At 43.6% G+C, this 130,072-nt stretch overlaps 12 protein-coding genes across 33 annotated transcripts in view; 8 read left to right on the top strand and 4 right to left on the bottom strand.

Annotated features, from left to right (window-relative positions):
- Positions 1-10,850: 10,850 nt before the first annotated feature.
- On the top strand, positions 10,851-77,269 carry LOC100680230. Of its 11 annotated transcripts, none has more exons than XM_032599309.1 (7): positions 10,851-11,275; positions 43,143-43,163; positions 66,203-66,443; positions 67,377-67,691; positions 68,949-69,487; positions 69,558-69,954; positions 70,272-77,269. In XM_032599309.1, the coding sequence occupies exons 3-7, from the start codon at positions 66,276-66,278 to the stop codon at positions 70,356-70,358; spliced, it is 1,506 nt and encodes a 501-aa protein (XP_032455200.1). In that variant the 5' UTR covers positions 10,851-11,275; positions 43,143-43,163; positions 66,203-66,275; the 3' UTR covers positions 70,359-77,269. The 11 variants fall into 11 exon arrangements, with proteins under 11 accessions (XP_032455200.1, XP_016845354.1, XP_016845353.1 ...); XM_016989865.3 differs by having other exon boundaries at positions 10,933-11,275; positions 67,377-67,646; positions 70,260-77,269; XM_016989864.3 differs by having other exon boundaries at positions 10,933-11,275; positions 67,338-67,646; positions 70,260-77,269.
- Positions 57,272-62,029, bottom strand: LOC103317746 (tetratricopeptide repeat protein 25-like). The gene is made up of 7 exons (XM_032599307.1): positions 61,731-62,029; positions 60,940-61,191; positions 59,689-60,133; positions 58,878-59,334; positions 58,408-58,731; positions 57,855-57,967; positions 57,272-57,683 (listed from the first exon to the last, which is right to left on the bottom strand). Exons 1-7 carry the CDS (start codon positions 61,916-61,918, stop codon positions 57,498-57,500), a joined length of 1,965 nt encoding a protein of 654 aa, XP_032455198.1. The 5' UTR covers positions 61,919-62,029; the 3' UTR covers positions 57,272-57,497.
- LOC103317745 (tetratricopeptide repeat protein 25-like) lies at positions 62,234-65,861 on the bottom strand. 2 transcript variants are annotated; one of them, XM_032599308.1, is made up of 5 exons: positions 65,382-65,839; positions 64,594-64,786; positions 64,160-64,435; positions 63,413-63,839; positions 62,234-63,236 (listed from the first exon to the last, which is right to left on the bottom strand). In XM_032599308.1, exons 2-5 carry the CDS (start codon positions 64,610-64,612, stop codon positions 62,339-62,341), a joined length of 1,620 nt encoding a protein of 539 aa, XP_032455199.1. In that variant the 5' UTR covers positions 64,613-64,786; positions 65,382-65,839; the 3' UTR covers positions 62,234-62,338. The 2 variants fall into 2 exon arrangements, with proteins under 2 accessions (XP_032455199.1, XP_008214814.1); XM_008216592.4 differs by lacking the exon at positions 64,594-64,786 and having other exon boundaries at positions 65,382-65,861.
- A 1,051-nt stretch (positions 77,270-78,320) lies between the features above and the next one.
- Positions 78,321-84,511, top strand: LOC100122857 (solute carrier family 52, riboflavin transporter, member 3-A). 2 transcript variants are annotated; one of them, XR_004344883.1, is made up of 3 exons: positions 78,321-79,894; positions 79,973-82,210; positions 82,284-84,511. XR_004344883.1 is itself a non-coding variant. In XM_001606414.6 (2 exons), exons 1-2 carry the CDS (start codon positions 79,683-79,685, stop codon positions 81,048-81,050), a joined length of 1,290 nt encoding a protein of 429 aa, XP_001606464.1. In that variant the 5' UTR covers positions 78,321-79,682; the 3' UTR covers positions 81,051-84,511. The 2 variants fall into 2 exon arrangements, 1 of the variants encoding a protein (XP_001606464.1); XM_001606414.6 differs by having other exon boundaries at positions 79,973-84,511.
- Positions 80,268-84,511, top strand: LOC103317747 (solute carrier family 52, riboflavin transporter, member 3-A-like). The gene has a single exon (XM_032599311.1). It carries the CDS (start codon positions 82,309-82,311, stop codon positions 83,740-83,742), a length of 1,434 nt encoding a protein of 477 aa, XP_032455202.1. The 5' UTR covers positions 80,268-82,308; the 3' UTR covers positions 83,743-84,511.
- A 193-nt stretch (positions 84,512-84,704) lies between these two features.
- LOC100122882 (F-box/WD repeat-containing protein 9) lies at positions 84,705-87,475 on the top strand. 2 transcript variants are annotated; one of them, XM_008216595.3, is made up of 8 exons: positions 84,705-84,999; positions 85,086-85,220; positions 85,557-85,716; positions 85,783-85,928; positions 86,015-86,241; positions 86,406-86,655; positions 86,732-87,007; positions 87,137-87,475. In XM_008216595.3, the coding sequence occupies exons 2-8, from the start codon at positions 85,137-85,139 to the stop codon at positions 87,221-87,223; spliced, it is 1,230 nt and encodes a 409-aa protein (XP_008214817.1). In that variant the 5' UTR covers positions 84,705-84,999; positions 85,086-85,136; the 3' UTR covers positions 87,224-87,475. The 2 variants fall into 2 exon arrangements, with proteins under 2 accessions (XP_008214817.1, XP_001606491.1); XM_001606441.5 differs by having other exon boundaries at positions 84,705-85,220.
- Positions 87,476-88,237: 762 nt separating this feature from the next.
- On the top strand, positions 88,238-94,863 carry LOC100122894 (transportin-1). Of its 3 annotated transcripts, none has more exons than XM_008216597.3 (13): positions 88,241-88,471; positions 89,312-89,387; positions 89,468-89,996; positions 90,078-90,667; positions 90,779-91,090; positions 91,182-91,419; positions 91,522-91,811; positions 91,899-91,997; positions 92,070-92,165; positions 93,118-93,193; positions 94,058-94,232; positions 94,321-94,447; positions 94,553-94,863. In XM_008216597.3, the coding sequence occupies exons 1-12, from the start codon at positions 88,367-88,369 to the stop codon at positions 94,426-94,428; spliced, it is 2,694 nt and encodes an 897-aa protein (XP_008214819.2). In that variant the 5' UTR covers positions 88,241-88,366; the 3' UTR covers positions 94,429-94,447; positions 94,553-94,863. The 3 variants fall into 3 exon arrangements, 2 of the variants coding, with proteins under 2 accessions (XP_008214819.2, XP_001606501.4); XM_001606451.5 differs by having other exon boundaries at positions 88,242-88,471; positions 94,550-94,863; XR_004344882.1 differs by lacking the exon at positions 93,118-93,193 and having other exon boundaries at positions 88,238-88,471; positions 94,550-94,863.
- A 10,261-nt stretch (positions 94,864-105,124) lies between these two features.
- Positions 105,125-113,785, bottom strand: LOC100122913 (pituitary homeobox 3). 3 transcript variants are annotated; one of them, XM_008216598.3, is made up of 4 exons: positions 110,352-113,785; positions 109,866-110,219; positions 105,970-106,239; positions 105,125-105,707 (listed from the first exon to the last, which is right to left on the bottom strand). In XM_008216598.3, exons 1-4 carry the CDS (start codon positions 110,629-110,631, stop codon positions 105,331-105,333), a joined length of 1,281 nt encoding a protein of 426 aa, XP_008214820.1. In that variant the 5' UTR covers positions 110,632-113,785; the 3' UTR covers positions 105,125-105,330. The 3 variants fall into 3 exon arrangements, with proteins under 3 accessions (XP_008214820.1, XP_008214821.1, XP_008214822.1); XM_008216599.3 differs by having other exon boundaries at positions 105,970-106,233; XM_008216600.3 differs by having other exon boundaries at positions 105,970-106,227.
- A 181-nt stretch (positions 113,786-113,966) lies between these two features.
- LOC100680253 lies at positions 113,967-115,915 on the top strand. Its single transcript, XM_003428042.5, has 5 exons — positions 113,967-114,062; positions 114,131-114,368; positions 114,439-114,640; positions 114,730-114,969; positions 115,039-115,915. The coding sequence occupies exons 1-5, from the start codon at positions 114,009-114,011 to the stop codon at positions 115,388-115,390; spliced, it is 1,086 nt and encodes a 361-aa protein (XP_003428090.1). The 5' UTR covers positions 113,967-114,008; the 3' UTR covers positions 115,391-115,915.
- An 82-nt stretch (positions 115,916-115,997) lies between these two features.
- Positions 115,998-120,748, top strand: LOC100678830 (zinc finger protein 510). The gene is made up of 3 exons (XM_031930463.2): positions 115,998-116,630; positions 117,054-118,229; positions 118,309-120,748. Exons 1-3 carry the CDS (start codon positions 116,400-116,402, stop codon positions 119,638-119,640), a joined length of 2,739 nt encoding a protein of 912 aa, XP_031786323.1. The 5' UTR covers positions 115,998-116,399; the 3' UTR covers positions 119,641-120,748.
- Positions 120,704-126,822, bottom strand: LOC100678863 (protein rolling stone). 3 transcript variants are annotated; one of them, XM_003428140.5, is made up of 2 exons: positions 125,067-125,256; positions 120,704-122,702 (listed from the first exon to the last, which is right to left on the bottom strand). In XM_003428140.5, the coding sequence occupies exons 1-2, from the start codon at positions 125,137-125,139 to the stop codon at positions 121,831-121,833; spliced, it is 945 nt and encodes a 314-aa protein (XP_003428188.1). In that variant the 5' UTR covers positions 125,140-125,256; the 3' UTR covers positions 120,704-121,830. The 3 variants fall into 3 exon arrangements, with proteins under 3 accessions (XP_003428188.1, XP_032455203.1, XP_003428187.1); XM_032599312.1 differs by lacking the exon at positions 125,067-125,256 and adding an exon at positions 123,228-123,453; XM_003428139.5 differs by lacking the exon at positions 125,067-125,256 and adding an exon at positions 126,597-126,822 and having other exon boundaries at positions 120,737-122,702.
- Positions 126,823-127,464: 642 nt separating this feature from the next.
- The window catches only part of LOC100122932 (voltage-dependent calcium channel subunit alpha-2/delta-3), a 6,927-nt gene continuing 4,319 nt past the window's right edge, over positions 127,465-130,072 (top strand). For all 3 annotated transcript variants that reach the window (XM_031930459.1, XM_008216603.3, XM_031930458.1), the window contains exons 1-6: positions 127,465-127,728; positions 127,991-128,072; positions 128,148-128,416; positions 128,494-128,882; positions 129,032-129,351; positions 129,458-129,715. In XM_031930459.1, coding sequence (XP_031786319.1) covers positions 127,616-127,728; positions 127,991-128,072; positions 128,148-128,416; positions 128,494-128,882; positions 129,032-129,351; positions 129,458-129,715 — 1,431 coding nt within the window. In that variant the 5' untranslated portion in view covers positions 127,465-127,615. The remainder of the gene's footprint in view (positions 127,729-127,990; positions 128,073-128,147; positions 128,417-128,493; positions 128,883-129,031; positions 129,352-129,457; positions 129,716-130,072) is intronic.

Genomic DNA, 130,072 nt, shown 5'->3' with positions numbered 1-130,072 from the left:
CCCGGGCGTAGAATCCAGGACTGGCTCCATCGAGATCAAATACACACTCGGATGCACGAGCCACTGCTCCTGTATCTCTATCAAATTCTCCTCCCTGGTAGTCCTGTGGAAATGGGTACATTGACTCGTCGAGTAAACAGAGACACGGCCCCCCTTCTTGGTATATCCGGATAGACAGGCTGTAATCGTGACTTATTTACCCCAGAATTGTGAGACGCAAGGGCAAGTGCGCAAGACAGCTGCAGCTTCTACACGCGTGACTTGTTCACGTTCATCAAATATATCTATGCGCTACCTTATACTCGACGTCGCCGACGTTGTCGTCATTGGAGTTGTAGGCATAGGCTGCCGTGACGGAATGGCTAAATTGATTCCACGAGTAAACAGTCGCCGCTGCTTCTGCTATGCCTGTGATGGCATACGCAGAACTCGGCATTGCCTCGATTCTGACAGAGAAACGGAAATGAGCCTCTTGGCAGTTTGAAATTTTACCTTTTATAAGTTATTTCCGTGGTAAAATTTATTTGAAAACAAGATGAAATTTTTTGAAACAGTCTGAAATGATTTCTTATTTAAATATGTAATCTCATTCAATTCGAATTTCAGACAAAAAACATATAAGGGATCAAAAAAAGCCGTAAGAAATATTACAAAAAAGCTGTTATCGGGTATTTAATACAATAATTATACATTATGCGTGTCTACAAAATGTCGATTTTGATGTATGTGTATACGCTTCGCACAAGGCTGTTCGGAAATGGTTGCGGTCGATTCTATTAAAATTTTGAATTCGATGATGTATGAAACGTGAAAAAATCTGGATAACACGGGTGTATACAACGTCAAGTTAAAATAATTATGGGTGGTCATATCCACGAAAATCGTAGAGTATCTGAAAGTGAAATTATCGAAAATTAATTCTAATTTTTAAGTCATTTGTGGCATACCCAACTGTACAAATGCTGCGAGTAGTAAAACCTATTGACTGAACATACTCTTCGATTTTTTCGATTTTTTACAGTAAACATGTGCTAAGTTATAAATTAGCTCCAAAGCAAATGCGATCGATGAAAACACTATGCAAAACGAATAAATAACTAGTAACTGAAGTCGTACAATACTTTGATCTATATCCATCCAATTGTTCTGTTCGTAATTTCTGTCTGTAATAGCATTAAATTTATATAATTTCATCCAAATTCCACTTTCCAGCATTTTTCCGATTATGGAATCAAATTTTCCAACGTAAGGAGAACCTTTCTCGAAGAAAAAAGCTTCCATTGATAAAAACATTTTGATACCGGTGATTCGTACACTAGTAATATTATCACGTTCACGAAATTTATCGATGTAATAAGCTACAGCCTTATCCGGCAAAAAACATATCACCCTAGAATCTTTGCCTTTTGTGATTATTTTAGAGCATTCGCTTATATTAGTCATTTTCATGCTTCTCGATTTGACAATATCAAGATAAATGTCACTTTCGTTGACAAGTAATTCAATCAGAGCTTTAGCCACATACGGGCGTAAATTAGCTTTAACTACATCTTGGAAAGTATTTATTGCTTCTTCCTGAGAGCCAACAATGCAACTTAACAGTTTTGAGGTTAAATCAGGCGAATATATTATGGACAATAATGCAACACTGACGAATATTATTCTCTTGGATGTCATGAAAGGTAGATTTAATACTGTTTGGCCGAACAATAACCTAGCACCTAGTAGTATGTCTACTTGATCTTTTCTCGTTGTCAAATAATCAAATACTGCCGTGAGACAAATGATAATTACTGAACTGCAAAGAAAGGGTACAAAAGATTTGAATGATATATTAATCTTTTTACTGATAGGGCCGAGAGTAATGCCACATTGTGAGTCATATGAGAACATTCGTCCCACTTTAGCATAATGCAAACGCGATTTGGAAACGTAAAGCGGGAACATGACAAAATCGACCTTTGAATTTTTAACTTGTTCAAAAGCTGACATTATATTATTTTCTTCCAATAACTGGAGTCGACAATTCAAAACAGACGTTATAAATGTTGTCACCCTCATAGCCATACCTTTTAACTCGAATCCATTATCTGCTTTTATTATCCATGGTGGCATCGCGCCGTAAGACGCTTTCAAAGAATATTCTTTCATGTCTAAAAGTTTATCAGGAAACAGAACAACTTCTGACGTGTAATGAGCGAAACTGTATGTCTTAGTAAATGGATTGAAAGTATAAATCTGAGCTATTGAATCGTTTTTAGGGCTTACATTCATGACGGTAAAATCCAGAAACTTTTTTGACCACGCGTAATAAAGAACAGCTGTAGTAAAATTTCTAATTAAAGGTTGAATATTCGAATTTAAGACGATCAGGACTTTGGGCCGTGTATTTATAGGCGATAATTTGATATAAAATTCCACTGCTGATGTGATATCTTGGAAAGTAAAATTTTCTTGAAACACTATTATAAACGTCGACTCAGAAGGTAAATAACTGTTCTCTATGCTTTTATTATTTTGTCCGATCCAGTCTAAATTTCGTGTATCGTATACGGTTATCGGGACCGTTACTGCGATTCCTCTAAGTATGGCGTAGTTATTTCGTGCGATCAAGTTTTGGTTGTTGTGAAAAATCATGATTTGATACAACTTGAGGCTTTCGATTTGCCGAACGAGTACTTTGATCAATGAATGATAATCAGCGCAGGTGGAAGTGTTATAAAGCACGTTAAAAATTAAGGTACAAACCAAAAGTTTAAGCATTTTTTTCACTACTTAGCACAAAATGTCGTTGCAAACATCTGTGCGTGTACACTATACGATGACGGAACTAAAACTAAAAGTAAATTTGCAACAGCATTGCGTATTGATTAACACATAACTTACGAGCAGACACGTGCGCGTAATGCAAGAAAATTATATGAGGCATGACTGTTTTTTTTACATTTGACCCTGAATCGAATACCGCAAGTGATAATATATGAAATCACCAATAGTCCAGGCGTCAAAAAGTCAAACGAGAATGAAGTCTTGAATCGTTGTGACATTCGTTGACTCGTGGGCTTTAAAAAAAATTTGTCATCATATCCCAGAACCGTTAAAATTATCTCTTTCATACATTCCAAGCCACAGGTAGCAGCAGAAATAATTCCCCTGGTAGAAAATTGATGCTAAAGTGCCCATAAATATTGCCATATTTTATGTTCAGTGGGTATATTATATACGACAGATTATGCCCATATTGAGATTCATATTGATATAATTAAAACAATATAAATGAAAAAATATTAAAAATATTCAGCAATTTTTAATTCTTATGTACATCAACGAATTAACAAACTATTCGCGTAAAATATTTATGAAAGCAAGTTTATCGTCGCCTAAAAACTTATTATTTTATAATTACACTAATATATTTATTTTCATTCCAAACGCATAACCGGATGCGCGCGTCGTTATTCACCGAAAACTTAACGGTAGGTTAAAAAGCAGCCCAATAGAAGCTAGAAAAAGCTCTCGCGCGCGATGCACGACTCGATCGATCTTCAATTTATAAGCCGTTCCCGAGAGCCCTCCTCTACACACTCGTTGAAAACTGGATTCGCGCAATTTCGAAAATCGCAGGCTGTTGTGCGAGAGCGCCGGCCCTCGCAAAAGGCGAGCTGCTCGCTCTCCTTTGTGCGCTATATAGCGGGTTTTTAGTCGAGTCAGTCGTCCGTGTAGACCACTTTACGTCCCTGGATGTATATGGGGAGTCTCGACCTGCATCAGCGACTCAAAGTTCAAGGATCGAAATGGAATTTTCAAGCTCCCCCGAGAGAGATGCAGCAATTTTCCTAGAAATTGCAAACGGCTGAGTTCTCCATCCTTTTTTTTCTTGATGCTTTTGCATCGATAATCGAAATTCTGTTTACACAAGCCGGCATCGAACCGTTTGAAAATCAATCCCTCGACTGTATAAGAGACTCGAATCAATTAAAGCCGCGTATATAGACAGATTCCGTCCGCTCGGAAGCGATTCGAGGATAATCAATGACTCGAAGAAAAGCGGCTCTTCTCTCTCAATCTCATTCGGATTATCTGCTCGCTTCTCTCTCTACGAGATTTCCTGAGAAATATCAATTTGAGAAAAAGCAACGGGAGCCACGTGACAAAAACACGATGTGCTGTACAGTAGCTCGCTCCTCTTCAGGAAAACGAAATTCTAGCGTATATACACCGGGACAGTCAACTTCATCGCTCTTCCGCCGTATATACGTTTTTTGCTCTCTCTCTCTCTTTCTCTCTACCGACGTTACGAGGGGTCGAGCGACAAAATATAGCTGACCTGGGCTTCTTCCTTATTGTTAGTGTTCGTCGAAACGAATCGATCGATTTTCACGAAACCTCTTCTGTGTCCGATAGAAGCTATCGCGTAATTTTCTCTCGTTCAAAGCGAAACCGGTCCACGCACTGAAGCTTTTTTCCCTTAATTAACTTTCATCTCTCCAGGCCGCCGCGCTCGAATATCTCGAATCCCGGGAGCAAACCGACGCGCGAGCGCGCCACACTGCCAACCGCAGGTACCGGCCACACGAGAAAACGAGGACTGTATATATGCACCGGTGCACGGATTTCGCGAGAATTTTCATCTCGAGTTTCGTCCGCCTTTGTATAACTATATAATACACGTACACACACGCGCGAACGTGGGTCCGCTGAAAACAGGACTGTATACCCTAGTCCTTCAATTATATCATCCGAGAGTCGAGAGTTTCCGCAGCGCACAGAGCCTCGAGGGCTTATCACCTGCATCGAGGCTCGAAAACACGTAGGGTATACATGTGTGCGAAGGTTGAAAATTGAACGCCGCGGAGCAGCTGCATGGGGACAGAGAGAGAGAGAGAGAGAGAGAGAGAGAGAGAGAGAAAGAGAGAGAGAGAGAGAGAGAGAGAGAGAGAGAGAGAGAGAGAGAGAGAGAGAGAGAGTGAGCCGCGGGAGAAAAGGGAGGATTTCGCTCTTCTGGCCAGGCTTTATTAAACGAAAACCGCCGATATTAAAGTGGTTGCAGTGCCGCTGGTCTACCGCCGAGAGTCGGGGAGACAAAGATTCTTGCGGCGAAAAGCTCTGCCTTTGACTCGTATGGGCGAGAGGCAAAGTTTGCCCGTATACGTGGATTAGTATAGAAAGAGAGCGCTGTATGCAAAATAGAGCCTTTTCTTGGTACTATCGGAGGGCTTTGCGTTTTTAAAAAATGTTCTGGGAGGAGTTTTGTGAATTTTTCTTTCGTGGGCGAGTGTCTTGGACTTCTGGTGAACAATAAGTACAAAGTAGGCGAAGGATTATTTGGCCTTTGGTTGCAGAGCTCTTTTATGCTCTTTCTACGGAGGAACGTTTTTAATTTCTGTATGCAGGCTAGCCAATTAAATGCATATAATCATCGAGGTTACACTTTATTAAAAAAAAAAACTGAAAATTTCTCATCAAGCTCTCCAAAAAGAAATGAAACTTTCTCCGACTAAAATAATAAAATCCTCCAGCCCTTTCACACAGTCTCGAATGAACGAACTAAGAAAGAAAAATAGCGTTTCGACTCCATGAAACAATACAGGTGTTCGCACTTTATTGTTCCCTCGTACACCGCATGCGCAGGTCATCCATTCGTCCATCTCGGAGACCCATAACTGCAATCTCTTCCTCCGCTGTCGAAGATAATCCCGTCGAGATAAAAATATAAGTATCGTCGCGCTACTACACGCCGCGGCCTTTTTTTTTTTGACAAATAACTTTCGGCAGGAGAAGTTCGAGAGTTTAACTTTGCGATTCGATTTGCCGGTGAGAGAATCATAATGAATACGAAAAGGGCGAGAAACAACTTTTCTTCTTCTTTCTCTTCTCGCTGTCCTTTTATCCATCTGCATGGCCCTTTCTCGAAAATTCAACTTTCTTATAACTTTCTTCCCTGTTTCCGCGAAACAAAGCCCGTCGCCTTTTTTCCTCGTAGAATAAAAGCAGTAGGCGAAAAAACGAATTATCCGAACATATTCTCCCAAGCTTTCGTGACCAAACGGCCGATGCACTAAATCGCCAGGACAGCAGCCGATAGGGGACAGCGGGAGATTTACTATAACGTTCAATTTCCGCGCTGCAGTTCGGCCGCATATACGCAAATGAGAAAGCGATATGCGCAAGGCAAGAGCATAATGCGCTCGATTGAATATCAGCAACGCGTGTATATTCTCGATTGTCCGCCGCGAATTTTCAGAAATTAGACCGCGACGAGCCGCTTCGTCGAATTGATTACGTCAGCGTTGAATTAATGAGAAGCTCTTGCGCAAAAAGGAGCGTAAAACGATAAAGCTCGGAAACGCAGAAAAAGGTATATGACAAAGAAAGAGACGAGAATCGAGAGGCAAGATTACCTACGAGTGTATGTACTTGTGTATAGCGAGAGCTAAATCCAATTCCATGGCAGCTATAGGAGGCCCGAGGATAATGGAGTTTACTCGTATCACTTGCGTGTGAGAGAGAGAGAGATTGGCTCATTCACGTGAAATATACACTTATACCTATTACGAATTGGCGTTGATTCTCCGTAAAGTTCGAAGCGGCAGAATCTAACGTCGATTTCCTTTCGATACTGCCGCTCTGCTGTACAGCCTTCAGTGCGTTCGAGTGTTAAAAAAAGTGTAACGTTTCATTATTCGAAAGTGCAGCGGAGTAAGTACATAGGGAGAGAAGAACCTTCCTTGAAGGATCTAAGGATTTATTGGTTTTCAAAGGCGCTTTTGAAGTGAGGTTAGGAATTTGAATTTCGCGCGCTTTCTCTGTATACCGCATGTAAAGGTGATTTAAAATCCGATTGTACTACGGGTATGAAACATTTACTTTTACAAAGAATACTTATGTTACTTCTTACAAATATCGAGAATTCAACGGACGTGTTTAATTAACCAAATCGAATAATACGTATAATGTAATTGAATAAATAACGAATACAGGTCGCGATAAGTAGTTAATTAAACTCGACAGCGTCACTCTCGCAATTGCCAAAGCCACAAAGAGAATTCACTATCAGCGGATCATTCCAATCCAAAAAGCGTACGATAATCCCATAAAAAATTCCTTCAGAGTGAAAAACTCCCTCTCAACTCCCACGACAATATTCATAAACGCGCAAAGAAGGCAAATTAATTCCAGCAAATCTCCCACTAATTGCCGCAGCGTTAAAGCCAGAGACGCGCCTCAGCAGTACACAGAGTAGAGGAAGCTCTTAAGCAGCGAAATCCCCTAGAAATCCTCGCGGCGCAACTCGTGTAATCGAATGGCTCGTTAACAAACCTGTACGTACCACACGCGCGCGCAAAGTCCTGCTCGTTTTCGTCAAGAACAGCGTTTACCTATATATAGACCAGCCGAAGAGATAGAGAGGCCAAGACGCGCGGCGATTTAGCTTTATCGCAATCTTCCCTCGCGGTTGAATAGTTGCAGTAGTGTAATGGGATACTCCGCTACGTGATGAAATTTCCAATCGAGGCTGGCTATTGTGCGGAAGTAGAATACACGGAACAATTTTGAATCGGTGATTCGGTTAACCCTGAAAAATAAGAGCAGTTTTCATTATGCAAGTGAGGTATCGATGAAAGCGTTTATTAAGTTCGATTCGATGAAAGTTCGACGTTAATAAATCATACGGTCGTTTATTCGATGAACGGCTAATTTGTATCGAGAGAGAGAGAGAGAGAGAGAGAGAGAGAGAGAGAGAGAGAGAGAAATAATTAGCCCCCGACCTTCGCCCCTGGCCGTTCAAATATTTGTCGATCAAGCGGCCGGCGATGCACTTTGCAAATTGAATAAATTATTCAGAATCGCGGCGCTTCGACGCCGTTAATTAGATGCGCGCCGTTGGCCCGCGAACAATTATATTAAACCTACTGCTAATTAAATCGTGATCCGCGCGATCTCTATGACCTGTATCATGTGACCGCATTTTTTTCTCGCGATAATTAAAACGTTTTTTCATCTCCTCGACGCTTTGCGCGCGCGCGCCATCATTGTATCCGGCACTTTCATTCTTCCGGCGAGCGCGAAAGTCTCAATCGTATCTCGAGAGGGCCGAGTACGCGCTGGAAGCTTAACTATAGAGAGAAATCGCTCGAGAAAATCGTCGCTCTTTTATCAGCTCTCTGCCGAGTCTGTGTATATACGTATACTACTGCCGGTCTGTTCTTCTTCTTCGAGACTGTTCCGGCGATAGTTTTTCGCCGGTCTTTTCTACGACCTACACTCCATTTTTCCCGACGCTTCACCGGTTCAGCCCGTACGTACGGGTCGATCGTCGTTTCTTTCTCGTTTCAAGGTATGAAGGGAGGAGGTGAGCGTCTGTAGTGTGTATATAGTCAAGAGAGTATTGTATGCAAAAGAACGATTTCGAGTTCTTTTGTCTCCGATGCTGACATCGCTCTGGCAGTCGTTTTATGCCGTTTGTGATGGAAGGATTGTAAATATGAGGTGTAAGACATAGATATGAATTAAATTTGGTTTTTATTATTATATTTTTAAACTAGCAGTAAAACCATTATTTACAAAGCAACCTACAGCATTATTTATTTATTTATTTTTTTAACAAAAGTTCACATTATAACGCACATTACAACGCTTAAAAACTAATGGATTAAAATCCGATCCTTACACTATGTACTGGAAAATGCGCAACCGCAAGCTTTACTCCTTTGCTTTGAATAAAAAACAGCGGTGACTCAGATCCTTCGCTCGTTTCTTCAATGTCCATTGAGACCTGTGGTTTGGCCTTGTGATTTTCCCAATTGTGAACAACGTAGAGTACAAATATGAAGAGCAGGATAAGCAGGGTCAAGAGGTTGACGACTACTAGAACGACGATCAACAAAAAGTTTAACGTTAAATAATAATAAATTTCATTAATGTCTTATATCTTATTCTTATTATTTTGCGCTTTCAAACATTTGAAACATTCATCCTGTTGTACAATTCCTTAAAAATATAGTAATGAATCAATGCGATCATTCGCTAAATATAGGCTGAAAATCAATTATGAAAATCGAAAATCCAATAAATTTTTCTATTACATTAGATTAAAGTAAAATCATTTTTCGAAAAAAAAGTTAATTTCATGATACGTGCACGAAAAAAGCTACTTTCCATGCATGTAAAATGAATGGAAAATCGAGTTTTTCATAACAGCGGGAAAATACTTGTCACTTGGGAAGAAAAATCTTTTTCCTTGCAAGGGAGTAGTTTTTTCCTCACTCTGCAGCCTATCCGATGGATGTGTGTCGATATAAGTATTTACAAAAGTTTCAAAATTTTTTAAAAATTTTTGAAATTATCGAAATTCTTAAAATTTTTAATACAATATTGTTTTACTTTGAAAAGTCCTCGAATTTCCCATTTCTTTTATATGCATGATAAGTGGCCTATTCGTGCACTTATCATAAAAAGTAGGGTGTGCAACATGGGGATAGTGGCTTTTTCAGACTGATGATGATGTTTTGAGCACTCGTATCCGACTCCCACTCATGCTCATAACATCACCCTCGCTAGAAAAAGCCAATTTTTTCCCCTAGTTGCACAATATACTATTTTATAAGGGAATATCGGAGCCAGTGTGACCTCATCTCGAGCCGTAGTTTACATGGTTTGCCTACGATTTACTTCATTTTATCAAATATCATAATGATAATTGTTTGTTATTGTGTTGGTCACCGTGGCACACAAAGTTTTTATTTATTTACTAACTCAAATACTTTATTCGATTAAATGTTGTGTATACAAAAAGGACGGTCATCTGACTGATTCTCAGTTTCAATTTTCTCCCTCACTTCGCGGCGTAGTTTACATTTTTTGCGAATATTATTATTATTAATTACTTAGTTAATATAAATTATTATAATGGAAACCGCGCAACACTGCATTTTGTTGTTATAAACAATTATACTTATTTGTTATCAGATGGGGTGATCTTAAATTAAGATTTTCTTTTTGTAGCGTATAGTGAAATAATTGTAAAAATAAGTGTCGTAAGCTGCGAATTGAAAATAAGATAAATTATTTTTTGCACTGTTCATTTCTGTATATTTCTACGATTGTAAATAATATAAGCTATAATGCATCACACAATTTTAATAAAATACTCGTATAAATAAAAAAATGATTATTCCTGTCGTTTTAATCTCAATTCTTAATTCCTGAAAGAATAAAGCCAACACATTAACCTCATGATAAATGGCTTTGTCCGCACACATCAAAATAAAAAAAAAATCGTCGCACAGTACGTCATTGACACTAATAGCTGTAGTCGTAACGACGTCTATTAACGCGTCGTCCCGTATCAAGAAATTTGTCACCTGATTTCGTGCTCCACCCCATACCGAGTACACCCTCCGTCCTATACCGTCATCATAAGAATTAATTATCCGAAAAATAAACACCCAGTTTGCTCCACATAAAAAAAAAAAGCAGTACACCCTACACCCCTTACTCATTCCAATAATCGAACCCTCAACCAGCAGAAGCAGCGAAAGCAAAAAAGGGCAAAACAAACGCACGAGAAAATCCATATCTCAAAAACGCCACCTTCACCTCTCTACCTCTCTCCCTCCCTTTTACTTACACACCCTCACCCCTTGCGGACGCGAGAAACCGCCCCCACCGTGGACAGGTGCGGCGTGCGCGCAGCTCGAGCTCGTCCTCGACTCGCGCGCAGGTATTTTCGGGCGACCCTATGCCCAGCCTATACATACATGCAACTGCGCCGCCGCCGCCGTCGCCGCCGCCGTTGACGCGTGCGCGCGCCTCGGCTTTTGCCGCCGGAGTATGTATACGCTAGCTACAGTACAGTCTGGCACACTAACCGAGCTGGAGTGGGGCAGGAGAGCAGCGAGAGAAGAGTCCGGCCGGGTCCGCCGCAGTCTCGAGTGCGCCGAGCGTCGTCGGCTTGAGAGCATCGACAAATGTCCCGCGATTCCCTCTCTATACACTCAGAAACGTACATCACAAAGATAGATTGATGACTCGCGTGTCGCTCGGACTCGTCGCTGCGGATGACTGGAGGAAGTGGAGTCTCGTGGGACTCGAGTGATTTGCGTGCTTGTTTTCTTATCGGTGCAGTTTCCTTCTTTCGCCGATCGCTGCATCCTATACAGCCAGTCAGTATGGAGTGAGAGACTAGACGGTGCCACTTTTACGGAACACTCGCGCGCAGCTGGTCTTCTAACACCCCCTCCGGGGACTGATCCGCGGCTGATACGAGTAACAGGTATCTTTTTTTTTGTTTTCAATCTTCTGTTGGAAAATTCGAAAATCGATCATTGCTCGTTCTAATTCGTTCGTTGACTTACGCAATGCAGGTGCTTGCAGTGCAAGCTCGTTGGGCGCCAAATTCGCGGTGTACACTCGCGCACATCATTCTTCGAGTGCGTGCGCGGCGCAGTTGAGGGGTAAAACCGTAGTGCGTGGGAGCTTGCGTACGCGCGCGCTCTTCGTTGATAAAAAGTGTATACCATGTCGCGATTCGAAGCTTTCGAAAATATAAGGCGATGCAAAAGCTCTGCCAAGAACTTGTTGCTGCACGCGATGATAATATGCCACATACGAGGCATTGCTCGATCGAATCCGCGGTAGATCGCGGATATAAACTTGTTGCTCTGGCTCGATATTACACACACACACACACACAAGCTTCGACAATATCCGGTTATAGTCTTCTTTCAATGAAAACACTCGGCCCCCGCGCGTGAATTCCACGCGCCGTTTCTGACTACACTCGGCACGTATCCTATACTAGCTCTCGCTTACACCTCGCTATATAGTATACATATACACGGGCATCACCTTATCCAGCCGAGTTTGACCCACTTTTTCCTGACTTCCCCTTTGGCAAGTGATAAAAACCGATGTAGGGCTTTATAACCCGGTATCATCCGTGCGCCATGAATATCTCACGAGATTTGAATGTATATAGCTGTGTATTATACTACTATACTACAAGAGAGGAACTTGGGACGATGATGATGAGGAGGATAGCTTCTCGCGTACGAGATGTCTCTGACGAAGTGCGTCTTTGTGGCGCTAACTTTTGACAGAAGCTCGGGGGGAGATTATATGTATACGGCTGTACGGTGAAGCCAACTGGACGGAAGGTGTGTCTTGTGGCTTTAGGTATATAGGTATATGTATGATGGTGGTCGAGTTGAGGGAATTGCACCTCGGGCTTTATCAAGTCTAATTCCTGGAAAGTGTATAATCGAGGCTCTTAGTTTGCGTATCTTATGCTGAAATTATATGTAGGATTATGGAGGATTCTTGTTTTAAATTATTTCAGTAACTTTTGATAAAAAAATCTATTTTAGTTTATCAATTAAATACCAAAAACGTATTCACTCGCGAAATCCTCGTTTATCTCGTCTCCTACACTCGGCTACTCCTTGAAACAGACAAAGACACAGAACGAAGTACAGAATTTCACATGCATACGCACAATGAACCTTCCCGTACTTTCTTTCATATCACAACAACAGTCCTTTCGTGCACAAACGAAGCAGGTCTTTCCAACATCAAATAAGAGAGACCAACTTTCCTCCCCTTTCTCAGAGGAACACATCTGCAGTATATAATATAACTCGAGCTTATTCTCAGCCTCACGAGGCCGTAAAATCACGAGAAGCATCATCGTAGATTGCACGTGATAACCAGCAGTTCAATTTTCATACAAAATTGTGCGTAAACAAAGTCGCCTCGCAAGCATCATCAGGCAGAACGAGGTTTATTCTCGAGAAAAAAAAAGCTCGACGAGGGGCAGCACCGCTAGAAAGAGGATTATCCGCGCAGAGCCGGGGACGGAATAAATTTCCGAGCATTCACTCGTCCCACCGGACTGTCCGGGGCTTTATATTAGTTGACCCAGTGAGCCACGTCGGAGGGAGGAGAGAATTCCAAGTTTTTCCCGCTGAGTTACGAGCCCCACTGCGTGCGGATTTGCCTGGAGAGAGAAATGGGGCCGATCGAGCGACAACGCTGTAATGGCCAGCTTCTTCTTCTTCTTTTCTCGTCAAATCCGTGCGCGCGACACCTCGAAAACTAGCTCTACCCGATTTCTCGGGTAAAATAAACCGACGCGTCGACTCGGAGAAGGAAAAAAGCTCGCGAGTCATAGCCAGTGCGGGAGTGTGTAGGGACGCGATGATCGATCGCCGAGAGTCAGTATAGTTCCGAGAGTCGCTGCTCACTTGTTGCTGTTATTGCGACAATTATGCTGAAGATTTGATTATTCCCCGGCGATTCGAAATCCCATCACAGAGTCGCCGTCGCCCCCGCCTTCGCTGCGGCCTGCCCGCGAGAGCGTCAAGCTGGCTAAGATGAGCTTTGACGTTTTTCGTCGGGGATTTATTGAATTTTTTAAAAAGCAATTTCCTCCGCAACTGGGTTAGCGTCAGGTGTGTGTGAGGCGTCACCGTCGCTTTTGTTTGCTGAACGATGAGAGAGCTTTTTTATTGTCGGTGTTGTCTTACTCTTTAATTAAACTTGTAAAGTCTAAAAGCATAAATTCCAATAACTCGCGTATCATTAGCGCAGCTAAATGTTCGCCACGGCAACATCAATTCCGCCGATAACCGCAAGCATAGCTCGATGATATTACAGTCCATATCTCATGATCTGGACTAAATGAGAACTAACTAGCAAAAACGACCCCCTGCAAGCTCTGATCAGAATCCATACGATTTCACGACCCGCATAGGAATCTGCGCAATTAGACCGTGTTACTATTACTAGAAGCATAATAACGTTCTTATAGCACAGGGAAGACGAAAGCTCCTAATATCCCTCACTTTTACGCGCGAACACGCCTCCATTGCTCGTCTCGGATCCTGCACCGACGCGATTTTATACAACGACGTCAATCTCGCTGAAGCTGTACACACACACATACACGAGGATACTCTTTATCATCGTGTCTTCCCCCTCGCGTCCGTGTAACGAGCTGTTGACGAAACGAGAGTCGAGCTTTATTTCGTAAAACGCGAAGCTCCGTAACAAACGCAAAACTGTTGCACAACACCGACCGGCCGTTGCATAAAGTCCGCGTGTACACATCAGTGTGTGTTATACCTCGTGTAATAAAAACGTCAGCGGCACACTCGCAGCACGTAAAATTGATCAGTATAGCGGCAGCGTGGCTATAGAGCTTTTCAATTTAATCTTCATTCTCGAAGCTCTCCGCGGACGTCTTGCACCGCGCCTTCAGCTCGCGTGACGCCTTTTATCTTTCTTTGTGCTTTCCTTTGTGTATGCAGGCTGCTGTACCTTCGACGTTCCTTTTTCCTCTCTCGCATTAAGGATTCTCTTTCGATTTCTCTCCGCGTGTGAGAGACGTGTGGTCAAAAGCTCGGTCACTGTGCCACTTTCTTCAACGTATTCTCTTTGAGAGCTGTGTACTCGGAGGAAATTTTTCATACGAGGATTAAAAATCGCGACGTGTGTGGCGCGAACAATTGGATTATTCAAACGTGACTGGACGCTTCGGTCAATAGCCCGAGATCGTTTTCCATGAGAGAGCATGAGAAGCTTTTTTTTCTTTGTTCGCTCACGCGGTCGAAAAAAATTTTACCGGCTTGAGATGATCCTTTGTGCTATCCGAAGCTCAAACGTGCGGTAATCGAAACTCAGCTCCTCTCGATACTGGCAACGGCTATGGCCGGTAGTAGTCGGCTTTCTCGAATGAAGAAAGGGTCGCGGTATCCTATTCTATGCTTCCCGGGTATCGTGGTCAGAGCTGGAGAGGTTCTTCATTTAAAAAAAAAAAATATTCGATAAGAGTCAAGACTTTCTTCTCCCCTCCTCCTCCTCCTCTTTTTTGCGCCGACGACGACTGCAGCACGCGTTACGCCCTCCTCCGCAGATTTATAAGCGCAACTTTTTCCCCCCGCACGCGTATATGGCATTTGCACGCGCGCGAGCGCGCCGAGAATAAATCTCGAGTGAGACCGCGTGGAAAATCAAGTCCTCCTCGGCATCTGGCTCGGAAAATTTATCTACTGCCCCCTTCCGCAAGCTCTGGCCAGTTCCGTAACTTTTTCCACGATATAGCCGTACACGCACATTATATACTCGTCTCCGAGTTGGATGGGGAGAAGTTTTAAAAGAGAGAGAAACCTAATCGGAAACATAATTTATAATATACGCGCATACGCGTTATAAATATTTAAATTCGCGGCGAAAGGAACGAGCGAGCAATGGCAGTTTGATGCAGCCGCGACGAAAAATCAAATAAAATATCGTCGCGGCGTGTGACGCTCGCGCGCGGCTCTGATGCGAAGTCGATATTTTGCGCGCTACTTGAAAAATCGCATTTCCTTTCCCTCTATACAGCCAGAGCTATTTTCTATCCCGTCTTACGAACTTTCCTCCCGGAGAGCTTTGAATTTTAAAGTGTATACGCTTTCCGAATAATAATGCATGAAAGAATGATAGTATTTACGAATACGAATATGCCAATCAGCTCGTTAAATTACACCGGCTCGATAACCATCTGGATTTCGCCTCTATTTCCGACGTTTCATTCTCTCTCTCACTTGTGAATACTGAGCAGAGAAGCGAGCGATTTACAATAATAATTGTCTTATGTATTTCATGGACTTGATTGACACGCGTAACGCGCTTAACGCGCTCATTAGATTTCCGCGGCGAATTTTAAGCGCGACTCGCTGTGAAAACGTAATTTTCGTGTACTATTTGCAGTTCCAACTCGTTTCAACGTTTATGCTTTAACTCGCGGCCAGTTGGGTTAACTCGATGAGGAGAAGTTCGCTGGGTATAATTTGATTTATTTTGCACTGCCTTTTATGTGTGAGCACTTTTTGATCTTGAATTTCTCGTAGAGCTTTTTAATTTTTTTAAACGGGTTATACACGAGCATAATTATAATTACACGTGTATAATCCAACATCGCCGTGAGATTACATTCTGGGCTTTTCAAAGTAGTGGAAATTTATGGCGCGGTTTTTTCAAATAAAGCTTGGAAAAAATACGAAATAATCGTTCCTCGAGAACTACGATGCATTAAGAATATTTAATATCGCGCGTTACTCTCCGGAGTACATCGTATCCCACACATACGCACTCGCGCCCACACCCAATAAATCAGCAGTGGAGAAGGTATAGTCGCTCATGCGTTGCAACTCTGAAACACACGTGTACGCGTATACACCCTCGCTCAGGATGATTGCGATATATATTTTTTTTTCTATTTTCGCACTCGCGGGAACGACTTTTCTTTTAGCTTAATTGCATTGCCGTTACTCTCGGAATTTCAAGGCACTGCACGCGAATGGTTCTCGATAAATTTTTCTCCGCGCGTGAAAAAAAAACAGCGACGAATAAGCTTAAAATTCAAGAGATGAAACGCAAAATACGCAAGGAAATATATAGCCGAGAGAGGGAAGGGGGGCGAAGCGTTTCCGTGCAATTTCATCGCCTAATCGTCGAGCGCCGCCGTGACTCATGAGCCTGTCAGCTGTATTGTATACGTATGCGATGATGCAGCCCGCTATACTCGCGTTTACGTATAACACACACACACACAGAGAAGCTCGTCCCGCTTTAATAATGCTCTCGTCACTCGGCTATATAAGCCGATTTTCGGGAGAAAAATGAGTCCTTCTCTCCTCTCTGTGTGTTTATAATCCGCAGTTGTTAATTTTCGTGGTATGTAGCTTATAATATTTTCACCCAAGAGGAGAGAACGCTATAGGAGGATTTGCGGGCAGGTGAGGATATTAGTGGAACACGGATCTCGTCGATGGATCAAAATTTTTAATGAAAATCTCGAGCGCGGAGCTCCGCAAGTACCAGAACAGCCGGGAGTTTTTAAATAATCAAAGCGCGACGATATAGAGACTGCTGTGAAAGCATTTCGCGCTGTGTGTGTGTGTGTGGCTTTGAAAAGAGCTTGTAATCGACATGCGCACTGATAAAGCTTGAAAGCTTTTATTGGATCGGTCCTCGAGAGAGAGAGAGAGAGAGAAAGAGAGAGAGAGGATGACGTTTGACAAGATGGCTAATGGGTTTCGCGAAATGCACTTTTCAACTGCTGCAGCACGAGCTTTTTTTCGATTCGTACCGGAAAAAAAGCTCGAGCTCTGTATCGACGAGAAATTATTCGAAGCGATGATCGTCGCGAAATGGCCATAATCCTGTTAAGCACAGACCAGCCGATGCGCGATTAACGCGTGTCCAGTGCTTCTGACCATTAAATGTATTAGTATTATATACGAATGAGCCTGTTCGAAGAGGTGAGAGCAACGCCCACTGCGGATATAGATTGATGGCCACTGGATAAAATAAGAGGAGAGAGAGAGAGAGAGAGAGAGAGAGAGAGAGAGAGAGAGAGAGAGAGAGAGGGAAGGATTTATCGACCGAGTCTTGGGATACTGACGTTTTTTACAGGCGTTTCGACTCTGCATCGTGAAATATTCATTCTGGTGGACCCACGCGTACAGGCCAGCTTTTAGCTAGTTTTTGACTAAATTATGGCGTGTGTTTGATCCTTGGCTAGGATTGAAAAAAGATTTTGAGGTTATGTGCCATACATTTATCCAACCGCGCGCACTTGTAAAATGACCAGTCATTGACCATCATCTAGTCAACAGTTGACCAACATACTCCTAACGTATTTTTCAAGTATCCAGCTAGCGTAAAATCACACCCGAAGAATGTCGAAGCCGATTTGCGCAAATCGATCTCCCGCGTGCAAAACGCGCATTAATTCCCTCGTCCCCCTGGCGGCGGCCATCAAACTTTAAACGCGTGATCAGTTCGTCGGCTGTCACACATCGAGAGCGCATTATGCCGAGCGCCGATCGCTGATTGAGTTTCTCATCCGCTGCGCGCTTTGATTTTGATTTTCGATTCGTGCCTAATTTCCAGCCCAGCTCCGTGAATCCCGTCCGCAAATAAGCGCGACGGTCGCGTCGCGGTCGGATTGACCCGAATACTAAGCCGTCGGTGCACGACGAAACGCACTCGAGAATCTCGAAGAATTTGCAAGTACGATAACGAACTAGATGCTGCATGATTCTTTTTGATTAACACAACGTTCCTCTCCTCAGCGAAATTCGCGTAATGAAAAACGGCCAGCTAAGTCTGCCGCGCATTTTATCTTTACATAATTGCACAGCGTAAGGCAGGGTGAGAAAGAAAAAAAATGGAAAAATTGCTCGTAACGAGGCCTGGGCTGAAGAGGAGCGTTTATATATAGCTTATACTCCGAGAAAACTCTGCCGCGCCCCTCTCGTCGCTTGTTTCCGAGCGCAGCGTAAAAGGGATTACTCCCTCTCTCTCTCTCCTTCAAGATCGTCGGCTGGGAAACGCTGGAAAATAAGCGGGCTTTGCAGGGCTACGAGTGTGTCGCTTGAAGTTTTTTCGAAGGAGGATGGAATTCTCGCGGGAATTTCGACTTGATGAGGTTAATTTCGAACTTCGGGATATACGAAACGGTATTGTTTATTCAGGTGTACACGAGGAGGAATCTTGAGCAAATATTGATCAGCTATATAGAGTAAAATTCGCTTAAAAAGCCTAGCAGGACTGGTTGAGTAACATTTATAGTCAACGAGTTAATATTTACTGATAAATAATAAAAAATTGTAGAAGAGTGTCAGGAATCGACCCCGTATGTTTGCTTTTTTGCTTAAGACCAAGTTCAGTAATTCTTGCTCAAGATTTCAACCCGTGTAACAATAAGCAAGTTTACCGAAGAGTCGCACGACTGTGTTAATATTTATGTCCGCTACAATAGCTTTTCCTATAATTCACTGGAAAACAAAACCGCCTTAGTCAGCAACTGCTGAACCACGAGTCGAGATCTCGCGTCGCTCCACAAGCTAAACAGCTAAACTTTATGTATCCGGTGCGTTACTTTCGACACCCGCATAGAAACTAAAGTCGTCGGCACCTTTTCGCGCGTCTGTATGGCTTCATCAAACTTTCGAAATTACCGAACGCGCTTTATTGTACCCACAAAACACGCATAGTGCGCGCGAGAGCTTGTTTACCGCGTCGCGAAAACTTTCACTCGGTGGGGGATGATTCGATTTTTAGCGGTTAAAGTGGACTATTCTGCAGTTGGAGTTATACGTCGAGCTTGTACGCGATTATCTCTGGTGTGTAGTTTGGGCGAAAGTGAGCGCTGACAGTTTTGAAAGTGGAGTTTTGCGGCTGTCCGACCAGTCGGCGGCTTTACCACTTGGATGACGCGAAGCTAAACGCGACTGATGTACACCGCAATGGGCTGATGTACGTTAGAAAAACTTTGTAGAAGCGATGCTTTTTACGGAAATAATCCAGTCGTAAACTCTACCTCCCATATACTTACGTGCGTTACAAGCTTCGAAAAAGCTCGCGCGAAAATCCCTTCGGAGCCCGCTAATAACCTCGTCGATTTAACGATCTGCTCCGTCGTGCAGTCGTTGCAGAAAACGAGCAGCCATCTCTTTCGTCCTGAAATCTTTATCAGTCGGAACACAGAAGCTTTAACTCTAGGGCGACGATAAACGCCCTGGCGAATTCGAAATTTCAACGGGAGCTTTACGAGTGCGTGCGTTATCTTACGGGCTGTGGCTTTGGTTTATACGCGTCCGATGCGTATGTGTTATACTTTCTGGCTTCCGTTGGATGTGACGCGCTGATTTTATTGTATGCGAGAGGAAATTTACGATTCGGAATACTGCGCGCAGGTTAGATTTAGTGCGATTTTGATATTTCGATACGCTGCGGAGTTACGTTCTATTGTTTCCCATCTATATACGACGCGCATAGACGATCGTGTGGAGAACGGAGGAAATATTTTTTGATTGGATTATTTTTTAGATAAATGTAAATCACTCCGATTATCAATACTTCGTATTAAAATCCAGCAGTTATAGCTTGAGCGGTACAAGCAGACTTGAAACAAGACAGTTCTGGCATAGATGACGGGCCCCTATATCTAGGCTCTGCTACGCAGAAAAGGATGAGGGTGAGAGGAAAGTGCCTATGCGTCATTTATGTTCATATATGAGATACACCCGACGTACGTCATTTCGTTTGTGATAAGAGATCCAAATGTTAATCAACTGCACTAATTGTCAGTGGACATAAATCACTCGAAAAAAAAGCATCGACGACACCCGAAATTCCTCTCAAATTAACCAACCGCCCACACTTTTGCAACTGCATATCGAAACTGCAAATACCATTTCCCCGCAAACGAATTTCTCCACCTGTACCATCGCATCGGGTGACGTCCACTGTACGCAACAACGCCATCAGCTCCCACGTGTATCTTTTTGTTCGTCGCTCTCTCTCTCTCTCTCTCTCTCTCTCTCTCTCTCTCTCTCTCTCTCTCTCTCTCTCTCTCTCTAGCTCCAAAGCGCGAAAAATATATATACACGCAGCCTCGTACTGCAGAGCTTAATTGAGCCTCGCAGCCCCGGGGCCGAGTTTTATCTCTGTTTATTTTACTTTCGTCCGCCCGCGCAACGTTTCGTTTTTTTATTTATTTTCAAGCGCCACTACGCTCTGCGTTATCAACTCGCGCTGTTTTTCCTCCTATACTCTGGATTAATGAGTAGACTTCGCTGGAAAACTGTTATCGACAATCGCTCGCCTTGTAATCGCGGCTGCAGCGACGAAAATTAATAAAGCTGCGCAATATCGTCGATCCTGCGGTGACCCACTGTTGGATTTACGTTTATGTGAACAGCGTAGGCGTAGCGTAGTTTTTCGAGAAAAAAAAAACAATTTCCGATTGATACAGACCACCGCAAATATCGCATTACGCGAGTGTACACACGCAGCTCGAGAGAAAGGCTGTTATAGCCGGGGCTTACCGAATCAATTTCAATAAAAACAAGCTCGCAAGCTCGAACGAAATTTCAGCGGGCCACACTTTAACAACTCGTCGATGGATATCCCCAGCGTAGTCGAGAGGTTTAGAGGAAAAAATCCCGCTCGGCTTACACTAAGCCCTGATCCGGGAAAAATGTCTGCGAAAAAAGTGGAGGGCGACACCCAGTCGTAAAGAGCGAAAATCGCGCGCGGCGTCCTCGAGGCACGACGATCTCCGCAGAGCTGTTTGCACTGCTTTCAGGGAACCTGCCCCCGAAGAGAGAAAGACACATACACACCAGGCAAACGCCGAGGATTAGGCGGACCTCTCGGGGACTTACACGTATACGTGCGCGACGCTGCGGTTGTTCGCTCGCTCTCTCTAAGCTCGCGATAACCGACGAGCTTGCAAAAAGCTCTCCGCGGGCGTATGTAATGGGGGAAAAGTTACTGGTCGTTGTAAAAATGCTTTTTCACCCGGCTCTGCGATTGTTGATTCATGAAAAATGAAAAACAGTTCGAGCTCCCGGGAGTTTGCAAGCTCGAAGTTGGAAAATTCAAAGTTTGCCGCGGAAACGGAAAAACCGGAGCAACTTTCATTTTACCCCTCGCTTGCGTCTTGGCCGAGTTCACTTTGCCAACTTTGTCGCGCGTCTTCCCCCCCCCCCTTCTCGCCATCCACAATTGCGTTGCCGGAGCTTATTCCCTCGGCGGCGGCAGTTTTCTTTATTAACGTCGCGCGCGGTCGAATTACGTGCGAATGTATACGTGTACACAGCCGATAGTTTTCACGGCGCGATAATCGATGAGTCAATTACAGGAGTGGTGTAGCGGAGCAGCTGCCTTAATGTTTTCTCCTTATCGTATAACGATCCGTTTCCCATCGGATATCGGCCGGTTATTATAATGAGTTGCCTGAGAAAACAGGGAGGTACATCCCAATCAAATCATCAGGTAGACAGCTGTTACTATAGATGCAAACAGAGTTTATATTTAACGAGCTTTATCAATTTAATAGCATGAGCGGCTCGAGCAGGTCGTAGAAAATATATGAAAAATATATGCCGTATATGCACTGGGCTGGTGGATTTTGATAGGGGGAGTGGGGAAAGCACCCGTACGCCATCTGTCTTCGGTTTACTCTACCTATAGATATTGATTCACGGAGCATCGGGTATCCTACTGTTTTGAATCACGCACGCGAGGTAGGGTGTATCGAATGTCCCGGATAATTACGCAGAGCCGAAGTAACCCGAGTCAGCCAGGTCTCTATAGTCAGATCGTTCGGTTAGCTGCTTCTAGTATTTTCAACGTATAATTCACACTTCTTTGATTCGACTGGCGACAGCGAATTGAAAAATTTAATCTTCATCCAACACAAGCAATTAAGAAAACTGTCGCGCAATTTTTCCCGCCTTATAATCCCTTCCCTCGCGAAGCCGAGAAGGAGGAAGGAGCGAGCCGCGAACTTTTACAATCATTCACAATTATATCGCAGGGGAAATTACACAAGTTCGCGCTTCATAAGCCCAAAGCGCGCGAACTCGGAAGAAGTGCGAAGTAGCCGAAAGGAAGAAGCAAAAAAATGAAGGAATTAACGAGAAAAACCGTTTCAAGCATATAGTCGCGAGATTAAGAAAGAAATTAATTAATTTACAAAAAAATATACAAACGAGAATCACAGCTCGAAGAACAATAGTCGTCTCCAAATCTCGTTATGTTTCTCACCTTCACATATATACCCTTACACAACAACGCCAGCAAACGGAAGTTCAGCCCAGAGGGCTCGAAAGCTCGACTGGAACGAATTACGCCTAGTTTTGGTCGTGTCGCTGCGTCTAGCCGCAAACACGTGCATAAGAGAGAGAAAGCGTAATCAACAGTAATTATATTAGCAGCAATTAGGTCGACATGATTAAGCACGTAGACGCCGGCAAAGTAGGAGACGCAACGAGAGCAGCAGCGACGACGACGATTGTAATCGTAAATACGACACGTGTGTGTGTGTGTGTGTGTGTATACGTTACTTTCTCCATTAGTACGCCGCGCATATTTCTTCATTTGACGCGAGCTCCCGCGAAATACAGATGCGCACCGCTGGAATACAAACGATCATTGCGTTTTATGGCCGGGACAGTTATTCTTTTTCGTTCTTTCCTGCGGCCTGTATCTCTCTCTCTCTCTCTCTCTCTCTCTCTCTCTCTCTCTCTCTCTCTGGAGATTGAGCGGGTCCGCGGTGAATCACGAGGCTTTTTTTTTTGGTTTGCGTTGCTGGTCAACTCAGTTCCGAGATAAACGTGTGCATAGGTGCAGGGACGTTCTATTATAACGATGTAAACGCGAGGAACTTTTGACGCTGGGAAATTTGCTCTACACTCGAGAGCTGCAGTGTGGCGCGGAACTGCGTGAGTCAACATCGGGAGGTTCGTGTATAAGGTGGTGAGCAAGGGGAAATGGGTCAAGCGAGTTTTCCTTGTTATAATTAAGATTTGACGCTGCATAGAGTCCTGTACCTGCGTGTATTGTGCTCCGTAATCGCTATAACAACAAAATTTTTTTTTCTTTTGTTTCAGGTAAGAATTTTTCGAGAGCTTATGGTTATTCGTAAGTATTTTTTACGTTACACACATAAGTCAAATTCCTCCGCTCCGAAGCTTCTGAAAAACGACGACGTCTGCTCGTGAAGCTAAATTAGGCTTATCGACGTGTGCGGCTGAAAAATCACGAGAGATAACGAGGCGGAGCCGCAAAGACAAATCGAACTTTATGAATTCATACGGGGAAGACGAACACTTTTTGGCGGTGGAGCGTAAAAAAAGAACACGCGCGCCTTTTATCGAATATCAATTTTTACACAAGCCCGATCTCGACTCGGCTGTGAAATTTTATCGGCTCTTTGTTCGAGGCGTGGTCGCGGGGGGGGGGGGCTGAGATGCATGTATGGATGGCTTTTTTCTTCTTCGAGGCCTTTCCATCTTATTCTTCCAAGGTTGGAATTCGCTAATTAAGATTCAGGACCTCGCGACGACTTTCTTTTTTAAGGAGCAACCGCGTAAAATGAAAAATGATTCGAAAGCTTTATAAGGTAGATCTATCTTCGTCCCTGCTGGCCTGATGTCGACTCGTATAAAACACGAGCGCATTTATACAAAGTGTGCACAGAAGCCCCGAGTCTTCTTATAACACTCGTTATTCCGGCCTCGAGTCCTCAAGACTGGATTTTAACGGCTGGAAGCCGAGGCGGACAGTCGTTATTTTTAACGAAGGTAAAACGATACGCAATTGTCTTTTACGAGAGGCTGCCGACGTTAATTGCGTGCGTTGCTCCGAGGAAAGAGTGGAACCACTTCCGGGGAAAGATAATTATGTCGTTCTTTTTTTCTCCTTACTCTCTTCAAGCGGGAGAGAGATTGCGTTATTCTTGGGGTTTCCTCGGTGGTTTGCAAACGCTCAATAATTAAAATGCGCTGAAAGCTGGCGCGTAAGTGCGACCACCGGGTATACAAACTTCTTCTCTGTTCTTCTTCTCTATTAACGACGCTTTACGCCTCGAGGAGTAGGTACTTTTATTCCCGGCTGGATTGCATTAACAGATTTTACTTTGTCGCAGAATTTTGCTCTTTTTGCTGTAAATATTTCAGTCTGCAGGGGATACCACAGCGAGATAAAATGAGAGGACGAGTTTCGGTGTATCATTCGCTGCCTTGAATTTCCGAAGAGTCGAATTGAAATTCAAAGTGGACTGTGTATACATTCGGAATTAAAATATTCAAATCCGACTGAAAATCCGATATCCCCCTGTTAACGCTTGCTGAGTTTGAGCATTTTCCTCGAAATCCAGAGCTTTTATAGCCGAGTCGCTGGCTGTTTCTTCGATCCATTGGCCGAATGAGCTTTTAAAATCCTCTCAGAGTAATCTACGGATTTGTTGATTCAGCGATCGTATAAGGGGGTGCCTCACTTCATTACCTTCAAAATTGCTTTACCGACCGCGAACTAACAAATTGCAAAACTTGCACTGCGTCATAACTCAACTCGTCATTCAAAGTTGGAATCACATTTCCATCGAATAACGCAATTTACGATTTTGATGCGCCGTCGGTAAAACAGACACCCCCAAGGCGTCGAGGACCCCTTAATTCCGCAACTTTTCGAATCTCGCGTTCGCGCATCCGACACACTGGAAATTCCTACAACTCTCACCGCGCGCTTGTTTCCCAGCGGTACTAATTCCGGCAGCGGCGCGTGATAAGCCAAGACGCGGCATTATGCATCTCGTAACGTGGAAATTTCGCGGAATTTACATGCCCGCAGGCCTGCCCGAGCTATTGTGTCTGCCGTAATCGCATTACAAGTAAAAGTGGCTCTGGCGCGCGATGCGATTACCCCGGATACACCGGGTCTTCGTTTGGTAACGCGATTTTCTGGCTTTACGACGGCGGATCAAGGCTTAGAGATTCAATTGGTCGTCGCGCTCTTCCGTAATTTCTTGCCCGTCGCTTCTAAAACCTGTTGGCGGGTAATTAATTGCGTTCCGCGCGCTGGAAATTCCTAAAGGCTGATCTCGTTCGCGGAATTAATTAATTATCTTCGAAACAGCCCGTGCGTGTATACATATATTCTTGGAATTAGTGCTGCTGTGATTAATTATAGTCAAAGAAATTCCAGGATTTCAGTCCTCAAAGAAGCGCTAAAGAGCCAAGGCGCTTGGCCTTCTTGGAAGAAGTCGAAGCCTCTAAGCCGTCCATTACAGAAACGAAGACGAAGGGTAGTATGCATAGAAGGATATAGTCAGAGCGTAGCACTTGCTAAAGCGGAAGCTCCGAGAAGTTTCAACCGACGCCGAGCTTATAGCTCATGAATGACGAGGGCTGGACTATACGCGGACGGCGGTGAATAGGGTCTTAAGATGAGCTCGCTGCTATTTCCATGCTCTCGCGATAACAGCTAGCTGCAGCTCCGATTGTTATCACGCGGTTCATCGAACGCGTTAAACGATCGTATACGCAATAATGCCAGCTGACGAGATTAGCCAAATTATCTCCGGTCCACACTACTGCGGTATAGGCTCTCGATGTATCTAGCTTCATTAAACGAGGATGTGTCCTGGACTTGTCGCTCGAAAATGGCAATAGCCCAGGCACTCCGTCACTGTCGCCGGGAATTCGCTTCTCTATACACAGCGACGCTGCAATTTTCCTCGACTATCTCGTTACCTCAGAGGATGTATGTGCGCGGCTGGGGATTTTCGTCTTCATATTCGATTTCGTTCGGAGATTTTAGGGGACGTAGTCGTGCAGTGTTTGCGGAGATAGGACGGCGTATCGTAGCGCGTTGATTGATGGCTTTCGAAAACAGTTATTGCCGCGGCGGAAGCGATTTGACGAATGAGCAGCGACTGCAGCCAATCTCTCCGCCGTGAACGAAAGGCAAAAAGGAAGTAGAAAAAATAAATAAAAAGTAAAGAACTACCTCCTGCAGCGATGCGTATTACACCTCCGGCATATACTCGCTACATACGAGCCTCGTCTGCGAGTACACTTCCAGCAGCATATCCAGTTCCGCACGACGCGTGCTTTATCTCTGCCGGAAAATTGCCAGTTTTATATTTCCCGGCCAGCTCCGCACTTTCTCTCTCGCTCGCAACACACGGCCTTTCATTATGTCGGTTCTTGCCTACCGTCTTTCATTCGACGGCAACTTTTATTTCCGTATACAGACGAGCGAACAAGAAGAAGAGAAGATTTTTTAAATTAGAATCTGCGGCTTCGCCACGTGTGCATGTGAGAGCTTTTTTTATTTCGAGTCGGAGCTTGCAGAGAGGAAGAAGTTCAGGACGTACACTTACACGCGAGACAAAGTTAGTGCACCGAAAGCGTTGCGTGTTCTTCGCTGATTTTTGTTGTGGAAGGAAGACTGGCCTCTTTCGTCGGGGGTGAACATTTTAAAAAGCTCGAGAGATCGCGCGTTTTCTTCGTTACTACTCCTCCCTTCGACTTGGCGGGGTAACGGCTCGTTTAAACTTTCACTCGGAGTATAGCGGACACTTCGGGAAACAGCTCGAACTTCGGCTATAAACACGTGCGCGCGTTTGATCGCGGTGGTGAGCTTACGATCCGTATAATCAAGTCAATTAATTCCGGCGCGTTGCAGGTGTAACTTTTTAACGGCGGCTATCTCGCAGCCTTAGGCGTGTGGGTAAACGTAAAGCCGCGGATTTCCGAGGATGGGTTTGTGACTTTTCGCTGTTAGAGAATTGCTGAAGTAAGTGCAGGAAGAACCGTACGTCGTGGTTTACGGTTTTTTCGAGGTTTCACGATGACGCATGGATTACTTCGTAAAATCGTGCAATCGATAGTGTGAGGTCATGCACGTGTTCGATATCCATAGCAGGGCTTAATACAAAATTAGCCAGAAATTCGCGAGCAATCCATTCTCATCCCTCGACTCTCCAAAAAAAAAAAAAAACATCCCCACCCACATTATCATCCCGTTTCGAGTCGTTACCCTACCGCGCACACATAAATTCTCGACCGCTAAACTTTCGCCGCCCTCTGCACTATTGCATTTTTAGAGCATGAAATATCCCGCGCGGAACTTTAGCGCGCCCGACCGAGCTCACGTATCCGGTTCTTCGCGTCGAAGCCGAAAATAATAAAAAAAACAACGCACATGTGGGGCCGCAGGCGAGATATGCATCGCTTCCGGGAGAAATTTTCAATTTTCCGGAATTATTCTCCGGAAGAGTCAGTAGCGGCGGAAATTCCGCCGAGGGAAAAGTAATTCGTGGAATAACGAGCCCGCGATGAAAAAGCACATACTGCATGCGCCTGTAGTAGTAGTTGTACGGCCGCGACTGATAGACATTCTTATCGCGTATACTTTGTGTGTTGCCGATCGATGCGCGCTTACAACCGAAAAATTTCTCGTGTCTTCGATAAAAAAAATGCATTGGCTTCTTTTTTTTGGCTCTTCGTGTTCGTCTTCATACTTCACAGTCGAGCTTGACGGTAATTTTTATTTTTATTTAAAAATAAGCGCTGAATATGAATTACTATCTAGGCTAATTTATTGCGCAACTGAGCACGACGTTAATTTACGAACAGCTGTGTTGAAAGTTCGTAATACGCTCTCACACTTATATGGAAGTTTAGGAACGAGTTAGCCGACTAACTCTCGCGATCACTGAGCAGATTGTAATTTCGGAGTATTACCGATGGATCTTGGATGTTATAAGCCGCGAAAAAGCTCGAATCTACCCTAAAGCCATCCATAAATTACTCTCGAAGACTGTACTGTATAGTTGCCACCTTCGCCCACTACTATTTCTCTCTATTTTTACGCTTCAAGCTTTTGCTCACGTACAAAGAAGGAATGAAGAATTTACAAGAAAAACACAGAGCACAGCCACGTCCTCGTACGCTTTCCGTTATGATTCATACACGAGATTAATAGGGCTGTATGCGTCGTCGGAATAATTCCACTCTCCCCCTCCCTCTTCGTGCATGTATATTTATTCGCTCGGGATTACACTTATACCGTTTCAGGATCTGGCCAGCGACTACGCGTCTACGCGTTAGACCAGTGTGGATAAAAAATATGGAAATTACCGACCGAGTGGAAAAACACGCGTTTGGTCAGACGGCCCCCGTTGAGTTATCTCCGTGTTTACCTTCCCCTTCCAATCTGGAACAAAAGATAGAGCACACACACGATGAATCACGTTGATATCGCCGATAAGTAGCTCTATCCGTAATTTTATTACCTCTGCATCGCGATACACCAGGGCCAATATAACGTAAGCCGACGATCAATTATAACGAATCAAAAGACTAGTCTCCAGCTTTCTCTCTCTCTCTCTCTCTCCCACGAGTATAAACTTTAATCACAGCCTGCAGCAGCAGCAGCAGCAGCGGCTCTTAATAATTCAGCCTCGCACCGACAAAGGCCCTCTCGACTCTTCCGCCCACGTTCTTTCTTTCCTCCCTTTAGGCTTCTATTAATAGCCCCGACTGTTCGCAGCGACGTCTATATATATATATACGTAGAGGATACAGGTCTTATCTCGCCGTAAAGCCTTCCCGGAATCGTCGCCGCCTGTATCCACCCTTGTCCCCCGGGCGTCTGTTCATTGTCATCGAGCTATCCCCCTCCTCTAGGTTCCACTCCTGGAGAGGCGCGTTATTACCCCCGAAGTACAATCGATTCTCCCCTGGAGTAGTCTCGAGTCGTCGTGTACATCTGGTTCAGACGCTGTGTTTTGCTCTGTTGCGTCGTGTGTATGAGCCGAGCATGTGCATACGGTAACTTAAATTTCCCCCGGGAATTTCGCACCTCCTCGCGCGAACGTCTGCCTCGTCGTTTAAAAAAAAAAAAAAAAAAAAAATGGCGGGAAATTCAAATTCCTATACTAGCTATAATGAAAGGGGGTAGTGTATTGCGCCAATTTTTCAATTAACCCGGCCCGAGTAGAACACAATGAAAATTCAATTAACCGCAACCGCGATCTCGCAACAAATTGTACGCACATTTTTTCGGAACATTACCGCGCCGGCGAATTCGATGGATCGCGGCGCGGTCTTTAATTAAAATGCAAATTCGAAGCGGCTCTCGGCCGAAATAAATTCCGATTCGCTTTTGTACATACACCCCTCTACACAAAAGTTCTGCAACGATAACAAGTCCATCGCCATTTCATCAGAAGCCGAAGAAGGGTATCGGCGGAACTTTTCTTCTTATATGTACCCCGAGGAAACCCCAAAGCAAATGCATTGTGATATCCGATCTCATTTCGTTCACTTAGTCGGCTGCACGCCCGAGAGAAAAAATCAACATGAAAAACTCAAACTTTTTCTCCAGTTCCCGCCGAGGAAGAGAAAAACCTCCCGGTAATGGCTCGATAACGAAGTTATTTACTCGAGAGAGAGAGAGATAGAGAAAGAGAAATCGATCCGTCCTCGAGTAAGATTCCCCTGGCCGCAGGTGTGCGGTGTTTGTACACACGTTCGAAGGTGTTTCTACTTTTTTTTAATTTTTCTGTGCTAGTAAAATAGCCGTATATATAAATCCATTATCGGTTTTATTTAGATTCGCTAATTGCGCGAGCACACATTATCGGGTCGTTAAAATGCAAGAGCTTGCACGCAAGCTTTCCCGGTGAATCACGCCGTTGGCGAGAATGTATGCGAGTTTGCGCTAAAAGCGTCGCATTCGGAAATTCGATTTCGAAACCGTGCGCCGCGTGGTTGTATCGTTAAGATATAGTACTCGATGGGAGACGATTTGTTGATATAGGATTATGGATCGCGTTGTGTTTGTGTGGGTTGAATTTGGGAGATGTGTCGCGGTAAGTGGGGAAAACAAGGGCTCTTGGGTTTTTCTAACGGATTTTAGCTGACGAAGACGTTTGTAACCGCCACCTATACACACAAGGGTATTTGTAACATACAACGCTTAAAAATCCACCCTAGCTCTCAAAATTTCGATTTTCCCCGTCGACCTGTTTCCGCATGCAAACACCACCTGGAAATCCGGAGACGTTCGCAAATACACGACGAATCCGCTGTCGAGCTTAAACGCGCGGGAAAATATGTCTCGTCGTCGTCGCCCTTACACTTCCAAAAAAAGAACAGAGCCAACCCCTCTCACAGCTGTATACACGAGGCAAAATCCAATTTCGACGTGGTAATCTCATTCGGCCTCGGTCCCCGTTAAGTTCACGGATTATTCAATGCGATTAATAAAGCTGCAGCAGCAGCGGCCCCTTAACGCGATTGTTACACTAATGTAGCCGAGGATAATAAATCATAATCTCACTAGGGCTGGCGGATAAGTCGCTGCTCGCGCTGTCACACCACGAGCGCAAGGGTAAAAAGCTTGACGGCTATTGTGATAGATATAGGTGTGCTTGTGTACGTGTGTGAGCGAAGAGCGATGTGCCAGGGGCGAAAGGAAGAATTGTGAAAAATGGCCGGGTAAACGGTGCTAAATGAATTTTCACTCGATTGGGACCCATCGAGTTGAAAAGCGGACCCTCGGGTGAAATGCGATAAACTGTGTGTGTGTGTGTGTGTGTGACTCGTATACAATGCAAAGCTTTCATTTAAACGAGAGACAATGAGACGTAAAAACAAAGCTCGAGAGTTTGCGAATGAAGACGACCGCGTGGGTGGGTTGGCACTGCTCGCTGAATTTATCGGCGTCGAGGGCTGATCTACGCGTAAAGGCCGCCCTCGCGATTGCGCGATTAGGAGAGGTATGTGGGACACGCCGGTGCATACATACGGGTGTCAAGAGCTGCGAGAGACAGCGAACAGAGGAACTGCGATATCCGCCGGACGATGTAAGAGGTGTTGGAGGACTGGACTTTGGACGTGGGATTGTATACGTGTTGGTGTACTGAGTTGTGGGCTGGAAGTAAGAGACTGAATTCTGCGAGTAATCGATAATGCAAGTCCGACAAAAATCTCTCCAAACAATTGCGAATACTCGAATACTCGCTGAGAAGCGCAATAAAGCTCACTTGAATAATTCAAAGGGACACCCGATTCTCATCGATCCATTTTCTCGTAAAAGCCAAGGTCTCATTGTCTCATTACACATCGAAAGCTCGTGGCAAGCGCAGTGCGGATCACACAGCGATAGAATTAGAGACAAAAAAGCTCGTGCAACGTCCGCGTTATTTAGCCACGTGTTTTGCTGCCACTCTCTACTCTCTTTATTTCTCTCTATCGTCGCGTAACGACGCTTTCAACTCGCGCGATTGGGCCTATACAAGATTAGTGCGCATTTCACTCGTTCGGAGAAAGCTTCCCAGGTGCAATCGTTCGAATATTCCAAAGCACCACGTGACACGGCCCACGAGCCTCGTCTCGATTCTCAAATACGCGACGCACTCTTTTACGCCCCTCGATTAACCCGTCTCGAGCTCCAAGGCTAACAGCTCGAGAAAGCTCGTGAAAAGTGCAACAAGCCGCGAGAGACTCCCGCGCGCGCCCTCTACGTGCTCCACCAAGTGGCGACCTTTTCAGGCAAGTAGGTCGGAGTTCAAGGTGCTCACAGTAGCGTCGGCCGAAAACCAGACTCACAACTAGCGGAAAACATACATCCCGGATCGATAAGATCTCGGATGCATAGTGTGATGGAATCCAAAGCTGCAGTATATAAGGCGACAGGCTCCGCATAGAAAGTCGGGGGAGGGCAATTCGCTCGGTAACGAATATCCTGCATGATCCTTTGAGATCCTTATGTATAGGTGCGCCAGCTTCCATAGGTGCGGCCATTTCCCAGCCTCCCCCGTGGATGATTGGATTCCGGAGCGCCTCCGTGCAAAGGATCGTATAATAAGCGCTCGAGACTCGCTTCTTCTTATATGCGGAGCACGTCTCGTGCAAAGTGCCCAGGACACACACACAGAGACGTCGTCCTTTTGCTACTACTGCTGCTTTATGTCGAGGGAAGCGTGCAGCGGACGTGTGGCTGGTGTTGAAGGAATTTTTTAACGCTTGCTTCGTTGCGACTAATTAAAAATTCCGTACGTACATTCGCACGAGCGTTGCAGTATAGCTGCCGAAACTGGGGTGCAGCGAAGCGAGTCGCTTCTGTTTCAAAGCTCTCGCGAGAGAGAGAGAGGGATTATTTCCGTTCTCGATATCGACCAGGCCGTATGATTTTATTCTCGTGCGCCGGATTTTTCTTTCATTTCTCTCTACTCCTCCTGGCGCGTCGTCGTTTTGATTGGATTTCCCGATGAATAATACATCGTACACGCACAGGCTTGTCCCTGAGTCAACGCAATATAAGAATATTTCAGCAACAACAAATAAACAAAACTCGACGAGGATGGAATTTCAATCGTTCACACACGCGAGCTTTCGAATCTCAGCCGCGCACCGCAAGCTCTCCTTGTCCGCGGCTTTCGATGATCCTATGGACGTATATATCTGTACATACAGGGCCGAGGACACAGCGCTGCGCGGGTATATAGCCGTGAACGCCGGATGACACTTAAGGGATCAAGACACGCTTTCTTCGCTCGCGCGCCGCTTTACGAGCCGGTCTCTCCGCTAGTCCCGAGCAGTCTCTCTCACGTAGCCGCGGCTCTGCGTACATGCCGCGGACTATAAAGCCCGAGAGGCGCCGTAAAAGAACTGCCGTTATACGCAGTCCGACCTGAATTCCGCACATGCGTCGATGGTTAATCGAAGGTTTTTAATGATGAGCTTTTTTTCGAATAATCATACGGGACGTTCGAGAGCTTGCATCGTGTGTTATAGAAGAACCTTAAATCCTAATACATATACTATTTATACAGGCGGAAGCTTGCGCGCAGGTCAGGGCTGTATTCTTCCCGACGGCAAGACTCTTTCCCTCCGTGATTAAGGGCGAAGCTTTATCGGGGGTGCAAGCAGCTGACGCCTGCGGTGCGTTATGAGAGCGTATGGATATGGGGAAGCTTGCGGCTAATCTGTTTTTTGGAGTCGTACCGGCTAATAGAGCCGACAAGTGGATAGCTTTACTCACTCGGGAAAAAGCGTACACCTCCTGCAATTTGTTATTCAGCACAGCCGGAAAGAAAATAATCCGCGACAGCAGCGGCAACTCCGGGCTCTGTTGTGGGGGGTACTTTTGAAAAATTCACGCGAGAAAGCTCTTCGTCCCTCGAGCGGAGCTTTATTTAGCCCGTCGGAGCAAATTTCACTCTCTTTCTCTCTCGTAATGACTCGAGCTACGCGTATCATATGCGCGTAACGCTGCGTTAAAACGTTATTGCCGGTGTGTAAGCTCGGTTCTCTGCAAGCTCGTTTTTTTCTCGTCGTGGCCTTTTACGCCCCTCCGCGTATTACGTCGTGAACAATCATGGCAGTTCCGCGTGTTACGTCTATATTAACGATATATCCTATGTGGGCCTGTATAAGGTATTCGATGCTTTCTAATTAATTACTTTTCCTAGTTTCAAGGCTTTGTTTACGAGGAGCTCGTAAATTGATCGAAGCGTGAGCATCGACGTTTATTAATTAAGGTTTTTTTTTTTTAAATCTGATGGCTTTGTTTATACGCGCCGGAAAAGCTCGCATAAATTTCAATAGTGAGCGATGCGGGTGGTGATAAATAAACAGGCTGTGATCGTAAAAATCGACGGCTTTTATTATAAACGTTGTACTCAGGCTAATGGAATATCATTTATTTTTCGTATAATGATTATACGCGTAATTTACGATAGTGATTATACACGCGATGTTTGCTAATAATTCAATTAAGATAGACGCACATTTTCTCCAATTGCAAAAAGCTCAGTAATATACGTATACTCTTCTCCCATTTCCAACAGAATCATACTCGCTCCCGGAGCTTATGAATTATTCTCGGATGATGCTCCCAACGTCTATCGCTGAGTTATCGAGCCTGCCTCCGACTTTTTCTCTCCTTCGTACACACTAAATCATTTTTATTACACAGTGCGTATTTTTTGCATATGCCCAACTGCATATAATATTTTTTCAGTCATGAACAATTCTCCATTCGCCATACACGAAATTACAGCGCATAATACCCGCAGCCGCGCATAAAAAGCTCAACCCCTTCGCTCATACCGTAGAAAAGAATAGGAGAAACGTCGGCGGCGGCTTTAAGGTTATGAAACATTAATTTTTCATCGAGAGAATACACCTATAATACCCAGCGTACAGCTCGGGAGAACAACAACAATAACCTATATATATATATATATATATATATACCATAGCGTTTATTTTACACCGGCGCTTTGTGCTCGCGCAAGAATATGCAAATTTCTCGTGTTTTATGGACGGCCACGGCGCCTATATCTCGTACACCTTATACGTCCACTTATATCAAGCTCGAGAGAGAAGAAGAAGAAGAAGACGAGGAGAGAAGGGAAAAAAGAACGAAAGGAATATAAAAAGCCAGAACGTCGTATTAACCTCATTTTTCGAGACTTTACGATTCGCCCGCGAGAGCAGTCCTCGTTAATCTTGCAACGATCCGCGCTCGCGGGCGCTTTTTTCCCTTCACAGCTGGGCTTCGCTCACGCGACGACGACGATATATTCGTCTTTCTCTCGCGTTGATATTCTGCGTGTAGAACTAATTCGAGTTTTGTAACTTGACCTCGACGAAAAATTTCGCGGCTTCCCTCGTTATAAATTCCAAATCCCTATGATTAAATCAACGACCAGACGTATACACATGCGCTTCTCTCGTCCCGCATTCATACGGAAATTAATTGTCATCGCTCGGTGGCGCGCGTATAGTGGTAACAGCGGTGGTAGCTACCCTCATCTCTCTCGACTCTCCTATGTCCTCTCGACGACTACAATCAAACGCGTTTTACGCGCAATCAACGAGCTGATGTCGAGTTATGCCGTGCGAGATTCTTCGCTAATTGCAACGACGATTTTGTTTGTCGCGATGCGGGTATTGTAAACAGGCCTTAGTGTGAAAAAGTATATGTATAGAGGAACGCGTTGAGCTTCATTTACTGCAGCGTAGGGCATGTGCGCGAATTCGAGGCGTCATCAATCACAGAGAGAGAGAGAGAGAGAGAGAGAGAGAGAACTTGTTGAGCTTTAGGTGATGGCCGTATAGGAATGCAGGCAGTTTTCGAAGACAAGAGCGCGCTGTGTATGGGAGGATTCGATAGACATCGAGGTTATGTACGTGGGTAATAAAATGTGAGTTTGATGGATGAGCTCGCGTAGCTTGGGTAACTCTTTTTCGAGCTTTAAGAAACTACCGAGATGATAGGATGGTGAATCTTGAATAAACATTCTTTCTCCGTTCTGAAAGAGTCGGGATGAAATGAGTTCTGTTTCCGAGGTTAGGCCAATTTAAAATTTCCTGCGGAGACGTTTTCTTAAACGACGTTTAATAAGTTGTTGCTCCTGCGCAGCTGTGTCTCAGTTTGTTATAAACTTCATTTCTGCAAACAACTTTTATTCATGTAGATTCTTCTCTATTATCAACAGCCCAATTGCAAAGTGTGCAGCAGCATCCACCCACGCATAGGTACACACGTTCACCAGCGGGTAAATTAACTCGTGGAGGTCCAAGCCGAGAGGTACAGCAGGTCGAGTTAACATCGCCTGCCTGCGGTATTAGCCAATTAGGTTGTCGGAGAGGCAGCGCACGCGTCTAACGAGGCCTTTACCCTATACTCTTTGTTACCTCGCTATTCAGCCGTCCGGGACGTCTATAGCCGGGCGTTGTTGGTGTGTGTGCAGCGATTGCGCTTCAAGATGCTCCAGGTGCAAGTGGACTATTACGCGATGTCGAGAGGGCCCTGTTGCAGTGGGATTTGCTGATGACCAAGCGCTGCGTCAGGAGGTGCGATGAGATGTGTCGTAGTTTGAATCGAATATTGGACAATGTAGCGAACAACGGAAAAGCTCATTTTCAGGCCACTTGAAACACTTGGAAACTCGAGGAGATGGTCGAGGTTTCATTTTGCCGTGCTATTTTCCAAATACGCGAACTGCGTATTACGAGATACACGATCCTGTAATAGAAGGACGACTGGAAAATTAACTTTCCAACTCTCTGCAGAGAAGCAGCAATATTGTAGTTCGTCGTATGCGGCTGTTTGACTTTTGCTTTTATTTCCGAAGCGGGGGACGTATGAATGACGAAGACGAGAGTTGCTAAGTAATTTGGCTTTATGATTAATTTTCAGCGAATGTTTTTACAAAAGGAAAGTCGTAGCTGTAGTGGTGAGGGTATACTTCTTCAAAAATTTCACTAAAAATAAAGAATCCCAAGAGGGCGTTCCTCGCACGCCCAGCCGAGACTTGTTGCGCAAAACAACGGCGGCGTCAGCCCTACTGAAATCTCTTCACCTTACTTAACCCGTGTCGATTTATGTCGCACGAATAAGTACATCCCCTCCCTAAAACCATCTTTGACCCCATTCTCTCACTGTGTCTCTGGTCTCGTGTTCGGCGATATCAGCCTCGTGCCACACAGTCTCCTGTTTAACGAATGGCCCACGAGGAGGGAAGGAGAAAAAAAGGCTGTCGTACTGGTGCAGTTTTGCTGGCTATAGGAGGACTCGACAGTGATGGAGAGTTGCATTGTTATGGGAATGAGTCAACAGTGGGAAATGTGATTTCGTTGGGGGGTGACTTTTATTATGGATGGAGCTTGTTCCGATAAATTGCTCGAATTCCACTCGTGACGAGCTTTTATTATTTTTGTCGTGGAATGCGCTAGCCTTGAAAGTTTTTCGGAATTCGAACCTCTGGCTAGCACCGCTAGATGGCGCACGGGCTTCTTTTCCATTCCCCTCATCATTGACGGCGCCTACAGTGTATATATATAGAGCCTTCGCCTTTCGTTCGGCAATGTTTGGGCTGTTCATGCTATAACTGCTGCTAGCGACAGTTTCAAACGATCCGTATTATGGATTATTCCACCACATAACTTGTGTAAAAAGGAGTGAGCAATGCAGCGTCTCTTCGAGAAATCAAAGTGTATAACCAAAAATCAGTCTCCAACGAGCGATACACACACGCAAAGCCATCCATCATATCTCACCCATACATACGAAATGCGCTTCTCTCCCGCCGACATTCCGTTCTTCGCATTCTTCGACTCCGCGTATATATTTACACCCCAGCCGTAGAAGTCGGCGCAACAAACTCCATCTGTCTCCTTCCCGAATATCAAGCAAACATTCGCCCGTGTATTTGGATTCCCGTAATTGTGTGCATGTCGTCTATTTGTCTATACACACTCACACGTATTTACCCTCCTGTGAGAGCCTGACTCGAATTCGTATATTCAGTGCATAGAGAGAGAGAGAGAGAGAGAGAGAGAGAGAGAGAGAGGGGGGGAAACGCGAGTCCGAGCTTTATATCGCGCTGAAGTATCCGAGTATAATCGACCGAGTGCAAGAGATTTTGTGTATACACCCACGCGTATACACACACGGATCGATTCGCCCAGTTTTTCACTCTGCGCAATCGTTCTGTTTACACGAATTTCGCCTTTTTGTTCCGGAGAACGCCGACTGTTATTGCGCGCGCGAATGATGCGTTTGTGTGTGTGTGTGTGTGCTTTGGCGAAAAATTGAATTTTTATTCAAATCGGGCCTATTCTTGACCGAGAGGCTTGAATATTCCATTACTATGGTAATAAAAACCGGTCGTCGTCCTATGTGTTATATATATATGCCGTATTGTGCTTTTTAGGCCGAAGGGGAATTCTAATCGATCTGTTTCCTGAAAAAGTTTCGAATTAATTTTCACGAAAGCAGTGCGATCCATTAAGGCCCTCGTATGTAAGAGACACACACATATACAGATATGGATCGCGAGCTCGAAATGAAAAATTCGTCAAACACTTTTGACACAGTTCCGCGAGGCGAAATCCCTGTCTCCACGTCTTCTCTCGGCCCGCTTCAAAGTAGATAAAGGAAAATCCATATCCGCCGCGAAGGAACAGAACCTCGTTCTTCCTTAACCTCTCTCGAAAGACAAAGCACGAATATAAGGATCTCGCGATATAAATCTCCTTCTCTATTTTTTTTTCGCGATTTATAAATACCGTTGAATACATTGTGTACGGATTTTCTCGCGTCGACGCGAAGATTCGCGAAATCCGATTCCGATTCATTCGGCCACTGCGCCTACGTGCCAATTTCTAACGAATAGAAGCTTTCCGTGCCGCTAGTCGCTCGAACGAGGTTATATCCACGGCTTTGTTCCTACACACACACACACACCCACTCCCGATTTCCGACTTTCGTTCGTTCGTGTACGACTGAAAGCTTATCTATTTTTGTTATCAACGCGTGACGAGATTATCATCGTCGACGACTTTATCGAATTTCGTTGATCCGATCAGCGATGCGCAAACGTCCGAAATCATCGTTATCATCGATGGAACCGCACCGCCGTGTATGCGTTAATTGATGGTAAACACGAATCCGTTTGGCGACGCGTAAACAGCCGCGCGTCGAATTGAAAATTCCAAAACTGACTGAGCGACGATATTAAACAAAGTAACAGCCCACGCGAAATGGAATAGGATTATATGTATACGATTTCCGACAACAATGAAAGTCTTTCCTTCAGCCCTTATTACAACACTTTCATCCTCTTCGTGGAATTTCTTCTTTTTTTTAACACTAGCGCTCGGCTCAAAGGGCACACGATAAGAGCGCTTGAGGGAGAGTGTCCCACCGGCTTCGTTGTCTGTATTTTTATACAAATGGAAGCCTGATAGAAGATGGGAAAAAGAAGAAAATAATTCCGAAATTTTTAATCCGTTAAAATTTTCATAAAGGCGCGAGAATCGAATAAAAAATAACCCAGCTATACCGCGCTCGCGCGATATTAGCAGAGAGCTGAGTGTGCTTTGAGCATCGCGAGAGGCTTTGGATTCATATATTATTTCCCTCGCTCGTATCTATTTGCATAATGTATTCAAATGTGTCGAGTCGCGTTATACATTTCGCTCGCTGATATAACTTTTACTCTGTGTGTTTGTTTTGTCTGTGTGTCTGTGTGTAACAGATGCAGGGACTGTACAGTTGCTTGAACTTTTGCTCTGATATTTTTATGGATAAAGTCTTGTACGATGCGATGGTTAAATAATCACTGGATGATTTTAAGCTCTTTCGATTATTCATCGGAGCACTTAGCTTCGTTTACCCCTTAACTCGAAAAAAAAGAAGAGAAACGTTCATTACTCCGACTTATACATGAGAAAGCTTTCCACTCTATCGCTCGTGCGCGGACACGCACTACTCTATCGAGCTTTAATTCCAGATAGACAATTAAGTGCCGATTAGTGATTCCCTCTCTCTCTCTCTCTCTCTCTCTCTCTCGACGATTAACCGCACGCAGACTAGTCGCGCGGGGAAAAAAAACGTAAATCACTACGCGAGCGAAATTGTTTATCGACAGTGACGCCCGTCCACGGTGAAACGACGTTTCTGCGTTATAAAATATTCAAAAATTTAATGAACCGTCGTTTGTCAGCGTCAAACAGAGCGTGTAGTATTTGTTAGTTCCACTTGCGTCTCAATTCGTTACAAAAAAGCATCAACTTTCTCTCGCCTTGCACTTTCATCACGTCGTGTCCTACACAGCTGACTATAAGCGCCGTTCGATGAACCTCAACTGTGAGTCACATATAGTCGGTGTGTAGGGGAAGAAAAAACTTTCGAACTAACTTGCACCAGGCCAGGCGCTGAGCGGCAACGTCGCTTGTAATAATAACTAGGACGAATGTGACTGGAATCGACGCGCTCGATCCCCGACAAAGGCCGTGTACGCGCTGAATGACGAGGCGTGTGCTGAGGCTAGGCTTCGTATTGTTCGATTCTCCAAGTGTTTTTCTAAGCTCCGAATGGGTTGATTTTGAAATTGTGTTCTAAACGCGTCGATTCGCACTCATGATAAATTCGAGAGAAATCACGATTAAAAAGCACGAAGCTCGAGAATTCAATCCCAGGGCAAACGAGGTCGATTGTTCGAAAGTTTCGTTTACACGGCACCGCCACTATTTGCATCTCATCCCGAACGCAGAGGGCTTTCGAAAAAAAAACAGACGAGATGCGGGCTTTCGCAAATATATCTCGGATTAATCGCGGAAAAAATCGTTTTCGCGACGCTAAAGAGCGAGCTTGCAACGAGATGCAGCTGATTAGAGATTTAGTAGTGGTTAGGGACGTCGTTGTCGGAGCTTCTTTCAATTTCGCGGGATGTTTGCGCTCGACGATGCGGTCACCTACTGAAGAGTCTATCTCGAGCCCGAAGCTTTTTCTCTTTTTAGCTAAAAGCTCTGCAGTTTCTTTCGTGATTTTTAGTAGCTTGGAATAATCAAGGGCGCAATAAAAGTTTGCATACAAGTAAGCGTCACGTACAGGCATAACAGACGTCGAAAGTATAAACTGTCGAGATAGCAGTCGGGGCTCGGAGTTTCCAAAGTGAGTCAAAGAGCTTGGCAGTATGTTATATACGTATGTCGCTGACCAGCGAATCGAGAATCCGATCGCAGTTCGACAGTTTCGGCCAAGTTTCCATTTCCTCTCCGACTGCACTTCCGGAGCTTTTTGCCTCAACCTCTTATCACACCCGGAGTCGATTTCTCGACACGTCGCTACCTGTGCGCACGTGTGGAGTGTATACGGGATATTTGGCTACGATAATTAAGCTTTAGTAGGGAAAGCCAGGAAATTGAAACGAAGGAGCTTTTCCGCTGTAATAAATCACGAGGATATAGCGTTAAATTTTAAGAAAAGCACAGCGTTCTAAACAAAAGCTCCCGTGCGTCGCTGCGCATAGGCCCAGAAAGCTCGTGCGGCAAATTGCCAAATGCCAGTCGATACTCGCGAATAATAAATGCGCCGATACCTGAGCGCCGTTTATCTTGTAGTAGCTCCGCGTATGCTCGCGTCGCACGATAGAGAGCACTTTACGCGTGGCAAGCTGTCGCCTGCTATCGGTATTTATCGCTCCGTCACTTGTACGTGTACACCTGTGCAGTATAATAGACATATACATCTGTATCCACTATAACGCAAAAAGTTTCCGCGTCGCAAGCTCTAAAAATCAGATCAGAAATTTTCATCCTCGTACAAAAGATTCCCTCCTACACACGAGCCAGAGGCGTAAAGAATAGCAAGTCCGTCTGTGTATCTCTATACACACACGTACACGCGAAAAGCTCTCGAATTCGAGAGAGAAAACTCTCTCTCTCTCTCTCTCTCTCTCTCTCTCTCTCTCTCTCTCTCTTTCTCGAGTGGTAGCGAGAAAAGTAGGAAAGCAAGTTCGAGGGAAAGAATAACACACTCGCAGACACAGCGGAAGATCAGCCTTACGACGAAAGTAAAAGCTCGCATGATCTCTTCCGCTTTCAGCCCACAGACGCGAATAAATCCAGGCTGCGCTAGCTGTTTGCCCGGGAAATGGAAAAGCGAAGCGATGCGTTAAAAGTCGTGGAGGCTAATTTCTCCTTGTTTTCCCGGCGAGAAAGCCGCTTTTTAACGATTTTAAGTAGAAGCGAAAATTCAAATTTCCCGCTCACGCTGCAAGATCAGTTCAAGCTCTTCTCGGTGCAATTTACCTCAAGAGGGTGAAACATCGCGCGCGGGCGTGTTTACGCCTGATCTGCAGAGTACACAACAACACCCGGTCAAAAAAGCTCGAGCGTAGAGCAATTCCCGTCTCATCATCCTTAATCTCGCCGAAAGCTTTCCTCTCCATTATCCTCCTTTTATTTTCATCCCATCCCACTGGCTCGCCCCAACGTAATACAATCCTGATGCGACCGAGGAAAGCTCAGCGCTTTGCTGCGCTTATTTTCGGCTGATTCTACATGAATAATTTAGGCAAAGCCCGCTCCGCGATATAAAGCGTCGATCGAATAATTCAAATGAGAAAAGCGCAGCTTGCGTTTCGAGTGTGCGTATCATGAGAAGAAAAAAGAACAGCAGCAGCTGTTATCTCGAGCTATGCCTGTTGCTCCAGTTTGCCAGGGTCAGTGCGCCGATGTGTGTATACGCGTATATACTTATAACTATCGTGCTTGCGGTCGTTATTGTCGAGGCCGAGGGAGTCCAGTGAGAGGAGGGGGAGAGAAGCCCTTCGCTTTCTCTCTCGTTAAGGAGGATCGCGCGGAGAAGCCGGGAAGCGAGTATGGACGGTGAGAAAATGAGGCAAAGACGCTGATGCTTATTTTTATTTACATCAGCAATAACAGCATCAAAATCCTCTCTGGAAAGCTACGCATCAAGCTCAAGCCTTCACAGCCGAATCGAGCCTGTGCGGCGAGCTTAATGGCTCGTCCAAGCCTATACGCGTTACGGCCACTGGAATACAACTCGCAGCTCCAGCTGGTGGAAGTACATCCACCGCAATATGGTCAACGGCTCGCGAGAGATACACCGAGGCCGAATTAAGCGCTAGGGAAGTAGCGAGTCTGGCCATCCTTGACACCTGTGCCAAATCCCCGGGATCAGGGCTTGATCGTCCGTTCGTTTTAGCCCCTGTCAAGCGTCGCGATGCAAGAGTACAGCTGCTACACGCTCTTTAGGCCTGAGAGCTTGCGAGGCAGGTTTACGCGTGCCATCGCTTAATTAGAGCTTGAAACTAGGAGGTGTTCTCTCGCCGCCGCAACGTGATTTTGGCGTCTGCTCAGGGGGTGAGGGTGATTGCGTTTCGTGCTTTGCGATGAAATATCAATAATTTTCAAAGCAACAAACGAGTAAAATAGTCAACATTACTTTTTCTGTTTCAGAACTCAGCCGATCGCCTCCCGGTGAGTATAAACTTCCAACGACCTAAAAAAAGAATCCCCGATTCAGGAAGCGACGCGAGAAGCTACCATATCCCGCAAAGCTCGAAGTAAGAAAGAATAAAAAGAAGAAGGAAAATAAAAAACGACAGAGCCATAAAAAAAAAGCGAGAGTATAGTATAGGGGGGGCCTCGCAACGAGATAGGACCGCGCAGCACGCGGGGGTCTTTATTATCGTCGATAACACGCGAGCCTTGCGCCGTAAAAGCTCGCACGGTTATAAAATCGCGCGACGACAAAGTTGCCCTCCCCCGCGAAGCGCGAGTGTATATAGAGACGTTACGCGAGAGATCGTCCTGACTAGCTCAGTCTGTCTGTTGCTCTCTCATTGGCCGATTAGTTTTTCGCGGTAGTTACAACTGAAACTAGACGTTCGAATTTCTTTTGCTCCTTCGGAAAGAGCGGCTGGAATTGATAAAAGCTTCTCGAGAGCTGAGCAATCCGTAAGGCCGAAGAAATATGTAAGAGAGCAACGACGCGGCGTGGCGGCAATAACCCTGCACATAAATCCGTCGCTCGTGAATGATTGAACGCTGAGGTGGAAATAAACAAGGAGTAACGACGCGCCGAGGCCCTTTCTTTCTCCTCCCTTGAGAAACTTTCGGTTTGTATAGGTACCTATACCTATATACGCACAGGCTCTCTTTTCCCTGGAGCAATCGTTCCTGGCACGCGATATCGCTACGGTTTTCTCTTTCTCTGTGTACGTGTGTATTGTTGAGAAGCTTCTGTTGTTGTGTGGTTCGAAGATACGACAAGATTATTTACGAAGGATTTTGCATGTAATATGGAGGAGCGAAGGGTGAATTTTCATGAGCTGCCAGTAGCGGAATTAACGTGGGTGGACGATGAATTTTTGATGCTGAGGTTGTAAGGAGTCTTAGGAGACAGTCGAGGTTTTTGTTTCTTATTCTTCCAAAACCAGAACCGAAAAAACACTCGCAAATCGCAGCAATAATCTAGGAAATTCCCTGGCTCTCAGCCATACATCTCAGAGCCACGTCCGTCGAGGCGCAACAGTTGGTCATCATCATCTTCGAGCGCGTGTGTACACACCTATAGCTACATGTATATGCACAGGAGGGAGAGAAGTCGGTCGCGGTCACACCGGTGCATAACGTAAGAAGCTACGCGCACCTTTTGCGTGCGCGCAGTACCACGTCGTCGGCGGCGGCTGTATGCACACGAGAGAGAGTGAGAGAGAGAGAGAGTACCCCCCCCCCCCACGTCGATCAATACTCACCTGGGCCAGAACGCGCCCCGCTCTGATGCGTGTGCAGTGGGAGAAAGGATTGATGGGGCTGTTTTTGTTTAGGCTATCGATTTTGTTGAGGAAGACACCTTTGGATTGGTATATTTATCTTAGTACGTCAATCGAGAAATAACGTCTTAGACGCTCCAGTAGCTTCAAACTCCCACCTCGATAACAACATCTCAAGATTCCAAGATTCCAATTCGCTTCCGCGTACACCCACCTGCGCAACGTGTGATTTCATTAACGAGGCGTCGTATGCAGCGCGCCTTATACTTTTTCACCTCTCCGAGTTCTTTACGTCAGCGGAGTGGCGCTTTCTAATAATAGAGCTCAGTCCCGCTCGACTTTTCGCGATTACACTTCATCGAGCTTTTTATCGCGATTATTAAAATTTCCAACTTTCTCGAATCCCACGTATGCAGTCGCGAGAAAGAAACTTATTTTACTAACTTATAAGTGGACGTTAAAGCTCGCGTCGACTTTTTTTTCCTCGTAAATTAATTAACCACAAAACTGTGCGAGACTCGAGTCGCGAAAAGAACGATTTGGTGCTTGGAAGCTTCGCGCGTAATTTTCAAACGCTAACCGCAACGACGCGTGTACACCTCGAGCGTAGATAGCGCATGTATAGAGTACGCGACCGCAGACAGCGACATTGGCCCAGAAATATCATCGTGTGCGTTTGTGAGTAAAAATTCGTTTGCTCGACGTGGCGTCCTTAAATAAGTAAAGAGCACTTAATTCACAAGCAGAAAAAAGTTCTGGGTTAAGTCAGCTTATCGTAAATAAATTAATGCTATTCTTATAGCGGCGCTTGGTAAATATTCTATAGTGTCGTTACTATAAGTCAAAGCAAAAAGCTTTTTTTTTCGAAATCGAGCTTTTTCTTCGAACTACTCTGATAAAAAAATCACTCCAAATTTCACTCGTATTTCCGTACCCATAACTCATCCGCTAACGCGTTCGACCAGATGGAAAGCCACCAGAGGCGCCACCGGCGATAAATGAATAAAGCCAGGGCACGCGTTTGACGGTGCAATGAGACGTATATCCACTTAACCTTTGACCCTTTGCCGTGTGTATACCGGGTCCAAGTCCTTCGACCGAAGTATTTGCGCACGTGTAGCCCTCGAGTGACTGTTTCGCCGATAATCGCCACAGTTTATTATTGGGATTTGTCGCTCGTTCGGGTGTCGATGAAAAGCGAAGAAATAAAAAAGCTCCACTGAACAAACAACCGCAGTTTGTTTGCTGTAACGTACAGCGTGTAGCTTTTTGAATCCAATGTTTTTTCTTCGTCATTCAAATATAACAAAAACACGCTTTCACGTGCGATCGTTGCATAAATAAACACGGCCAAAACTGCGCAATCTCGGCAGCGTAAATATTCACCCTACTGCGATATTATACAAGTCCCAATACAATAATTACACTACAGCGAACTCTGAGCAAACTCCTCTAATAATGCAAGACGCACCGGGTGAGCTTCTTCTGTAACGCAAGGCGAAAGCTCACGGCCTACACACGTAGGAGGCGCGAGACTCGGGATCGGGTCAAGGCCGGTACACTCTGTGCCGGCTTGGAAAAAAAGAACGTCTCTCGGTAATCGAGTCATAAAGAACAAGAGCGTCGCGGCGGATGAGCGACGAGATTTTCTCTCTTCCGTCCTTTTTTCCCACTGATTCTCTATATCTATATGTATGGCGTTGGCGAGCTTTCGAGGAAGATTGCGAATTTTCGCGGTTTGATGAAGCGGAGCTTCTGTGTGCGGTACAGCTGCTGTTCGATAAAATAGCCGCAGTTATTGTGGACTCTGCGAATGTTTGGGCTTTATAGACGAGAAAATATTTGCGTATAACGTCGAGCTTTTTCTTTCGAATTCGCCAAATGCCGACTCATACAGCAATGTGATACAGCTGCTCTTTCCAGCCGCGATAATTAGATATCCACTGAAATAGTAGGCTCCGTAATGCATCCATAGCTTTTCTTTTTCATCCGACTTTAATTACTCGGGCCACACAACAGCCCACGTTTTACGCTCGCGACGAGCTTTTATTCACAACGCTTTAATCGCCGCAGTGCGCAGACTGTGTGCCTTTTTTTCGTCCTTCTTGCTGCTGCTCGAGGATGTTCTTGAATTTCGCGCTGAATGACCCAAAAAGATAGTTTTTGTTTTTTTTTTAATTTTTAATTTTTCGCGCAGCTTGACCTCTTTCTTTTTTTTTCTTTTTTTTTGACCAGTCGTAAAGAGCCAGGGGATGAAAAATTCACAATGGCGAGCTTTTTATAGCCGGAGCTTTTTTGAAATATTTTTCTCCACTGTAACCGCAACGTTTCTATCCTCAATAACGATCAAACTGTATACCAGTAAGCCCACAGCCGGCAAAGCTCGTTGGTATTCTTAGCACATACAGAGCTACGCTGAGGCGTTCGTGCGGTGATAACTATCGGAAGCAGTCCTGGGTAATTGGCGTTAATCGAGGCTAAACACAGAGAGAGAGAGAGAGAGAGGGAGAGAGAGAGAGCTCAATGAAAACTAAAGCCAGTCAGCCGCTCTACATATAGCGTACATAGCGTATACGCTGTTGTCTCCTTTCCCGCACTCGAGAGCCTGTTGCTCGCTTCGCTTACACTACATGCCCTCGACGCCGTCCGTCTGACCATCCGTCAATCAGCTCTACTGCGTGACGTTATACTCGTACTACGATCACATTTTACACGTAAAGCTCGATATCGAGTGGTCACATCGTACAACCTTCCGCTAAATAAATAAACGAAAGCAGCTGCGCATCTCGGTTGAACGGCCGACTCCGCGAGAAAAAGCTCTGCGGCAATAATACGACGTTTCTTCCATACTCGTTGTATTTATGCATTATCGAAGAAAAGAGAAGAAGAAGAGGAAGAACATATGTATTCCCTCGTTGCACTGCAGAAGAGCCATCGATTTCCGGGCCGCTTCGCGCATGTACGCTTTCTGTCTAGGATTGAAAAGAAATCACGCGAACGGACAGCCAATGAAACGAGCTGCTCTCCGCTGCGTTAAAATCGATAGAACTATATCTGCCGTTCCATCTGTCTTGAGAGGCGCGAAGAGATAGAAGGAAAAAATGTGCAGTATAGACTTCAATCCTTATCTCCCGTATATCTACGCCCGAGTAATCGGGGCCAAAGATGAAACGTTCAATGTCGAGCAAATCTCGCGAAACGCTGCTATAACGCGTGTAAATTCCACACTTTTCAAATTTCGCGCGCGTGACGCTGCCGCGGAAATTGCGAATTTTTCATCGCTCTTCTCGCTTTAATATTAAAAACAGCAAAGAAAAGCAATACACGCGTGTGTGTACATTATGCATACGCCGCGAGTTTTATTTCTCGCGCGTGTAGAAAAAAAAAAACACAAAGGAGACGCACACGAGTGTAATCGATTCTGTTTTCCCGATGCGCTCTGTGTGTATACGCGACGGAAGTTCGCTTGTGAAATATTCACCGCACACGAGGGGACACGTACACACCTGTGCGCGCACGTGAATGTATCGAGCAGTATTATAAACCAGTGCTTCGTATACGCATTTTCTTTGAGATTAGAAATTCAAATTTCGCGCGCTTTTCGAAACGCGAGCTTTTTCTCGACTCGCACGCGGAAGTCGAAGAAATCGCATAAAGGATGAATGACCTATTCCCGGTATAAAGCTCGCGAAGGATCGGACGAGTTACAGCTGTTTTCCTCGGGCTAGGACAGAGCGATGAGTCCTTTATATCTCGTTCCTGATCCTTGAGGAACCGTAAGTACCCATTAAACGAGCGGCTCTCTGTTATACGCCCTTTTATACCGTTGTATAGCTGTATTCACGTAGCTTAGATCTCGACATTCGTCTAAAATATTTACCCAGCTTTTCTCTCACTCCAGTCGGCTGTTTACATAAAAGCCGTCATTCTACGCTATCGTGCAATTAGATATGTAAAGCCTGTTAAGCGACTTGAAAAATTCACGAGAATTAATCCCCTCGCACGTATATACATACATATATACTTTCGGATTTATTCATTCGCTCGTATTATCGTATAATACGCGCGCGCGGGGGATAATCGAATTTAATTTTCGCGCGCTTCGCCTTTAAATTTTCACTCGCGTTATTCCCCCCGTTTAATATATAATTAATTTATACTCCGCATGTGCGTCGTTAAAGCGCGTAAAAAATACGCGGTGACTCCGTAGCTATTATAATTTCATTATTGTTATTATTTCGCGCGAAATGCGAAAAATAGCCGACTATTATTTCATGAAAATATTAAGTGACGTGGCAGTTACACACGCGGTGATTGTTCGGGCGTGTAATTTACAAAAGCTCGAATATTCGTCATCGATCCGAGATACTTTTCTGTGTGTACGTCGGCTTTTCTGCGTCAGCCGTGTCCAAGACCGGCAATTTTCCTCGGGTGTTTGGAAGTTCTCGAAAGTGCGATTTTATATCCGACCGTGTAATTTCTCTTACGAGAGTTTTTATTCTAAAAATAGGGCGGGTAAGAAAGTCTTACAGTTCATTCGCGCTAATTAAATCACATCGAATTATTTCAGCGGGTAGATAACGAGCTACTGTCATTCCCAAAAAAAAACAGAACATCAATCCCCTTTACGATGCACACCAGAGAATAATGGAAAAAACACTTGGGAATCGCATGCATCCCACACACTTCCAAATTCGAATCATGTATAAACGCTTCGCCTGTTCCACGGAATGATAAATTCACCCTCTGCATTACGTTACACGCACGTCTACGTTAACATCCTCCTCCGTTTTTCCTTCTATATCCAACACAGTCAGAGGGTAGCGCATAATGATTATTTTCCCGACGCCGCGTTCGATGTGCTTCCGTTTCATTATATGCTCGCTGTGAATTTCTATTTATCGCGCAATTTTACGCTGCTTTTGTTTCCGGAGGGTGAAAATCCCGAAGCGTGAATTTTATGCATGACGAGATCGACGGGATATAGGGTGTAACGGTGACGTCTCGAGGAATAGGCTAATTTATCATCGTAGGAGAAAACTCGCTTGAGCACTTCGTAAGATAGACTTCTCTAGTTGCACCAGAGCGTGAAGTATAATGGCATACATACGTCTGACCGTGTCAGCTTTGTTCTACTTACCGCTACGCGTCAGAAAAGACGTTGCGGCGTTGTTGTAGCTTGAAATACTCGAGAAATGCGAAAGAGTTTTTTTTTACTGGCAATTTTTATGCGTTCTTCTTGTGCAAGACTTTATTTAAAGAAGTTTATTTTTCTAGGTCAGGAATTCAAATTTCGCGCGCTTTCGTAACAACTAAAAGAAATATAGATCGCGGGCCACGAATAATTCAGACATCACTTACAGCCATCGTCGCTCTGACAATTAGGCCCGAGTGAAAAAAAGCTACTATTGTCTTTCGCGCGGCGCCAATCATAAATCACGGAATTGAAACGGCCGTTGAATCGAGTGTGAAATTAACAGGTTACGTAATAACCCAGGAAGCTGTCTTCCCAGCGATTTATGAGCGCCAGCCGGGTATTATACCGGCCGGAGAAAATGCCGGGGTAACGTATAAAATATCATCCCTGTTCATCTTACGGAAGCTGTCACTTATGGGGGCTGCAAGCGCTCGTGTGTTGTATTAATTATTACAAGCTGTAGCCTGGAACGAAACTTTGCGCCTCGAGAAAAATTAAAATGTTTTTCGGTGGGGAGTATACGCAGCGATAAATTTCGAAGCCGCGTATCCTCGGATCGAACGATTCAACGCGGGAATTTCAAAAAATACCATTTACTTACCATAATGGTCGTAAAGCTTTTTTTAGACTCACGTGTAATATACCACCGCACGTACGTGAGTTTAAATGCTGTAAAAGGGAAGTTTATCGCCGACTCGTGACACACGCCAAATGGGCTGCACGATATCGCTTCTTATCGAACGATCCTTCGACGGAGATTAAGGCCTTTGTGTATAACGCAATTTCGAATAGTTCGCGTGAGGTGAAAAATCCGAAAGCTCATTTGCATCGCTCTCGTTGCACCCGATGCCAAATAAGTTCGAAAGCTCGCGTTTTTGAAATTCGAGAGAGATTAAAACTCCAGGAAATATTTACGCCTTGCTCTCTTGACATACACATATATATATATGTATATATATATATATATATATATATATATATATATATATATATATATATGTGTGTAGTATACACGAGGCATTCAATTACTGTAAAAGTTGCGCGGCTGCGCTTGAGATTAGCACGGCCGCCGCAGCGAGTTAACAAGTTCGGTCAAAGGCTCTGTTTGCCATGTGGCAAGAGAAAGTTGGAAGAGAGAGAGAGAGAGAGAGAGAGAGAGAGAGAGAGAGAGAGAGAAGTGCCGTTACTCAAGGGGGCTATAACCCCCCCGCCGGGCTGCAATTGCTTCGAAAGTAATTGCCGGGAGAAATTAATTAGGGGCATCATTCGACGGTATCGAGATTAACAAGGCTACCACTAGTAGTAGTCGTTGCGAAATCTTCTTGGAAAGTTCTATGTGTGTGTGAGTGAGGGGCAAGATAAGCTGGCGAAGTTGGGGCTCAAAAGCCGAGGTCGCTGTATATATACTCGCTTGGCGCGCAATTAAGCGGTTATTTGAATAGTTGGGATTTTCATTATCGATAGGCAGGGCTTTGGGATTTTATCGAAGGGGAAAAGTTCTCGAGTAGCAGAGCTTTCGATGCTTCATTTACATCACTGTAAATATAACCACAAAACCAATCGGCATCAGCTCAACAGTCGCAAATACGGGCGTATAGCTATAACACGTTCGGGCAATTATCGCATATCGCAAGCTCACCATACTGCGCGCGTATGTGCGTGCTGTAATTCGCAGAACTAATTTTGCGGCTCTTCTCACTCTCGCTCGGTTTATCGGCCCCGTAGCCGCACGACAACGACAACGACGACATCGAGAATTTCAATTATCGCTATACACTGCGAGTATGTCTGACGCCCCCGCGCGTGTGTGTGTATACTCGACGACGACAATCGATCGATCCACTTTGTGGGCTAATATCCTTACCTGCGCTGCGACCTTGTGCATTATAACGCCTCTACGAAAATTAATACACGTACGCGGAGCTTTTTGCCTCTCGACTATAGCTAGACATGTGTAGATGCTGCGATAAGCCCACGGTGTGTTTTGTTTGATGTAGGGGGGTGGGGTGGGAGGGTTGAGGTACACCCCTTTTTTCTGATTAGGGGTGTGTTTGATTGTCGGCTGGACTCAATTAGGACAAAGTCGTGGAATTTTATACGGGGAGTTATTAACGTTTCGTTTGTGGTGTATTTGTTGAGTCGAGTTTGTTTACGACGAGGAGCGAGGCGGTGTTTTTTCTCTGTGACCTAATTTTCAAATAGAAGCTCTGCGATGACGAAATGAGTGGCTGAAATTATCGAGGCGTCAGCTATACATATAACGTATACGTTAATTAAATAGAAAGCCGGCATAATTAATCGTGCAAATTAATTCAATCGAATTATAGCGCCGCTGCAAGCTCGCTGAAATGCGCTTGATTTTCACTGCGCAATTGCGACTTTTTCAACTTGGTCATATGCGAGGATATTCTTATATTTTCGACTGTCACTCATACAACGAAACATCGAACTACGTTCCGTTATCGCTCGGTAAAAAGCAGGACAAACACGCAGCGTAATCCGATTACTTTATATATAAGCCACACTATACGTACACTCACACTAGGAGGATTCCTAATCTAATCGCGAAATCAATTTCAGAGCATGAGTCACTTTCGAAAAAGCCTGGATTACTTCGCGCTCATCGATCGGATAACAAAAGGTGACTCGCGACGGGACAGGTGTACAGAAAAGTGAACGGAAGAACTAAGATTAATCCTTCCTACACCTACACACACTCGCACGTCGCGTACACACCGAATCTCCATTTTTTTATTTTTTTTATTTTCGAGTCGCAATGAAAAATTACCCTCGGCGAGCGACGTGAAAGGGCGCGAGATTTATATGCCAGAGGCTCGTCCATTTTTGCCGCGATTAATCGCTAATGGTGTAAAAACGATTTACTGCGCCCCCCGAGCGTTTATTTTAAAGGCTATACAGAGCGTCGTCCCTCTTCCTCTCCCCCATAAAGACAACAATGCGAGAGCCGACTCGTGACGATAAATTTTCATTAGCGTCAGCTGCCCCACCCCCCCCCCACCTTTTATACGTTGAAAACAATTATACCCCGGTATAAAGGACTTTAACGAGGCCCACACATACGCGTTGCGTAAACGTCTCTCTTTCTCACTATCTTAAAGAGAATGTTTGCAAACTCGGCGGCCGTTTTATCAGTTTCCGCGTGATAACTCGGTCGAGAACTCGATACTGCGCAGGCGCGTAGCAAAGTAAGGTATAACAATCGCCGAGCTTGCACGTATACATAATACCGATATTCTCTCGGCTTCGCTTTCGCTGCGTGTATTAACTTGACAACTATATCGATGCGAGGCCTCTTCGGAACTCTCGTCGGTGAATAACGCGAGAATTCTGTGGTTATTTTGTTATGTTTACAATCGAACCCTAACAGACCGAAGCCTACATTTATCTGTTACGGAGCTTCCATAAAGGCCCGTTTAAACGAAACATTCAAAAAAGGAAAACAAGCGAAATAAATATCCGCGGCCTAAAGCACCTCGTGCGCGGTTTACGCGCGCTCGGAACACTAAAACTCGTGTAATGACACGGCTGCGCGCGTGCGGCTCTTCTCTCGTGAATATATATTCGGGAAATTACGATTTTTATATGCTGAGCCGGCCGCAAAGGCAGGACAACAACAACAAGAACAACAGCTGGTCCATGAGGTGCACGAGTGTTGTGGACACCAGTGGTAGCTCGTTTCCCTTGGATTTTATCGGGAATGTATAGACTGCTGCTTGCCGGTTGGTTTGGAGAGGGATGATGGAACTTTTTTCAAAAATTCCGCCAAAACGAGCTTTTCGAAAGTTCAGATTCTTTTATTGGCAGAATGACGCAACTCTATAATCTTCCAGAATTTCAGGCTCTCGTGCATAGTAGATATTCTTCTCGGCACACGATTCTGATCCTATCCCGCTCGTCCGCATCGACATTGATTTCTTGATTGCGAAGCCGGCACACACGGCTTCTCCCGCCAGTGTCGGAAAAATTTTATAAAAGTGTACATACCGCGATAAGCTGGATTTCTCTCTGCCAGGAAAATTCGAAATTCTGGCATTATAAAGCTCGGCGACAATAGACTCAGAACTTGTTCGCGACTATTATTATCCTAGTTGTAGTAATAACTGCCTTCCCCGTCGAGCTTTTTTATCTCCCGCCACATTTGAAAAGAGCTTGGATATTAAGGTCGCCTAGTCGCGGCAGTCGATTCACGGCTGTACTCCTACGCGAAAGCTTCTCCGGTATCATGTAAATAAGCGATATGCGCGAAGCACGAGCGAGGATAGCCATAGTTTCGAGACTCGGCTTTGTCGAAAAGGTCGAGGAGGTAAAGTATGACGCTGGTATTGCGAAAGTTACGGGCTTGCGAGGATACCCTTTCAAATTAAAGTCTTTCGTGAAAGCTCACAAATTGCAGTGTCGTCGCAGGCTGGAAAGCTCGTGGAAAAACCACAGGGATATTGGTTAAATCTACAAGAGTCAGGGCGAAGAATACGTTCTTTCGATTTTCATTCGACATGTAAAATAAAGTCAGAGCTTTATAACATTAGAAGCAAACATAACGGCTGACTACACGGCTGCTTCGCTACTTAAACAATGAAATTATCCAACGAGCGATAAGTACATACACACAGTCGTTCTTGACACAAAGAGAGAAGTTGGAAATCGCGAGTCTGAAAGACGTAGATAGTCGCAAACTGCTGCGCGAGAGAAGGATCTGGAGAATGGAAATGTGACAAGTGGAAACAGGCCAAGTATGCTCAGACAAGGAAGTGTGTACATTTAGATGAGCGAGAACAAAGTCGCTGATAATGGATAAACCGACTTCTACTTTTAAACTCTGAATTTTTCACTTACGCACTAAACGTATATAATAAAAGCCGAAGTGTAACAATAGCCAAGCATAAATAGCCAGCGCTGACCTCCGGCGAGTATTCCGAGGATGAGAAAAAAATAACAGCTCTCGTTGCGCAATTCGTGGCAACGGCTCCCTCGTCGCTGAGTTTCCCAATAAACCCACTGAATTATTAGCAGCGGCGATAACTCCTCTCTCTCTCTCTCTCTCTCTCTCTCTCTCTCTCTCTTTCTCAGAACGCTCGGATCATCGATATTTTACAGCCGATAAATTTTTCATCAGCAGCGTTTTATATTCGCGCGGTTAGGATAGTTTGAAACTCTCTGTGTCTCAGGCCAGCGACGCTAGGTGGCGCACAGGCTCTTTCGCGTTTCCCACGTCTCAATCTGCGAGGCGAGTGTATATGTAGGGCTGTGCCGCCTGTGCCGAAACTGCCAATCGTTGGGCCTGTTTGTATGGGCCGCTCATGCTATTAAGCTCAAAATAGCAATACGGCCTTCAATACATCATTCCTCTGCAGCTGTTTTAATAAATCAGCTTTAATTAATTCTTTACTCTCACTTAACACAAAATTCAAATTGATTGGGTCTTCAAATGCTTCACCGCATCCGTTCCCGCCCACTTATTCTCAAGAAAAAAAATAATGCACCAAGCCTGCGCCACAAACCACACACACACAGCTCTCTCTCTCTCTCTCTCTCTCTTTCTCCCTCGACACGAAAAATCTCAAACATCAAGCCTCGCAGTACGCGGAATACATACCGAAGTTCAGTATCGTAGCAGCTGTCACCATACCTCCGCGTACGTTGATCTTACCTACAGTGTATACCTATACACACACACATACACACATCGCGTGGCTGCACAACAGGCCTACTGTGCGGCCTTCAACACACCGCACGCCGCTTCAAAACTCGTACACAGTCAGTTCAACAGGTAGCTCTTTCAGACGCGCACACCTACACACTAGCCCCGACGACGACGGCTCTTATCCCTCTTTACCCCTTTTTCTCTCTCTCGCTGCTGCTTCTTCTTCGCTAGTGTATATACACACACACACACACAGTAGCTTTCCTTGGCCCTCTGTTTCAGCGGCGATCTTTCATCGCTCGATCTATGCGGGCCTCAAAGCTCTCGGCGACACTTGTGCTTTCGAGCTTGCTTTAATTTTCCCTTGCCAAGCACTTGTTCTTCTGAAGAATTTCCCTTCCTTTGTACATAGGCGACGTGTCAAGAGTCACAACGCTGTGAATGAAAAATGAGTCGGACGCGTCGACTTTCATATCGCGAAAGTCGCTCTATCGTGCACTGCTGCACACTGGGGAAATGATCTCCGTCGCTCTCTCGGTATCGTTAGCGGAACTGCTCGAATTTCATCGCGCGAATCCCGGTGCATAACGGACTGACTCGTATACGTGTCGTATTTTTCAAAAATATACAGAATTTCACTACTTATACTCGTCAAAATGAATTTTATGTGTACCATTCCGTGTATTATTCGAGCGTACACATCCTCGTCACTTTTATTGCGAATGAGAGCCAGTCAGAGAAAGCACGAATGTTTATGATACTTTGAAAGTCGTTCGGTTCCTTTACGAGCGGCCCCGTGAATTACTGCGCGGGCCCCGATATTTATGATTTCAGCTTTGCTGATTAAACGCGAGCTATGACTCCTCGGTTATAACGTATATTCGAGGGACTAACGATTACGATGATAAATTAGAAAAAGGGAGTAGACATTAGGTTTGTTTTTTTTTTAAGTATAAATTAAAAATAATTTCTGGTTCAAAATTCGATAAAGTGTAAATTCAAGTTTTTTTTTCAAGTACGCGGGATTGAAACTTTAATTATTTTAGCTCTCATTAAAAGTAATTAAAAAGATCGAAAAAGTTGCGTTGAAATTTAATTAGATCTTTGAATATTGATTCATTTTAATGCACTTGAAATATCCAATGAAATTTCGTGGAAAAAAATGTATTAATTTTCATTGAAAAAAGTGATAATGTACGGAGAATTTTAATTAAAAAATCATATTTTACTTGAACGAAGTATTTGATATATGCTTAATTAGTTGGCTTCAAAAAAGTGTATCGAGAAGCCCGTGAACCTGTAAAGTGCACAGAATAGGCATAATCAAGCTCACGTAAAACCTCGCGTATAATTAACGCAGCGGCTCACATTGACGCCCGCTAATGATCCCCTACAGAGATTTCCAGCTCCTAAAATTTCCAAGGGCTTTTCAAGCCGGATAAATGTTTATTCCTACCTTACCAAATAGCTCCTGACGAGGTACACTCCGTAGCGAATGAAACTAATGAAATCCCGAGTATCTGCCTCCAAAGCTACGTCGCACATCAAACGTCGCGGAATAATAATCCACGAAACGAAGCTCGAATTTACTTTTTCTTTCCTTAAAAATCAGCTGAATCTCGAGAGGCGGCAAGCTTCTCCTCTCTAATGAGGAAATTCGCGAGTCTCTTGCTCTCTCGCTCTTTTGGATGCCGATGCAATTTCGCCGTCGTCGTCGCGCGAGCGCGGAAATTTCGCGCGCCGGCGTCTGAAATTGGAATTTCGCCTCTCCGCGAAGTGCGGCTAAATTTTCCGGCGCCTGAAGAGAGAGAGAGTGAGCCCGATTTCCGGGAGCTAAATTCATAATAAATGTCAGCAGACGGGAGAGAAGGAACTTTTCGACAGTTTTGAGGGACGCCAGGCAGACGTGGAAAATTCCCTGAGGTTTGCTGGGAATTGGCGTTTTTCATACTTTTTTTTATCAAACAATGCACAAAGGCCATTTTATTAATCAATTTTGACGGCATTACACTTCCTACCCCAGCTGAGAGAAAGTCCGGCATTGTCGAAGCTCTATAGCATTGTTCAGCCGGGAGAACTCGATCGTTACTCCCATAAACGAGTCCAGGTCATAGAGCAGTAGCAGCAGCTGGGACGATTCAATCGCGGAAACTTCGGCAGTGAAATCCATCCACGCGCTACAATGATCCGCTCGGATTGCATCTGGACTCGAGGTACGGCTGTTCCTGCTTGAGAAATTCGCAGGACTCCAGGCTGCGCAGGTAAGCCGAGAGACCGTCGGTATCGAACAGGGCTTGTTTTGTCTCTGCGACTGTCGAGCTTTCGACGGGATCGTCAGTGTGCGACTGCTTCGGTTCGCTGATCTGTTGACGCAAAGTTTGGGTGTGTACGTTGTCGATAGAGGCAAAGTTGTATTATTAACTTCTATTGCAAATTATATTTCAAAATGGTAAAAAGCATTATTCCGTACGAAAAAAGCTTCAAAAGCTCTGTAGAGAGAAAGAGAAACAATAACTCGAAACAAACAGACTAACCGGACTGGGGCTTCGAGAGGTCAGTAGGTCCTCGTCTGGAGATAAGTACGTTACCGGCATCTCCTCCTTTGCTGTCGTTTCGCTCCGGGTATCTTCCTCCCCGTCCGTCACTCCTGTATCCGCAAACCAAAGCAAACTCATGCATCTGCTTAACTACACTTTTAAAGCATAAACATCCGAATCGTCTCCAAATGAAAAAAGAAAATCAATCTCCGTCTCGCGGTAACTGTCCGCTTCGTCGTAAGGGACAGCAGATCGATCAAGTGTCGAGAGCGAGCTCATTTGACTCGTGCGGCTGAGTGGACAAAAGCGTGTAACGCAGAGCATCGAGCAACGACGACGTGTCAAAGGAGCGACCCTCGGCGATACAAGAAAAAAAAGCGAGAAAAAACGTCTTTGACCGTTCTCAACGTCGGGCGCGTGTCGTCTTCCGCTATGCCGGATTCTCTATTGATACTCTCTCGGCTTTCAAGAGCTTCCTGTTAACGCTGTGACTTTTTCATCGCAGTGATTCGACGTAACGATCGAAAAATCTAATTAAAAACTCGCCAACCTGCGCTGGACAATCCGCTGCTCATCGCGACAAGCTCTCCCGTCCTCAGAGTCCTCTCGTCGTCCGATTCGATCTTAGCCCAGTCGTATCGGCTGATTACTCGCGTCCTAGAGCTGTCCGCAACGACGTCCTCGTCACGCTGGTCGTCGCTGCCGGCAGCCGATAAGGTCGCGGCAGTTAGACGCGGTACTTGGACCTTCTTATCGCTTCCTGACCTCGGCGTCGTACCGCGACGCTCTCGACGCAGAGCTCGAGTCCTCTTCAGCAGCTGTGATATTCTCTCGTCCTCCGCCGAAGTGCTCTCTTCTTCCTCTTCGAGATTCTCTGCGACGATACAAGCGAGCTTTTATAAGCGGGGTGTGTTCGAAAACGCGCGAGTGGGCTGGAGTTTTGAGGGACGAGCGGGGGGATTATCTATTTTTATGGGTTTCTGTAACTGCGAATGATTTTGTTATCTCCCCGTCTCGTACCGGGTATCGCTGGCACAGCTTCCGTCTCGTCGTTCTTCCGCGCTTTATTGGCTTTGCTAATCGAGTTGGCCGGCGACGAGTCCCTTCCAATCTCGTCAGGGCGCAATTCGATTCTTTCGTCGCGCTCGCGGTTCAGCCGTCTCAGGAGACAAGTCACCTGGTCTATCAGACTCTGGACGTAAAGTAGAATCGATTGGCCACTCGCTTCTTCTTCTCCTTTATCATCCTCGGCGATTCTCGCTGCTGTCTTGAGCGCGCCGACAGCCTCGGCCAATCTACCGAGCTTCAGGAAACTCTGTCCACTCAGCAGCTGTCCCCGTAGTATCCACTTTTTCGATTTTACGGATTCGGCGTGCTCGAGACATAATTTTGAGAAATGCAGAGAACGACTGAAGTTGCCGAGTTCCAGGTGGCAGCGACCGATGTCGTGGTGCAGCCAAGCCGAAGGGATTGGCTCCTGTGTGCATCGAGGTTTTTGTGAGGGAAGTGTGTGCTGATTCGGGGGAATTTCGTTTATGGGGGGCCGTAAATTTTGCTCCGGCGATTGACGCTGTTTTCTTTATTGTTGGAGGAATTCTACTGATTCGTTGATGACTATATTTGACTATATTTGTTCTGAAGTTTTTTAATTTAGCTGAAACTATTTAAGGGGGTTCATAATTTTTTATCATCGCTAAAACTGTTTCACCGACCTCATAGATCTTTAATTCTCATATTTTTACATTCAATAACGTGGATTACCAACGAATACAGTAATTTGCCCTACGGTCGATAAAACAGTTCGCACCCCCCTAAAAATTCTTCCTCAAACCTTGCGTAGATCATCGGCGAGTCGTTCCCAAACACGGGCCAGTGCATCCAAGCATCCGAACTTGAGGTGAACCTTCCCCACAGTCACCAGAGCCTCAACCAAGCTCAGCTCATCCCTACAACTCCTCGCAAGAAAGATCATCTTGGCAGCGAGATCCACAGCCCTGTCGTGCCTTCCCAGTTCCATTTGCTTCTTCAGCAGGTATTCCAAAGCTTGAATCTGACTCCTGTGTGATTTCTCACCGAGCGACACCAGGTTGACGAGTTCTCTGCTGAGCTGGTGCACAGCCAAAGAGTCACCCGCTGCCTGAGCGCTTTCCACGTCCCTCAGGGTCGACTTGACGCACTTGTTCAGCTGTCGCAACATCGTCCTGGACCGCGGCTGCAACCGCGGAGATGCTCCCGGACTCGACAAACGCCAGAAGTCCTGGTGAGCGTCCAGGTATCTGAAAAATCCGTGCACGCAAGAGACGACGCGGTGAGCGCGAAGTTTTTAAAAGGCTCGTATAATTGTCGGCAACGAAGAGAACAGAAGAATGTCCCACTTCGGGGACGAGCTGCTGATGGGATTAGTACTCCGCGCGCAATGTAATTTGCGTAATTTCTTTCCGAGTAATAGAATTCCTCCTCGGCCGTACGCTCGGCTAATTATTTCCCCCTTTGACGCGACGTAAACTCGAGAAGCTTCTTTTTTCATCTCGATTATATAGATTATACTCCATTATTATTATTATTATTATTACTCATTCAGGACAATTCCTCTTGAGCGTCAAAGTAGACGGGTACTCCCCCTCGATTTTAAGCAAGCATGAAGTTCGTAATGAAAGGACTCTCTCGAGTGCATGAAAATTTCACGGTATACATTTGCATGCATTAAAACTGTTCTCCTACGGCCACCTATACATATACGGGAGAGTTTTGCAGGGCGGCGCTTCATCAATTCCACTCGCAACTCGTATTACGCGGGAGAAAGAGAAAACGAGAGAAAAAGGGGGACCGCACGCCGGGGGCGACCGCTAATTTCCAAATCAGCCCAGGGTACAGAGACGACCACGTTCGACTAATCGAACGTACGCGTATGTGTGTGTACGGCTGGGCCAGTAGTTTAATAACTCCACGACTGCGCAGACTGGACTTTGATGAATCGCCTCGCCTCACCGCTTTACCGCACTGAATGGGCTGTATAACCGATTGTGTTCGAACACATGTTCTGTGCTCTAATCGTTAATCACGAATAAAACAATCGCCTCACTTGAGAATCTTGGGCACATCCTGATCGGGATCCTCGCTCCTGGTGACGACATCCCGAGTCTTCCTGGCGACGATCTCAGGGCACTGGTCCGTAGTCTCGGACTTGGCTCGTCGGTGCAGGAGTCGTTCTTTCGGATTAGCCGCCGAGCTTATTGCCGCTTCGGTGCGTCTGGCTGCTACCGAGTGCAAGGATTCGCGCGGACAAAGTCGTGCCGCTCGGTGATACAGCACCAGCGCCGACTCGTAATCTCCCCTGTGTGTGAATGCCGGAGAGTTATTTATCGGCTGCTTCTGCGCCGGCAGCTTTGGATTATTTACTTTCGGCTTGACTCGCGCTTGCGCTATTGTTCGGGGATTTTGCGCGAGTTTCTCGTAAGTTTTTCGAGAATTTACGGGTGAGGAGAGTTGTTACTCCCGATATTTGAATATTCGAACGTTTCAAGCACCGCATTGTTCCCAATCTTGGTACAGCCTTAATTAGCGATAAAGTTCGAACGCGATATCCGCTGTAATAGTATGTATTGTTTCTAAACTCTTTCACCGCTGGCTTAACTTTATTTACAACTTCGATAGCAGCGGAGAGTTTCAACGCAGCTTTAAAAAAAAAGTTACCAAAGCTTCCGCGGCTGATCCGTCGAAAAGTTCCCTCTCGGAATATATATTTTAAGGCTTCGCATTGTGAGATTTCTCTCTCTCTCTCTCTCTCCCTCACCTCATTGTTTCATGCGCGCGCAACGATAACCTAACTTTTATCAAAGACACACACTGTACACACGCGCGAAAGCTCATTACTTAAGGTACAGCCGATCAGCTTCCCGATGCAGTTCCTGAGCTTTGGCCCTGCAGTTGTGTCTCTTCCCTCCGGGCTGTAGCGTCAGACGCTTCTCGACTTCCTCCACGACGATCCGAGGCTCCTGACTCTTGGGATCGTCCGGCGGAATTACATCCGGCGTTCGCCGAGCGATTCTGCTCACCGGCATCGCGATAACGCTCCAGCTGTCCTCGGCGCTAACGACCAATGGAATCTCGAACTTGCATCGTTGTACTGGTATTAGCTGTACGACCGTCGGGGATTGAGAAAGTTTGGAGAGAGAAGTGAAGCTGCGGCGTAAGATCGAGACAAGTGACGGAGAAACTGGTGTGGATTTGTAAACATATGATGCTTAGAGCTATTTACGAAGCTGGTGCTATAATAGAACGCGCTCGTATCGATCGCGTTAAATACGCTCTCATTCATCTCTAGGAGGTAGTATCTTGCGCAAGAGCTGGAGATAAAAATATGCTTACACAGTTTATACAGTCTATAACAGTTTTGCTCTTTTTATTTATGTACTGGGAACACTTTTTTAAATAACGAACGACTATTTACATTGGATTATAGTACAATGTACAGGTTACGATCAATCGTAATCGTCGAAATCCAGCCAACCGATGATTTTCTTGCTCGGCGCGAACTTCTTCAGCAGTGCTTCCCTGGACTCTTTGTCGAAGTCTTTCGGCGGGCCAGATCTGACGGTCATCCTCTTGGTTGGTAGTCCGAGCTTTTGGTTTTTCGGTTTGCAGCCCGGCATTACGGACATCCTCCTCCTGGCCGGTACAGACTCCATCGTCCTCAGGAGTAAGTCCATGCTAGGCTTCATGTCGGCCGTCATGAGCGAAGACACGAGTTTCCGTCGAGCCGCTATGCTGTCGTCGTCGCTGAGACGACCAAAGTCCAGGCCATCGATGTAGTCGATAGCTCGCTCGTAAAAGTCCTCGAGGAAGTAGACGTTGAGCTTGCGAGCTGACTCGAGAGCCGTTACCGCGGCTTCTTTCGCCTCGTTTCGGTTGTGCTGGGCCAACTCGATGCGGATCAAGACGTGACTGGCGTTGAGGGCCCAGTCCTCGTGATTGGATTCGAGACTCAGATCTCGAGTCTTCTTGGCGTAGAACCTGGCAAGGTCGTATCTCCTGATCTCCAGAAAGAGCTTGCAGAGCTCATGGAAGATCCACAGTATTTCCAGTGGCTGGTTCGTCAGGGCCAGTCTCTGTCGGTAAGTGTTGAAGGATCGTTTGACGTTGAGACTCGGGGGCCAGGCGAGATCGGGATCGCGAGGTAGACGCGGTGAGCCTTTCAGTCCCAGAAGTCGACGCAGTAGCGCCTTGCACTTGTCCTCGTCGGCGGAAACTCGAGTGAGATTGCGAGGGTCTATGTAGGCCCGAGCTACCATGAGGTAGAGGGCGTTCAGGTAACGCTGTTGTTCGGGGAACAACCGGGGACTGTAGGACTCGAACTTCTCCTTTGCTCGCTCCACCATTCTGAGGGTAAAAATCGATATGAGTCTACGCGGAACAAGGGGGTTCTTCCATTATCCCCGAAACTGTTTTACCGACTGTGCACTAGCCTGCTATTTTGAATGCTAAAAATGTACGACACAGTTGGTAAAGCAGTTTCGTAGACACCAGCAGGAGCATAAGCTACATATAATACACACTTGAAGAAAGCTGAATAATCCCTGCGCAGCCTGGCCTCGTGCAGCCTCCTCAGTACGAGCTTGGCCTCGTTTTCCACGAGACACCTCTTGAACTCGATCTCCCTCTCCAATCCCATCTTGTGTCCTTCGCTCAGCGCCGCCTCGACCCTGGCTCTAACCGCGTACAGAGGTCGGCGCGTCCTCAGCGCCTCCTGTTGGCTGTTCAATCGAACCAGGCAATCTCGAGCCAACGAGACGAGACGAGCACTACCGGACTTGTTGGCCGAGACGACAGCCGGTGAGCTGAGCAGTCGCTCCAGAAACTCCTTGTCCCGCGCCGTCGAGCCCAGGTATAGCCCAGCCATCAACCTGTCCATCCGGTTGCGGTACCGTCGCAACCTGGCCGGCGGGTCGTCCACGCGGAAGCGCGATTGCTCCTCGTCGATACCTGGCGATTATTTTTAGGTTGAGAAGCTCTGACGTGGGCTGAGAAAGAATCCATAGCGCTAACGCAATATCGGCCGGGTGATATTGAAATTTATGCGGTTGGGAATTCAATAAACCAATAATACTGCTGCATGTTTACACGCGATGCCGGTAATATTCTGATGCCCCCGATTACGACGCGTGTGATATTAATACCGCAGCTGTGAACATCGTAATTAAATTTCACGCTCGCTTAGACAAAATCCGCGTACAGTGGATGAAAAACATATAGTCGGAATTTAATGACGGATTTCGCCGGCAATTCAGCGCAACAAATCCAACCTTGAAATTCATCCTCCAGGTCGTCCCTCCTCTCGACGATCAAGCCCTCTCTGTGTTCGGTCAGCCGTCGAATCCAGGGTTGAAGTTGCCTCAGGGTGTCTCCGGGCACGTTCTCGCCTACGCAGTCCTCGATGATCTCGTTCGCTAAGAGGACGGCGGCTCGAAAATGCTGCCGATGTCTGGCGCCCTGGTGAGCGCATACGAGGCTGCCGCAGAACTCCGCGACGTCGAACAGCGCCTCCATGCGCGTCCAGTTGGCGCCCAAGTGCGCCGGATCTGCAATGTATGTGTGTTAGCGCGAAGAGGAGCTCGCGATTAATTAGAAGGGGGCAGCTTACTGTGCTGCCGTTTAATTGGGAAACTTGGAGGGTGACCGCAGTGAAGCTTTTTTTGTAATTTAAAAAAAAAAATACTTTAAATTTCGTTCTACAAACCAGAGCCATCCACACACATCGAAGGAGTAATTTATTCCTCGTCAATTTTTTCTCCTCGACGTGGCACACATATAGTACACACTATATAGCGGAAGGTCTGTGTCGTCTTGATAGCTTCGCTCATTATTGGAAGTCAGGGAGAGTGTTTGGAGGCGAAAGCGCTCGGAGAAAATCAACTGCGTCACGGCTTTATCTGGCGCGAGAGAGAAGCGACGGGGATCAAGGCGAGCAGAGAGTAGAAATTAATGGAATCGCTAACGAGAAAGTCATATAGTGACTTCGATCATCGTCTCTTTTGTGAAAAATCAAGTGTCGATTCAATTAGTTTCAACGGCGAGAAAAAAGCGACCTGTATACACTCTACCAAAGCCCGTATCAGCTTGCCGAGTCGCTCGGAGCTCGATATCTATACCTGCACATGACCCAAAGACGAAGAAACTATACGTATAGGCGGAGGCTCGGTGTATAAGCTCGCGGAGACTGGAATTAAGGAAGTAGTCAAGTTGGTCCGGCCGAAGTTTGAGAGATAGCTGCAACTCGTCGTTATCGGAGTAATTTCGCGTCGTTCTCGGCACTTTCCCTATCGCCTCTTCCTTAATTATCCGATACCGGGAAGCCGTTTATATATAGCCAAAAAAATCGACAGCGGCGTAATTAATTCGCTCCGGCTGTCTCCGTGTGTTTCATTAATTTCCGAGAACGGACGTCACTCTATTCCTCCCTGAGCTTTTAGGGATGATCGATGACACTGCGAGTGAAAAATTCGTTTTTAAACATATCACTCTCACCTATCCTCATGCATTTCTCCGCGACGACGGCAGCCTCGGCGAATCTGCCGGACTTCTTGAGCGCCTCGCTGAGTCCCAAAAGCGTCCAGAGGAAATTCTCATCGCCGTACTCGCTGGATTTCTCGTAGTAATGAATTCCCTTGAGGTACTGCTGCAGAACCGTGAAACGCCTGCCCCATTCCCGATAGACTATTTGAGCGCGAAATATGTCCGCCTGTCCGAGCTGCGTCTGCTGCTGCTGCGATTTCGACATTTTCCATTCGAGGTTATACGTGTGTGCTGTTCACTGGAATTTTTCTCCCTTTTATTTACTACTTTTTTGTTTACATTTTTTTTTTTTATTATTTTTCAATGTTTTCCGCCTAAATCAGAAACAGTAGTACCGGCGATGCGAAAACGCGAGTCGCAGCGGCATTTTCGCGAAGGGATTGTACACACGTGAAGGTAGTCTTATTTTATTCTTGGCCCACATGGTTTTTCGAAGTGTCTATTCGTGACAGAAGCGAAACGAAGTTTCTCTCCGTGGTTGCCCTTCGTTATGTAATTATTTATCATTTTCTAACAAGTCTCACGTCATTATAGAGAAAACCTTGAAAAATGCGATCTTTTTTTTTCAAGGTTTTCTCAGCGGCATGTTGTTATAATAACTCGAAACTTTAGAAAATGACAGATAATTACATAACGGAGGGCAACTAACCCTTGATTTTTTTTTTTTTTGTAATTTCGCTTATTTACGAATCTTTATATAAGTGAATTAATTATTGGCGCGAATTTTGAATTTGTTGAAAATCATCGAAACTGACGATATTTTCTGATTCCAGAAACCATATCCCTCAAAGCATCAAAAGGAAGTAGAGGCGAGAATCACATGAGCGCCGTCATCGGGATGCGGTGATGGCGCTTCTCTACAGATTCGCCCAACTGCCCGACCGCAGTGGCACACGAGTCTTCTCGTTCGTCGTCACCAGAAGCGTCGTACGAGATCCCGAGCGCGACGTCACCAGCAAGGAGCTCGTATGCGGCTTTCAAAGATGGGCCGTCGCTTTCTCGCGGGGCGACAAGGTGAGATATATAGATGACTTGTACTAGTTTTGTTTTTTTTTCACTTGGCATTTTTTTATAATAAATAAATATTTTTAATTACAAACGAATTTGTTGTACACGACGGTGCGAGGAAAAATTTATACTTATTGTCGAGTGTAATATCGAAAGGTAGATATGTCTATTACGTTCTGAGTCATCCATTATATGCATATCTATGAATCTATCTTCTTGCATCGTTCCTCTAACTCACGTCTGTCTGAAAACAGCTCTGTATACTTTACTGTAAATCTATACGACTATATCTTTAAAATTATACTATATACTATATATAACTATATTTTGTAAGAAGCACACCGTGAAACAAGCTGCTATAATTCAAACGAGTGTCTCTTTCAAAGAGCGACGAGAGATGCGCTTGTTTCTCGATGCGCCGAGTGTGTGTATACACGCGTCGGTCGTTATTTCAATTACCAGCTCGACATCTAATACGCGAGGCTCATCAGGTAATCGAAGTAAGGATCGGCCGTACATAGCGTATAATTGGGTTTTTCATGAAACTTTTTTCCACTCTCTCACTAGTGCATACAGTCGAAAGCACGTAATAACGTTGAATTGCACAAAATGTCTCTATTATTATTATTATACTCTCTATCTCTCAAAGTAGTGGTCTCTCATTTTTTTTTTTTTTTTTTCAAAAATTCGCACAATACCTGCATGACCGACTATCTTACAATATACTCTGCACTGTCTGGAGATTAATCTTCCGCAGTAAATCAACCAATGCATCCGTCAACGTCTGGAAAAAGGTGTTTGAAAAGCCCTCGTATAAATTAAGTATAAACGAGCTATCTATGCACCAAAAATAAACTGACACTCAACTCTGTCCATACTTCTGTTTCGCTCTGTTCGCAGAAGCGTGGTAGAAACAAACGTTCTGTTTCTGATCGGCAGGTGCTCGGAGTCTACCTCGTCTGGCGAGGAGCAGCCCCTGGTCTGCGAGTCTACGTCGACTTCACCTTCACCCTCCTCAACCGCGAGCATTTCTCCGTCAACGAGGGCTTCAGCGGCAAACGCGTCAAGTTCACTTACGAGGCGCCGGCTCAGGGCAATCGGAGCTACATATCGGTCTCGGATCTGTACAGTAGGAACTTTGCCGATCCCAATGGCGAGTTTCAACTCGAGCTTTCCATGGCCAACGTCCGGACGGTTTTCAGCAGCGAGGTCGGGATACCGCCTACTATCGCTACCACTATCGACTCTGACTCTGTGCGCTTTCATCACAACTGTGTTTTTTAAATCTATGAATCCTGTATGCATGCGACCCCTCGATGAGTTCTGTTGGTATTGGACTTTTTTAGTATAATGATCACGGGTAGAAGTCTTGAGCAAATATTAGAGTAAAATTCGCTTAATAAGCCAAGCAGGGCTGGTTGAGTATTCAAGTGTTGTAATGATTATTGCTTTTATTTAATAGTAGTTATTAATAAAAAACAATAAATATTTTTTGCTTGACTGGTTGAGCAAATTTTACTCAACTAAAAATCAGCTGTTCTTACTCGACCAAGTTCTACCCCTGATATTGGAACTGCTGAGTTGATATGCGAGTAGATTTTGAGGGACGATTGTAAAAGTTGATTAGACGCATCTCTTCGAGTATATTCGGCCCATAAGGCAGTTTAGGCGTAGCTGAAATGTCACTATTTGGATGGAAAAAAAAAATTCTCTCCGAGAAAGCAAAAGTAAAAGTAGATTTTTCGTAAAGAGTAGCTTCAGCTTCCGCTAATTGGCAAAAATTCATATTCAGAGACACTCCCATATTTTCGTGCTCCTATATATACATACATACATATACGCGCGAACAATGAAACGCAAACATTTAACTCGGTCCTCACTGCGCAGCAGAGTCGACCTTTGTAATATTTGCTTTTCAACGAACTTTGTCGAGGGCCAAGCCTCTTTTTTTCTCATACCCCCTTTTCAGCGCCACAGCACGCTATACTCTCTCTCTCTCTACCGCACGGTCCAGGCTTCGAGGGCTGAATGTTTAAGAGTTTGCAATTTATTCAACGCCCCGGCACAGCTCTCCGGCGTGTAATAACAAGCGCACGTGCCTCGTGTTTTCTTTTTCCAACTTTTTTCTCTGTATGTGTCTCTGCGCACGATTAATTCCAACCGGATGAAATAACACTCGCCACATGCGATTTTGCTTTGTAGACACGCACGCACTTTATGTAGTACGGTATATGCATGCGCATCTCGGCTAATCTCGAATTCCGAGTACAGCTTCGAATTTCCAATTTTCGGCTTTGCCTCCCTGCCCTGGTAATACCAGCTTAATCCTAGTCCTGCACGGCATGTACATAGCTCGCCGTATCGATTTCTCCGCTGCTGTAGCTGCAGTTCATTCGATTGAAATTTTGGGAATGTCATCGCACGACCATGTGTATAGTCGATATACTTCGAGGAAAAACGAGAATATCTCTAACGATTTTCAATGACCGACACACACACACACACACACAGGTTCGGATGCCATCGAGCGTCTTCAGTCCCGGTCAGTCGAAGCCGACGAAACTGGAGACGGCCTACTTCACGTTTGGCGGCTTCGATTGGAACTTGGTGGTCTACCCGCACGGCAACAAGGAGAACGAGGCTCGATCTCAGGAGGGACGGTTGAGCGTATACCTGGTGCGGTTGACGGGTTTCGACCACCGATGTCGAGTCCGGTACATCGTGAGCTTGGGCGAAGGCGAACACCCGGTGGAGTCGGGTCCGATCGAGGATCTGTCCGACGCCGAGGGTCGAGGTTTCGGTTGGCAACCTAGGGTTCGCTGGTCGGACGTCGCCAGGAAAGGCGTCCTAAGGCTCTCCCTCGAGATGCTCGAGGCTCGCACGATATCCGAGGTTTCGGTTCAGGCCCTCGGACCCGGGGCTCTGCCCGCCACCCCCTGCTACGACCGGGACAAACAGGCCTGGGCCATCAGGGCGGACCTGCACTCGGATACCGTTAGGTTGCACCTGGTTTACAAGGACATCAACAATATACCTAGGAACCACCTCAGGTATAGCGTTTTCGCAGAAAGAAGAGCGATTCAGTTGGATTTTTTACACAATTGTAACGCATACCTGCAGGTACGTCAGCTGGACGGCATACCTGATAAGGGGCGAGGAGCCGGACACGGAGATCGTTAATCTGCCAGGTGCGCCGTTCAGTCGGTACTACGCTCAGGACGAGGCGGACGAGGGCATTATCATGGAGACGTCGCTCGGCGTGAACGAGGTCAAAGACGAGAACTGTCCTTTCGTGACGGAGAAGGGCCAGATACGCGTGCGGCTCGAGTGGAACGAGTGTCACCTGCTATTCCAGTCGACCTATCACAAGTACGACGACGTCTGTCGCATTCACAATCAGCAGATGCGCCGTGAAATCGCTGCCCTCCAGGCCGAGAACTATTCACTCGAGCGACAGATATTCAGCTACCAGAAGAGCCTTGCCTACGCACAGGCGCAGCAGCAGCAACAGCAAACGGTTGGTACACAGTCTGATATGCTCGATATTAACGTTGAATTGTTTTGGGCTATTTTTTATTATTATTGCCTTGCCAATGCCCGTCTGAATTCGCTCGTTTGGAAGATCGCGTGATTTTTTATCACCCGATCCATAGCGTACGAGCCCAATCAAGCGGGCTATTTAGCGCTTCTGTATAATACACGTATATAATGTGTGTGTGTGTGTGTAAATGTAAAAGTCGTTGGATACAATCTATATACAAAATAATTAATAACAAAATGGCCTGGCCGCGTTTTCTTCGAATCATGAAAAAAAAACAAAAGTATTACGATCAGCCGTCGACGCCGGTTCACCATCCGCCCAACCAGCATCAACCGGGCCACCTCGAGAGATCGGCGTCAACGGACACCGAGTACGCCTGACGCGTAGACCGTCTCCTCGGCCAGCAGGCGTCGGGTCGACGCCAACTCCCCAGCAGTCCTCTCAGGCAACCAGCCGGCGGTGGTCTGCCGTTGAACGATCCTCGGGTTCACCAGAACCTCGTCAACATGATGGACCGACGTCTGAGCAACGTCCAACTCATGCAGCGCACCTCGCGCTCCAACTCGGCTCAGAGCCAAACCAGCGGCGACGAGACCACGGTCTACTACAGCAGCATCGTTCGTCAGCCTCTGCGCAGCAACTCCCAGACCAGCCAGGCCGCGGTCAACCCGCCTCAACATCAACAGCAGCGTCAACGTCAGCATCAGCAACGGTCCAGCAACGGCTTCTACTACTACCAGCAGCAGGTGGGCTTCAACAAGCATCGGCGGACCACGTTCTGGGAGACCCTCACGGGACTCGTTTGCTCGCTAGGCGCCCTAGCCACTAGGGCGGCCAAGATGGCTGCCAGGAGGGCAGAGCCCCTTTGAGATTGGCAGCCGCGCAGGACTCGCGCGCCGGGTTGATTCGACACGTTGATTCGCGCACTCGCTTAGGCTATGCATTCAAGCAGGGGACGGTTATACACGCGGAAAAAGGTATACATATACATGATGATGATATAACAGACTAGGGATATAAAAGGACGCACGCAGAAAAAAATCAATCGTTGCTTTTTTCCACTGTCGTCCGTTTGCGGTATCAGCGCTTTTCGTAATAATTATTGTGTGCGTGTATACTCTATTCGGTTAATTCGTACGTCGGTGTGTTTTTTCATCAACATTTACTACGCAACTTTCTTTCGCTTCGTATATGAACACACGACTAATATTGTATAAGGCTTGTAAGTCACTCCTTTATTGCAATGGCCGGATGACGCGAGACGTTTGGTCTGGAAGTACGTATACTCTGTGTTTTTTCATTTCACTCTTCGCTAACGTTTTAGAAATATTCTATCTCAATATCCAATCCAAACGTTTCACGCTGTTAAGTCAACAATTCCGCGCGACTTTTTTCTGCGTGTAGATGTAAAATTTACGATCGTATACACATGATCTCGCAAGTGCGCCTCTCGGCTATGTGAGTTTATTCTCTATTGTATCACGTATATTGCTTCCACATCCACGACACACACTATATCTGCACTGCTCGCAAGTATACCTATATATCTCTAAAACGTACACGCGGCGCTTAATTCAGTGGCGCGACGAATCTCGATGTATAGACTGCGGGAAATTGCCGCGAGTGTGGAGAGACCAAAGAGAGACGTCGGGGCGAGTACCTGTGAATTGTTCGATAATGATCCAAAGAAAAAAAAATTAAAACAGAAAAAAATAATAATAACAAAAATAAAACACAACAGGTGACGTGGGTGAAAAATGAGAGGCAGAGAGATGGAGAGGGATTTTAAAACGAGGCACATTGACGCACTGACAAAACGATGTCTTGATATTTTTAAACCGTATGTATTGTACTACTCTCTGTATATTTACGCGAAGTGTGTGAAAGTAATAAGGAAACGATATATGCTGCAATGACAAAAAATGAATCAGGAATTGATGAAATTTTAACTGATATATAAGCTTATTATTAGTTTAACGATATGTGACGATTGAATAATATTGTACATGAGTTTTTATAATAAGTACGTGTATTTAATTTCGACTGAATTAGATAATTCTGCTGATGTGTACACAAATGCATTGACATATAACGAGAAGACATACGTTTGTTAGTGTGCGGAGGAGCAACGAAAAATGTAAAAGAGCGAATCGTTTGACGCGACTGCGAGTATATACGTCAAAACTTTGAACGAGAAGTTTCCCTCTAAGCGTCTCCTGATCTACTTGTCAATTCACGGGAATAACTTATTTTCCTCTAAAGACTCTTTTTCACCTAAGTCATCCCCTAATAGGAAAGCAGAATGACGAACAAAAAATAAATAACACGTCTTGATAAACGAAAATCCGTACGTAGATCCTGAGAGAACAACTTCGATTTTAAAGATAAAACTGCAAAAAGTTGACAAAAAAAAAAAATAAAAATAAAAGTACCCATAAATACACACACGATCGATATACATATATAGGCTATTATATATATGCGATCGCATCTCGGCGTGCGTATACATATACATACATAAGTTTAACGATTAAATGAGAAAAATATAAATATAAGATAATCTACTATTGTAGCGAAGCATAAGTGTATTAGCAAAAGTCCGAATACTGCGAGGAATGCAGCTTTTTATGGGGAAACTCGGTACGCTCATTTAGGTTGTCATTGTGCAGCGCGCCGCGCAGAAGCAGTTTTAAACTTTAGATAATAAAACTTGTACATCATCTAACTCGTGACAGAAATTTAAAAAAAGACAAGGGGAAACTATCACGCGCCTCTTGAGTAATAATCGACTAGAATCCATCGATTAGATTTGTCCGTAGCTCTATACTGACTCTCTTGTTTTTGAATTTAAGATTATGATCGTGTACCTCAAACTGACTTAAGGAAAATGCCTACAAAAAAAGTTTGTTTTAAGAGAGTGAATATACCGAAATACGTAATTCATTCGGTCTTTTACGCATGATTTATAATTTCCATCGAATTAACGATCTATCAAAAGTTTCGCTGAAAATGCATATCCAGTCATTGTAATGAATTCTAGAAAAAAAAAAATAAGTACGTCTACTACTATTACACGAGTTTTTTCAAAGGCACACACGCAATTCGTATACAACTCGTGTACAACGTTGTATTATTGTAAAATTCTTGTATGGAGTTTTCTACGATTTCCTGCACTTATTTCACACGCATTATGTTACATAAGCAGACTTTGAATATAACTTGAAGATGCAGAAAAAATGAGGGGATATTTTTATCGCTGAGAAAAAAATGCATACACATGTTTTCCGTCGTTGTAACGATCGTGCAAATCTTCCAAGTTTGTAACGAGAAAAGCGGAAGAGAGAAAGAGAGTTGAGATGAAAATGTCCCGCTGTACAAACCGCAGCAGAACTAGACGTCGCAAATTGCGATACAGCAGAGCGTATCGATCGCCCACACGACTAAATACCATGAAGCTGCAATTCGAGAGGACAAACCGCACACGATCGATCCGTCGTTATGTCTCTCTGTCTCTATTTCGCTTTTCTTTTTATCCTTATGCCAATGTATCGGGTAGTAACGAGAACGACACACACACTGCTGCGTGTCGATGATTTTAGACGGAGTTTTCTATACGCTCGCAGTTACTTGGGTTCTTTTGTCAGTCATTGTTCGATGATGTAAACATGCAGTGGTAACTGATGAGCTTCTGGGAAAAAAGTACACATTCAATTGCGCGTTTGTACGAAACGCATATTTTGGAATTGGATACATGCATGACTTTTTTCACTTTCTCAAAAAACGATGGATGTATACATTAACTATAAGGTACATTATAATATTATAAAGTAATTTTTCAACGATTATCGTATAATTAGATTTTTCGTGTAGGTATTACATTATACTGTACATCTTTGTTTCCTCTTGACGAAGTCGCTATATCAATATTATATAGACACACACCTACTACGTGCGAATACGTACGGAGAGAAAAAAGGAGATGAATTTTGTGCGTGCGCAAAAGTATTCCATTAAATTATTACAAATATAGAGAGTCAAATGTAGGAATGTGTTCTCTTCCTTGAATTTTTTAAATAAAACGATTCAATGTATTGTTATAAAACCAAGAAAAATAAACTTTGCGAATTAAATGTGCCACACCTTTATTGAGAAAAAAAACGACCGACAGACATATTTTCATTCTCCCGCATATGATATAGAGGATCAACGATTTAATTGTCACGAAAAATCAAAATTGCACATCGCAGATGAATGAGTCGCGTGATTATAAGGGGAAATTCGTCCCCTTGGACGAATCGAGCTGTATACATATTTTGTACATAACTGTACCAAAAATAAAATGAGAAAATTAAAATAATTCGTGAGCGAGACATAATCGTCGTCTGCATTCGTCTCTCATTGTTTTCGACGAATATCATATGAAAGAATATACTTAGCGTATGTTTGTACAAATAAATGATTTATTCGCATCTCTGGAAGAAAAAAAGATATATTATACATATATAAGAGATAATTTTTCCATGATTCTTTAATGTTTATATATAATTTATATTCCGATGACTGTATAGATGAGATATGGCATCGGACAGATTTTAATATTCAAAGTAATATCGAGAAACGTTATACAGTTAAAACTATATAGTCGATGTTAGAAGAGAAATAGAGCGAAAAGCTATATATTTTAAAATACATTTTTAATTGAATTCCTGCGTTTTATTGAATTTTTCATACATATTGTATATTTACTATTATATGGGTGTGCTACAAATAAAATGCTTATGTAAAACTAAGCGATAAATAATACTACTACTATATTTCACTGTTTACAGTTATCTGATATTTTTTTCATGCTCTGTTATCGGTGATTCCGTTCTGAAAACAAAAAAGTTCTTCATTTCCTGCGTATAAAAATGTATTGCAACAAGGTACGCACATGAAATATTTATCATCGTATACCAGTCATCATTATACTCTCGAGGCGAATGCATGCGCTCAAAATATAGTCGTGCAGTTTCCGAAAATAGACAAAGCTGTACGTAAAGTGCTCTATCCATACAGAAAAAATTTTTTATTTCCACAACTCGAACAAAACTGTCGCGGATGAGAAATTATTCAGTTTGGCATTTCATCGACGGAGCTCTTTTCGAAAAATATCTCTGTATACCGGACTCTTCTCATTGCCGTAATTATATCACGATGACACACGGGAATAATAACACAAAGGCACACGACGTATCTGCTGCTGTAACTATATATAACATATACATATATAGCGTTATGTAAATGCGTTCACGTGGCTTCGCTTGTACAATCCACTTTTTACGCACACAAGCGTGTCAGCTCACATCTATGTGCTATTCAATCGAGAAAATTGGTGGCTCTTGGTATAGGGTTATTATAAAACGAAAAAATACAGTGTGTGAGGTATACAATATGGGAGAGCGAGTCAACGAGCAATTTTATAAATTGATCTCTAGCGGCGAATTTTGCATTCTGGCAATATGTGCGCGACGATATACGCTTAGGTAAGATCGATGTGTTTCACTTCGCAAAAAAACGCACCGTTTGGATATAATTGTGCAACGATAGGATATACACAAGAATGATTCTAATCCTGAAACTGTTTCATTTCTCGTTCTCGCGCGGTTGAAAAGTATAGATCGTATGTCAATTTGAAGATACTTAAGTAGTTACGGCAATGCGTAATCGGACGTGCATATCGAAGGCCATACTCGTAGTTGGCTTTATGGTTTTTACTAGAAATGTCGTTAAATTTGAGTTATATACTTTTACAAAAAATGTACACAACGATTTTTCGTGCAAGAAGTTACAATTTCAGAACTAAAATCAACAAAAATAGTCCAAGAAACAATAGCTTTATAGTTCAAGAATACTTTGAATTCTCCGAACACCATATCACGCAAACTGCGGCACAACACAGCACTGACAATCGCATAATTCTAATCATTGTCTTCTTACCATCGTTATATATTGTAACATCGGAAGATGTATGTACGAAAATCCACACGGCGACTTTTTACGCGGCTACTGCACCTTTGAAAAGTATTCGAAAATTGTGCATAATTTGTTATAATTCTTTCTATATATTCATTAATGATGTGTGCGTTTTCTTCCTATCGAACTTCCACCCGATAACATTATTTGCGAATCGACCGATTTATTTCGTAAATATCACACGATTGTACATATCGACAATTTGATATGTGTAAATATTGCAGAAAATGTGAAAAAGTTTGAACCGCTCTTTTGCTTTGTTGTTCAGTAAATTAACGCGAGTCATTCTCCGAGAATCATCAACGATCTGTGCGCTTTTGTCGAGTTGAAAATGGTAAACGGAATCGAGTAATTTAAAATTAAGATTTGAGGGCTAAGGGTTGGAAAACAGTTTGAATAATCTAGAAACTTTAAGAATGCTTAACGCATTACAAGCGGCCTATAGAAACAAGCCGATTATACTTACAAATTTTTAAAAATACGTAATTTGTACTTTCTATTTGCCAAGCATATTATATTAATTCATTGATAGATTCTTGTAAAGATACGTCTTAAAAAGTTCAAAATTAGCTTTTATCGTCTCAACTTATTCGATAAAATATAAGCATTATATTATCATAGATTCTAATCGATAAACGTAATCAAGATATTGATTGACTGGGACCACCTTTAAGTTGATTTTTCTGCTGATGCAACACAGCAGCGGGTCCAATAAAAAAGTCGATTCATCCGAATTGAAGTCTTCGATTCGAAATAAAATAAATTGATCTCGGAGAATCGCTCGTTACTATTTCAAAATTGTATTCGAGATATAACCAGAATAGACTTATGCGACAGGGTAAACGTTATAGAAAAAAATGTAAGATTCCTTTTTTCGACGTCAATTCATGTAATTAATATCTCAAACGGTCGTAAGAATCAAAACGACGGAAGGTCGATCGAAAAGTTTGCTATATATAAATGCACGCGTATTATACACTTTTCTGATTATTTCCTCCGAGTATTTCAAACCACGTGAGATCTACAAGATAAATGAAGCACACATACCGAAAACTATTTCGAATTTCTAATTGTTTGTGATTTTTCCTTCGTCCGTGTATAAGAAAAAAACTGAATTTTCTCGATGTAATTTAAAATTGTAACAGACGACACATCACAAGGAACATTAAACATATTATATAATATGTATACACTCGTACGACACACCCACACAATAATATCTCTGCTCTCACTGATTTACACAAGTGAGTAACATAATTCAACAAAAAAAAAAAAAGCGTAATGCGTCTCCCTCGTGAGTTTTGAGACATTGTGTACTAATTACATTATTATACTTATATAAACCATCTGTGAGTCTGCCTCGTCTTTTATAAAGTTCTTGCTATATTCAAAAAATTGCTTCTGGCGTCAAACTTTATTACACACATCCCTATCTCGTATTAACCGCAACAGCGAAACGAGGCAAAGAAAATCAGCTGACCGTGGAGCATAGAAATGGAAATTGTTTTCAGGTATATATGTGTATATAAACGAGGAAAAGGACGAGATCTTATTCTCTATTTCCAGCTTGGCTCCTTTGTGCGTCGTCGGGCAGAGAATGTAAATAAGGCGAGTCTCGAGGAGAGGAGCCCAGAGAAGAAACATAAGTTTGGAGGAAAGTCGTTTTCCCTTTGTTGCACTAGGCCAGGAAGGAGAACTTTCCGATCGAGAGGGAGGGAGGAAAGCTCTGATGCTCTCCTCTCGACGTTCCTTCACAATCAGAAAAGTTATCGTCCGAGGAAAAGTTCGGATGCTTCTCTGGGACTATTTATAACTTATATACTCGGTAGCTTTAAAATGAAAAAAAACAAAAATAATCACTTCCCGATAATTTATAATGAAGTCAGTATATGATTACGAGTATCTATATTTCACCATCAGCTACTGTTATCGTCGCCAATTATCAATATATAACACGTATTAATTTAACGAATATACGATATCTCGTTTCGACGCCTCGAGATCCGCCAAAGTAACATCGCCGTATTAAGAGCTGTATACAACACATGCACACGCGTCGTTGTCGCGTGTAATATAATCAATCGAGAGCTATTCGACTGGCGAAATTCGCGTAATTGAAATTCGTCACTATAACACATTCGCGGACGCGCGAATATAACATGATTGATTGGCTTATATAGCTGTGCGTCGCTTAATATACAGGAATATGCATGGGAAATCGATGGAGTAGAATTTACTCACTTGTTAATATAGATATGACAGAGAAGCTTCTATATTTGCCGAGGACAATTCGCACATCTGTTTGCAAGCGTGACTCGACGATTTTTTTTTTTTTTTCTTCATAAAGATTCATAGCTATTTAATTTTTAATTCAAGCTCGAACGCGTCTGATTGTTTTATTACGATGAAATGATTGAAAAAAGCGCGTGAAAAATATTCCCTAAAAATACTGCGATGACAGCTAGATAAGGAAACTGTAGGTGATTAAATTATATCCTCAAGTGGGTCATCAATTATCGTCGAACGACGTTTCCTTTTTCTGTAATTGAAATTAATTACTTTCTTACACGTATGCACGATTATATTTTTAATTTCAATGCGAAAGTATTCGAATTACGATCTTGTGCAGTCGTTGCACCACAAACGGCTCGATCGAATTACGTTTGCGTAGACATTCTATCGAACGAAATTCAACTTTTTTTTCATCGCGAAAAATGCGGTGCTAAAGCGAGAATTTTTGCACTGCATATAGCCGTCGATCGAATCAACATTCCATTCAATTTATTTAATTATCGCTTTTTCTTATATCACATTCTCGACATTTTCTTGCAAATTATACATATATGTATAATCATCGACCAATAATATCAGCAACGGCTCAAAGTTCAACAGTGAAGCGCATGCGCACATTTCATATCTATAAACACACTGCACACCCTATATAGATAAGAATGCACTTAGAAATATATATATATATACAACTGCGCAGACGCACGTGCAAATGTACTAAGTACAGCAAAATTGCAGAGTCCGTGTCTCTCATGTCGCGGAGGCGGTCTGCTGTGCGACGACGCGAACGCGAAAACTTGTATCCTCTCATTTGCGTCAGAGATAGATACTCGTTTTCCCCATTGAGGTTAACCCGACTCGCGCTGACGAGTGTACTTTGCACTTTTCATGAGTATTCGTAAGCAGTGGCATCGAAGAGAAATCGAACGGGATATATGTTAATCTAACCTCAAAGAGTGAATCGGTTATTACATTATATACTTACACGCACTCGGCGACGTTCTCCCGTCATTGAAAAGTAATTGAGATCAGCGAACGCGATTGCGGGGAGAGAACACCGCGCGCATAGTCGAAGGATTTCGTCATCCATCGGTGAACAGCCCACTCAGTCGTCCGCTCCTCGCTGGCCGAGTTGGAGCGCCGAGAGAGCTGCGCAGCTCGAAATGTCTCGGGATAGAAAATTGTGAATCGTATATAGATATTGACAATTTATAAATAATGTTAATTTTCGATTCCTGACGAAGGCAGCGTCGAGAGATTATTGTATTTTTTTTCGAATAATCGTCGCGATATCGAGACTGTGAAGAATTTTCATTACATAAGTCCCGGTGCTTAAGATCGCAAAGTTGATCGACCGAGTACAAAGTTTGCTGAGATAAGTACTTAAAAAGAGCGACAACATGTTTGGACAGAAATTAAGCAACAGGAAAGTAATCGTGGACCTACTGGCCCTTCTGTTCGGAGTTGGATCCTGGGTCGGAGTCAATGGTATTTACGTTCAACTTCCACTGCTGATCAACACAGCACCTGAAGGATGGAGTTTGCCTGCTCATATGGTCATGATAGTGCAATTCGCAAACTTAGGCCCTATTTTATATACTTTATCTACAAAGTGAGTACCTTGTTGTGTTGAAAGTAGTGATTTTTCAGAGATAATGCAACGAATACTGATGCACTTGTTTTATTCTAGGTACTTCACATACACTAAGGACCATTACACGATATATGGCTTACTCGGTGCAGGTTCACTGTCCATATTCGTTCTAGCCTTTTTGTACGACAAGAGCTCGTATATTTTTGGTAGCGATCATTCGACAGCTTTGTTAGGTCTGATGTTTATCTCGTCGTTTGTTGGCTGTACAAGTTCAGTACTGTTCATGCCGTACATGAGAAACTACAGAGAAATCTATTTAGTGTCTTACTTGGTAGGAGAGGGACTCAGTGGATTTTTACCAAGCATCGTAGCACTGATACAAGGCGTTGGTGGAAATCCAGAATGCGTTAATGTTACAAAACCAGGTTCAGAAATCAAATTCGAAACACAGTATCCAGAGCCTAGGTTTTCTTCAAGAGCATTCTTCATTTTCTTAGGCAGCTTGCTGTTTCTGAGTTTGGCCTCGTTCGTGAGCCTCACCAAAACTAAAGTAGCCAGAGGAGAGAGAGTCAAATTACCAAGTAGCACTGAAACTTTGCCTACTGATATGAATGCTCCACCAAGTTATAAAACGACATCTGGCTGGGCAATGTCAAAGCAGACGTATTTCTATTTGTTAGGTATGATGGCTGTAGTTTGTATATTAGGAAATGGAATGTTGCCGAGTTTGCAATCGTATTCGTGTTTACCATATGGTAATGTGGCCTATCACTTGACAGTGACATTAGCTTCTATGGCTGGACCTTTAGCAATGTGTCTTGGTTTCGTTATCAAAAATCCAAAGGTCAAACTATTATCTGGATTGATGGCTCTTACTTTAATTCTGTCAGGTCTTGTCTTTTACTTGGCAGCAGAATCCCCTACGCCACCTTTACAACATTCTTGGTTAGGAGAATTTCTCGTGGTAATTTTGTGGATTTTAGTATGCGGATTCATTGGGTTTATAAAAATGGGAATCACAACTTTGTTCCGACCAGACCCTGGTAGGGGTTTATATTACACAGGAGTTGCTACCCAAATTGGTTCGTTAGTAGGAGCAATTACTTCTTATACTTTAGTTAAACAAGAAATATTCCAATCTTACTCTCCTTGTCAAGCATTGACTGGTCATTAACTATTAAAAATCACTATGTGGTTTTGAAATAAATACTTGTACTCAAAACATGAAAAGTAATACTTGAAATGCAATTTTTTTTATTGCTTTAAAATATTTTCAAAATCACATATTAGTAATCAATGCTTGCATTTGTTTACAAAATTGTATCATTCAAATATAAATTAATTAATTGGTTTTGGGTGTTTGTATGTATTGTATAAACATGTAAAGAATGTCTACTAGTATTATAGAAGTATGTAAATTTCAATATAGTTGAGTATTGTCCAACTAAAATAATTTTGTTTCTAAAATGCATTTGATTTTTACAGTTATTTATGTAACAAGTAGATTGGAATATTTATAGATTTAAGCTCCAAATTAATTTTGTATATTACTCTCCTGATTGATTTCGATGATCAAATATGGGTTAATGAATTCTACTTAAAATGGTTTAGGTTTATGCACATATAGTCTTAATGCACAAGGTACTGGGTGCGATAATTGTTGAATTCGTCTGAATATTTTTAATCACTGACTTAATACAATAGTTCCTCTGTCTTCGAGTACTACAAAAAAAAAAACGAAAATCACAACCAATTTTATCTGTAAAGCTTTAAACCCGCTTTACATAGTTATCTCACTCCTACACAGTAGTCCATTAATTTCATAGATAAGACTTTTGTTACATAAAGCCTCTCTCCTTACTTTTTGCTAAACCAATGAGAGCGTACTTAAAGATAGATTTATAACGCAAATGCCAATACCGATAAGAATTGTACATTTTGCATAAGCTTATCCCCCACCATGCTCAGTTTTATCTTGAAGAAAACGAGATAATGCATGCAGTGAAAGAAAAACAGAAATAACCAATAAAAGTAATTGCGTGTGTTGACGCGACATCCGCTCATTCCACTATGCTCACGTCTGTGCAATCACTACCACACTAAAAGCCCATCTGCAGATGCAATTAGAATGCATATTTCCTTTTATCTTGCCATGAAGAGTTGGTTTATTCTTAAGCTTTGTACTTAAGGAGTGTATCGTAGGTGCTGACTATTCGGAATGTATGAGTTGGATTTTGATAATCTTTTAATCATCTGAGTAAACAAGAAAATGTCACATGTAGAAGAAGAACAAACTATAGCTTCACCAAATCCAGAGGGCACTAACTCATCGATGTGAGTAATTTTGGCTGTCTAAAAGTTATTGTGCAAAGCGTAGCTACATTTTCAATTATACACTCTGTGACAGATATCCATGTGAAGAAGAAAAATTGATGCAACAGCATATAGGAGGAATGGTCAATACGGAACAAATAATTGATTCACAAACCAATCCAACATGGTACTTAAAACCATCAACAGTAGTGCACATTCTAGTGATGATGTTTGGTATTTCTGCTTGGATTGGTATCAATGGCATTTTCATTCAGCTTCCTCTACTAGTAAATTCTTCGCCAGAGAGCTGGGGATTGGCAGCCTATTTAGTAGTAACTATTCAAGTAGCTAATATTACGCCAATTATTTATAGCTTATTACGTAAATCATCATTTGAAATTAATGAGTCACATTGTATCTTAGGAATGCTGGGAATGGCAACATTTGTAATGGGGCTCTTGGCATTCCTATATGATAAGACAAGCAGCATTGCTGGCAAAGAACACAGCACAGCTTTGTTCATATTGACTTTTTTCACAGCAGCTGTAAGCTGCACTAGTTCTATTTTATTTATGCCGTATCTTAGCAATTTTAAAGAAATCTACCTAGTATCGTATTTTGTTGGCGAAGGTTTGAGTGGAGTTATGCCAAGTATCGTGGCCCTTATACAAGGTATTGATGAAAGTCCTAAATGTAACGATACCTCTAACATCGCTGATTCGTTGAATACTTCAGCCAGATTTTCACCTCAGTACTACTTTTTATTTCTTTTCATGTGTTTACTATTGTCTTCAATTGCTTTTTTTCTTCTGGAAAATCTCTCTTACATTAAACAAGAAAAGAGTTTATCTCGTTCATCAGACAATAATTCAGTTAACAATGAATCCAAGAATTGTAATTGTCAGAGACAAGTATCAGTATTATCCGAGGGCTCGATATCTGAAAATGATGTTATGGAAAGTCACGTTTGCATTGACACATATAAAAAGACTGATGTTGGAGATATTTCAAATGTTCATTATGGACAAAGTAATAATCAATTAACATTGAGAAATGTATATCTGTACAGTCTTTTAAGCATTATTTGTTTGTTAGCAAATGGATTACTACCTGGCCTTCAACCATATGCCTGTTTGTCGTATGGAAATATGACGTACCACTTGAGTGCAACTCTTTCGCAAATCGCCAATCCCACTGCCTGTCTTTTAGCATTGTGGTATCTTCCGCATAGCAGAAAAGTTATAAACTGTCTGTCAATTGTGATATTAATCGCAAGTAGTTATGTTATATATCTTGCTTTGGTTTCACCAGATCCACCATTGCAAGATTCTCAATTTGGTAAAATTTTGGTTATCTTATCATGGATATTACTGATAGGATTCATTTCCTACGTTAAATTAATTATTACATCAGTATTTAGGAGAAAGTCTGAGAAAACATTGTTTCATGTTGGGGTAGCTATGCAGGTGGGCTCTGCCTGTGGAGCAGTACTATCATTTGTCCTAATTACCTTCACTAATTTGCTCCAAGAGCATAAACCATGTGGTGGTTAAAAAGAATTTTGATATTAAAAATTAAGTTTACTTGATTTCGAAATTGTTGAAAATTAATGTTGTTGAAAATTGTTTGCATCACTGCGTGGCATTAACTTAAAAATTTATTTATGTAAAATACATTCACATAAATTCTTTGAATTTTGAAAATTGTCTTCCAAGCGCATAAGACTTTTTACTTACAAAACGTAAAGCAAATTAAATTGTTACACTTTTGCAGGTCTAATTAATTTTGCTTCCAGTGTTCCTATACATTTCAATACCATGCATCTTAAAAAACTTAATGGAGTTATGGACAAAAGTTTACATTTAAAATTAAATTATTTTGTAAATAAGTGCAATATCGTAAACTGCTGCCTATTAACTATTTTTGATTACTCAGGCAATAGGAACACTTTAATCGAATGATTATGCCAAGAGAGAAGAAGAATTTAATGTACGTGAATGTATTGCAGATTGGTACGTGCGTATTTTTGTGTTAATAAGAAATTTCAAATCAGCTGATAATAATGCATTTGAAGATCAAAAATCGAAGACATGTATAACACATGTATGTACATAATGTACGTAATTGTACTGCAGCATGTGATAAGTTTGGTCTCTAGAAATCTTGCAAAACTAGGATCAAATATCCCGTAAAACAATTCCATATATATATATATACTTATAATACTGTAAATGAGTATGCTCGATGAGCCAATGTTGTACACAAGATGTTAAAGATGTTGAACAATTTTTCAAATATAGAATTTGTTACGTTATAATCCAACGTGTTATCGTTATTATTTTAATCCTCCTACATAGATAAATTTTAACCAAAAAAAAAAAAAAAAAAGTTCGCATATAAAATACCTACAATTCTCGTCCCTCTATAAACGAGTCCATCCGCGTTCGTCCTTCCGTCCTCTCTTATAAATCCCACCGCGCGCAGAGTCAGTGTAAAAATAAAAATAAAAAACAATCACTCGCCCAAAAGAAGCAATGCTCGCACTTCGCATATCCCATATATAAAATACGAAATCAAGGCGATCGACGCTCGGGCGGTTGCCGGCCCTGAAATTCACATCAGAGTAGGTAGATGCAGCCTCAGCAGCTGCATAAAGGAATGAACTCGCGGCCGTGAGTCATGCGCGTGCAGCAACTCCAGTCCGTCTGGCCGACGTTGACTTAGTGCGGCTCCGTTGCATCAAAACAACAAGGGAGAGCGGAAGAAAGAAAGCATCGTATACGCGCGAGTTTTCTCTCAGTGGCATAGCAGTGCGTGCCGTAGTATAGTCAACGTAGATCATATCAGTGAAAGGAATAAGCATCAGTGTCTTAATAATCGTTCGATCGAATGCTAGCCGCGGACGGCTCGCCTCGAAAACGACGATTCCAACACCACGACACCCACGATGTCCGACGAAGAGCAGCTTGTTTCCAACTGTTCTCCGGAGGACGGAGATGAGCCGCTGAATCTTCAGGATCTCCCTGTGGAAGTGAGTGTTTATTATTTTTATTTCGGAGCGCAGGTGTAGTTTTCTCGCTTTCCTCGCTCCGATTTGCCGTAATCGTCGAATTTCGGCTTAGAAGGAGTATGTCGAGGTTAATCATAAGCGAGTGTGCATTTGGAGCGACTAAAAATAGACGCCCGATATTTTTGACCTGTTTTCGAGATCGTGTGTGTGTGTTTGTCTCTCTGTGACATTTGATCAGCTGTTGGACGCCATTTTTAAAGTTCTGTGTGCGCGGATATGAGATAGATATAAACGCGCGTGGTGTTATATATCGTTTGTTATTGTTTTTCAATTTCGAATTTGATTTTCCGCTCGCAGGTATTCCTGCACATCTGCTCGTTTCTGGATGCCTCGAGCCTGGTTCACGGCTTGAGTTTGGCGTGCAAGCAGTTTCACGAAATTTTGAACGATGATTCGATATGGAGAGTCAGGATCAGTCAGATTTGGCCGAACGTCAATTATCCTACCCTACCCTCCGGTGAGTATACAAATTAATTATCGAAAGTATTTTTTGTTTTTAATTTATTTTTATTTTTGCTTTTAGCTGATCACGATGAATTGTTTTGGAAATTGTCGTGCGTCGCCATCGAAAGGCAGGCAAAGCTGTGGAGGAATACAAGTGATCAGATGGAACGAATACGGTTGAATAATATCCATTATAGTACCATCGATGGACTTTTGTTAATGCATGTAAAAAATTCATTTTCATTTGTCATTTCTGTGATTTGTATTTCAAAGAATCCTTTGCTAACGTTTTTTTCCTAAATATGTTATAGAAAGGAACTGTTTGTATATCCGGTGGCAGGGATCGGTCTCTAGTGCTTTGCAAACTGTCATCGGAAGAAGAGCAGAATTCATGTATGTCAGTCATTAATGCCCACGATGGATGGATTTGGGATTTGACAGCTATAAATGACACAATCTACAGTTGCAGTTGGGATCGATCGGTGAAAGCATGGTCATTGACCAGCACAGGACTGATACCTTTGACTACCTATGAAATGTAATCAAACCAAGCTCTAGAAATCAATGCAAGCTTTAACAAGTTGAACACTGCATTTGAATTGTGAACTTGTTTTGGCATTCTGCTTCATTTTTTTTACTAAGAAGTATAATTCATACTTTGAATAATGTATAATCTCCTGAATAGATCTTTTGCTTTTCCAGGATCGTTTCTGGTGCTTTACTGTGCGTTACATCGTGCCCAGAATTGGAACTGTTTGCAACAGGATCGTATTGTAAAAGCGTTTTAGTTTTCGACTCGAGAGCCGGTCATACACCAATTGTCAAATGTCAACCTCACAACCGAGCTGTCATTAGGATAGCAATGAATTCAAATTATATTCTTTCCGCTAGCGAAGATAAGACTGTGCACGTGTGGGACCAAAGGGCGGGGCGATCGATGAAATCTATAACGGTAATTTTTTTCCGATTTTTCACATTTACGTTAAACTTTCAAGACAGCGTGGAAAAATGAAATTTTAATTTTGCAGATTTCCAAAGAATCGTTTCCTATGAGTATGTGTATGCAGAAAGATATTGTCTACGTTGGCGATAGCGCCGCTAAACTCCACGTCTTAGATCCAAAGCAGAACTTTGAGCCTGTCAAGAGTTACAGGACTGCGCATGAGAAAAGTATTACGGGCGTTTATATCGACTCTGGGTGCTTAATTACGAGTTCCTTGGACAGGACTGTACAGATATCGAGTCCCACTGATCCTCCCCAACCGCTGACATCTTTGCACTACAGCAACGGCGAAATAGCGAGTGTAAGTATGAAATCGACTTTGAGCATAAATAGCTTACTGTATTCTCAACTTGACTTGTATTATTTAAAATTTCACTTAATTTTTACGTTGCTCTGAATTTGATAAATGTTTTTCATTTTTTCTTGATAGATTGATTATCAGAATGAGGTACTCGCCGTTTCTGGCCCAGATGCTATTGAAATTTGGCGACCAAAAGCCAGAACAAAGTGTTCATGAGTTTAACACACTCACGTAACGTTTTTAATGATTTACCGCGAAAGAAAAATAAAATAGAAATGAAGCGCATAATAAGACTTGCCGATTAATTGATGTATTTTGCATTTGTATTGTTTTTTATTAAAAAAGAAAGGAAATATTTGATATTACTTTGATTAATTTTTGGTGTACGTATATTATTTGTATTACACTCGCTTGAAACTGTTAAAACCCATATATATATTATACTTACAAATATATTTTTTTTATCGACGTTTTTTTTTTTCATCATTTATATTTTCCGCCTCCTGAGATTCATTAATACGATAACTCGCGCTGACGAGGCATCGGAACTCGTTTAATTGCGTGCGAGGCTATAGCTACGTTAATAAAACAGTAGGTATAATAGTCGTTAATGTTCCGCGGACAAAAGATCTTCCATGTTCGCAATATACGCCTCGCCGTTATTAACGGTACATAATAACGGCTCCGATGGTATGTGTGCGAACCGGAAAACAAGTTCTTCGTCTCTCATCGCCGTCGACTTTCCGCGAAGTAAAAAACGCGAAATCGATAAACTCCATAGCCTGCGACAAGACAGAGCATACGCGAGAAAAACTGCGAAAAAGCCAAGCAAAAAAATCAATAACTAGCCATCGCTCTCCCAGCCATTCAAAATTCCCGCCAACCTCTCCTATCGAGCGGAACTGCTCGTCTGCTACTATCACGCACCGCCCCCCGTTCAACTGTCTGTCACCATATTACAATAGTTTATCTCTCCTCCTGCGAGAAAAGCGCAACAACGTTTCCGATACCTCAAAAATACCCTCTCGATTCATCGAAGCTTCATCTATAAAAAAAAAAATAAATAAATAAACTATGCGCGGCGCGATAACCTCCCGTCGGAAAAATCCATCTTCCGATCCGGCAGCAGCAACGGCATCCACCATGATGATCTCGATGCACCAGTCCGCGCCAGTAGCACCGGCGCACTATCAGCCGCGAATCGTAGCAGGTTTGCGCATCAGCGGCCGCGGCGGCGGCGGCGGCGGCGGCTTACTGCACAGTAGTGCTGCTGATAGTGGGGGACTTCCGTTCGCTTGCGGCGAGGTCAGACAGAGTCGAGACGGCTGGCTGCGCTCGGTGCTGCTCTTGAAAAATACGATGAAAATGGCGTGGCAACCGCAAGAGGAAGGACTTCGGCAGATCCTGACGCTGCTCCGGGAATCGCAAAGCCCCAACACCGAGACTCAACGCGCCGTCCAACAAGTATCCTTTTTCACGCTGATATCGAGAATCTGCGCGTATTTGTAGATTCGAGGCGAATTTTGGTCTCGCCTAGCTTTTTCACCGAAACTGAGCAGTGAGTGTGTGCTGGATATCGTATATCTGTATATAGTGTGTGCAATGCCTAGTGGCTTTTCGATCCGCACGCGCGACCCCGGCCACTCTCGTGATTCCTCATTTTTCGCGCGGGGGCGCGTACCTCTCGCCATTTTTATTTTCTTTTCCCTCCCCGTCGTGCCTCTCTCTCTCTCTCTCTCTCTCTCTCTGTGTTTACCGCCGTGCGCGGGCTCTCGGCTTTTTTTTGTTTGTATATATGTACCGCTATGCCGATAATGCAAACGCTCGAGACCTGATAAGGGAGTCACTCGCTCCGTCTCGTGTGCGTTTTCCATCAGCTTCTTCCTTTCGAAGCTTAATCGTGCGTGTGTGTCTCGTGTACCTATATATACCTATGCTATATCTCTCTCTCTTTTGCGAGGTGAACTCTTGCGATCCTTCTCGTGCGCGCGTGTCCTCCAACCGCTTCTCTATCTCTCTCTCTCTCTCTCTCTCTCTCTCTCTTGCTGTTTCGCTGAGTGGCGAAATGTGCCTTTTTTTCGCGCTTATTTCCTTTCCCCGGCTGTACCGTACGTGCGTGTCGAGCGTTGCTCTCAAGAGAGAGAGAGGGATTCGCTCGCGAAATATGCACTCGTGGGTGGAAAACGCTGGAGCCCGGCGTAATAGACGCGCACATCGATTGGGGGAGCGGCGATTTCTTCTTTTTTTTTGTTTATTTGCCAAGACAAAACATTATTTTCCTTAACTCGCCGCGGCGTCGTGTAGAAATTGGAGGAGCTCAACAAATTTCCAGACTTCAACAATTATCTCATCTTCGTTTTGACGAAATTGACTACAGAAGGTAGGCTGGCTTTGGTTTTATGCTTTTTTGTTTCTTCGCTTTGTTCGAGCTTACTGATAGAGTTTCTTTCGCTGTAACAGATGAACCGACAAGATCCTTGAGCGGTCTTATACTGAAGAACAACGTCAAGGCGCACTTCCACAAGTTTCATCCTGAGGTCACAGACTTCATAAAGCAAGAATGTCTGTCGGCTGTGGGGGATCCTTCTCCGCTGATTCGAGCAACCGTTGGAATTCTGATCACAACTATTACATCGAAAGGTGACTTGACAACATGGCCAGAACTGCTTCCAGCGCTTTGTCAGATGTTGGACTCGCAGGACTACAATGTCTGCGAGGGAGCTTTTGGTGCCCTGCAAAAAATATGCGAAGACTCGGCAGAACAGCTAGAAACGGACAACACCAATCGTCCGTTGAATGTCTTGATTCCAAAGTTCTTGCAGTTCTTCAGACATTCGTCGCCGAAAATCAGATCGCACGCTATTGCCTGTGTCAATCAGTTCATCATCAACCGTGCACATGCTCTCATGATGCACATGGATGGTTTTCTTGAAAATCTCTTCTATCTTACGTCCGACGATAACCCTGAAGTTAGAAAGAATGTCTGCAGGTAAATAGTCTTTTCTTAGTCAAACGAAGTTTACTGCGATATTTTATTTTCAGTCCTAACGCATTTTCGTGTCAATTGCAGAGCCTTGGTTATGCTGCTGGAAGTGAGAATGGATAGATTACTCCTTCATATGCATGACATAGTCGAATACATGCTGATGAGAACTCAAGATATGGACGACGCCGTTGCTTTGGAAGCTTGTGAATTTTGGCTATCATTAGCTGAACAACCACTTTGCAGAGATGTTCTTGCATCGCATTTACCCAGATTGGTCCCTGTACTTGTAAAGGGAATGAAATACGCTGAATTAGACGTTATACTTCTTAAAGGAGATGTGGAGGAAGATGAAATGATTCCAGACAGAGAGGAGGACATCAGACCGCGATTCCACAAATCTAAAACGCATCATTCGCATGCTACGACCAAACACGTCGACGAGAACGGCAGCTACGATGATAAAGATCTTGATTCTGAAGATGGAGGTGATGATGACACCTCTCTGAGCGACTGGAATTTGAGAAAGTGCTCTGCAGCTGCACTTGATATGCTGGCTGGAGTTTTTAAGGAGGACCTATTGCCGGTTTTGGTACCCATTTTAAAAGAGACGCTGTCCCATCAAGATTGGGAAATAAAGGAGTCTGGCATTCTTGCTCTTGGAGCAATTGCTGAAGGTATTTGACCATTTCATGATAATAGTTTACTTGGCTATTAAATTTAGTTTACGTGTATTTAAATTTACTATATATATATATATATATATATATATTTTTTTTTTTTTCAAGGTTGTATGTCGGGTATGATCCCACATTTGCCAGAACTGATTCCATATCTGATCAATTCTCTGGGTGATAAAAAGGCACTAGTGCGTTCTATCACGTGCTGGACGCTCAGCCGATATGCCCACTGGGTTTGTGCTCAGCCACACGACACTTACCTAAAGCCATTGATGACTGAACTTTTAAAAAGAATACTAGATGGCAACAAACGTGTTCAAGAGGCTGCCTGCTCGGCATTCGCAACGTTAGAAGAGGAAGCTTGCACTGAATTAGTACCTTATCTTGGCTTTATCTTGGAAACTCTTGTATTTGCTTTTGGTTAGTATCAATAGAACTGTTTTCAATTCACTTTAACTATGACGATTACGATCGTTATTAAATGTCTATTTTTTATTTTTTATTTTTAAAGGAAAATATCAGCACAAAAATCTGTTGATTCTATACGATGCAATTGGTACACTCGCTGATTCGGTTGGACGTCATCTCAACAAACCGGATTACATCAATTTACTTATGCCTCCTCTAATTAACAAATGGAATGTTTTGAAAGACGAAGACAAAGATCTTTTCCCTCTTTTAGAATGTCTGTCATCAGTAGCTACTGCTTTGCAATCTGGATTTTTGCCATATTGCGAACCTGTTTATAGGTACATACACACGTCATAGTCGATAGTTGATAATCGTTAGATTCGTCAATTTCATTTAAAGTTATAATTTACAATCTGTTAATATTTGATTTTGATTTGTAGGAGATGTGTATCATTAGTAGAGCAAACTTTAAATCGGCATGTGGCCTACACTCAAAATCCAGATCAGTTTGAAGCTCCAGACAAAGACTTCATGATAGTAGCACTAGATCTTCTTAGTGGACTAGCTGAAGGCTTAAATGGACACATGGAGCGCCTTGTAGTGAATAGCAATGTAATGCAGTTACTGTACCAGTGCATGCAGGATCATATGCCCGAAGTTAGACAGAGTAGTTTTGCACTTTTAGGAGATTTGACAAAAGCTTGTTTTCAACACGTACTTCCCTGTATACGTAAGTTATTACATTTTTTCCCTTCATTTATCTAAAAGCAAAGATTTTATCTAAATATTCATCTAAATCGACTTTTTCTTTTTAAAGCGGACTTTATGCCAATTCTTGGTCAAAACTTGAATCCGGAGTATATCTCGGTCTGCAATAATGCAACGTGGGCAATTGGAGAAATTTCAATCAAACTTGGTATGATAAATTTTATTACCATCTTAAAACATTAGTCGCGTGGAAAATAATTCTTCAAATATTTTTACACAGGACCTGACACTAGCGCGTATATTCCTCTGATTCTAACACAACTGATTGACATCATTAATCGACCAAATACACCAAAGACTCTTCTGGAAAATACCGGTGAGTTATATTTTTTATTTGAATTCTCTTTTACAATTATTTTTATTCAGTTACTAATTATTTTATTTAAGGAATTATACTTTTACAATTTATTTAAAAACAATGCCTACGTTACTCTAATCATAGATGTTTTCAGTTTTCGTTCAAGCTCAAGACTAATTTAAATTTATATGTAACAATGTGTAGGTACTGACCCAAATTAGGTTTAACAAAAATTAGGCGACACTCGGAAATGAATTTTAACAATTATATTTTTAATGCGTTTTCTTGAGTTTTCAATAAAGGCGGGATAGACGTCGGAATTATCGTTAAAATGTATGCACGAGATAAACGTAAAATATCACTTTTTTATGATGTATTTAGTGGTGTGCGATCGCCTGATGGCTGAACATGTTCGTTTAGCGTAGCTAACATCCATGCAGTAACAAGGAATTATCCTAAACCAGCATAAAAACACAAAGTTTTTATTTTCGCAATGACAAATTAATTTAATTATTATTATTTAGAAATCACGTCATTCGAGTACATTCGAGCAGTTTTTCAAGTTTATCTTAATTGCAAAACATAATCTTGCACTCTGTTTGAAAATTTTGTTTGTACTAGTCTGCTGCTCAAATGTGCTTTGCCAATTCGTTGTCATGATCATTTGTAAATCATGGGCTCGCACGCTGCTACCTAATTTTCATTATTATTTTCAGCAGCTACAATTTAAGCACGGTATTGCCTATGTTAACTGTTGGTATCTCATATGTTCACCTGTGTTTACATTGTGTATTGATTGTTAACATTAATTGATTATGGTTAAATTAATTGCGTATTAATTAAAGTTATAAACAGCATATATTCGCCTGAGTTCACTGTTGGTTCGCTATCAGTTTGTCTTATTGTTTGTGTTTCCGGTCACTTCACTACACTTCACTTGCCTACTTACCGAAATGAAATGAAACCGTAGCCATAACGATCGGTCGCCTAGGTTATGTGTGTCCCCACGACGTCGCCCCCATGTTACAGCAGTTTGTCCGACAGTGGTGTGTAAATTTCTTTATTATTCTATTACTTCTATTCTATTTTTTATTATTAGCACTTTATTCAAACATATTATTCTTAATTTTTAAGTATTTTGAATTGGATTCTTTGAAAATTAACGACCATTTACAACGTAAATTTGAAAATACTTGCAACAGCTATTATAAAATTGAACTCTTTACATTATAAGTGATGCTTGATTAAATTTTCAAAGATCCAAACTTAATTTATCTTCAGTTTAAATATTTATTTGAAATCTCCATTTGTCGCTCCGTAAGTATAAAAAGGTATTGAAATAAGGTCCAAAGTTAGGTAGGTTTACATTTGTTATTCTTTAAGGCGAGGTAAATTATGGGAGTTTGTTTTTTCGATTATTTAATTAAGTTTTTGTTTGGTGTTGTAACGTTAGTATACTTTGTTCAAAGTTTTCGCCACTATGTTTTCATTGTCTGACACTGACGAATAGGAAACAAATACGTTTGACGTTAGAAATAAATGTAAACCCAACCTTTTACATTCCATGGCAGCAACTATGGAATCAAAGATGCCAATCTTATATGTGAATTATGGGCAGATAAAATGATATGTTAAATGGTTACTCTTCATATTCATTGAGCACATTTAAATAATGTATTATTATACATTTTTTATGGTTCTAAAATTTTTAAAAGACTAATTTTAATCGATAGGATAAGTGAAGAAATTTTACAATTTTTTACAAAACTAGCACATTTAGCTTCGTCTTTTTTAATAATATGTTTTTGAAATAAAGTTTTATAATAATAATAAAGCAATAACTTCAAATTCTTCAAATTTTTCATGCCGCTTAACAATCTAGTTCTATATAAATTAATCGCAATTAACAGGTGTACTTCGTTGAGAAACATCCGTGACAATGAAGAAAAAGATTCGGCTTTCCGAGGTATGTGTCAGATGATTGCTGTCAATCCAGGTGGAGTCGTTCAGGACTTCATATTCTTCTGTGACGCCGTTGCATCCTGGGCAACACCCCGAGACGATCTTAGGGATATGTTCCAAAAGGTAACACTCGATCTTATCAACTGCATACTTCGTGATGATAAATTTATACTTTTGTTCATAATTGATGATTTTGTTTAAAACTTCGTAGATATTGCACGGATTCAAAAACCAAGTTGGCGCTGAAAACTGGAGGCGATTCTCAGACCAGTTTCCACCACAGCTTAGTGAGCGACTTCAAAATATGTACGGCGTTTGAACAACCCCGCCTGCAAATGGTGAGTCGATATTCTCAATTACTAACTGAGTATATACAGCATTGAATTAACGTCGGCGCTGGAGAAAAAGTTCAACAATTATATGAGATACGTTTGTTCCAGAAGGCCGCTTTATGGGACAGGCCGAACGGGGTTGGGCGGGGATCAAAAATATGGGTGATCAGGGTGGGTGGGTGAAACCACGGCCTCTTCTCATCAACATCGTCGTCGTTATCGAGTCATGGTCACCGTGCCGGCGAACTCGTCGTCGGGCCCTCCTGGGGACAAGAGAAAAATCTGCGCGTGCGCCGTAGACTACAGCGACAATTAGGCATTGACAGAGAGCAACGTGAGCAAGGGGTAAAATCAAGTTAATGGTAACAAAAAAAAAAAGTAAAGCCGCGAACACTTCGAGATAGTAAACGAAATATAGCAGAGCAAAATGAAGATTATTAAACGACACAAGAATAACTATGAGTAAAGCAAAAACAAAAGCACTTAAAATGGCCGAGAAGAAAAACGGGTGGGAAGGGAGGGATGGGAGGGAGGGTGGGAAGGGTGGGTTTTTCTTTGTGGACGTTTGACCACTTTATATGTAAAAGGTATCGCTATTGACACAGCTTTGAGTAAAACTAAACAAAAAATCTTTCGATAGATACCTTGAATGTGGACACACGACTGAATTTGAGTATACGTTTTTTTAATTACTACCACTATACCCTTTGATAATGACTTTACGTTTGTAGAAGTGATTACAATAGCCACCTAGTTTATAATTTTTACAATATAATATAAGACAAACATTTATTGAGTTGCACAAATTTCATCATTAAATAACTTTTATTTTAATATTGTACAAATATGAGTGGTTTTACGTTTTTATTGCAAAATTAACTGAATACTTTCCTTTCCTTTTCTCTCTTATACGCGTGTGGCTTTGAGTATCATTGTTTTTTCTTTAAATTAGAAGAACGTATATTCGAAATTGCAGTTGAAAAATATTACCACAATTATTGTAATAGCAAACGCGCTATTAAAACCACTCGAATTAGAGCTGAAACACTGTCAAGTGTTTGAACCCTCATTGTAATGAAAAAAAGAAAAAAGTGAAAATCCCAAAAAAAGTATATCAAGGCGAAGTAAGAAGAAATAACGGAAAGAATTGCTGGCACCCAAAAATTTAGCCTAGCTTCGGTACCCCGAAATAAGCTTCGTTAGCTCGCTAGTACGCATAGATCTCACGTTATCAAGCTCACAAAAAAAAACTGTGCGATCGAATGTCCAATAATCAACTATCATGGAACAATTTTTTACGATGAAACTGCGCAACCAGCTTGTCTTCGAAACAAATGGATTTATAATTATTACGTTTCGCGAACAATATGTTACGTTATGGAAATTCTGCAGTGTACAACTAATCTTTTTTTTTCTCTTGATTCTGTATTTTTCTTTACGAAGAATGTATATTTTTTATACGTTAAAACTTCGACACGCATGAAGTGCCATTCCATTCATTCTGCACTGAAAATTGTCACCCAACTTATTGTGATACTAGGTTACGCGCAATTCTTTACTATAATAATCTATAATGGAAACAAATTTTTTCGAAATAAGTCCAGGAGTGATGATCTTTTACGCAGCAGACCACTATGTGCGATTGTTATTCTTTTCCTCTCTATATACATTGTACATTATTTTATTTTTATTTTATTTTTTCTTCTTTCTTTATTACTGTGAATACAAATTGTATTATTGTAAATATAAGTAACATTTTTAATCAAATTTGTTTGTGAGTGATGGATTTGGCAATTTATTTGTATAAATCGTGTGAAGCCCAATCAGTAATAAATGCATATATTTTCGCAGAGTCGGTCTGAGCTATGACGTGAAATCTATGAAACTCGCTATCTTTTTAATTGCGCGACATCAATCTATATTGTTTTGGACTCACGTAGAGAGAAAACGAGCTACCAATTAATCTGTATATCATTCCAACCGTCTGTTGGTGAGTCTCGGAGCAATGAAAAAATAAGCACACGTTACTGTAGGCGCGACTTCGGCGTTGCGTCGACTCTTCAAACTGTTGTTGAGAAAAAAAACAAAAGATACAAAAAAAATGCAGAAATAATGATACTGGAGAAAGTTGTGAAAAACCTTGGGGGCAAGACATTTCCATAGAACTTTTATCAACGGGATGAATGCGTTTACTTTGTATTTCTCTACATCATACCATTGATTATAAGTAATGAAAAGCCATGGTTAGCGTAAGATTCTTTGCGTAAAACTCTGGCTGTCGATAAGTCATTGTTGCGAATAAAACTAAAAGTTGAATAAATTTAATTAGCTGACAGGAATCACTAGCTGGAGCAAGCGAGATACAATATTGGATAAATGCAGTTTTTTATTTACTATGGCTTGCTTTATAAACGAGTACTTAACGTTTGTTAAACTATGTACTCTTATGTTCTAGTACGCGTCTATTATACATAATTAATTTTTATCGAAAATTAGCAATAATTTTTGAATGTAAAAGTTGATTTATTTTTTTTATTCGTTTGAAGCAAAATATCAAATCTAACGCGCACATCGAGTAAAGTCGCTTATAATTTTGTTACAAGACTTGTACAGTTGACTGTTTTCTTTTCTCATAGTAATGATTATCACGAGAGACAGAGACGAGCTCAAAAGGAAACGAATGTATCGGAAATACTCCCATCTTAATCCATTGTTCAAATTTTTGGCAATTTGCGATTGTCAGAAACTCCAATGAATGTTCCCTCTTTTTTAAAACTGGTCCTTTCCTAGCCCTGTCTGCACCAAATTTTTGTGATATTACTACTTTTTATATTACTTAAGAGCCAGTACACGTCGTACTTGTAAAGCCACATGTTTTCATATAATAATATAGCTCGAAGGCAATGAAAAACCAACACAATCTCTTTGTACGCACGGTGTTAACGGTGATTCGTTTATTCTTGTTTTTCTTTGAAAATAAAACAATAACGATGTTATTATTACGTGTATATAAAAGTAACTCTAATATATCGCACAGTTGTCGAATCATCAAAGCTCGATCGCTTTCTGCCATATGTATTACGCGATTTGTATAGAGGCGTAGTGTGATTTCGAAATATTATTATTGTTCTCTTTTTGCATTTTCGAATAGACGCGCGCGGGTCAGTGACAATCGATTTTGCATCGATTTTGTATTATACATACTTTTCACATATAGTTCCTAAGTCCGATTGTAATAAAAGAAAACTTTCGACGTTTATTAATTTAATCGTATAATATTAAAATAATGAATGTAATGATGTTTCTCGCGGAGTCGTTGTTCTCAGGTTGCCATGAAATTTTTTACGATATAACACGACGGGAAGAACAAAAAACGTTTAATATGCTAAAAACAATCTAGATAAACGATGTGAAAATTCTTAATATTTTTTCATACGTGTCAAGTGTAAATACATGATGTTATATTGTCGAGGAATAAAATTTTTTGCATTTCCATCGAGGAACAATTTTTCATTCCGACGGGGGAATGTCGTAGTATTGAAAATAAAAGTAACCTAACATGTGGCTTTCTGTCGATGCGAGACGGGCTCGTATGTAAAACTCAGTCAAGGAAAATGTAAATTTTTGAAGATGAATGTGAAAATACTGTAAAATCCTCTATTTATACATAGATAATATTGAATATTAAAAATATTATGGTTCACGGGGGAATGGTATGCGAGATTAATTGCTTTGTCGAAAGCATGAAAAAAATTTTTTCGAGATTTTTTGCCTTTTGCTATATGTATTTGGTGAGTGCGAGAATAAGTGTTGAAATAATGGGAGAGCGTATGTTAATTGACTGCAATATCGTCGGGTAAATTAATTTTGCAAAAGTAAAGAGAGAAATAAAGACACATGCCGCGATGTGTATTCAGTAGCAAACAAGGAATTAAATAGTGGAAGAGTGATGATTCAAAGTACCAATGGAGTGTATAAACAATTAAGCGACTAGCACACGAGTAAATATATTGTTGTATTTTTATTATTGTTGTTGTTGCATGAGACTAGCGTAATAGACTGAGCCATACACATGGTTAAATAACTATTAACATAATATTTCTTAATTAATGCTATATTATTGTAATTATTATATACGGTGTGTATTATCTTAATGGTAACTTTCGTGCAGGCAGCGCGTGGAACGGGTTCTCGTTTTTCGAAGACGACAATCGTCTTTCTGTGATTTAAGTTTAACGTCATTTTTTAAAATATTTTTTTACTTCCTTTTTAACATGACACATGTAGAGCGTAAACTAAGGATTTATATAGAGACGAGGCAAAAAAATACAAAAAGTCTTTGCTTTCTTTTTTTTTATATAACGTTGTATATTTATAAACGTGTCGCTTCGCTGTGACTCTTCGGGTAACGAGAACTCAGGGCTGTTCCTAGTACCTGATGACTCCCCATCCCTGTGTGTACTGAGCATAGTCGTTTCCATTGGCGTCGTTGACGAAAAGCCAAAATTTGAGTGTCTGCGTCTCTCGAGTCCTTTTTTTCATCCCTAGCATCCGTCTATCTCTGTTTTTATAAAGTATCTGATTCTTTATACATGTAGTAGTCGATTACGAAAATCTCGCAAGCTCTGGTTAATGCTCCGCTCTGTTCAGCGTTTACCACTCAATCTTAGACAAGTTAATAATGAATTATTTCTTTTTCTTCGAGCACCTCTTTGAATTGTTAGTGATATCTGATAACAAGTGCGATCTCGATGTCAATTTCGAAAAGAGAAATAAAGCGACGGTTGATCGAAGTGTCAAGAGAAAGAGAGAATGCGGAGTTTGTCAAGATACAAACCCTTAGACAATTGGAAAATTGAATTTAATCAGTCGTTATTATTATTATTATACTTATATATTGTAATTATTATTATTATTATTATTTTTGAATTTCGTGTTGTCGAACGAACACGAACTCTTTCAAGCTTCTGAAAGTACCCTTTTTTTTCTTCTTAAAAAAAAGTGCTTAGGATTTGTAAAATTGTAGGAAGAAATTGAAAAATAATAAATGAAAAAAAGAAGAAAGTCGTAAAACGTTCATTTTCTAGAAAAAAAAAGAATAACAAAAAAAATTAAGTAATACTAAAAGTAAGAAACAAAACTAAAAAAGTTTGCGTGTCCGCAACGGTGTATTGTTCACGCGAATGGAATGAGTATTACGATAAAAGGTACTTGCATAGGTTTTCCGAGTGAACTGGATATTATGAAAATTGTGCCAGTTTTAAATTAAAAGCATATTTTTCTCAGACGAGATGATACATACACTATTTAAAAGCCAGAAAATATTTTTGTCAGGAGCTATTTGTTCAAGGGTTCAAAATGTTAATTTAACGCAACGAAATACTTTTGTTTCTAAAAAAAAAAAAAAAAAAAAAATGACACAACAAATAAAAAAGAAACATTCTTGACAGTAAACAAACGTCGTTTTCAATGTGCCCTCCACGTCTCCCGTACTCGAATAACGCGACGAAAATCCACTCGAAAAAAAGCGTCTCAGAACGATCATCTACGAACTAACAGCAGCATCAAGAGGAAGTCGTCGCGCGAATATACATCCGGATAGGCGAGGGGCTATAAGCGTATTCGCGAAAACGAGCCGGCTCTCTAAGTGATTGCTTCTCTTCATTAGAGCTTGGAGAAGAAGGGAGAGAGAGAGAGAGAGAGAGAGAGTTGAGGGACAGGTGCGGTAATGGCCCGTAACCCGGCTGAGCAGTTTTTACCCGATCTCGATGGGGTAGTATAAGGAAGAAGCTGGCGCTGTTGGTGGACGAGTGTAGGAGTTCGCGAGAGCCCCCGACACTATTACGGGAATTGATTCGACATCGGCTCTGCCCAGGGGCGGAAACAGCGTTTAGCTCCTCGTTTGCCGTAGCAGCTGCGCAACCGAGAGAAGCCTTCCTTATTTTTCCTCGCCTCCTCGTCTCGCTCGGCGAATCCCACTTTTTATGGGCTTAGAGGAGATGCTATACGGGACTTTATCTATAAACTGGATCGCCTTGTCGAAAGTTGGCGTTGAGTGTCCTCTGCGGGCTTAACGATTTTCGGATCGGTTGTTGTGCGTCTTTTTGAAAAATCATCGTTTCTAGACCTTCATCCTTCCATCGGCTCACCTTAGCATCCATATTGTATCGCATCCGTGCAGTTTGCATGAGGATCACGGAAGAAGCGGCGGCGTCTCTTCCGCGGACTGATTTACGACTGATATAGCTCGCGCTCGGAACTACGTGCAACGTATAGATATAGTATACACGGCTGCTGCTGCTGGACTGATTTGGTCCAGGGGGCCGATCCCACTCTCTCTCTCTCTCTCTCACTCTCTCTCCGCCCCTTAATCTAATCCGAGGATAATCTAAAATTCATGACACACATAACTGCCAGGCGATGATATATCTGGCGGGGCTGTAGCGGCTCGCGCGCGCGAGAGCCTCTCCTTCTGACACCCCCTCCTTCACCGCGTGGCTACTTCGTAGTGCATAGATGTGTGCGCTTATATTCCCGCTAGTACCGTTAAAAATCGCGAGTGATGTATGATTAATTGTCGGTCATTAGCCGGAAGCGTTTAGTTAAGTTAACAAGTATACTCGATGACTGCAGGTCGATAAAACAGAACAAACTATTCAACGCTCATTAAAGCAAAAAACACCGTCGCGACCCCCCAGAGTATCAATCTCGACATTGCGAAGGCATAACGCGTATAAATATGTCTGCGGGAGAGCTCGAGCAACGGGGTATACGGTTCTTATACCCGCATCAGCAGCCGGCAAAACCACCGACGGAACCGACAATTACACTCCCTTTATATAGCATGTATACATTCACTGTTCCTGCACCAACACTCGTGATAATTGATGACTCGCGCTTCGGAGTTATTATTTCGCAGTTACAGGCAGCATCCCTTGTATCTAAAACGCGCGATTGAAAAAAAAAGTTGAGTCATCGTCTCTAAACGCCCTCCCTACGATATTACTGTTAGGGGGATGAGCCAGAGTTACGCTGTTACTCGGTCGATAAGTCGGGAGCGGAGATGAGCGGAAGAGTTATTATTAAGGAGGCCGGTGTCCGTCGGAGAAACGAGAGGCAATTTGCAGCCGCGGGAGACGAGAAAGAAAAAAAGAGGCCTTCTTAAAAGTCGGGATTAAAGCGGCCCCCGTACCCTTCGCTACAGCCGTAGGAATTATCCCAAACAAGCTCGGGATATCTTTATTTTATTCAGCCGTCCCGCAGGATTGCCCCGACCGACCTTTCGCCAGAGAGAGGCAAATAAAATGGGGAGAGCCTTTTTCAACTCGGAGATTCACTTCTCGGCAGGAATGATAATGCTAACGTTCTCTTGGATGCTGATTGTTTTTCGTGCGAATTTAACGGCAATCAAACAGGACATATCATTACTAAGTGCATAATTCATCGAAGGACACGTGCAACCACCACGAAAAATATCACGATCCATTAAAAAATTCCTTTCTCTCCACCGTACGGTCGGTAAAACAGTTCGAGCCCCCTATAGATTGAAAGACCGCGCAAAAGTATACAGCAGCACTAGCATACAGCCTATATACCTATAGCCGGTCGTTAGTAATTCGCGCTCGCGGAGCTCAGAGGATTAATGTCGCGAGAGCGGGACAGCATAACGGTACCCCCGGGGATCGAGGATAGCCGGATGACGGTGTAACGCGATTACCGGCCGTGTTGTTGCTGCTGCAGGACGACGCTACTACTCCTCTCGCTTGATTTATCCGCGCCCGCCGCGTTATTGCATTAGCGCCCCGAGCGCGCGAAGCTTCTGTACAGGGGGGGGGGAGCCGCCCATCGTCCAGTTTGCCGGCTCTGAATCATCCCCGTCGCGAGGAAAAAAAAAAAAGGAAAGCGCGAAAGAGAGTTGAGATTCTATCTACGCTGTGTGTGTATGTGTAAGTGCTGGACTTTGCTGGATTTGTTTTTACTCGGGTTATAGAGGATGTTTTCGAAGTTTGAACGATGACTCGCCGGGAGTCATCGATTCTCGTGTTTGGGTAATAATTTGAAATGATTAGATTTCGAATGAAATTTCTTACGCGAGTGAAGAAGGCAATGCACTGAATGAAATTAATAAGTTAAGATGAGCTGCCAACTCGTTACTTGGACCAAACAGCTTATATATATATATACTCTATACTCTATACCTCTAGGCACTCGATTCGCTTCGATATATCTGTATACACAATATAGAGATTGAAAAAGACGTCCTTTTGTCGGTTTGCCGGCTCCTCGCGAATCAACGTGTTTGTTCGGAAATCACGGCGGGCACTGACGAGCTGTGTACTTTCTCCTTATTGCAACGGCAAACTCCGCAGCTGCTCCGACTTCGATCTCGATTCTCTGCTACACAATGTGTACATATGTATAGATAATACGCACTGAAAATACGATTCCGCGACTTTTCGAATACTCGAAAAATACGCAGTAGATTAGCTTTATCTCGTCGCGATAAACTATATGCGATTAGATTAGAGCGGATGAGTAAGGCCCGTTTTGCATCAGTTAGTACTTTTCGACGATATGGCGCAGGTGACGTCTACTGTTACAGAAAGTTGCGCAGATCACAGAAAAGAATATTGTATTCGAGGAAACCAAAGACGTAACTCTGAATACGACGACAATGACGATTTAATGAGTTACGACTAGACTTTAAGTTTGGCTTTTCGTAATCACGCTCATGCTGCAGTCCGACAAAACCCAAGATCACATCTACAGATACGAAGTCGTTTGCAGTGCTTTGGTCGAGTCCTCGGACAACAGCCGCGACTCGTCCTTCCGCATACCCTTATTCTCACACGGGGCAGAGAAAACCACGAAAACCTTGACTTTCTCTTCAGCCCCGAACGGTTATCTGCACACCAAACATTTCGGCGCGCAGCTCTCCGAAGAACCGCCGACCAAGAGACTCAAGACTGAAAAGGGCAGTACGTCGACGACAGTCAGAAGGACTAATCTCAAGCTCTTACGCGTATGCTGTGGTCTACGCAGATGTGGTACAAGTGCTACGTTATCGGTGCAATCGATGAAAAATTCGATAATAAGCAAAATTAAATCGAACAACCAGCTGTCGAATCGAGAACGCAAGTGGATTATACTGGATGAACTGCTGCGTTCTTATATGTGACTGGAAAACAGGATGACTTAATGAGGAAACATATGTATGTACTTTACGAAGCAGCGAATAGTTACAACATACCGTTTTTGAAAAGGCAGTGCCTGGAGTATATGATGTTTCAAATGAATGGCGAAAACGTGTCGAACGCTAAGAAGTTAGCGAAGAAATACATGTTACCAATCTTGCGCGAATGATAAAAGGCGAAGCTGAAAAAGTATAGATTTGTACCGTAGCTTATATAGCGGGTACATTTGTAAGAATTGATTATTTGAATAAAGCACACGAGACACTGGAAATTTGTTATAACTACACTCTTTATTTGATTCGACAAGACAATTTGGATTTATTGTTATCAGTAGATAGTTACATATTTTTCATTTACAAGGTATGCAATATTAGCCATTGACAGTTTTTCCATAACTCACGCACCTTTTAAAATAAAACAATAAATCGAATCACCCTTACGGTATTGCTTTTTCGGAATCGAATTATTATCCCCTTCCATAGGCTCATTATAATCGTTATAAAATTCACACTCGAAGAAAACAAAAACCGAGTCAAGTTACATCACGACTGCGTATACATAATTTTTACACGCGTAAGTAACGCTTAAACGGAAGACCATAATATCAAACTCAAAAAGAAATGTCCACAGACACTCGTACTCTAAACACTGGAAAGTTTCTATCTTTTTTTTTTTTTATACATCTCGTATATCCAACGCGTCGGTATTATATCATATATCTAAAAGCTACAGAGACGAAAGTAACCGAAGAATGTTTCTTTGTCATCATATATCAGAGTGGAATATCGACTTCACTCACACACGTATATCTCATATGCGATACAGTCGTCTTCATCACAGTACACTTTTACGTGGTATATAATATATTTATAATGAGTAGCGCGTAACCGATCGTTCGCTCGTCGAGGGATGTCTCAATCTCCCGAAAGCTCGTTTTACGTATACGCTCGTACCTTTTTATTTTCCTGCAGCGAAAAAGCACGTCACCCTTCATCGGCGCGACGTCGATTCGTACACGTATTTATACACACACACGCACACACATACACACAGCTCGTACACACTATCTTTGGTTTTTACAAATCTTCCAGCCGATTACGCGTCTGTCGTGCTACATTGAGTACAATATCAATAAGCTTTTGATTGCGCCGATGTATAGACATAACTGAAAACAAATTGCCGACAACCGTCCGAGAAGTGCTTGGAGGAACTTAAATAATTTTCTACAAATCTATACGCATAGTGTGGAAGTAACTAGTGTCGTTTGTTATACAGTATATACGATATAAGCCTAAAGTGTATTTACACTACCGATAATCGCGAGCATATCTATCACAATGATGATCGTGTAACGTTATAATTTTGAGATTTTTCATAATATAAGACAAATTTAATTATCACACGTACTCAACCGATTTCCTCAACAAGCGAACCTATATATATATATATATATATATATATATATATATATATATATATATATATATATTCTAAGCCAAAAAGCTCCCCAGCTTCCAAGCACCACTCGATCGCAACGCTTCTGAAACGTTCGGTTCGAAGTTACGTGTATAAAGTTGTTTTACAGAAACGTTTTTGAAATCCTCCAACGTTTCAAAAGCATTCCCCGACCCAACGTCACAGTTTCCAACCAAAAGTTCCTCGTTATTCAGATTACACACACATGCACACACAGACTTACGCCGGTCGTTCAAGACCCAGTGCCTCCTGGTGCCTCCTGGCCTTGAGCCTCAGGTCGGCGATGCTGCTGCTCTTGGACCTGCTGTTGGCGGCCGCCGCGGCAGCTAACGACGCCGCGAGATTCAGGTGGTGCGGATTGCCAGCACTGCCGGATGGGCCAGCTGCGCTGGAGGTGTTAGGGTGACCACCGGGCAGACAGAAGAGACCACCGGCCGCGGCGTAGTGGAGCACGGCTGGATCGAAGGCCGAGGCTGCGCTGTTCGCCGATTGGATCTGAGGATGCAGTCGGAGGGCTGGTAGGTAAGGAGCCACTCGACAGGGCTCCAGACTCGTTGGGGGGCTTCGCGGTGCCAGGACCATGCCGCCTGTCACTCCTGTGGAGATAGCGAGATATCGGTGTTTTCGGTCACGCAGCGTACCGTCGGTAAAACAGATTAGGAGGTAAGCGGAGGCGCGTAGCGCCCCCTTAAGGGGCGGTCGGAGGTAAAAACACGGTTTTTCAATGTGTTGAGTTTATTGAATCATTCTACTTTTAGTTTTTTTCAACTTCGGGGGGCGAGCCTCCGGCAGCCCCTTAACTCGCGAAACAATGCCTACTTGTCTTACATATCGATAGCAAAAACGACAACATCTCACCTTTGTGCAACTGGCTCTCGTGTTTCCGGCACTTGGCGCGTCGATTCTGGAACCAGACCTGGACGCGCGCCTCGCTGAGTCCAAGTCGCTGACTCAGCTCCTCGCGCATGAAGGCGTCGGGATAGTGGGTCTCGTCGAAAAGCCTCTCGAGCTCCGCCAGCTGCTCCAGAGTGAAATTCGTCCTCGACCTACGCTGTTTTCCGTTACCGCCACTCCCGGCTCCGGACCTTCCGTTTCCGCTGCTGCTGCTAGCGTTACCTGAAACTTCCCCTATTAGCTGTTGATTTTTCCCCGTTTACTTCGACAAGGGGGTTGCGCGTTGCAGTCGGATGTGGACATAGGATTTTCAAAACGTTTCCGATTTCCTGAAACTGAATTTTCGTATCGCTTCTCGTTCTTCTAAAGCAGAATTTATCGCGAATTACCAAACTCTCGCGAGTGAAAATCTCCAAACGACCGAAACTTCCTTCATCTCGCAGCTCCTATATATTCGCGCGGGAAATTCCCGGGTATAAAGAAATCGAATTTAAACAACCTCGCTCGCGGGGGAGGGGGGGGGGAGAGAAAAAGCTCCGCTCGTAATTTACAGCCGGTAGTAGAGAGGCGAGAGAATATCTCTTTTTCTCAAGGAAAGTTCCGAATCTCGTTCACGGCTCATTTCTTTTACGCTTTCGGCGGCGGCGACGACGCGTTTTATGCTGATGCGGCGACGCAGCTTACGAGCTTCCCATTCAAATCTCCGAAAGTCGCCGCCGATTGGCTCGAATCAGCGGGCGAAGCTTCTTCTTTTTTTTTTTATTGCCGCAGCTGTGAATAAGGTATTATGATGGATCGGGCTGGCTCTTCTCGTCCTTGTCGAAGTTCCGTTTATAGTTTTCCTCGCGCTTCGACGCCTTCTTTACTTTGCATATTTGGGTGTAGCTTGAAAATCGTTCTGCTATCGAATTTTTGATGAAAAATTAAAGCCCCGTCAGCGCCGTCGTTAAACAGCGATTCCTCGGCGAGGACGAGTTCGTTAAGAACTGCAGGTAAAATACACCGAGCTAAAGTAGTCTTATCCAGCCCCTGGAAGAAAGTTTGCCGCGGGTCAAAGGAACACTCGGTTAATTAATCGCGCGGGTGTGTATGTGTGTCGCAAATTAATGGCCCCTTAATGCAACGGCAAACTCTTACTTGGAAATTAGACTCGAGCAGTTTGTAAGCGTATACGTACAGCGAGAAGCATCAGGAAAAGACGAAGCAGCGGCGAAGGGAACGTGATTTATATAATTTAGCAAAGTGCCAGGGGCTGGCGTGCAGTGTAAGGGGGTCGTTACTGCACCGATGGAGCATCTAGCTTTAATCACCCGCTACGGCTGTTTTGCCGCAGATTTTCTTCTATGTGGGGGTGTACGCTTATATAGGATGTATCGCTTCGCCGACGTATTTAGGGTGGACACGCTCGAGTGAGCATCGCGTCGCGCTCAAGTGGACACTCTTACGCCGATTACGTTTCGTAAACGTGTTACTCTTGCCGCGACGAGTCTTCGAGGAGTGTGGAACAGAAGCTTGTTCACACGCGAAATTCAACGTTAGGTGAGGTGCAAACTTGATTAAAAAAGAAGTAGTCCTTGTCCAGCCACACATCCCCGCGAAAACGCGACGGTTAGGGTAAAAAGGAAGTTTCAACGAATTAGCGGACACCTAAGGCTTAATCCAATATGCTCGAAAGCACGTCGGCCCTGTTTGCACGCCTGATTTCGGCTGCATAAATTCTTTCTTCCTGCCCGAGTCGTGTACGCTGATTTTACACTACTATGGGGGCGACGAGTTTGATGAAGAGATTCGAGGGGTCCAGGACCTGTAGGGGGGTGTCGAGATGCTAATTTCATTGACTCGATGACTGCTATACCCACTCGTCGCGCATGTGTGATGTGTATTGTTGATTTATTCAATCTGCATGTCGCTGCGGATTAAATTTCTTTTTATTTATGCAATAATATTCAAAAATTTTAAATAGAAATCGAATCCCTTGTAATAAAGTATGTTAATGCAATCAGCGAAGAACGGCGCATAAATAATTCACAGCCTCGTGGAAATTTCAGGCGCGTGCAATACTTGAGCCCTCTATACTTCAAATCACGCGCACGCGGACTTTCAACTGCGCGTAAATACGTAATAAAACACACACGAGAGAAACAAGTCGAACAAAGGAAGAAACGGATTCGATGCAATCACACACTACACAAGGGGCTGACTAATTCGATTACGCAGTGTATAGTATATGAGAGCGACTATCCACCCCCACCCCCACCCCCCTTTGCTGCTTATTCTTCTCTCCCGAAGCGAAAATGTGCTGCGGCATTTCGAAGACCGAGGGAAATGACGCGAGACGAGTTTTGCGTATTATCGTCGCGATATAGCTGGTATACGTTGTGTAATGCTATTACGCAGATGAAAATCTCTTGGCGAGAGTGTGCAGTGTGAATTGGGGTGGGTTTCGCTCTATAAAATTGAAAAGAGATTATACAGATGCTCTTTATCGCCTCTCTCGAGAAAGAGTCGATTGGATTGATGGATTAGATTTTAGGTGTGTGTGTGTGTGCGTGTGTGTAAGTGGGAGATGATCGGCTTGACGCTTGTAATAAAATGGAATTATCACACGTAGTTGACGATGGTCGCTTAATTCTGACTTTGAGAAAAGCAATCGCTTTTGTGTAAGACAATAACGGTAGACTCAGGCAGTTATAGCATGAACGACCCAACGCAAGGCTGTTTAGGCACAGGAGTTTGCACACCTCTATATCTACACTCCGAGTGCAGCTTCTGATGAGGGAAGTAAAAAACAGCCTATGCGCCACCTATCGTCGCTAAGCAGAAATCAGAGATGGGTAAGTTCAAGCGGTGGGGAGAATCAGGCCAGTCCAAAACTGTTGCGATTCGCATGCACCGCTGTACGAATATTTAGATAATAATAATAAAATTCAATCACCTCCTAACAAAAAAAAATTCTTCCATCGGACTCTACCTCTACACACACACACACACACACACACGGTGTCGACCCCCTGACGCGCAATGAATTTATGGTTTAATACGCGAGTTTCGCGACAGCCTCGCCCTTTTAAAAGCGCCTCCATAACTTTTCCCGATTAAGCGCAAATCAAAAAGCAATCTGCCCACACCGTCCCCACGAGTGTATACCATCGAAATAATAAATATACAGCCCCCCCCCCCCCCGCCCCTCTCACTATCCAAGTGCGAGAAAAGTCTCGACCGGCAGTACATCAACTCGCCTCTGCGTACACACACATACACCGTCGGCCGAAGAGCGCAGCACTTTGCCTGATCTTACGAATTTATGTTTCTCTCGAAAACTAGCCTTAGGGCAGTACCCTTCGGTCAGCTTGTATTTTTTTTTCTCTCCCGCTCTCCTCTTTTACGAGCGGCTATTTATGACGCTTTTCGGCGATTTTTCAAACTTGCCGCGCTTTTTTTTTACGAGGAGCTTTTTTACGAGGCCGTTTAATCGGTCGAAGTGCTTTTCGGAGCAGAGCGACGGGAGGGCTCGGTGAATTTGAAACTGCGAGAGAGAAAAAAAGCGAAACGTTCGGCTTCGATAACGCGTCAATCGGGGATATCGGAGCCGAGTGTGGTGCCGGCAGTTCGAGGCTCGCTTCCCAATCGAAGATGACGTGCTCGCAAGCTCGACGGCTTCGATAGCCTCTGAGCTTTATTGGCCGATAGGTCTGAATTATAAACGACTTCTGGGCTGTGTGTATAGGTCAGAAGGGAGAGAGTGGGGCAACCGCGCGGGTCGTGTGTGTATAACGTGGCCGGAGTGCTCTTGCTGTGGGTCATCGATCGGGATGCATATCATCGTTAATCAGTACACTGAGACGACTAATTAAACCAACCTTTGGCATCGTCGAGCTGAAGCAGACTAGGCCTGGAGAGAATCGGCGCCGGTCTGACCTCGGCTTCCTTCTGCTCGTCGCAAGGGCTGCAGGAGCGATCTCTACTGCTGACCGGCGGTGGCGACGGTGTACAGCCCAGGAGCTTGCGAACCGAAAGCTTCAACTCCGGTGGTTTGGTCAAGCGCTTCTCCGTCTCTTCCTTGAGCTTTTGGCTCGAGGACAGGGACAAGTCCTCCGGCTGCAGGCGAGTCTCTGGCGACGATGGCTCTTTCACCGACGACACTACGACGCTGTTGCCACTGCTGCTGCTCGAGTCCTGCTGATGCTCCGACTCGCCCATCTCTGATTTTCCATCTGTGGAGACGTGTTTTTTTTTTTTTTCTATTATTGTATCGCAGTGTATGAACGATTAGAAAGAAAAAAAATCGGTGTGTCAAGCTTCTCACACTCGCAGCACCGATAAGCACAACAAAGTATACAACGTACTGTCCTTCACTGGATCCAGTATACGTTCTCCGTTTCTCTCGTTCGGCTCCTCTTGATCCTTGTCATCAGCAGTCTTGGCGCATCCAGCGACAACAGCCCCGACCAGCTGGGCAACGCTCAGCGATATGGCAGCTTGCAATCGCCTGGGCTGTTCCTGATCCTCGTCTTCCCTTTTATGATGATGGTGATGATGACGTTGATGATGATGATGACGCAGAGCGAAAGCCAGCTGTCCAGGTCCCTCGAAGCTCTTGGAGACAAACTGGGCGAGCTGCTCCATGCTCTGCGCGCAGCCCCGGACTGCGCAGTCTGGCGTCTCGGGAGTCGAGGCGCGGTTATAGGCGCAAGCGTCGAATGGCTGACTCGACCAATGGGGATGTCCTAAGGGCGGAGCTTTCGTTTAGGGGGTGTGTACCCCCAGAGGGTTGGCGGAGAGAGGAAGGGGTGAATAGGTGCGAAGCAGCGCAATGGAGATTATCGCTGATAGCAGATTGTGTGCAGGAGACTTTTTTCGGGGGGAAAGGGGGGGGGGGGAGGGATGGAGGGAGCAGATCGCGAGTTGATGCTTGTAATTGAATTGTCGCGCGTGTAAGTACGCGCGGGTGTTTAAGGAGATCCCGAGGTGTGGGAATTGGGTGAACGATATATCCACGTGGAGCTTGCTAAGACGCAAGCTCGTAGAAAAATCATGATCGTTTTTTTTCAACCGCTGAAAATTCAAAAGACGACTCCGCGAGCGTAACACATCATGCAACTTTCAGTAGTAACGTCTCAGTGCAGTCGGACGGAGAGACAGATCGAGTTGAATCGCTTCTACCAGACTACATGTGTACACACGTGCCATGAGTAAGCTCTATGTAATGTTATATAGCTCTGCTCTCGGATTCATGCACGTACGAGCGCTTTCTCATGCCTATGTGTTATACAGCCGCTTCGGGCTTATTTGGCGGACTTATGGCGAGTACAGAAAGTGTTCAAGGTCGGAATTTTGAATTTTTTTAAATACTTATTCGAAAATAAACGCGTCGAAACGTATAAAGCTCCTCGCTAAAGAATATAATTAAATTTTACTGACCGTGATAAAGGATGGATCCGCGCGTTAGATTAACGAACTGTATGATGAGATTTCGCGCGGACCGTTAATCTCAACTATTTTCCAAACGTGTATAATAAAGATAATTTATGTAACGCGTTCTCGCGAGCGGAATCGTAAAAAAGCTCCCGAAGCAGTAAAAAAAGTCTTCATGAAGACATTATCGTCTCTGCTCGCTATAGAGCTTGGAGTTTTAGATCTTGGGCTGACTATATATTGTATGGTACTGTTATACGAGTTACATCATCGTCGTTCGAGAGAAACTTTACAAGAGCTTTCGTCTGAAAAGACGCGTTTTCTTGTCTTGCGAACCAAATACACGAACACACACAAACACACACACACAAAAATAACGTCACATGCGCTTATAATATCTCAGCTGATGCTCTTATCACTAGAAGCTTCGAAAGTTTCCAATTGGTCACCTAAACAACCAACGAGAAAACGAATAAAACGTACGAATACACATCACATCATTACATTACATCACCTACAATAACACAGAATCGCCCCAGGCTAATTTTCATCGCCACAGCGCCTATAATGAAATCACGACATTACAATTACACGCGTTTGATAAAAGCTCGCTCTCAATATATACCACGACTGCATTCGTTCTCTCTTCCCACACACACACACACATATAACGAGAAGTCGAGCCCCCCTCGCGTCTCTCGTATTTGCCGCTACCAAACTCGGCAATATTTAAATGGGATTGCGTTCGGGAATGTAATTGCTCGCGCAAACACGACTACGCCGCTCGCGCACAGGAGCGACGTGGCTGTATGTACATATATATGTATATGTATAGAAGAGGAGGAGAGAACCGGGTGCGCGCGCGCGCGGATATGGTCCGTAACGCGGAGGCAGACGGAGCCAATCAGGGCGCAATGCGATTACCTTAACGAGAAATCCGATTACTTATTCATTCGCCTAACTCGAAATCAGTTTAACTAATCGTTTAATTCGCTCTCTCTCTCTCTCTCTCCCTGCTCTTCGCGAGGCTTCGGCTCTGCAGTGATGCTCGTCGGCCTGTCTATAATGCGCCCCTGCTCTGCGTCTTTCTCCGGTCTTGTACGATGTGGTCTCGAGATTTCTCGCGCGTTTGTTTTTTTGGATTTTTTGAAAAATTTGTTTACACCTTTACAAGTCTTAGAGCGTCGGTGTGTACAAAAAAATCGAGAGATAAAAACGAAAGCGAGCGACGCGGAGAGGGACGAACGAGGAGAAGAGCGAATAAGACGAGTATACACGCAGGAGGGGGATTGCGGAGGCCTCATTCAATTCAATTACGTAATGAATTGTCGTGTCTTGAGTAAACACCCTTCCTCGCGGCGACTCGTCTACTCGCTGTGTGTATATCTATATATATGTACATCGAACCGGGGGAGTTTGGGTACAGGGGTGTGAGAGACGAATATCCGTGCGCGAGAAGCTTCTCGCGCTCATGCGAAATTCACCTTCTCTCAGCTTCTCGTTACGCTAATAAAACTGGCTATACTATTCGCCCTGTATCGTTTGTCTACTTTTAGTCCCTATTCGCTATATCTGTGTATCGTTATGTGCGGCTGTTTCTTATAGAGATACTTATTTCTGCAGTGATTACATAATTAAGTTGTAACAAGTATGTATGCCGATTACAAATTGCAATGATATGACTTCACAATCGATATGTTATAAAAATGATTTTTTCGTGATACAACATTTATCAAACAACAAATAAAGCGTAACGCAGTACCGCAGAGCAATCGATCAGCTGATCGCATAAAGAGCAAAGATCAGAGCTAGAAGTGATCTCGTTAGAATCGTATATACACCCTTTTTCTTCCGATCGACCGGCCAATTAGCTCACGTCAAGCGCCCTTGGCAGCTCGGAGATCTCATTAGTAGCTTGCGGATTCAATGCAGCTTTCAAAGCTCTCTGTCTCTCTCACACACGGCGCTAAAGCAAAGCAAAGAGCCAGTCGTCGGTTCGAATCCGATGATTAGACGCAGCTCTCGTCGCGCATTATATGATCGCAACTCTATCACATCCTCCCGACGATCGCTATACATGTACCCAATACCCATACATACATCAGCTTTGCATAGCTCGCTGCTGATACATCTCTCGCTGGTGTTTGCCGACTCGCGAATCAATTCGCTGTGCGCCGGTAAACTCGCATCAGATCTAGACTCGTAGATGTGTGTATGTGTGTGTGTGTGTGTGGCTGTGCAAGCGCGAGAAAGCTTGCTTGCGCAAACGAGCCGGCCATTGATCCGCAGTCGCGCGGCCCTCCCCCCTCCGACGAGCTTTGCATGCGAACTTGCGCCGTATATCTTGCTGCGGATATTTAAACGTGGCGATGCTGTAGACTGAGTTTTGATATTGTTATGGATGTCGTTTTTTTTTTTTAGTTTTGACCTTTTTGGATGATTGATCGCGGCTTTGATTTTCGAATTGGGATACCTATAGTGTATACGTAGAGATTATATATTTTAATACGCCATAGTGGCGCCCGGTGTCTTGGTCGAGCGCAGAATGTAGCGCGGAAAACAAAAGAAAATCAAAGCAAAAACTAACCATGGCACTCTTTCGATCAAATCTCCAAATTTCAAGTAAATTGTCACTAACCAAAGTAAATACATTCCCTTCGCTATTGTACTATCTTCAAATAAGCAAAAAATAATATTCATCCGTCCACAGCCAAAAGCTCTACTAAGCTTGTTCGAAACCCCGACCGCAAACTCTCGTCGCCAATTCGCGTCGAGTCACGTAAACGAGAAATTCTTTCGCTCGTGGTTCCGCAAAAATGAAGAGAAACCCTCCGACTGCCCAAAAGCCGACAACGTCTTCTGCGAAAGCTCCTGCCGAAGGCGTCTACCCGAGTGTCCGGAACACGTTTGCACCGGTGCGCTGTCCAGGTGCTCCGAAAAAGGATACGGTACAAACATCCATTTTTCGCATAGCTCGATATTTTAGACATCAGAATCTTGACCTCTTGCAAACAAAAGGCGAGCCGATAAAGCAGAAAAAGAGCAGCTTGTGGTTCAGCCTGAGGGTGAGTCCAGTCGTGATAAAGGAAAAGCCGTCAAACTGCAAGCCTCTACCGTGCGAAAAGCGTGAGAGCTTCAGAGAGTACATATTCGGCCCTGAGAAGCCTCTGCCTCACGCGAACACCTGTCGCATGGCTTACAAGTATAAGCAGATGTGCAGGTATACCTAAATTAAACGTTAATGCCTGCTTTTAAAAAATTCATCGACAACATCGGTATAATAACTCAAAAATATAACGAAAATAAAAGCGCAAACGATCCACGACTGGAGGACGCGAGGTACCAGACGACAAAGGGCGACGCGTTGCTCTTCACCTCTTCCACGAAGCCGAAGATCTGCTCCATCAAAGGGCCGCAGCCGAAAGCACCGCCGCCATACATTCCCCCGAGCGCCGTCATTTGCAAACGCATCTCCGACTCCCTTTCGGCGCTCGACTGCTTCTGCGCATGCGTTCCTCCGGAGGACGAGCCTCACTGCCACACGAATCTGTAATAACAACAACGTCATCCTTTACACTTCCCTCCGTAATGCCTTAACTCGTACTTACATATACACAGGTGTCCGGTACACTCGAAGCCGTTCAGGCTTCCTTACGAGGAGCTGCGACCACGTGACCGACGCATCAGGAAGTTCTTCACCTGCGAGGAGGGAATCGCCGGTCAGGACGTGGTTCCGCCGCCGAGACGAGAGACTTGCACCTGTCCACACTTCAAGTGTGATTCGGCTAAAGAGACTTGTGCCTTGCACGAGGCGCTGAGACTCAGAAGAGAAGAGGTGCAGAAGGTCCAGAGCGACGACGAAGAGGTTAGGAAGATGTCGAGGTGCGAGAGACTCAAGATTGTCACCGCTGCGAGGAGGAGGATGGGCACTGCGGCCTGCGATGCTGGATGCCCCTGCGGTGGTTTCTGAGAGAATCGTTGTATCGTGTATACTTTGGAAGAGTGAAATTTGATGTTTGCGTTTTTAGTAATAAGAATGTTTTTTTTTTATATTTATTAGAGAAAGTCGTAATATTATCTACTTACTTCGTAACAAAAATGATCGAATGTCTGATGGTCGATTCTTCGAAAAAAAAAAAAACCACTATACGGAACATATTTGAAAAGGAGTAAAAACCGCGCACAGTAGTCAACGCATCCGGTTGGAATTTCGGCTACACTGCGCCATCTGTGCGACATCCTTCCAAGCGAATTTGACACATGCAGCTCTGCTGCTCTATCGATAACGTAATGGCATTCGCATATACAAGTCCCTGAAGAGGTCGCTACCGTCGTCGCTCTATAATAATTAAGTTATACCAAACCACGTGATGTCGCGAGGCAAGTTCAAAGTTGAAAAATTAGTTCTAACACAATGCAATGTTAACTTTTTTAATTACAATAAAAAATGGCTTGTGCGATTGCCGAAACGCATTTCACACTTGCGTAACCTCCATCCACTGGAATAATAATTGTTCTTCGCGATTGGGAAACCAGAGCCAGCACACGTTTCGCATCCTTTTATAACAGACTTTCTTTTTTTTCCCACACTTTTCCCGATTAGTTTTTTTTTTATCAATATATATTTTTGCCAATCGCGTAATCGCCAAACAAATTTACTTATATTTAAATTTTTAGGTTAAGGCGCTTTGTTTTGGTATAACTTGGAGCACTTCACAATCCCGCCACCAGATGTGCCACTTTTGCTTTGATATGCGAATAAAGCATTGCCGCGCTCTATACTGCGCAGTTTTGAGGTTATGTCGACCTTACGTCACTCGCTCTCGAAGCAACGATCTGCCAAACGGCAGCACGCGCGCCGCGACATTACTACACTATACAATCTCCGCGCGCGCAACACTCCGCATTTTGACACTTGCGATATCCTTCCGTAATTTTGACGTAAATTCAAAGTTTACGAGCCTCGAGTGGTGAAAATTATGTCGCAGAGTTTGGCGACGCTGAGCCATCATCATCAGGGATTATACAGTAGGCCGCGAAATTCCAGTCAGCCGTACCTATTTCAGCACGAGTACGAAAGGTTTCTACTATCAACGGAAAACGTGCTCGCCGCTACTGTCAAAGGGAACCATCATGAGCAGCTCGACGACTTTCCCGACCACGAGGCCCTCGAGCATCGGGATACTTCTTCCGATTCCCAAAGCGATGAGGTTTGTATATTTTCGACGCTTTTTTTCAAAATCCGATGATTCACCGAAAATTCGCCGGGTTGGATACGTAATCTGACGTTTTTTTGTTTATTCCGCGTAGCGAGCACGCCGCGCGCCGTACGCCGTAAATATAGAACGTAGTTCTTTGTTTACGTAACACTTGTCACTTTTGTTGTTTTTTTTGCTCGTTCAATTATATTCTAGTAATGGGCCACGGGTATATATAGCCGAGAGTTCACGAGTTTGAAATTCTCGTCCGCCAGCGGAGTCGATTATGTTGCGAAAATTTGTTGCAAAAAATTTATAGCAAAAAGATTTGAAATTTTTTTGAATTTTTGTTTTCGTTTATAGCGCGATTTTTCATTATAGACTGCCGAAATAACCGAGTCACCGTATACTGATGAATTTCAAATTTGAATGCAGGTACTGGAGCAGCAAATTAATGCTCATAGGCCCCGAACAGTGGAGGACATTGAAAAATGGCTGAAGAATATCAAGCCCGTATCAAGTACAAATTACGACAAGAATGTCAATTCAAAGGCCAGCATGGAGAGGTACTTAAACGAACACTTGCCAGGGTTATTTTTTGACAAAGATTTTGGGATTGCGGAGAATAATTTAATGAATAATAATTTAACTATAAACTTTGATGCTATCTTCAACGATATACAAGATGACGAACTTATCTCCACACAAGATAAGGACGATGTGTTCATGCTTCCAGACTTGCAATTAGATAACTTAGATCAATTAGCATACTGCACGGATGATATGATTCTAACGAGTGATATCCTAGCTAGCCCATGCGACCAACCACCGTGTACAAATATAAATGTTAATACTAAAGACTTCTTTATAAGACTACAAGAAACTATTAATGTAATAAGCGGTAATAATAATATTTTTACTCAGGAACTAGGTGACAATAATTTACATAACAATGTTATGACGTTTGCAAATTATTTGGAGGAAGATTCGAGTAATAATTCTCTAACAGCGAGTACAGTAAACTCGTACCAAGTTAAAGCGTCTTGCAACAAATCCAACATAGATGATACCAGTGACTGCTCGAATTTAGAAAGTAATGAAGATTCATACACCATAAAATCTAATAGCTCAACACTGCAAGCGGCTGATCCAACAAGACCAACAAAATTATATATAAAATTAAAGAAGGTGAATAGCAGTGTAGCAGACAAAAATTCAACTCAGCAAAAGAATCAAATAGTAGATAAAGTATTTACTCGCTCTAGAAAGAAAGACTTATCAGTTGACGATAGCTTAGTGGGCAAAGAATCTGAGAACAGCAAAAGTCTTAAAGATAGATTAAGAAAAAAGTCAAGCACTTATAATTCTCAGGAAAGCAAGCGAGATGATAATTTGAGAATCAGACTATACTCAAGTTACAGTCAACAAGATCAAGTCATTTTGAAAGCACTGAAAGAAGTAGGCATCACAGATGCTAAGTTGCAGCATTTCCGATCAGAAGATAACTCAACAATCTGGAAGTGCCATCAAGATAATTGTCATCGTATTTTCGATAAAATATGTAGACTCAGAAGTCATCTGCTAACTCACTTTGGCATCAAACCATTCAAGGTAATTATACTGCGTATAAATGAAATCCAAGCCTCAATTACACCGCTGAATTGAGAATTAAATTTATTTATTTTTCCAGTGCGACTACAATGGCTGCTCTTGGGCGTTCTATTCCAACGACAAACTCCTTCGTCACAAGGAGTTACGCCACTTGAAGAACAAGAATTACGCGTGTTCTCAGCCCGGCTGCGGACGCAAATTTGCGACACATCAAAATCTAGCGGTGCACGAAGATTTACATGCGGGTCTAGGCATAGCCTGCCACGTGCAGGAGTGCTCTGCCAAGTTCCAGTCGAAGAAATGTCTGGACGCACACATTAAGACGCACCGCGAGTATTTACCTCCTTACATATGCAGTTACGAAAGCTGCGGCAAGCGCTTTTACAACAACAGCGCCTTGATGTCGCATCAGCGCTGCCACAGCTACACGGACATGGACGTCACTTGCTCCTGGCCAGGCTGCGGTAAAACTTTCGATCAACCGTCTCGACTAAAGGTCCACATGCGTTCGCACACCGGCCAGAAGCCTTACGCCTGTACCTACAGGGGCTGCAAGTGGGCCTTCTCAACGGCCAGCAAATTGAGTCGTCACCAAAAGAAACATAGCAACAATCGTAAATTCGTTTGCGACATTGGAGACTGCAGAAAGTCATATCAGCGGCTGGATCATTTGAGGGATCACAAGCTCAAGCACACAGAAGAGAGATTATTTATTTGCGGCTACTGCGACGCTGCATTCTCTCTCAAGAATGGACTTTACGCTCATATTAAGAAGCACTCGAAAACGGATTTTGTTAGTAAAGGCCATAACAAAGCAAAGAAAAATAAGACTGTTGAGAAAAAGAACACGAGGAAGAAGGAAGCTTACTGTTCTAGAGTACTACCCGTTAGAATTTCGGATAACAGATCGAAGAAAACAGCGTTAACCGATTGTGATGCGGGCAATGACCAAAGCACAACTAATCGAAACGCCGAGGATATGTATTTTTGCCCAGTTGAAACTTGCGCAAAGTGGTGCCCAACGAAATCTAGTTTAAGAATGCATTTTCAGAGGAAGCACAAGCGGCCTCTTTCCGAAATTCAAAATCGTGGCGAGACCCACCCGACCTTACCCACCTCTATGGAGACACAAGAAGTTGGACAGTCTCTCGACGGTAACGAAGATTCGGCAAGAACTGTATTTACCCACCAATATAATTCAAGCTCGAAACCCGACAGAGGAGTTGTGGAATCGAGTGCAGCAGTAGACGACGTCGTTTTAGACGTGGGCACCTTCGGTGACTGCCTTCTGCTACCGGATGAGCCGCCCTCCATGTGTTGCCAGGAGGACATTAATGTTTTAGAATACCAAACGGTACTGCTCGACGCAATTCCGACTGATAACGACATCAGCATGTGTGGCTTGGAGTAGTTGCCAATTCCTCACGTTGTCAGCACTGAAAAGAATCGAACTGAAATCCACAAGTATTTTTAAAAGAGGGCCGCATGTACTGAAATTCGATATATTTATATATCTCTTTAAGGAGACTATGCCGTATTTTTTCTAAAAATTTATAATGTCAAAAAACGATCGCGTTGAAGAAAGGTACAATGTTCCGATATTGTTAAAAATATGTATAGTATATTTATCGCGAATCTTCCAAGAAATGTTCAGTTGAATCATAATCGTTCTAAATTCTTTGATTTTTGAAAGGATTTTTGTTTTTTGGCATTTTCATCAATCAACTCTAAATTATAGTAATATTCTTAGCGACCTACCGTTTTCAATGAAATATGCTTTTCATTGTTAGCACGAGTAGAGTTAACGAGTGAAATGTAGCGTTTAAGTTTCTTTATTTGAACTCTACTATTTAAGTCAGTTATGCATGCGTTGACGCGAGAACGTAATAATCACAATATCATTATTTCATTTGTTCGATTGCTACATCTCATTCATAATCTTCAATACTTAAATTTTTTATATTAGTTTTGTTTATTGTTAGAACTATTAAGTCTTACAACGTAGAGGATAAGTTTTTTTTTATCTTTAATCAATTACCTTTTGCTATTTTTAAAAAAAAGTTAAACTTGCTGATGATCATCACTTAAAATATGGATGTTTTTTTAATTTATGACTTTAAATAATTCACGACTATGAAATTAATCGGCGAATTGATATTGTCAAGTGGTAACTTATCGCAAGTTAGCTTTTAATGTATCATTTTGTTGATTTTGTATTGGAACCTTTAGGTTTAGATCCAGAGTTGATTGAGTCTGGTTGACTATAAACGAGTTCAAAATATGTTAATTGATGCTGTTAGGCTATAGAAATTTCTAGGCATAAACTTTGCGTTGGAAAAAACTTCCAAATCCTTTTTGAAAGAAATTCATAATCCGCCATACAACTAGCTTTAGAGAAATCGCGCTTAAGACGAAATCTGTGATGAACTTGAACCCAGCCTACAATTACACAATGTAATCCAGTTTGCTATTGGTTTGAATCGTTATTTTATTAATAAAAACGTTGATATTTTTCAAAATGACAGTTTCTTATTATTCTCATAACAATATTTATTCCACGCGATACAAAAAATCGTTCCTTAAAGTCTATATGACATTCTTTGGAATAGTATACAGGAAGGGAATGTACACATGCATTATACTTAAAATTAATAGTGATTTCTAAAAATCTGCAATCCAGCACTGAGTATAACTAATAACTAGGGTGTACTACAATCTAAGAGGACTCATTCTTAAATTGATCAATTCATGTTTTAATTAAAAAAAAAATCATCTTTTCCGGGAAAAGTCATCCATGCTTTACAATACTCGATACAGATTTTTTCGGAGATAAAGCAGCCACGATGAAGAAGAAAATTTCTCTACGTAAGTTATTATCTACGTCACCGTTTTCATTTCATAATACTGCAAAATTGCGCTCACTACAGTCCTGACGTAGATTTTTACAATAATAGTCGTGGATGGAAAAATTCCTCGCGAATTTCTCCCGTGTGTCACATGTTTATCACGTTTCATAAACGTAATTTGCTACAACTTTCGCAATCTTTCGACCAAGATTCAGAAGACGTATAAGTATTATCTAAGAATGGCATTTGTATAACATCTATATGATATGCGAAGATTCAATCGTAATCTTCCGCGTTTTTTTCTCGAAACTCAATGTTGGCATACAACAATTTCAATTGGTATGTTATGATTTGTAAATAGAAAAACACATTTCTAAATTGTTTACGAGCAGAGAGTAAAAAAACGTCGACTTACAAATCTAACACTCGACTCTACGAGCGAACTTAATAAAAATGGCAAATATCGCAGTTGTTTCGTTATCGGATGTGTATATGCGTCTAGAGTGAGAATATACCTATACAGTATAGATGTAGTTCAAAAAGACGTTTATAGAAAATTAATAAAAACGTCATTCGCTACGGACGCACGTCAGCATCATCGTGTTGTACAGACGTCAAGTAATAATTTCAATCGCGTAGTTTCGAACAACAACAACAACAACAGCAGCAGCAAGAGAGAGATGGAGTACAGCGACGTCTGTTATTGTACACAAACAGTCATCACATCATCATCATCACTGAGATCTCTAATCGGGTCAGACGTAGGAAGACTCGTTTTTCCTCCTCTCAGCCTCCTCCTTGCAGCCGTTTTGCGTCGCGCTGACGATCAGCCTTCGCCGTCGCTCGTAGGCTCGATCTCTAAACCTAGCTATGAAGTACAGTAGGCAGTGCGTTATAGCTAGGAAAACCAGTCCACCGGCGCAAACGAGAATCGTCCTTTCCGGTTTCTCCCAGTCGAGGATGTTGTAGATTTTGTGCTGACCACGCTTGTCCAGTCCACCAGCCGCGTAGTACACCAGACTGAAGAGCACGTACAGACTGACCATCAGAGGGCACCACCAGAAGCAGCGGAGTTCGAAGGGGACACCCGTGACGCACAGGTCCAGCAGCATGAGAAGACTGTTGCTCACGTGAATGAGGATGTTGAGTGGGTCGACATGGTGGATCTTGGGGTCGTGAACGAGACCCCAGTAAGTCACCGTCACTCCAAGGGCCAGACTCGAGGTGACGATGTACAGGAACCAGTAGATCTTCTCGAGCTTGCCGTACTCGAGAGTGGACGGATCGAAGTCGACGCAGCGTCGCTGCTGACGCCAACGACGCGTCACCAGACAGACGCCGAGCAGCGATTGGCTGAGGCCAAGGGCCAAGTCCCAGTTGGTCAGGTAGATCGGCCACTTCTCCCAAATGCCCAAGGGCTGCGCGCTGCCGACTTCGAAAAAGGAAAATAACACCACCAGCAGCCAGCAGCTGAAGATCAGCCAGCGGTAGATCAGGTACCAGAGCTTCAGCTGATCCTGGCACTTGGGCTCGGAGAAGCAGCGGCCGTGAGGCGGCTCGAATTTCGCCTGGAACCACTTGCGCGCGAGCTCGCGACACCACAGCTTCTTCACCATTGCTCGGCGACCTGCACAGAAATACGGTGGAAATTAGACGTTTGCGAGTGTTCTAAGTATATCGCACACTTTATCGAGAGCTTATCAGTATATGTAGTCGTGATTCATCGCGATCTACGACACGAATTGTAAAAATTTATACGGGAAAACACGCAATTTCAAATAAACCCACGTCAGCGCGTATCCTCGTTTTTTTTTTTTTCTCAAAACAGAACAAACTGTACATCTACGAAATCAATCATTCGCGGCACTCGAGTATAAAAAGCGAAACAATGTACGGCTGATTAAAGCTCCGCGCGAATTCACAGCTGCGCGCGGAACAATAAAAGCCCGAATTTCCGATTCACCGATTGTCTCATGCGTCGGTCACTACACTACTCGCTGCAGCACACGTGAGAGATTTATAATTCAGCGCGCGCGCAAGAGAAAACTGTTACACACACGCGAGAGCGCGAACTTTCCGGTTTTTGCATTACATAATTGTTATGTATTAAAAGAGGGAAGCGGAGATAATCCGAACGAGAGTATATTGCCACCTGGTACTCAAGACGTTGAATCAGCTCTCTCTCTCTCTCTCTCTCCTTATCGCACAGCCGAAAATCAACACCTTCGACAGTGCAAACTATACACAGTAGTATCACGAGACTCTTTATATTTTGATCGTATCGAAGCAAAGTCGTCGCGAGGACACAGACTCGGTTCGACGTACACGCACGGACAGCAGCACGTGCGTTTGGCGAATGACACGGGAGAAGCGCGCGAGACTGAGGTGAGCCGAGCTCGGCCGAGTTCTACACCCCCCCCCCTCCCTCTCCCAACCTCCTTTCGAGCGATGTATATATAGGTATACCTCGGGTTTATAGAGTCGAGAGTGGCGTGTGCGAATTCGGGGAGCTCATTGGCGGGGGGAACCTGCTGTTTTCGGTGTATGTCCTTTTTCTCGATGTTCTGGAACGATTCGAGGATTTTTTCGAATTCGCTCGGAGATTTTCAAATGATACAGAGGACGCGTTACGGAATCGCCGCGAAAAATTGTACACAAGCCTTGCGTGCGATTATTCGCGGTGTATAGCTCGTAATTACACGGATCTTTCGATGAAGATGACTCGCTTTATAAATAGACCGGACTAACTGCATAATGTGCCAAGATTGCGAAATCGGCTTTACTGAATGTAGACGGAATTTTCTGCTTTTAATCGATAACGCTTTTTTTTTTTTTTAAAAAAAGCGCTCATCGCGGTAGCGAATGGACGGACGTTTCATTAATTTTTACTTTCTCATTGAAAAATTAACGATTCGGAGTGATTATCCGCGATAAAGATTGTTCAACTAGTACCTTTTCCGTGCAATTCGCAATGTTTACATGTACGGATATACAGGATGAATTACGTAAATCATCGACAGTCGCGGAAAAGCGCTCTTGATAAACTCTTGTTATACCTTCATAAATCCATCGTAAACTACTTCCTCGGATAAGAATTAAGGTGTGTATTAAAAAAGAAATATACCTGGAAAAAATAAGCATGACTATACGTTATTATTGCTTTCGTTTCCCGAGCGCTGTGTTCCCCGTATTCTATAGAGGTGTTGACACAGCCGCTATTTACTCTTCATCGCCCTTTTCCGTGTTATTCTTCCTTTATTAAAATTGCTTCGTCGAAAGACTTGTTAGCTAAGTTCAACCTTTGGGAGTAACGCACCGTATGGGATGATTGTTGATAACGATTTTAATTATATTTGATGCGCTGGACATGTTAACGACTCTTTGTCTATCAGCTAATTATCGATGACTTTTACAATCGAGTAGTGATAGTCGATCGTGATTAAACGTCAAAGTCTGACGCGTCAAAATTGATTGATTAAAGTTTACCGTTTAATTTGATCAGTGAGAAAACAGAGTGTCACAGTAAAAAATTACTATCAAAGATTATTGATTCGGTATACAAACGTATATTGTTAGGTTTAGATTTGCCTGCGACTCATCCAGTTTGCCGCGAAAATTACGAAGTAACATTATATTGTATGAATGTTATTGAATTTGTTTATAGAACCAGTTTGAAAAAAATAAAATTCGACATAGCGTTTTTTCGTTCGATCTATGCTAATATATCTCCCACTCAGAAGCCTCACAAACATCCACAAGCTCAGCAGTTTTTTCTCACACTTACAAATAACTGCATCCAACCGAAAACATAAAAAAAACAAATCAACTCCGTCTCTATACGCGGCACAAGATAAATTACGTCATAAAAAGCTGTGAAAAGCCATCCGTAGCAGACGGCTTGTAAACACAGAGCAACGAGACGAGAATAAGATACGCATCTCTCCACCGAACCTCCAAATTATGACTCTACACGTCAACAATAGCTACTCACGCAAGCACACGTGTCCAAAGAGCACCAGAAGCAGGTTAGGCGAGGAAAATCTCCTGAAGTTTAATCTGGCCATCGTCGCGGGGAAAAAAACACTCGCTAATTTATTTTTTCCACAAACGTAAGCGTTTTTTTCCCAGAAAGTAGACTCCGCACACACGCCTTCGATGATGCGAGTTCCAGGCTGCAGACGTATACGAGATCAGCTGATCGCGCGCGTGCGCAGTAGAGCAGACGAGCGCGGGAATTTCGAATCGCGTGGGAGTGGAATTTTCGGCGCGCGCTGATGACGCTCGTGTATTAATGTAGGTGAGAAACTCGCGGGGAGTAGGAGAGAAGTGGGTGTGTACTTATATATTGGGTTATATATCGCGTGAGCCGGCTGCAGAGTGTAGCGTTGCGAAACTTAACGATGACGATCGCTCGTGCTCGATCAATTGAAGTTTATCAGGCCTTTCAGGCGCTTTTTGAGTTTATTTCTCTCTTCTATTATTATACTTCTAGGGTTTGATTTCGGTCTCAAAAATCGTAAAAACGACGGCGCTCGTACTTTCGAATTCGAATCGGATATGCGCGCGCCTCTCGACTCGGGCGCACACAAATTGTCCGTAATTGTCTCCCCGAGAGCCGGGGCAGCTCATTAAAATTTCATTCGCCGTGAGAATCAATGGAATTTCGAAGTTCTACCGGTGCATTAATATTAAGGTTTATTAATTACCCTGAAAGGACTGACGTGATTATTTTTTTTTTTTTTCTTCTAGGATTAAGCGCCGTACACATTTTTTAGGAAATAAGTCAGAGAAAAAACCGTCAAATTGTCAAATTTTCATTCAAGCTGTAACAACATAAACCGAAGCAGATTAAAAAAAGAAACAGAGAGAACAAAATCAAGTGAAGCATTTAACCCGACTGTCCCCCCGAGTCGAGAAAACGCAGCTATGCGTGCGCTATAGAGGAGCCACAGCGCAGTCAATGCGTCAAAGGTCGCGGCTGCCGCACGTCCAATACTAATTCAGAGCTAATTTATCATAATCGCGTCCTATTATTGACGTTCGCTCTCAGGTTGCGTCCAAGCGCCAGCGGTTATTAACATTTCGTACGTCAGCTGACTTTTTTCTCTTTTATCACGTGTGTTTACATTCGTCGTTTTCGTGCAAACAAGGGGTGCGGGCTCGGGGAGTTTTATCGCCGAGAGGCGAGATAATTTTGGTTAATTTCAAGGAGGCGCATGGGTATATCGACCCGATAAGAGCATTTCATCGGTTTGTACACGTAAAAAACTGTCCATCCATCAGTCGCAATACCATTAAGCCGTATCTCTACGCGGTGGCGTACGACAGCCCATCGATATTCCGGCGTAACATCGAAAAAGCGATTGACTTGCAAATACATCGCGATAAGCACGATCGATTAACGCGAAAAAGCCTCGCGTGAGATCGTCAATTATACACGTCCTCGACGAGCATCGCACACTCGATAACTCAAGACTTCACGCGACGGTTAATAAAAAGAAAAGCAAAAATACCGACGTACCGCAAAACGAACTTGCAGCTATTCGAATGTGTTCCTTAGTCCTACAGGCATCCAAGCAGCAGCTCAAATCCGAGGTGCTGGAGGACTCGTGATGATGATGCTCAGGAGTCATCGACACGCGCACACACACACACACACACTTCACCGCGAGCTTAGATACTAAGAAGCAGGAGCAGCAGCAGATCGACGCCGCGCCGGTGCTGGACTGACGGTGACCGCGTGTGCACTGCGGGTTTTTCACCGGTATACTTACTCCTTCGTCCAGTCGACCATCGCGCCATATCGATCCGCATTAGTTAGTTTCTCCCCCCCCCTACTTTTGACGCGCGGGTACACTACACTCTCCGAGTGCAGAGCTACTGCTGTATATATAGTGTTTTACGCTTGGCTTATCCGCGCTGGGATGATGGATGGATTTTGTGCGAAGCGGGAAGCTGATGAAATGTATACGGGGCTTCTTTTGTGTTCCGCTCTTGACTCGCAGCGGGATTGGTGGAAAAGGGATTTTTTTTTCATTTAAAAAAGCGCGGGAAACTCGACCGAGACGCGAAAATAAATCAGCGATTTATCGGGGCTGCGGTATAAAGTGGCTTGGGAATTTCTGACGATGATTAAACATGTGACATTAATTGACCATTATTACCCCCCATGACTCTCATTCCACCACCGTCTCTCTCTCTCTCTCTCTTATTCTCATAGACAAGCCTCACCGCCACTAATACACGCAGCTCTCGCGGAGAGAGAGAGAGAGAGAGCTGCAGCGGCGGCAAAGGCGTGTACGGCTTTTTATTTATAAACTCAAAGCGCCGCCGGCCAAAAATAATACCCTCGTCGCGTGCGAGAGAGAGAGAGAGAGAGAGAGGAAGCAGATATGATCCAGCTTCAGTCGTTGCCGGGGCTCCGGCCTAGTCTGCTCTCTATCCGTGTACTCGTACACCTTCCATAAATTTTCTTCCACTTCTTCACTTCGTTTTCACGCCGTCAGTGCCGAGAAAGACGAGCAGGGCTAGAATGCAGCAATGAGAGCCTGCTGCTGGCTTCTCGTGGCGGTTTGCTGGTTAGCCGCTGCCGCTTCGAGAGAACAATGGATCGACGTCGAGAAGGAGAGGCTTCACCAGCAAGAGGCTAAGCAGTGAGTATTTTTTCACCGCGGCGGCGTTTTTCGTGCGGTATAGGTTAAATCTCGTGCGGCGGTGGGGCAGGTTATTTCGGGATAGGCCACGCGATTTTTTCTGTCGCGCTCATCATCAACAGGTGAGGCGCGACCGGCTCTTCTATTATTGAGAGCCGGTTGCTTCTTCGAGGCACTTGTATCGTCATACGAGTGAGTCAACGTACGGTTAATGCGGATTAATCCGTAATTGAAGCAATAAAGTCTCTTATCGCATTCGCAGAGTCGACCAATGGGCCGAGAGTATCGGCAACGAGCTGTGGCGGCTGGCCCAAGCAGTGGCTCAACCCAAGGATATCCTCGACGTGAGTACTTACCTGCTAGTGAAAGTGTACATGTGATCGATTACTGATCGACTCGATGAAAAAATCTTCTCGCAGAGGTACAAGAGCAAGGGCGTCCGAGTGGTGGACAAGTCCGGCGACGAGATCATCAGGAACATAAGCGAGAACGTCGGACGCATGCTCAGTCGTAAGATGGACGCGGTCAAGTGCCTGTTCAAAGAGGCCGAGAGACTGTCCGAGGAGTACGACGGGAACTTCACGAGGATGTACTACTCGGCCAAGTACAGCAACGCGACGGTCGAAGGTAACCTCAAAACGTCCAACGTGCCCGAGAACATGCAGGACGGCGCCGATAAGATTTACCAGTACGTATGAGCATAAGTATATACTACTATGGGTGGGTTAAAACCTTGACTTGACGGTCTTCATCCTTATTGCGCAGACACATGTACCTCGAGCCGGACACTCACTTCAACAACATATCCGTCAACACGAGCTTCTCGTCGGTCCACATACCGACGAACGTCTACGACCGACTGCCTCGAGTCAACATGACCATCAGTTGGTCGAAGCGACTGGACAGAATCTTCAAGCACAACTACAAGTCCGATCCGGCTCTCATGTGGCAGTACTTTTGCTCGACCACGGGTGTGCTCAGGCAGTATCCGGCCATGCGCTGGCCCGTCAGCCTCAAGAAAGACGGTAAGGAGATCACCGACACCTACGACTGTCGTGTCCGCAGTTGGTTCATCGAAGCGTCGACCTGCAGCAAGGACATGGTCATTCTCGTGGATAACAGTGGAAGCATGACTGGCATGAGCAACGCCATCGGTATGCTCTTTGTTTCTTTTTACGTTGACGTGTGGCCAGGCGTGAAAATCGAAGCTTCGATTGATTCATTGATTCTTTCGGAACTGTGGTTTCAGGCCAAGGTCGATCGGAAAGCATTTTTTCTTTGTTTACCTACTATTCTTTTCCAGCCAAGACTACGGTGTCGACGATCATGTCGACCCTCTCGAACAACGACTTCGTCGCGGTTTTCAACTTCTCCGATTCGACGCAGCAGGTGGTCTCCTGTTTTCAGGACAAACTCGTCCAGGCGACACCGGAGAACATTCGCAGGATCAACGACGACATTCTGACGATGAAGCCCGAAGGCGTCGCTAATATCACCGAGGCTTTTCTCGCTGCCTTCACTATACTCGAAAATTACAGGAACGAGTCGCGCTGCGGCTCTGACCTGTCCTGTAATCAGATGATCATGCTCGTGACTGACGGCATAGCCTCCAACATCACCGAGGTGAACTTTTATCTCGATAATTTTTGCACTAAATAAGCTTCATCTAGTGTACGGTCGGTAAAACAGTTCGACGATAATAAGGGGAAAACAAAAAATTTCGGCCTAGGTGTTTCAAGAATACAACTGGTCGGAGAACGGGACGATACCTGTGCGCGTGTTCACTTATCTTCTCGGTCAGGAAGTGACGAAGGTGCGCGAGATTCAGTGGATGGCATGTCTGAATCGCGGCTACTACACCCACATACACACGCAAGCCGAAGTACCGGAACAGGTGCTCAAGTACATACCCGTAGTGGCGCGACCCCTCGTGCTACACGGAAAGGTACACCCAGTCGTTTGGACGCATGCCTACGTCGATATATCGGTAAGTCAGCTGTCTCTCTTTTTTTTATCATTTTTTTTTATGTTTCGACGATATCACGCGCAGGTGCGATTACGCGAAGATTCGCCTGACGCGCGATTTCCTCGTGAAAATTCATAGGTCTATGGAAATTTTGCAGTATTCGGAAGTTGCAAAGCGTTAAATGTAATTCAAAATGCAAATTATCCTTTTTATAGTTTCGATGAATTATGTACCGATCCAGCGGAGCGCAGCAGCTCTTTGGAAATGAGAAAAAAAAAATGCCTCTTATACCATCCGCCGTATAACTTATAATAACGATGGCTCGAGCAAATTGTGGTTTGACCTATTCCCACATCAAAGAACGTCTCTCTGCGTCAT

Source organism: Nasonia vitripennis, chromosome 4 (assembly GCF_009193385.2).
Source record: "Nasonia vitripennis strain AsymCx chromosome 4, Nvit_psr_1.1, whole genome shotgun sequence".
Classification (NCBI taxonomy): domain Eukaryota; kingdom Metazoa; phylum Arthropoda; class Insecta; order Hymenoptera; family Pteromalidae; genus Nasonia; species Nasonia vitripennis.
Note: the sequence above shows the minus strand (reverse complement) of the source record. Positions and strands in the feature narration are given on the sequence as shown.

Bases quoted from the DNA above. Each gene is read 5' to 3' on its own strand.
- LOC103317746 (XM_032599307.1), bottom strand. From the start codon at position 61,918: ATGCCGGTGAGCAGAATCGCTCGGCGAACGCCGGATGTAATTCCGCCG. The intron at 60,134-60,939 runs GTGAGGCGATTG...CGGATTTTTCAG, and splicing joins GATGTGCCCAAGATTCTCAA to ATACCTGGACGCTCACCAGG. The intron at 58,732-58,877 runs GTACGAGACGGG...GTATCGTCGCAG, and splicing joins AGCTGTGCCAGCGATACCCG to AGAATCTCGAAGAGGAAGAA.
- LOC103317745 (XM_008216592.4), bottom strand. From the start codon at position 65,634: ATGTCGAAATCGCAGCAGCAGCAGACGCAGCTCGGACAGGCGGACATA. The intron at 64,436-65,381 runs GTGAGAGTGATA...CATACATTGCAG, and splicing joins GGAGAAATGCATGAGGATAG to ATCCGGCGCACTTGGGCGCC. The intron at 63,840-64,159 runs GTTGGATTTGTT...AATAATCGCCAG, and splicing joins CCTGGAGGATGAATTTCAAG to GTATCGACGAGGAGCAATCG.
- LOC100680230 (XM_008216590.4), top strand. From the start codon at position 66,276: ATGGCGCTTCTCTACAGATTCGCCCAACTGCCCGACCGCAGTGGCACA. The intron at 66,444-67,337 runs GTGAGATATATA...CTCTGTTCGCAG, and splicing joins CTTTCTCGCGGGGCGACAAG to AAGCGTGGTAGAAACAAACG. The intron at 67,692-68,948 runs GTGCGCTTTCAT...ACACACACACAG, and splicing joins CCACTATCGACTCTGACTCT to GTTCGGATGCCATCGAGCGT.
- LOC100122857 (XM_001606414.6), top strand. From the start codon at position 79,683: ATGTTTGGACAGAAATTAAGCAACAGGAAAGTAATCGTGGACCTACTG. The intron at 79,895-79,972 runs GTGAGTACCTTG...GTTTTATTCTAG, and splicing joins TTATATACTTTATCTACAAA to GTACTTCACATACACTAAGG.
- LOC103317747 (XM_032599311.1), top strand. From the start codon at position 82,309: ATGCAACAGCATATAGGAGGAATGGTCAATACGGAACAAATAATTGAT.
- LOC100122882 (XM_008216595.3), top strand. From the start codon at position 85,137: ATGTCCGACGAAGAGCAGCTTGTTTCCAACTGTTCTCCGGAGGACGGA. The intron at 85,221-85,556 runs GTGAGTGTTTAT...TTCCGCTCGCAG, and splicing joins TTCAGGATCTCCCTGTGGAA to GTATTCCTGCACATCTGCTC. The intron at 85,929-86,014 runs GTAAAAAATTCA...AATATGTTATAG, and splicing joins ATGGACTTTTGTTAATGCAT to AAAGGAACTGTTTGTATATC.
- LOC100122894 (XM_008216597.3), top strand. From the start codon at position 88,367: ATGAAAATGGCGTGGCAACCGCAAGAGGAAGGACTTCGGCAGATCCTG. The intron at 91,812-91,898 runs GTAAGTTATTAC...TTCTTTTTAAAG, and splicing joins ACACGTACTTCCCTGTATAC to CGGACTTTATGCCAATTCTT. The intron at 94,233-94,320 runs GTAACACTCGAT...AAAACTTCGTAG, and splicing joins TTAGGGATATGTTCCAAAAG to ATATTGCACGGATTCAAAAA.
- LOC100122913 (XM_008216598.3), bottom strand. From the start codon at position 110,631: ATGGAGCAGCTCGCCCAGTTTGTCTCCAAGAGCTTCGAGGGACCTGGA. The intron at 110,220-110,351 runs GTACGTTGTATA...ACGTCTCCACAG, and splicing joins ACTGGATCCAGTGAAGGACA to ATGGAAAATCAGAGATGGGC. The intron at 106,240-109,865 runs GTTGGTTTAATT...AACAGCTAATAG, and splicing joins TCAGCTCGACGATGCCAAAG to GGGAAGTTTCAGGTAACGCT.
- LOC100680253 (XM_003428042.5), top strand. From the start codon at position 114,009: ATGGCACTCTTTCGATCAAATCTCCAAATTTCAAGTAAATTGTCACTA. The intron at 114,063-114,130 runs GTAAATACATTC...ATCCGTCCACAG, and splicing joins GTAAATTGTCACTAACCAAA to CCAAAAGCTCTACTAAGCTT. The intron at 114,369-114,438 runs GTACAAACATCC...TGCAAACAAAAG, and splicing joins GTGCTCCGAAAAAGGATACG to GCGAGCCGATAAAGCAGAAA.
- LOC100678830 (XM_031930463.2), top strand. From the start codon at position 116,400: ATGTCGCAGAGTTTGGCGACGCTGAGCCATCATCATCAGGGATTATAC. The intron at 116,631-117,053 runs GTTTGTATATTT...ATTTGAATGCAG, and splicing joins CCGATTCCCAAAGCGATGAG to GTACTGGAGCAGCAAATTAA. The intron at 118,230-118,308 runs GTAATTATACTG...TTATTTTTCCAG, and splicing joins TTGGCATCAAACCATTCAAG to TGCGACTACAATGGCTGCTC.
- LOC100678863 (XM_003428139.5), bottom strand. From the start codon at position 126,708: ATGACTCCTGAGCATCATCATCACGAGTCCTCCAGCACCTCGGATTTG. The intron at 122,703-126,596 runs GTACGTCGGTAT...ATTTCTGTGCAG, and splicing joins AGCTGCAAGTTCGTTTTGCG to GTCGCCGAGCAATGGTGAAG.